General features: G+C 38.1%; 3 protein-coding genes across 5 annotated transcripts; 2 read left to right on the plus strand and 1 right to left on the minus strand.

The window, feature by feature from the left end:
* Positions 1 to 26,092: 26,092 nt before the first annotated feature.
* gabrb3 (gamma-aminobutyric acid type A receptor subunit beta3) lies at positions 26,093 to 51,172 on the minus strand. The gene is made up of 10 exons (XM_053322334.1): positions 51,135 to 51,172; positions 50,924 to 51,015; positions 50,761 to 50,828; positions 37,510 to 37,730; positions 36,552 to 36,634; positions 35,805 to 35,942; positions 34,034 to 34,186; positions 28,148 to 28,392; positions 27,449 to 27,529; positions 26,093 to 26,446 (listed from the first exon to the last, which is right to left on the minus strand). The coding sequence occupies exons 1-10, from the start codon at positions 51,149 to 51,151 to the stop codon at positions 26,093 to 26,095; spliced, it is 1,452 nt and encodes a 483-aa protein (XP_053178309.1). The 5' UTR covers positions 51,152 to 51,172.
* A 4,759-nt stretch (positions 51,173 to 55,931) lies between these two features.
* On the plus strand, positions 55,932 to 76,768 carry gabra5 (gamma-aminobutyric acid type A receptor subunit alpha5). Its single transcript, XM_053323137.1, has 9 exons — positions 55,932 to 56,017; positions 56,227 to 56,351; positions 58,464 to 58,531; positions 59,089 to 59,309; positions 63,104 to 63,186; positions 71,438 to 71,581; positions 74,939 to 75,091; positions 75,221 to 75,432; positions 76,478 to 76,768. The coding sequence occupies exons 1-9, from the start codon at positions 55,935 to 55,937 to the stop codon at positions 76,766 to 76,768; spliced, it is 1,380 nt and encodes a 459-aa protein (XP_053179112.1). The 5' UTR covers positions 55,932 to 55,934.
* A 7,890-nt stretch (positions 76,769 to 84,658) lies between these two features.
* Positions 84,659 to 137,062, plus strand: LOC128362088 (gamma-aminobutyric acid receptor subunit gamma-3). 3 transcript variants are annotated; one of them, XM_053322736.1, is made up of 9 exons: positions 84,659 to 84,711; positions 84,954 to 85,099; positions 103,175 to 103,242; positions 118,514 to 118,734; positions 122,285 to 122,367; positions 127,501 to 127,638; positions 131,914 to 132,066; positions 135,026 to 135,225; positions 136,784 to 137,062. In XM_053322736.1, the coding sequence occupies exons 1-9, from the start codon at positions 84,659 to 84,661 to the stop codon at positions 137,060 to 137,062; spliced, it is 1,341 nt and encodes a 446-aa protein (XP_053178711.1). The 3 variants fall into 3 exon arrangements, with proteins under 3 accessions (XP_053178711.1, XP_053178712.1, XP_053178713.1); XM_053322737.1 differs by lacking the exon at positions 84,659 to 84,711 and adding an exon at positions 135,457 to 135,477 and having other exon boundaries at positions 85,006 to 85,099; positions 135,026 to 135,229; positions 136,773 to 137,062; XM_053322738.1 differs by lacking the exon at positions 84,659 to 84,711 and adding an exon at positions 135,718 to 135,734 and having other exon boundaries at positions 85,006 to 85,099; positions 135,026 to 135,229.
* The last annotated feature ends 783 nt before the right edge of the window (positions 137,063 to 137,845 follow it).

Genomic DNA, 137,845 nt, shown 5'->3' on the forward strand with positions numbered 1-137,845 from the left:
GTGTGCCGGTACAAACACTACATTTTACGCTTTAGTGAACCGTGTCTTCTTCTTGCGTACTGGAGCTAGCTTGCCGGTACTCTTTCCTGCCCTCTCTATATCAGGCTGTCTCATAATGGCCCTAAATAAACTGCATTACTCAGGGGACACTATTTGACACTCACCTGTTCCCCTTCTCACTTGCCTGCTTTTCTCTGTCGGTGGCTGGTCTAAGTAATGTTAAATTAACCTTACAATGATGTCGTAGTTCTCCATTGCAGGCCTGATGACTTAATTGCACCACACACCAAAACGAGCACAGATAGCCTGAAGGACAACTGGACATAGGCTACAGCATGGTGATCCAGGGGTGCTTTGCTTGTGTGACACACTAATGGGAGAGGAGAAAGTATCCAGGGATGTTGCCAGTTACATAAAGAACTAAAGGCATCCTGGCCTGATGACTTTATTGTACCACATACTTAAGCTAGTGTACATAGTCAATTCTTCTTTACTCTAACAGGCTAATTGATGTCCTATTGATCTTTTATTCACTGCAGAAATTCAGAATGTACTAATGATTAGCTGATACCAGCCAACACGCCAATGTGAATAAGTAGTACTTTCCACTTCAATTGCTGCATATGTTGGCACCTTGTTGAAGTTTTTTGGAGAAAACTCAATGAATTCAAGTATTCACATGGGAAAATGCAAAAGCCATAACAACATCAACAAAAGCCCTGGAAGCATAATATGCAGTGTCATTACTTTTGGCAAAAGCTAAGAAACTATTTAGCCTAACCTGAAGAACTGATTGTCCCAGCAGCAGCTGTACTCACAGAGACTATGGTGGACAAAGCCAAGATCAGGACTGTACCGCTGTCAAAGGAGAATTGACATGATGGGGACAGATTTTGTGTCACACGTTGTTGAGAAACTCATGAATGTTGAGTTTTCATTACAATTGTATGAGTCAGGCAAAGCTAGATATGTTCACAGTGATGTCATTAAGGAACACATTCCTTTTTATAAATGTCTAGAGGAGACAACAACTGGCCATGACATTTTTAACATTTTTCGCTTGTTCTTCTTGGACAATGGAATCGACTTGAAATCCTGCACCAGTGTGTGTACGGATGTAGCAACGACAGCCTCTGTCAAAAGACTCATCACACACACATAATGGAGGAAAACCTTGAAGTGTGATCCACAGGGAGGCCCGTGGCTTTATAGAGGAAGAGCTTCATTCTATTGGACTGTGTTCATACACTATTAAATATCATTGAATTGGGCTAAAAGAATAAACAAACCTCATGGCAATTCATTCAATAGTTGGGAAGACATTTCAATCTGAAGAACAAAGTTGGTGTCCGTTAATTCAGCCACCCTGCCAGTGAGACTAAAGGAGAAACAAAATCATGATTCTTCATTCACTGTAGAAAAAAATATATAAATACAGATGATATATAACAAATATCATTCCATGAACAATCTGGACTCTGTTTTTAGGAGATTTGTGTATCAAAAATAGGCTTTAGGTTGTCCTTTTCACCCTTGAGTTCTCTGAGTTCTATTATCTTTACTGGGATCAAACCTCTCAATCTGCTCTGCTATCAGTTGTATCTGATATAAGTTAACATCATACATATCATACATTTCAGATTATTGTTTTCTTAGTAAAATAAGAAAAGTTCTAGATTTCTTTCAAAATGATGACATTTTCTGCATTTAAAAATGTATTTTATATTAAATTGTGATAGCTTGTGATGCAGCTAAAAATAACATTCTTTTCAAAATAGCTGAAGTTGTGAAAAAAAGAGCAATGGAAAATGTTAGTGTTAAAATCAGATGATGATGTAGAAAGTGTTTTGTAGTTTTCAGGGTTAGGGTTGTGTCATGTACAATCACCAGACTGCTGGACAAAACTAGAGGTTTGTGCATTTCCATTAGAATGGCTGTGGAAAACATCTAATTTGGGTACTGATTAAATCTGGGACAAGAGGACAGTGTCACCTCTTGGCAGGGCATTCACTTGAACAGATAATTCTAATTTTAGTCAATAAGATAACTGGCCTGGGACCTTATGAGCCTCCATCAGTTTGGACACTGTATAAACACTAAGAGGACAATGTTGGCTTGCAGACACAGACATCTGAACTGTCCACCAGTCTGCCGTTAGCTGAGGTCTCCACTCCCAGGTTGACACTTATAGGCCTCAGGCTTCAAACCCAGTCACTGTGTAAATGGCAAGCTGTAAATAGTAACCTACGCGTTCACAGGCTGTACCTGCGTCTCCATCATTCAATCAATGATTGTGGATTATGATTATTGGAGACATCAGGGTTAGCGTGTCAGGAAACATCCAGACTGCTCCAGATCATCACACAAATAAGCAACAATTAGAAATCCTTCAGGCTGATTTCAAATAGCTGCACTGTTGATTGTAACAGAGAAGTGAGTCAAGACATATTACCACACTTGTCTGGGAACTGGAATGCGAATAATACCCTTTGGAGCTTTGGAGGTGATCTCAGCACCAGGAGAATACAGATGTCAAGATGCCATCATCATGTCCAGATAAACAGTTGTGGAAAATCCACTATCTGCAGTTCAAAGGAGACTATATATTTAGACGTTGTTTATTCAAAATAGGCCAATGCTTAACAATCTCCTTCATATGAGCTGCGTATCCTCTTCCTGGGCTTCAGTTGAATGACTGTGTTTACACTGTGTGGTCCTAAAATATAGAATAAAACATGCAATAGACAGAAAAACTAAAAAGCACCTGGTAGATTTGAAATTACAGTGAGTCAAATAGTAAATGGGCTGCATTATATAGAACTTTTCCAGTCTCTCTTACACTTTTACATTACAGGCCAGCATTCACCCATTCACACACACACAGTCATACACTAATGGCAGAGGCTGCCATGCTAAGTTCTAATTTTCAGAAGAGTTCTAGTCTGCTTATTCACAAACTGCAAGAACAAGAAGCTCAGATATCATTTAGGGGTTTCCTCTTGCCTCCCTGGAGCTAGAGCATCTATTCTCTCTAGTCCTGGTTCAGCTTTTCCTCACAGCTGGCACGGCCCAGTCTACTCACAAACAGAAGGAACCTGTGTGCCTTCCAATTAAGAGCAGATAAGGCACTTTGAGGTACCTTATCAGCTGCTTGCTTTCAAAATGTGAGTCTGAGCCCATTCTGTATCGGGGAGCCTCACAGCCAATTAAAAAAAGAGTCTTGTGTGTGACTTTGTGCACAGTTGCATCCTTGAAAGTCTAATAAATCTAAAAGATGCCTGAATGTGTCCAGACTGTCAGGAAAAAATATGAAATAGATCAGGGACAAGGGACATCCCTGTCTAATGCCCAATTTGAACAAGCTTAGGCTCTTACTGGGGGTATATAAGGACAGATAGACTCGCAGCAGCAGCTCTGGCACCTCATACTCCTCCTATGGGAAATCCTAAACACAGATAGAAAGCAAGCAAGCAAGATCTCATGACCTTTTATTATCTGTGAAAGCACAAAAATGAGAATCCAGGCAATGGGGAACCCAATATTTAATCCATATAATCATTATTTCAACTACACCTTCTCATCTGTGGTACCCACCCTCAACTTCTTGGGATGCCACATCATCAACACCTACTCATTTTAGACCAAATTGTCCCCAAATTGCTCTGGGAAACCGGAGAAGCTTGTTTGGAAATTAGCGTTGAAATCATCACAAACCACCGGGCATTACCAACACACCCTAAGGCACTGGCGGAGAGTCTGATTAACAGCATGACATTAACTTTAATAACGTCAGAGACTTCTTCTGCGTCTTCAGGGTGTTACAGCTGTAGTGTAGCATGCTTTTATCAGCAAATGTAAAGCACAGCAGCATTAGACGAACGCTTGTGTACAAAGAATGCGGGGGTCTGATTGGTGTTTAATGAGAAAGCTCATTGAATGAACATTTCTCCTGAGAGTTCATGAAGTGGATACTGGGCTACTTAATTAAAGAAACATGTTGCCATTTTGATGTAGATTAGTTTAAAATATCTAGTATCTCCCTTAGCTACGACCGAGCATCTCAATGTTGCGTTCTACAGCTTGGAGAATGTGAACTGATGTGACACAAACATAGTTAGAAAGTGCTGTAATAATTTGTTGGAAGAACATTTTTAAAGATGAATTTTGCAACTTCATGTTGTAATGTTGAACATGTTAAAGAAAGTTTAATGACACGCTGACGTCTAGATTAAAGAAATAAACATGACAACCTAGTATTTCAATACTAATTTGAGTTACTAGAAGTACATATGTTAATGAGCTACCAGTTGCACATACAAGGTTTGTTTTTTTTCTCTCACAAAAACCCACACTGCTTAATTATTCACACCACTTCTGTTTTGTTATTACTGTTGATCCATAGCACACGAACAAACACCAGTCACTCTCTGCTGTGCGTGTGCGATCTCGTTATCAAAGGATTTAGCTGACTGCTTCTTGAATGTATAATGCACTCAGAAGTTCACTGTGCAGAGGCCCAAATAAATCAAAGTAATTAACTCAATAATTGATTTGATGAATTTCCCCGCAAAACGAAAGGGTTTTTGCTACATCTGCAGAAATGTGCTGCTGGTGGGGCTTGGGGAAATCACACAGAGAGAGATCTTGCATAAACAATTGGCAAATTGTGCCAGAGGGGGTAAGTCACTTTTAATTACAAGACACTGGAATCTATGGCCACGAAAAGACCCTTTAATTAATGATTGAGTGGTGGATACATGCCAGCCAGATGTGAAAATTAAAAGAGAATGGATGGCACCTCCTGTCAAGCAGATAATGATCATTCTCAAATGTGATTTTCCTAAAATGAGCCTCTTCTTTATAATTACAACTGTAGATGCACACAGGCCTTACTTAATGGTTTGTATTGCTTAAAGAAGGAATATGAGAGAGGCAGAACTGATCATAGTTACAGTTCATTGCTACTGATTACTGCTTAATGATTTTTGTACTTATTCTGTATTATCAGGGCTTTTTTCAAATCAATGCAGCATGGCTAAAATATTTCAAAAACTATTGAATGCATTTCCATTAGATATTCATGATCTCAGGAGGATGAATCCTACTGATTCACAATGATTTAATGCATTGTGAGTAAATGTTCGATGTTCTCTTAGCAAATAATTACAATTTGGTGATCCCTAGACATCCAAGATTTACTTTTGTCCAATAGTTTTATATAATAGATAGAACAGATTTATTAACAAATACCCACAAGACATTAGCATTCTAACACACTAAACTAAGATGGTGAGGTGGTAGGCACTATTCTTCTGCCCATCCATGTCCTCTAGCTCTTTCTGGGGAATCCCTAGGTATTCCCAGGCCAGATGGGCTCCCTGTATTATTCTGGGTCTGCCCAAGGGTCTCCTCCCAGTTGGACATATTCAGAAAACTTCCAGGAATCCTTATCAGGTGCCCCAACCACATCAAATGGCTCCATTCAATGCAGATGAGTAATGGCTCCACCACAAGCGCCTTTTGGCCAAGGACACTCATATCACTGCTTGTATCCACAATCTTATACTGGAAGTTAGTACACCAGCTCATGACTACAGATGAAGGTTGGAGATTGATATATTGATTTAACCCTAATCAAGAGAAGCATCACCACATTACTACTGACACAGCACTGATATGCCTGACAATCCTGCCTTACATCTTACCCTCACTCAATGACAAGATCCTCCAAGATACCTGAAATCCTTCACTTGGGGTAAATGGCTGGCTCTAATCCCAACCCTTTTACATTGCTCCTTTTCATAGCATGCTTCATACTGTACCTGCTTGGGCATGTTAGCATTATTAACATACTGACCCTGGTATTTCACTCAAAGCAAAGCATGCCAAGTATCCCTGGGAATAGCATCTGCATTAGATCCCCATACTACCTGTAATGAATAAACATTGGGGTATGATGAATTGAAATGTTACTTAAGCTATTTTTCAAATGAGAAATAGCAGGAGCACTGTTGAATCCCATGACATTGTTGAGTAACTTAAATCAATATTTAATTCCAAATTAACAGCAGTTTGTTCTTGGGCAGCTATTGATTTTAATGGCCTGAAGAAGAGTTATTGCACACAAATCATTAAAAATTATTTGCTGACCCATTGGGACAGGGTATTTTGGATGTATTAGACACTGTAGTGACTTTCTGTTTCCAGGTTGAGGTATGAAAGTATGGAAAGGCTGGCGTCACATCCATCCAGAACAAGAATGTTTGACCCTGAGGGTAGAAAGACTGAAAAAAAGGTATTATTCACCACCAACGCTGAAGGAACATGTCATTAACATGAACGCCTACAAAATCAGTCAACTGATCTCATGATGAGGTTTGTGAATTTCACCCACTGGCTGTGCAGTGGGGCTAATAATTCAAACAAATTTCCCTTCTAAAGTTCTAACTGGTATATTCTCTATGGAGTACTGTGTTATATACTGTGGGGAGCCTCAACAGACCAAAGCCAGGTTGGATGATTACTTTGTCTGTCTGATCATCTGTCTTACTGGCTTGAATGTCAGTCTCACTTAATGACACTTTATATGTCATTATGGTTAATCTAACATAAAATTGCACAATCTCACTATAAGTCATACAGATGATGGAAGCTCTCCATTTTGAATGTCAGTGTAATGACTGGAAAATCCATGCTTCTGGTCTATGATAGGCTGTTGAGATCATAAATCACAACTACACCTTACTTAAGTTATATTCTCCCTCCCATTATAGTATGCACCTGAATATTTAACTGAAATATTTATGAATGAACATATCTGTTTGTGAAGGAGTTTCACTAAAACATATATTTTCATGTTTTTATTAGCTTATGGGTTATAGGCCTACAAGAAAGAGAAAATAGGCTATCGTAGTGATTTTAGTAAGGAATAAGTATATGTGCTCCCCCTTCTCTCTACGATTACTCAGTACAACCAACATAATTATATAGCAGCCTACAAATCACAATTGTACAATAGCCTTGCAGATGTTAGTAGAGACAATGTTTCTTTTTAAAAATCTTACTATACATACTTGAAAAAGACTTTGTTGCTGATACACTGGCAATACTAATAAATCATAGTGTCAGGCTATGAATTGCATCTGTGTTTTTTCCGTCCACAGTCAGCATGTCTTCAACACTGGTGCTCCGCTCCCCATCTGTCGTCTCTGTACAGCAGCTACAGTGTCACACATTGCTTCCTGTATATTGTGTTAAAGTACTTATAACAATAAAGACTGAGCCACAGTGATGCAGAGCTGGCTATCATGAGTAAAAAGCCGGTTATCCTAGAAACCAACGGCGAGGCTAAAAGGTAACAGTAAAACAATCATATTCCACATGTCTATGTCTGGATCACCACAACAAATGAAACCATGCAGTCTGTGTTTTGTGTTTTGTCGAATACTTGTAATAGGTGTATAATTCATTCACCAAATTTCACCAAGCTAAGAGGAAAGAGAACTAAATTCATCCTTAATTGGAAGTGAGTCCAACATAAAGGTCTGGTCCAGATCTCCACATGGTTAATAAACTGGACACATCCATGCAGGTGTGTAGGCTAAATATAGTGTACTGTAGGCTTCATGCTATCCAGTATGCATCATTTACTGTGTTGGTTATGATGGGAAACATAAATGCAGGAATAAACCTCAGTTTACAGTAAAAGCTGCTAAGGGCCATCAGTGTAAACTGGCCATCGCTACACTGATATGATCAGGCACACTCTCTGAATATCAATCAGTGATAAGGCAAAGCATATATTCAAAATGTTTGGAAGTATGGGTACTGAAGCCTGCATAATGTAGTAAAATTATAATGAAACTCATTTTACAGGACATTTATTGGCATAAAGTCGTTAATTAATGTCTGATTTATGAGCCAAAGGGCATATCTTGCATTAATTTCTCTTTCCCCACCTCTCTGTGCTCTACTCTTCTCTAGTCCTCACCTCTCCTTCATTAATTCCTAATAGGTGAAGGAGTAAAAGAAAAGACAACATTTTATTTTTTCATACTTAGAATTAACAACAATCTCAGGGTCATTTTAATATATTTTCTCTGTGTTGTGTTGTGTGGTGTCATGTAATGTAGATAGCCAATCTGAAGCATGGCTGGATGAATAAAGATATTAGGGGCAAAGTGTCACACTAGGGAGAGACCTGACCCTCGGGGGAATGTTGTAATCCTTGTTTCTCAGTGCTTCCCAGGGGCTGAGCTTACGTACAACAGCAGGATGGAGATTCAAAGTGTTTCATGTTAAACAGAAAAACAGAAATGTTTTATCAAGAGTAAAATATGCAAATCCATAATTATAATACTCTGGCTTCCCTGGACAGGGATGCCAGTAGCTGATTTGTGAAGGAAATCATTCAGACACTCTTGACACTCTGCTCTCTTCTCTAAAGAGACACGGAGGCCAGGGTTTTGCCTCGGGGGTTTTCAGCCTGCAAGTCCTCCATGCGAAGGGTCATAGAGCAAGTGATGCAGCATAGGAGAAATGTGGAAAACAGTATTGGCGAGGGTCTCAATTTCCCTACATGAGACCTTTGTTAAAGGTCCTTCACACTTCTAACATGACGCCTCTGGCTCTGTTGTCTGTGCCTCCTCAGAGGAAACACTGGACATACAGTAACTTGCATAGAGTAAACCTCTGTAAGGACTTGGTTTGACACATCCCAGAGGAGAGGGAAGGAGAAAAGAAGCTCTGTCAGTTGCAGATCTCATAAACAAGTAACTTTATAAAAGAGATTGTTTTTTCAAAGTTTAGCTGATCAGGTATTTTTGAGCTCAGCAGTGAACACTGTAAAATGTTTTTACCCATCCTGTATTCCTAATAAAAAATGTAACTTTAAACAATATTGTCAGCATGGATATAGACAAACACTATCCTCCTGTATAATAATAATAATGTCCTGACAATGCATTAAGTTTATGTTATAGCCATACTGAAAAATCAAGTTTTGTGTGTTGGTTGATGATTGGCTCGTGGTGGACGGCTGCTGTTGCAATGGAGAACTGGCCATCTGATCAGAGGCATGAATCAGAGCTGTAGTCAAATCAAAATGCTTCGTCATTGCAGTCGGGAACCAAACAATTTGCCCTTTTTTTATCAAAGAATCTGTTATTTTCTAACACAGCTGTTCATCCTTTGTGCTGATGATTCAATCTAGAAAGTTTCATACCAATCTAAGCCATAGAAGTGCTTCAGGTTTGAGTCACGAAATATTACCCTAGCCAAAAATCAATGAAGCTTTTACATCACGAACTAGGGGAACCTACAATAGCTTCCTACTTTGGTACACCTGTAACTACACCCAACATTGATGTCAAGCTGGTCTTGGAGTATACCTGTGCTACCACTTTAGTAAAGTGACAGGTTAAACCACTGGGGGTCATTAGTACATTTGAGTTATGGTATGGGGTGACTCTGCAGCTGTAGTTGGCAACCTTTTAGGAAGCTGCTTATATGTTTATGAGTGATAGTTCCCTCTTAAATAGGTCTACTTATTACAGCCTATTTTAAAAGGACAAAGAAAATAATGTAATTAACACAATAAGTTTTTAGCCATGTTAGTGGCATGGCTCAAGGAATGGCGCCACCATGAGGTTCACATTTGTGGTTTTGAGTGAAGTGTCTCAAAAGCTATTGGACTGTGATTAAGTTTAGAAATCATCAAGTTTTAACTAACTAACCTCAGCCCTACTATGTATTCAGTGCTAATTAGCAAATGTAACATGCTAACATACTAAACTCAGATATTACACTTGTGCAACATCAGCATAATTACAGTCTCATTGTGAGCACGTCAGCAGGCTTCTCTTCTTTCCTGGCCTATTATTCCACAAACCCTCCGATTTGTCTTGACATCCTCTCTCTCTCCCAAAGCCCTACTTTCTCTGTTTCTGAGCCTACATGCAAGTCTCAACCTGATAATTGACGTGTAAATTCTCAAAGTGCAAAGCGAACCCTGAGGCCAAGTGGAGCTGCAGGAGAAGTGAGTGCTTGCAGTATCAGTGCTGGCCCAGAGAGAAATCAGGTGAACACAGCATATGTAAGAGTTATCTCATTAAATTTAAAGGGTTTCTGATCGTCCTGCCAGCTCAGAGTAGGTATGCCAAGCTAGTGGAGCATCGCAGAGCTAATATTATTTAGAAATATTACAATGATCTACAGTATGCTTCATTACAAGCAGGGTTAAGAGTGCGTGTTGTACAGGGATGACTTGGGTAAGTTGGCTGACTCCTTCGGTGCTGGCATTTGCAGGTAGGGTGGTAGCATGGGTTTAACATCATCCAGTTATTTGGCGTTGTGGGACCATTTAAAGACAAGAGGACAAATCTGTGATCTTGAGTGTGTTGAGCAGTCTTTCATCTTCTAAATCAGAGAGAGTGGGAAACCTTTCAGCAGGAAATCCTCTCCCTGGACCCAGGATTACATAAATGAGGCCGTAGGCAGGGCAAGCCTCAGCTAAGCAGTTGATGTAGACTGTAGACTGCCTTTGAGCTTTAAGGTTTTATAGTATCAGACACAAAGTGGACCCTGAGACAAGCTAGATTACACACTAGAACTACTGTATGTGTGTGCTGTTCATTCATATTTTTAACTGATGTATTGTTTTAATTCACGCTTCAGGCTCAGAGACAGCATGAATCAGTATCCTCGCCTACATTACAGGCATGGGATGTTAAACTATGGAGCAAAAATACAATCTAAAACATAATTCACATAATGCTATTCCATTTTTTGAGACAGAAAACCAATGACTAAGCTCAGTCAACTCGGCCAAGCCAGAAATCAGATGATCAAGGCTTGAATTGATGATGGCATTAGGTGAAACTTTTGTTTGTTGGTCCACAAACACTGAATTATTGACTGACTGTTGGCTGAGTGAGTTCATGTGTCAGGTATTACATTTGAGTGCTTCTGGAGGTTGGCCAAGCATACAAATACACCTGAAGCAACTGTTTAAACTCCAGCCTTCTGTTCGCTCTGAGTTGCTGTGTCATTGCTACAGAGATGTGTCATGTGTTTGGCCCCAGTGTACCTTGTTATTGTCATTATATGTTATAATTATGATATTATACTGGTTACATGCATATTATTATATAAGTATATCCTAGAAATACATCAAAACCTAGGCACATAAAACATGCATGGCTGGATACTGCTAGAGGTAAGAGTGTATATGTATATATAGTATGTTTTTTTACTCTAGTGAGAGTGCTGCATACAGGTCAATGATGTTTTTGTGTGTCCGTGTGGTTTAGTCAAAATTAAAGGGGTTGAAATTTGAAAATAAACATATGAATAACTTGCACACATTCTTTTTTTGTGGACCCAGCATACAATTTCTGCTTTTGAGATAATATATTCGAGGATTATGGCAAAAATGTCTAAGTGGTGTAACCATAAAAACTACTAAATAATTAAACTTGCTTACAAACACTAAAAATGCCATATCAACTAGTTTGGATTATAACTATTTTATAATATATTAAATAATGGTAATGAAATACAATTGTTTTATATATTAAATTTAATCTGGAGAATTACGTCAATCAGGAACCAGTCCACTTAAATACACTGTAGGTGGATAAAATATTTAATATCTATAATTCTTTTTTGGTTACACCATTTGACATTTTTGGTTAAAAAAAATGGTGCAAATGTCATTTCAAATGACATAAAACCAACAGAAATACAAAATGTACATTTTAACAAACCTGATGCTGCTTTTAAAACATTTTAAAGATATTTTTGAGTTGCTCATTTTGCCGACCCTTATTTGTCACTGACCCCAATATAAAACGTATATTCTATTTTAGTGGATGGATTTTGCCTTGAGATAAGAACCTTGCTAGAATAAAATGTTGGCTTTAAGCTTTATAAGCTGGATGTTTGTAGGACAAGACTTATTAATTTTGTCACAAATATTGAAGCAGCTCTTGCTGTACATGATACAGTTAATAATTTAACTCATTATGGTACGTGGGTGTGCATTCCTAGATGCATGAATTCATTATTTAGAAACACTTGACTAATCAAATTCACTGCCTCCTGCCAGAATCAGGTCCCACACATACACACAAATGTATAAATGTCTGGGCAAGACAGTCTCAAAGACCTGGGCATTAGTCCTGATTGTAATAATGATTGTATCGTTAAAAGTGGGAGGGAGACAAAGTGGGATAGAAAGGATGTAGTGAAAAGCTGAGCTGCTGCGCTTGCCAAAGACTGCTGACAGTGCACAGTCAAGTCCAGAAAGGTTCCAGTCAGAGATATCTAATCAATTGTAAAGAAAAAAGGGGGAAATAAATCACAGCAGCAGTGTGTTGGAGAGGTGTTGTGTGCTGTCAAATCTTGTATTAAGATAATCTCCTCTTAATTCCACATGAAACTGAACAACAGCTCACAGACTGACTGCAATCATTTAAAAACAAGACCACCACCGCTAATCTATTATAAACCAATTTAAATCCTACAACTATTGATCATCATTCATGTTTCCTCATCACTGAATTGTGTATGAATTTCATTATGAATATCCACCATCATAGTCCGCTCCCTATGTTGGTCACTGACCTTGAACTAATGGCAAAGCTTTCTGGAGCGCACCAACTGCTTATCATGCCCTTTTTTTCTTCTTTTTTTTTGGACTTCAAACTGAGGTGAACACAAAAACCACTGATATTTTGTTTTTGTGCTCTGACTGCACATGAAACACTAACTCCGCAAAATAACACACTCGCTGTGTTGCACACTCGCTTTTTAATGCCACACCATTTCACTCCAGCTTGAATTTTTCAGTATGATGAACACGTTTCTCACATTGTTCATCGTGCAAAGCGAGAAAACACATGTGTAAGAGTTAACCTTTGAGTCACATGGGAGATTGTCCATATATAAACTACCAAATTTAGCGAACTGAGCAGTTTTTATACTGTGAAGACATCCTTCATCGTAAGATATTGAGCTTTTTTCTAACAATATTCTATATAAGTGTAATCCTATGAATCGGACGAGTAGAAAATAAAAAAATGAGGCCTGAAAAATGTCTTCCTGTCTATTTTTGAGCAAGATGCAGTTTTTGCACCACTGAAGAAAAGATTTGTTTTTGATTTTTTTGTTTTTCTCACCACTTTTTGAACACGTGTAATAATGTTTTCATAGTACTGTACATCACATCTGTGCTGCAGTAGGGTTGATTGACCCTCATTGACATTGACTCATGCCTTTTTCAGAACATAAGTTTTATTTACTCATACCGTTCCCCAGGTTTGATCAATCCTGAGGCAAGTAAAATAGAACAGGTTGAAAAAATAGCTAACTCATTATGAAGTATTAAATGCACTAATATATTTATTTATCTGCAGTTACTCTTGATTAAAGTTGTGTCTGCTTAATTGACTTTATGGATGTATGAAAATGTGCATACTATAAATATCCCATTTTCACTTCCTTTACAAATACAATGTCCACACAGACCTGGACTGAGGGCTTTGATTAAATCAGTGCCAGTGGAAACATGACTGAGGCATGACCTTTGACCTCTTCACTGTAGCAATTCTAGATCAAAGTTTCTCTCAAATGAGACATTCCAGCTCCTTACAAGATCATAAGACTTGCACACTCTGCTATCACCCAGAATGGATGCATATCAATATTCATATTAAAGCATTACAAACCCTCAGAGTATAGAGTTTTCAGTATCCTCAGAGGTCTTTAAATACACCATTGCAGTAGTTCAGCCCACTATAAATAAATTCATGAATTAGTTCTCTAATTTTTTGAGACATAAATCTCTTAAATGTATCACCTCTGACCACAGTGTGGGTTGCAATGGCAGAGTAGAGCTGTCTGTATTTCTGCTTGTTGAACAAAAAGTAAATCAATGTTTCTTATGAGGTATTTCTAAATATTTCCAGAGGACCGCTAATTTAAACAACTTCACAATTGACACTGAACCTTGTATTCCTTTAGTCCCCAGCAATAGCCTACACCTGCATGAAGTCTATCAGGTGACCGGTTCTTATACAAAGGACATATATACACATACATACAGACATACTGTATACATACAGATATTCCTTCCTTTGATAGAGAAATAGATGGGAGACTAGTCTGTTTAACCCTAACCATTAGTAACCCTAACCCTAACCCTAACCCTTTTTTGCAAAAATGTATTTAAAAGTTTATCTGAAGATTATATGAGGCTTCAACTTTCTATCAAATGGCTATCTTCCAAGTCTTAAATCCCTGTTTGTGTCTTGATGGACAGTATTCTCCTGTTGAGCTGCAGTGAAGGAATAGTAACAAAAACAGAGAATTTGGCATTAGAAAGACTGTAACTTTGATATCTATGATTTGATTTGGATGTCTGAAGGCTTATATTAGCTTCAAGGAAACTTTTAACTTTTTGCATGGAAAAAGCAAAATTGATGGATTTTGGCCTCCATCACTTCCATTGTGATAACATTATGATGGAATCTTTTATGATTACAGCAAGAAAGAAAACTGTTTTAGTGATTATTTGGTTTTAAGAAAATTGTGAACCTATCCTTTAAGGGTATAGCAGGCTGATTCTGCATCTGTCCTGATATGTTTGATATTCATTGAGAGGGGTGATGTGTCATAAGATAAATATCAGTGCAGGGTTCATGCCTCAAGTTGAAATGTTGATTGTATAATTTATGTGACCACTATGGATATGTGATCATGTTTGATTCAACCCTTATGCAACTCTGTGTGCATGAATATTTTAGCCCTGACACATTTGATGAAGTGAAGGTTACAAGTTGTTTGAGTGAATGTAGTCAGTGTCACATAAACCCATACAAAGAAACACCTTTTCTTTACCCAGCCACTACAAAGAGACTAATAGTTATGAAATAAGATGATTTATATTGCATCGGTTTGCATGATAATATAACACATTTATTAGAATAAAATTTCATTCGACTCTCTATGCATCCATGAACGATGGGCTATATATTATCTTAGTGTGAATGCAGCAGAACCATCTGGACACACTTCAGCCCAGCTGGTGAGCAGCACTGCATTGCTAACAGCCAGCTGAGGTGTGCTAATAAAAGTGATGAGTTCAGGTGGTTAGCTGTAACCAGCATGACAGTGCAACTGTGAATCTGTGGGTGTTTGAATAGTTTATTTCTTGTCAGCTTAATGGTTCTTTGTAATAGGGGGGCGGACTCCACTTTGTTGGTCATTTGCATCAGTCACATAAGGACACAAAGAGTTTTGATTAAAGCTTTAGTGCAGCCAAGATACTTTGGAAGTCATCTCTTAATATCTTAATCATCTTAATATTACTTTGCTTCACTTTTCTGTGATTTCTAGCACAGATTGATACTCTAAAACTCAAAAACGATGCAAGATGAAACTGTCTTTCATTAGACCTTCCCTGTCTGTTACAGTAAATGCCTACGTTTCTCAAACTCCACACTTGTTAACACAGGCTTTATTAGGAACTTTGTGGTTTTTTGTAGCCAAAACTAAGATAGCTGATGACTGCATCTGGGTTCTTTTCTCAGACTTTGGAAAGACATTAGACCTTACACAGCTGTTTTCACAGTAAATATTGACACACAGACGCAGAGTTTTAGACTTTTAAGGAGGGTCAGCTGGCCATTGTTGATTTTCTAAAAGAAAGGGGCACAAAAAACAGGCATTCTAATAATAACAGGCCTTGAGGTCAACATGAGGTCTAATCTGCCTACAAGTTATCATAGTCTAGTTCTTATACTGTTAAATATGTTGTGATATATGCAATATACTTCTGAGTTAAATGGGTTTGAAGGATTGTAAATAATATTTACTAAACATGGAATATGACACTCAATGACACTCTAGCATGTTGTTCATTTCCACTGTTGACTCTTGACTGTCTGACAAGTCCAAACCATGACGACACGTTTGCCAAAAGGTGTAGGTAATCAACAAATACTGAAGTGGTGTCACGTCATGTTACAATGAAATGAAATACACATGTGAATAAGACATGGATGAAGAGAATATTAGATTTTTACGGTGTATGAAACCATTGGTGCAAACTTCAAAACTAATAAAGCATAGCATTAGTTCTGGCCAAGTGCTGAACGCTTGCATCGGCTGTTTCATTTGTGCGTCACAATCACTGGCTCACTCACAACTGTCCACTGATATCCAACACATTCATGCATGTGTAGGTTACAACCTTACACTTCTATTACTTTACTCTATCCTCCACCAACCTGACCTCCTCTCTTTCTGTTTAGAGGGCCCTACTTCTTTAGCTGAATACTTATTGCTGCTCGGATCTTTGAGAGCAGAGAGAAGAGCGTTTCCTGCCAAATCTAACTTTATAACCATTTGTGATAAATGCAACTTGTTGGTTCAATCTTTGAACCAACAAGTTGCATTAACCTGTTTAATTGATGGGGTCTTCTATTGGCAGCGTTTAAAATGAAGCAGTCTGGGCTGTTGCATTATTCATTAAATGTATGAACTCTGTCTTTGCAGGTGAGGCGCAGTGGATGCAGATTCTCTTCAGTCTGGATGACCTCTGCAATGTGAATGAGTGTAATTCCTATTCTGGTCATTTCTGGCCAATTATGTCATTTTGTAGTCAACTGAAAGGACACCCATTGGGCAGAATAAATGACAATTCAGATTTGATCTGCATTAGAAGAATAAGGAGTAGAGTAAGCCAGTGTTGGAAAGTTACTAGTTACATGTAACGCGTTACGTAAATAAATGTAACTCTAATCTGTTACAGTTGCTAGAAAAAAATGTGAAATTAAATTACAGTTACTTACAGTTACATGAAAATGTTGATGATTACAAAAGGGGGTTACATCTGAAGTCAGACCTTTCCCTCATTATATGCACCATATTACTGAATACATATATAACTGTTTTTAATTCTTAAATGGTGTCACAGTACCAATTAAGTTCATGCCAGACTTTTGACTGTTTCATAAAATATCTTTATTTTATATTCCAAAATCTACATGAACTAATGAATACATTTTACAATGAGAGATAAATCTTGCTTCATAAGAAATGATCTCCCTTATAAATCATGTCAGTATCCATGAAAAACACCTTAACTAACTAACATTTGTTAGAAAATTGGAAAAGTAATCTAATGTAATAAGTTACATTACTTTGATAAAGTAATTGGAATAGTTACATTACTTATTACAGTTTAAATAAGGTAACTAGTAATCTGTAACCTATTACATTTCCAAAGTAACCTTCCCAACCCTGAGAACAACAATAATAAGTGAAAAGGTATGTAAAGGCCAATTATTATAGTCTGTGTAATATCAACAATGACTGTTAAATTGGACTAGGATTGAAAGATCCCATATGAGATTACATGATTGCATCATGACTCTCATAGCAACAGTAGCTGGTGTGCTTTGGAGATTTGGCTGTGTGCAAAAAAACAGCACAGAAAGAGCCATCAAAGCTGCATACTTTGGGTATATAGACGGTTCTTCGAGCATTCTGAGATAAGACATTTGTGTAGGTCAAAACACAACATCAAGTGTAAGTGAAGCATCTGGTAATATATTTTGAACTATTGTGGTAGATCTCTCACCATATTCTTTTAACAAGTGCTCTACAATGTATCACCGAGCAGGCGGGACGAGGCTGCTGGGTGGTGATATCAATACCATACATCTTTGTTGAGCCCTCACACTCCGTTGGTGATAAAGAGCTTTTTTGATGAACCTGGAGATCCAATTTGTGTTGGCAACCTTGGCTCCTAGTTATGGGTCCACCTGCTCTTAGAGGATTACTCACAACACACAGCAGCTGTTGTTCCTCCCGCCTCCAGTTTTAATATCACTCATTTAGATTAATTATCCTGTGCAAATGTACAGATATTCAAACTCCCTGTACTCATTACACACAGAAATGTATTATTGCCTCAGTCTAATTACAGTCCTCATACTTTCCCAAAAGAAGCCCAATCGAGTCTCTGATTTGTTTCCTTTATTGCTTTTATTGCACATTTGCTCCCTGGGGTTCATTAGGAGAGTATCTGAGGACATGAAGGTGAGAAACAGGAAGGACTTTTTTGTTTTTAATTCCAACAATAATTTCCTCAGTCCTCTATCTACAGTATTATGTTTTCATCTCATCTTTAAAAAAAAACAACCTATATTATATCTCAGTGTATACTTTCACTCCAGTCATAACACAAAGATTCCCTGAGGAGCACTCTCTGTTTTCTAGCCTTGTACCATTTGATCTCTGATTTACATACCATTTACTGAACAAATCTGTATTTTTTGTTTTGTTTTGTTTTTTTAATGAAGTTAATGAGTGACATTCTCTCACCCACCCATGTGACAGTTAAAAACCTTAATTATACAGTCAAATCCTTTACAGCAGCATTTTCTTTTAGGAGGATTTGCAGTCCGGCGTCCTCTGGGATTTAATCAGGCACGAAGCTTTTTGTTTCTCCACGAGTTGTCATCTCTGAATATACTGCCCACCTGCTTTCATGTGGTAACTATCAGGCACAAACTAATAACGGAGCCAAAAAGCAGACTTCAGGCAAGAACAAGTTTGAGGGGTTTTAATCAGAACCAGGTCGGTACACAGATAATCAGTCAAAGGTATCCACATCGGCATGCAAAAGGTAGATAAGACAAGAGGTCAAAACACAGTAGGAACACAATACAAAAAAACACTCTCACATTAAAGCAAAGAAGATATCTGGAACAGAAGGAGGGGAAGACACAGACTAAATACAGTAGGAGAGGGAAGACAAAGAGACACAGGTGCAACATATTAGGGCATGCGGGAAACTTGACAGGAAGTGGATCTGAAATTAGACAAGAGGTAAGTGACCAAAATAAAACAGGAAACACAATTAGATATTGAAAATCACAGAGTGTGACCTTATATGGCTGGACAGACTATGACAGTCATTATGTTGCAGTTTCATTGTCATTGTGGTGTAACTGGTTAACATCTTTCAAGGCTTGCTGTGTGCTTTAATCATATGTTACACCAAAAACTTTAGACACTTGTCTTGTTTTTGTTCTACTCTCATTTCTTACAAACAGCACAACATATTACCAATGAAACGGTGCATAACAGGCACATTTATGTCCATTATACATTTAGACATTGAATGACGATGATGTTATTTGAACATCCAATCATGACTTCCTGTTATGGTTTCTAAAATAGTTCAAAAATGGAAGTTGCTGACATCCAGGACATTACCTGATCATCATGGATGTCCTGACTGAGCGTTCCAGCAAAGTTGCAATATGTTGTTACAATGAACAGACCTATTCATCTCTCCTGCTAAGGTTTATGTACACAGTTTGCCCATTTTAAATGTAATAAAGCTGATAATGTGAATACTTGCCAATAATCTGAACCAATAACATAATAAGTTTTTGCCAATAATGTCATCACTTATAACATTCTTGGCAAGTTATTACATCATTGGCTTTTTTGCATTAAAAACGGGTAAAATTATTACATTATTATGTTAGTGTTGTTATTACGTTATTGGCTGCTACAAGCGGTCTGAAGAAGTACTTAATATACACAGTGGTGCTTTGAGCTGTATAGTAATGTTAGCATGCTCAAATGAAGGTAAACAATGCAAACATGCCTATGTTTAGCATACAATTTCAACAATCTTGTAACATGTTAGCATCTTAAGATTAGCTAATAAGAAATAAACACCACATACAGATGAGGCAGTGCTTACTGTTTGGTGCTGATTATGGAATGTCATTGGTCTGGCAAAGTATTGGACAATTAAATGTTTTGATTTTATGATAGAGATAGATGATGATCTCAGAAGACATTAATGATGACAGTAATGATGATGATGAATATGAATCTTGGTTCCAAATTATAGCATTATATCCTCTAATTATTGAGATATTTCACTTTAGACCACAAACTCCATGGTGGTGCTGAAGGTCAGTCAAGGAATCAAATCATAAATATTCATCCCCTGAAAAGTAATGGAATTAAAATAATGAAAATCTCATTCAAGTGAATGGTGTGAATGGGAAGGTGTATCAAAACTTTCAACTGGTACTCAAAAGGTGGACATGGACAGTTTGGTGTACATGGACCCCAAAGCATCACACTTATAGTCACTTTTTAAACATCTCATTAAATATCTCCAAACCGTGGGCATTCACTATAACTTCTCCCAATCCTTCTGAGAAGACTTTACACCAGACTTTGGAACACTGGATTCAAGGTTTCGCTTTCTTTCAGCCACAAAAACATTCCTGAGGTGAGATCGCGACTGATGTTGGGCCTGGCTTGCAGTCGGCATTCCAGTTCATCCACAAGGTGTTGGATGAGGTTGAGGCCAGTCTTCCGCACCAAACTGGGAAAAATTTTAATTTCTTTATGAAGCTCACTTTGTGGGCAGGGGCTCTCTCTAAACAAAGCTTGAACCACAGTATTACAAATATTTAGAAAAAAAATTGAAATATTATTGCATGCAATATAAAATTTCCCTTAACTGGAACTTAGAGCCTGGACCAAAAAATGAAAAACAACCTGAGACCAAAAGGTCACAAAAGTACGTAAAAGAGGCTGTCCAGATACTTTCAGCCACGTGAAATTAACATCAAACAATTAATCATCAGCTGGACAACTTGAGAGCCTGTCTGTTTTCCCTCTTCATTTTGGAAAAGAAAGAGAACTATCAGGAACTAACCTTAGCTCTCAATGAATGAAAGGCAGTATGGGACTGTCTAATATCCCTGTTTAATTTAATCATTATTAGTCATTACATCCAAGAACTGTTCCAGTGCTTTGATTAATCTCATCTGTCACCAGAACAAAGTCATTTAATCAGAGTGGGGAGAGGTTGCAGAATTCAGATTTCATGGTAATGTAAGTAAAAGAGAGAGAAAGAGAGAGAGAGAGAGAGAGAGAGAGAGAGAGAGAGAGAGAGAGAGAGAGAGAGAGAGATTTCACTCCTGAAACCTGGCGCTTGTGTGTCACAGCATCATAATGTACAGCACACAGCCAAACACACATCTGCTGCTCATTTATCTCAAGTGCACGACTATAAATCAGCTGTAATTTGCGGATTGAATTATTGCAGCCCCAGCATATCACGCAGCTGAATTCTCAAACCCATTCATCCCACACTACACCAATCACAACATTAACACGAGCGGGGGAATAAGGAACAAACAGGCGTGGTGACAGAAATTAGATTAGAGTGACGAACGTTTGCCGAAATATAATACAGCGGAGAAGAGGACGGAGAGAATGAATGAAGAATGTAGATGACTAATGAATGATTAAGGGCATGGTTATGGTTGTCTTGCAGGTTATGAAAATGATAACAGCGTCACTCTTTTGAGAGGCGCAGTGCCATGACCTCACTGGTGTTGATACATACACAATAAAACAGGGATCATATCACTGTTACGGTTGTTTCAGTTCTGTTTGTGCTGATGTGGTCCTGGAGGAAAATTGCCTTGTCTTGCTCAGCTTATGATATTCAACCCTGCAGGAGATCATTTATTCTTTGACTTTATTATCCTGTAACATAAACAACATGACATTATGAAGTATATTTGAGATGTTGGTTCAAGTGGATTTTCAGCCATGCTAGTGTCGCCCACTCCATTTGGTCCAGACTGAAATATCTTAACAACTATTGGGTGGACTGCCATGAAATGAGGCATTTTTGGTTTTGATAATGACTTCAAAGTTATATATAGATTGCAGAAGACACTTGGTTCAATAAGAGGAACATTCAGGTTCAGCTTTGGTGATCCCTTTCACTAAATGTTCATCTAAACAAAACTTGATGTTTAAAGATCCCCTCTAGGCATATACATATAAAAATACTCTGCTTTGAACAATAATGTGTGTCTGATAGGGCTGGGTGTTGAAATAAATCGATACAAAGTGGCATCGAAATATCATTTTTGCACCCAGAGCTGGAAAATATGACTATTTGTATGGACTTGCTCACAGCCAATCAACACAAGCATTCTTCGATTTAATGCAACGTGATTGGCCTACTGCCACAGCAGCTACAACCCATCTGTGGTGGTGAAGTCCTGGTGAATTTGAGTTAGCACGATTAGCAGTTCAGCAGCCAACATTCCACCTAAGCACTCTAAAGTGTGGTTACACTACACGCCTGTTACACCGGATAAAGGCAAGTGCACAAAATGTATAATGGGTATCAGATGAAGTACTCAATTGGTATTGGTGTCACTTTAAGGTACTGGATTGGTACTGGTATCATAATGTTTTAAACAATACCCAACCCTAGTGTCTGATATTGTTTAGCTGCAGAAACATTTAAAAATTCTTAAAATGGCATCTACTCCTAAAATCCACAATCTACAAATATGGAAATTAATTTTAATCTCAGAACTGCTGGGCACAAGTTTACATATCACACGTGTGTAAGTTTAATATTGGACCTGGATTGGCTCCAAACTATTTGTAATGTCACAAATGATGCTATCAGCTCCATCCATTAAAATTAGATCTTTACTGAGCGCAGAAAAACTTTCCACTTTCAGCAGATGAATGTAAAAACAACCTTAGTGTCAAACTCTCCACATAGCTACATCATTCTGCACAGTGAAGCTCAAACACCCGACTGTAGGAATAAGAAGAAAAACACATTTTTGAATGGAGCCACAGCTGTACTTTGTGTTCAGTACTGATTCTGAAAGTGTTGTCTTGCTAACATGGTAAAATAGAGTGGTGAACATGGTTAACATTACCATTTAAATATGACTTATGTTAGTAATGTCATTGTGAGCAAGACTTGATTTCAGAACAAGGTAAAGCCATTTTCAATACGATCTTATCTTTATATTTTTATATCTATTTCCGCTCAGTTTTCAGGACAGCTGAGGCTCTTTTGGTCACTGACACCATATTCATTGTTATTCAGCATTCTGTTTGACTCTGTTGAGTGCATTTCATTTCATCCCAAGATGATAACACTTCAAAACCAATCAAACCTCTCATAGCATTTATAAGTAATATATAAACAATTAATGTTTATAACACTTTTATTATGAGTCTTATATATGTAGTTTTGAGCAGATATCAACTACTAGCCATTTACTCTTCCGGTGGAACACCCACAACCCAAAATTGAACATTGTTGTAATCCTATATAATATAGAGAAAAATAAATGTCAGCATATTCGCCATGTGATATGTACTATTTATACTTTTTTAATATAGCCTGATAGGTTGGAAGGAAATCTAGTAGTGCCCTTCAAGTTAGGAACATTTTGTGTGACTATTATTTCCAAGTTTTGGAATGGACCCTTCAAGCTCAGCATGTTTTAAACCCATCTGTGAAGGTTTTCGTCATGTGTGTTTGTTCATATATTACTGTACAGTATCAGCCAAAAGTCTGGACACACCTTCTCACCAGACTGGTACTGTATGTGATCACTGACATAGATGCAGAGTCAGTGGGATTAAATAAAGTCCTCATTGTTAAAGCCTTTTTGGCAATGACTATGTACTGTATATTAACCACAATGTTAAACAAAAATATCAAGCCTTCACACCTAGGAAAGGAAAGTCTTGTAGACTGCTGGTACACTATTTATGCGTTTTCATTTGATTTGTTACAGGATGTTGGACTTCATCAGGCAGTTCTGCATGGGTGTCGCTGAGCTGAGTGGACTTCTGACAGGTGGTGTCACTCCTACGCGCTGCAAGTCGCTCAACCAAGTGGTGCAGATGGTGCATGGCAAGCTGTGTATGCCGACAGTTGTTGTTTTGGAGATACCGTGTACCCCCTAGTCTCTCTTCACTTATTCTATTTCACATGATCGTCTCCTTTGGGAAAGAATGGAAATAATCACAGGCTGTGATATTGTGTTTTATATTTACAACACATATAAAGAAATTATAATGTTGTGTAAAGACTAACAAACAAAACAGCGAGGCCAGAAATTACTGAGCAAAACACTGTTGACAACATAGCCATGTAATTAATGTGAGCTGATAAAATTGAAAATGCGTAGTCACAGTATGTACATCAAATTTTAGGGAAAACTGAGTAATGTCAGTGTGAAAGTTGATCCACAAGTCCCCAATACAACATGCAGTCTGAAAGAAAAAAAACAAATCACCATATGAATTATGCTGTATTGAATATGCGTTTCACAAAATCAATAAAATACTGTGACAGCAGTCCTGAAAGTACAATAACAAGGAGACATTGTGGCATTGTGTAAACTGATCAGATACTGTAACTTCACTAAGAAAGCCTACAACCCTTTTTTCTACTGTCATGTGATGCATACATTTCCATTCACTGGGTATATAACATTTATTTTTAATACTGCACCGCAATAGTAAATGGGTAATTGTAAACGTTAAAAGGTTAACATGTTGGGAAAGACACTTATTTGCTTCCTTGCCCAGAGTTAGTTAAGAAGATTGGTTCCATTCTCATGTTTGTGTTTTCAATATGAAACTAGCTAACTTAGCTTAGCATAAATGATGGAAACAGGGGGAAACAGTTAGTAAAAGAAAAAACATCTGCCAACAAATACCAAAGCTAACTAATAACTCTAACGTATTATATGTTGTTTGTATAATCTGTACACAAAAAGGGTAGAAATGACAAGTCACAGTGTCCGGCCAAGGCATAGTTAGTGAAACACAATGTGTCGTTTTTACATTTCTGTTTTTGTACTGATTAAATAAATAAGATATAACATGTTAGTGAGCTATAATTGTGGTGCTGGGCAGATTTTGTTTTTCTTAATTGGCTAGAACCAGGATAGTTGTTCCCCTCAGCTTTCAGTCTTTATTCTAAGTAAAGCTAATCGTCTATTAGCTCTAACTTCACACTTAAAACACAGAACAGAGAATGACTTGAATCTTCTAGTATAATCTTCAAAAAGGGAGCGGATGAGTGCATTTCCCCTTTTAAAAAAATTGTAATGGCAGTGATGACAGAATGGCAGTTGTATAAAACGCTGGTAGCCTTTCACTTGCTAATAGAAACTGGGCTTTGAAATCAAAGTGACATTTTGACATCCTTACACAGTGTTGAATCCCCTGTTAATCACAGGGAACAAGGTCACAGCAGTAACAGTGTGCATTTGAGAACAAGAAGTGAGTAGTTTGTAGCATAAACTCCAAGGCAAATTAAAAGAACAGTTTGACATTTTGGCAAATATGCTTATTAGCTTTCTTGTCGAGAGTTAGATGAGAATCAGTTCTGCTCGCTGTCACTATCTCAGTTTCTTGGCCGGGTGCAGTGACTTTCTGGATTCTGCTTTGGTTGTCTGGCAACCTCATGCTGATAATAAGACAACAGGAAGACACAAGATACATTGTGTTAATTAGTGAGCTGTAGAACTGCCATTAGGCTGTTATTGTTACCTTCAGACAGAACAAGACTAGCTCACAGGCATTATGCTAAGCTAAGCTAATCAGCTTGGTGTTGAGCTTCTCATCAAACTCGTGGCATGAAAGTCGATTTCCCAAAATGTCGAACTAATCCTGTAAGTCTGGTTTCTTTGCATTTTGTTCACTGATCATAGACTCAGAAGTTTGCATGTGATAAAATGTGTCCATGTGCAGATTGATGGACAGCGGGACAAGGAATAATACTATAAATCTTTGTCAATTGTCTTTTCATTAGCAATATGTTGTAATAGACTGACTGCATTTTATACTGAAGTCATGGATATAGTTGTAATAATTAATCTAAAGCAGTGTAAGTTAAATCCATCACCGCGAAATGTCTGTGCTTCAACCCATGAGATAAAATGTCCCAGGTCGACACAGGGGTCAGAACAGAGAGTCACTTACAGTACAGGAAAGTCTCTGTAAAACAAACGTCCTGTAGATCAATCCTTGTGACAGTGCATGAACAAATGCACACTGTCTAAGTATTCTTCCATCAAAGTCTGAACTCTGAATTTAAAAAATGTTCGCAAGGATTTGACCATATAGAAGTTGTCCTCTCTCATTCAAAAACAAAAATGAGACAAGAGATGGGTTTTAAAAAAACATCAGTGCATTATTTCACATAATAAAGCCAGTAGATTACATTGAAGAAGCAGAAGGTGAAGGGGAATATTATCCGTGACCATCTGTCGATGGTGTTCACATCAGTGAGGTCTGGGATTTTGATTTTGAGTTGGGAGGATCGTCTCCGCAGACGGGTCTTCTTGAAATGTGCGTTCCTGTCCAGGCTGTGGCGGCACGAGTCACGCGTCCCGCTCGGCTTCCTGTACTGGACCCCCGAGTTGTCGAACACCATGGAGGTGGAGGTGGAGTTGTGAGTCTCGCTCACGGAGGTTGTGATTTCATTTCCTCCCACCTCGTTGTGGATCTCCAAGGTTGTCAGCAAAATGTTCCCCTGGGAGTCGACCTAGGCACAACAGACAGGAGCCGTGTTAAAAATGGGCTGTGAGCTGAGGCTTCAGTGACTGATGACACATGTGCAGCATGCGTCAGGCCCCTGGGCTGACGTCTTGCAGGAGGCTGACAGATTACAGCTCGGGAACCAGAGAGCGGCCTTCAAAACCAGGTTTCCTATCCCAAAGTTAAATCATATCTCACAAATCAGTTCAAGGTTGGGCCGGGTGGCTCTAATACTAATGTCATGACAGCTCCTCCTGCCTACACAAAAACATATAAATCTTTAAAACTTATGTGACAAAAATAGAGGTACAACATGTACACAGTAATGCAACAATGTGGTTACAGGACATGAGAGGGAGGAAGTGTAAATGTATTTTGCACTCTGTCAACACTGCTGCAAGCTAATGACAGAAACTGATCTTATTCCAAAATGCTACTCATAAAAGCTCAAACACATACCACACACACACACACACACACACACACACACACACACACACACACACACACACACACACACACACACACACACACACACACACACACACACACACAGAACACTATTATATAATGTACATACCAGCTCAAAGTCAAGTCTATTAAGTTCTTCCACCAATTCTTAGGTTGGAAACAGACCATATGTATAATATTTTATCACATTTAGGAATTTCAACAAATCTCTAAACCTCATAACATCTTCACCTACAGGTTAGGAATAAGTCTTCATTATAGTGTTTTGCTTGCATTCACTGTATAGGATATATAGATTATATTATATACTGTATACAGCAGGTTAGTGTTGGAAATGACAGTACAGGAGAGGGAGGGGCAAGAGAGCCACAAAGACAGAAATCAATTAAAGCACAACTCAGGAAAGGCCAACATTGAGGGGAATGGTGTGGTTAGGAGCGTTCCTTTGTAAAACTTTGCATGCAGCAGCAAAGTTTCAGTGGGTGTGGGGGGGGGGGGGTTCACAGATGACACACAACAGGCAGTGACAGACACTCACCCCTCGTGAGTGACGACGCCCTTGTACCTGATTGGACTGTTTAATAGACGAAGACTTGCAATTGCCTCCTTCCAGAATGGACTACGTACGAGAAAGACACAAACACAAACCCCTTTGTCTGAGCTGTGGTCAGCCTTGCACCTGCATGTGATGTATGTATGACTACACACTATGAGTCAGACAGTTGTCAAACAGTACGGACCAGTCAAGTCCAGGCTCGATGATTCATTTATGCACATTGAGCGAAAATTAAGATGAGTAATACACACTGTAAATGTTCATTATTCATTAAGTGGTATACAATGGTAAATCCACAGTTAATCCCAGTTAATCCCTTACACATCTGATACTTTTCACTGGTGTAATATCAAGCTTCATTCAAGATGAAAGAAGACTGGATGGACCTGAGTGTTTTCCACGTTGTTTTATTTTTGATACCAGGCTTTGTTGATCTGATGTAATGTAACAGTGGAAAACAGCTCATTTAAGGTTATTTGCACAATCTGTATCTATATTTGACAAAAATTCTTACCATCAGCATCATATTCCTTTGAGCTATAACATTCAGCCCTGGAATAAATATTATCCCCTAGACCCAACAGAACCTCAGAACCTCCCGTTGTTCAGATCTTTCCAGCAGTTCTATCTGAAATAATCAGATTCAACTTGATTCTGTGGCGTTTCGAAAGTGATTCTTACCTTGGGCCTCTCAAATTTATTCCGTTCTTCAGTTGCCTTCTGCGCCTTCTCAGCCAGCTTCTTCTGCATCTGAGGACCTCGTCCAAAGAAGATGTAGTTGACGAAAGCGTACTCCAGCAGAGCCAGGAAGACAAAGACGAAGCAGCCCATCAGATACATGTCTATAGCTTTGACGTAGGGGATCTTGGGTAGCGTCTCTCTCAGATGGGTGTTGATGGTTGTCATGGTCAGCACAGTGGTAATCCCTAGAAGAAGAAAAAAAGAATTAGAATCACCATGTTACAAATAAAAAACACAACAAATCTGGAATATAACAGCATTGGTAATGAAAAAACCCAGCAATCGTTCAGGGACAACCTCCTTAAACAAAGATGTGATGGGGTGGAGCTATCATCAGAGCTGCAACAAGTATCAAAGAATCGGTTAGTCCATTGACAGAAAATAACGTATCAATTTACGTTTTTTTTTCTTCCTCTATGAGAGTCAACTAAATATCGCTGTTATAGATGTCATATAGAGCTATCGATTTCATACAGAGAAATGTGCTTTACATAAAAACAAAAAATTGAACACTAAAAATTGGAAACATTAAAACATATAATAAAAAAAATCAAATTATAATGAAAATAAAACAATAAAGAAAAAATAAAAATAGAGCAAGAAAAGAAAAGGGTAGACTAAAATAGAGCCTCAAATGCATTAAAAATGATTAAAAGAACATACAGTGCAAATGAAAGATTAAAGTGCTTTAAGAGAGCTCAATCATAGCACATGAAAAAAGGAACATTTGGGGCTGATGATAGTTTGTTCAAGCTATGTGCAGCATAACAGCTGAATGCTGCTTCACCATGTTTAGTTCAACTCTTTTATAGACCAAAGAAGTAACTAATTATCAAGAAAATAATCATCAAATCAACTGATAATGAAAATAATCATTAGTTGTAGCCCCAGCTATCACTAACTTGTATTAATGTCATTTAAAGCAGTTCAGATCAAATGTGGTTTTAGATTTCTGCACAACCCAATCACTCACCAGAATATTTCATGGACTTCATTTGGTTTTGCTCGTTTGTTATTTGACTTTTCTTTTAAGGACTTTCTGGAATTCTTGGTTGTTGTGTTTTCTTGTGTTTTGGTTTTTCCTGTGTGCTCTCATTCAATGCATTGTCCTCATTTGCCCTGCCCTGTTCCTTATGTCTTCCCCATCCAATCAGCTCCCAGCCTGGCCTTGCATTGTACCACCTGTTCCCTGTTGCTCCATTAGTTTGGTTTGAATTTACCTCTTGCTTTGCTATTTAGTCTTTGTTGGATCCTTTGTGTGTTTTCGTCATGTTTCGTCAGTTCTTGCCAGTTCTTGTCAGGTTCTTATCAATTTTTTTGTCAGTTGCGTTCTGCTCAGAGCTACTCTTGTTTTTTTCTACACACATCCAAATAATAAAAACCTTTTTCTACAGCCATGCCTTCAATATCTTGAATTTGGATCCACCTGGGGGAGGGCGAGATCCCTGACTTGTATGAGTTAAGCTCCAAAAAACACTGCATCCTACATTTCCCATAATGCAAATCAATAGGATTTTTTTTATAAGATGTAAACACCCACATCTTTCAATTCCTACAGTTTTATAACACAGCCTTTTTTTCCCTCAGACAAAAATGAACAAAGTAGACAATTTAAAATGAAGGTCAATCTGCTGATGAGTAATGTGTCAGTCAGATTAGCGTGGACACCAACTGCTGTGGTGTGAATTCACATTGTTAAGTTACCTGTCAGTCATTGCACTCGAGGCCTGGAGTGAGTGTACAATTCACAGCTTGTATTCCTACATCCATGTGAGAAAATTGCAGCTAGGTACAGTCTCTATAAGAGTTTTTGCTTTTTAATTAAAACAATTACAGGGGCGAAAAAGCCAGGACCCAATCTTAAGAAACTTAAGAACGCTGTTAACTCATCAGGAGAGAAAACTGTATCCTGCTAGTCTAATTGTGAGTCATTTTCATCAGCTGCAGGTACAAACACTTCCATTAAACTTGATGACTTAACAGCTAAATCGAAGTCAAAGTCAAAGTATTCAGAATGTTCTTAGTTTGGCTTAGAAGAAAATGTTCCTTTTTATATGGGAGCACATAAAGAGTGAACAGTCTCAGCAAATACACCAAATAAATAAACATCAGTGCAGTAATTCTCTAAATAATGTGCAACACCAACAATAAATGTGTCTGTGTTGTTTTTGTGTCTCGTGGACGCCTCACCAACCTGGACTCTGTGTCTGTTTCTGTCTTTTCAGGCTTACATAATTAAACCAAAAATGTTGCACCATACAGTGTGTGTGTGTGTGTGTGTGCGTGTGTGTGTATGTGGGGGTGTCAAGAGCGCTGTGGGTACATTTCATCGATTCCTGCATAACAAAGGGAAGCGCAAGAATCTAAACTCACTCAGAGCTCAAAGGAGAGAGTTACTCAACAAACCCCCGAAAATACATTTCAGCACGCCGCTTTAGAGTTTACAGATGTCTCCGAGATGACATCAGTGAGAAGTACATGGGCACAGATGTTATTGCAAGACACATTGTAGATAACAACTCCAACTGTCAATTACCTGATATACTATATAGAGAGAGAGTGAAAGAGAGAGAGAGCATGTGTCGGCAGTGTGATACACAGTAAATACACTGTGTGACCTCCTTCAAACATCATTTTCCACTGCTCTTGTATGAAGTCTGATCCCAGTAAATGTATTTTTGCATGGGATACTTAGGCCACCATAATGGCACAGAGAATGGAAACCTATAGTGAATTATCACATGGAGCGTGATTGAATTTGGATGGTCCAGTAAGTGTAAATGCTTTCTAACTTGCATTGATCTCAGAGTGTCTCAAACAGCCGTCCCTTGAATGAGAAGGCCTTACAGCTGACGAACTGGAGAAGTGGGTCCCCTGAAGAGGTCTGACCCTGAAGAGATGCTTCCAAATGTGACAGCTCAGCAAATGTATTGAAATGTGCAATATTCATCTTTAAATCCCAGTCTATGTGCGACTGGTATTTAATGAACGGGATAATAATGAACGGGGATGACGTGCTCTATCTTACACGGGCAGTGCTTTGAGTGCATAGTGGCTGAATGAGGATTTCCATTAAGGCAAATACTCAAGCAGAGATCAATGCAGTCAGGGGAGGCCGGGTGATTTCCAATGATGAGCCAAGCCCCGTATTTGTTTCATTCCCACAGGCCAGTGGAAAATGTGAGTCTTAGATCCAGTTCAGTCTTCTGTTACACTACAGAGCAGAGGCCTTATACGCAGCCTATATTATTTATCTGTTCACATATGACAAAAATGTAGGAACAATTCAGAATTGAGTGTAATGTCAATTATGTCACATCTCAATCTTTTTCCTGTTTCTTCTGTCCACTTCCTAAGGCTGGGTATCATTTGAAATGTTGTCTTGTGCTGACCGCTCACCTCAGCTGTGGTACTGATATCACAACAATCTCTGTTTTGATACCTTAGTTTGAGAAAATTGAATGCTTTTTCACAAGAGAACTTCTTGAATGTTTAACATAGTCTAAAAAATAGCTGGCAAGCATTAACTTTAGCCTAAATATAATACAGATCAATCACATACTATCATAAAGTAAAGAAGTGTAAGTGCTTTTGGTCCGTCACTTTTTTTGCTACATTTTTCCCGCAACTACAGCAAAAGTATTGATGTTTGATACACAGCACCATTTATGAAAATACTTTTCATACAGATTTTTGTCACGTAAGAGCAGCATAGCAATCTGTAAACACAATGCCGACAAAGTATCACCTTATAAAGTTTATATAGTAGCCTGCTGTAGCAAATTGATGCCTACACGTGGCAAATGTACATCCATTATTAACTCCCTTTTTAGCTACGTTTTGGTCTCCTCCACCAATTTAGCTGCCAAATGCTAATGTGTTCACTAGCTAGTTTTTCTGTCTGCTATTTGGTGCTGATATAAAGTAGTGTACACTGGGTTCTTCATACATACAGTATTTTTAGCTGAAAACATCTGCCTGCTGCAGCTGTAAAGTATGCTAATGAGAGCCATGAGAGTGAAAACAAATTCTTTTGTTTGATGATGATAAAATGCTTTATAGGGCAAAAGGGATTTGAGTGACCCATTTTACATTAAACATAGTTTTTCTTGACCCCAAGGACTCATTCATCCTCATCAAAATTTCCACTCACTCCACTTGGAGAACTACTGCTCTAAAAATATTAAGTAGGATTTTCCCAAAGATCAAACAAACACTGCAAAGATCACTGAAAGTCAGTTTTAAAAACATAAATAAAACCAAATCGGAAAGGTCAGATCTCCTGTTTATGTCCTCTGCTGGCCAACATTATCCAACCTATCATCCTCTAAGGTCACAGTCCGGTAAATTTAGTGAGGTGGACATGAGTTCGCCACAAACACTTCATCTACTGTACAGTGTCTCTGAGAGGGGAGAGATGCCATCAATCAGAAATGAATCTCACATAAAAACTCAGTCACATTTTCTGCCTCACAGCCATCCATTCAGAACATCCTCATTACCTACCACCTCCTACATACCATATTTTTTTATTTTCTTTCTATCTCCTGTTTTTAAATTTTAATGCTTATTACCAAGATGGTTTGCAACTGTAGTAAAGTACCAGAAGACGAGTGAGAAATGTTTTTTTAAATATATTTTTTCTATTGACACATGATGTTATGTGTACACCTGTTTAGTAAAATAGACTGTAGACTATACGTTGGGCATTATGCACAAATAATAGCAAATCAGAAGCTGTGCTTATAAATAAGTTATCTCTTCAGCTGAATTGCTTATCTCATACCTGCCAATCACCGGCTGCCACAGTGTAACATGGGATCAGTAAAGGAATAGACTGGTGCAGACTGGTTCCCCAAAGTAGGAAATTAAATATTTATCATGAAGGTTTGGGATAGCAATGTGCAAAACACAGAGACCAAACTATGTAGCAAAAAAATCAAATTCATATCTATAGAAGTATTCAACTGACACTAAATAATCATATTTGTACTTACTAACTGATAAATGTTAAATTAAAGTGGGTTGAGCATAGCTCAGCGGGTAGAGCACCCGCCCCATGTGTTGAGGCTATAGTCCTCGTTGCAGGCGACCCCGGTTCGAATCCCGATCCGAGCGGTCTTATCCTGCGTGTCATTCCCCCTCTCTCATGCTCTCCTGTTTCCTGTCTCTCTACACTGTCCTGAACATTAAAGGCAAAAAAGCCCAAAAAAAAAATAAAAAAAAAAATTAAAGTAATAATGTACATATATATATATATAACACAATATTTTAAAGGTGATCTTCATGTTTGTTTGTTTGTCTTTGTCTCAACTTCATACTGCATACATAAATAATACATAGTAATTGATATTTGTGTATTTTGTGAGGCAAAAAGCTTTTTTACCTTTGGCTTAATTCAACAGATCAACATATTAGATTCTCAGCTCACCTTTTTTAGAGGGCCTTACCCTCTACAGAAGGCACACACCAAGTGCTATGTGTCTCACACCAAGTGCTCTGAAATCTTGTGTCACATCATATTTGATCTTTTAATGACCAAATTAGATTTTTCTTTAATTCCCTGAACCAGAGATTGTAAAAAGATTCCCAGAAAATTCATCTGTGACTCATTTACCATAAATCACAAATTAATTCACTGTGTAACTGCAGAGTCTCCACTTTGATGAAATCCCATTTTAATGTCTCCTGCCTGACTTCTAGCTTTGGGGCAGAGGTGATCACTGTTCACAAGCCTGCATGGCGAAACTATAAAACACAAAGGACATCTAACTGAAGGTGATACTACAGACCTGAGATCAATCTACTGCACGGGACACATTATACCTAATGCAACTCTGGCAGCCGAGGCGTCATAATTTATCCAGAACGACACCCAGGATAGGATGGTGATGAGAGTGGAGGGCATGTACGTCTGCAGGATGAAGTATCCGATGTTTCGCTTCAGCTTAAAGCTCAGAGAGAGTCGAGGGTAGGCACCTGCAGGGGAGACAGAGAAGAAGAAATACCCCTCTTTAATTTAAGAGGAACACAGGGCTCTCTGGCTCTTTGTTTCAGTTCCTATGGCGATGGCTTCATGTACTGATTTCATCACTATGGAAACAAACAAGCATGGCTCAAACTGTAAATCTGATGAAACTCAGCCTTGACCTTATCTATGTGCTAACACAGATGAAACAATATATAAAACAGCTGTTTACACTCACACTATGTTAAAGAAGCTTTTCATCATTTTGGGAAATGCTTAATTGCTTTCTTGCTTGAGAGTTAAATGAGAAAATTGATACCACCCTCACTGAATATGAAGCTACTGTACAACTAGCAGGCTAGCTTAGCTTAGCACAAAGACTGAAAATGAAGGGAAAGAGCTCGCCTGGTTCTGTTATGTTTGCACTTCTGTTTTTGTGCAATTTACACAAACAAGATATGATGATTTAAGTAGTGAGTTTTAGAGGTTCCGGCGTATTTCTTCAGGCACATTTTTGTCTTTACGCTAAGCTAAGCTAAGCTAAACTAAGCTAAGCTATGCAGCTGTTGGCTGTAGCTTCATACTAATTGTAAAACATGAGAATTCTATCTTCTATTTTCATCTAACTCTCAGCAAGAAAGAAAATTAATGCATTTTCCAAATGGCAAATTATACCTTTAACTTAGTAGATTTTTGACATGAATATGCAATATTTTTACTTGCTGAACTAATTCAAAAATTCATACTTTTTATGTTATACTTTATAGTTCTCAGAAGTAGAAGTATAAAGATAAACTTATACTACGCACTTATAGAAGAGAACTATAACTGCTGAACTGCTACAATAACCACCGCTACTATGTTTCATATTCAGTTACACCTCAACAGGGACAAAGTTGAGATCTGAAAACAAGAAATGTATATTTTATCTTTACTTTTTTACAGTATCTGCATCTCTCTTTTAACAGGAATCCTTGTAAACACTAGGTGACCTTGTTGCCCTGTGATAGTTACCTGTTAACTAACTGACTGATTAAATATACTATAGCTTCCTGTGTGCTAGATCCATCTACTGGCAAGATGTTAAGAGCATCTGCATCTACTTTTTACAGTTTATTTGTATCAAGAGTTGACCCTGATTGTAATTAACTCTAATAGTCCTCTCAGTATTATCTTCTCAGAAATATTAGTATAGGACAGATATACTAGTTCCTATATGTTATTAATTCAGCAGTGGGAATAATTACTGTTTTGGTGCCTCTGAGTTTTTGTATTGTAAGAGAATAATTTATGCTGTCGATGTTCTGCTGCATGAATACATTGTGTTACTGCCCCCTTTCATTTTCCAAGGGGCTTAAAGAAACAGAGTTGGCTCTATGTTATTATTCTCTGTTCTGGTATGGTCAGAGAAGTCGAGGTGCAATCCAAATTCTTTAAAATAGTCTAATACGTATGTATATGTAGGGAACTAAAGTAAAGAGGATTTATTGATGGGATGCTTCTTGTGAAACTTTTTGCCAAAGAGTGCCCTTGGATGTTATTCCATACCTTAAATAAGACATTAAAACAATTATAGAGCATGTGAGAAGCATTATTGTTCATCCTCTTCCATAACGGCTGTATATTCACCTGTGGAAAAGACAACATTCCTGGAGACCAGTTTGTAGTCCACTATGGAGAACTGAGGGAGCTCAATACGCGTCACCCCGGTCACAGCATTGTCTCCTCCTTTCCAGTAGAACTCGATATCATCTGTTGTGTAACCGTCTGCAAACATGCACACAGAGAACAAGGTATGGTGTGAGAAAGCACAGAAAGCACTGCAGTCTCATTTTGTTGGAGGGTTCAAATTAATTATGCATTTTTATTTGCTTAAGTGAAATCTGGGGGCCTAATAGCTACGCTTGATTTACAGTAAGCCCTATGAATCACATAGACTCAACTGGCTGTAAGTGCTGATTGCATGAGATGTAAATCTTCGCAGTGATGTGTGTCACTGCAGGCAGACAGGCTTATACCACATGCATGGGATCCATAACCGCCAATAGTTTTATAACAGCTCAGGTAGCCAAACATGTCGAGAGGACTGATGAAGTTACACTGCAATGGAAATCACTGCCTGGTTAAAATTTTTGTGGGTACACAGACACAGTAGCTTGAACTGGAGAGGGTGAAGCAAGCAATCTCATTGAGGTATGACAGCTTAATAAATCGAGGGCAATTCAGCAGCCTGTGCACTTTCTGTCTCCATGAAATGAGGAGTATGAGAAGTTTTTTATGACAATCACAGCGCTATTCATATTTTTAAGTGATGAAAAAGCAGAGCTGTCCGCAGTATTTCTTTACTAAGCGCAAGACGTGGGGCTGGGAACTTACAACTCTCAATTTCCAGGGTGCAGTTCTGTTCGTCCAGCGGGTATCTCCTCAGATCCATCATGCAGGCTGCTGTTGTTGTGATCCTGAATCCAAACAAGGCCGAAAAAGAGGCACACAGGGTTATTTGTTTAAAGTGCAGCACAAGTTCATGAGGAAATATTGTCAAAGCATTGTGTCAAATGGGTGAAGACAGAAGAACAAATGCACAGAGAGACACACTCTCTTTCAGTCTGAAACAAGAACTCATTCCAAATGGAACAAATTATTAAGACACAAGCATCTTGGCAATGCAATGACATTCATTATTATTTGTTTGAAAGTCACACTGTGTGCCAGTTCCTGCTAATGGCACTTCCAGGCTTTGCAGAGCTGCAGCGTTATATTGAGAATCCAATCTTGAGCCGTGGTCCAAATAAACATATGAGATGAGTTATGAGATATAATTTGATTTGAGACCTGCCGTATTAGCATTAAACTGTGAGAATTGCAGCTTAAATGGCTTCAACAAAACAAATAAAACACTCACACTTAGCCATTTATTGTGTCTTGGGCATATTGGATAGCTATGTGATAGCATAAAAGCTAAGAGTAATTGCAACCAATAAGCATTAGAGATAGATTGCTGGCTAGTTACTGGAGCCACCACAGGAGGTAGAGTGAAACACATTTGTTTCTTCGGGCTGCTTACGTTATTTTTACTGATTGGATCAGACTTGAGTGTGTGAAGGCAAAAGAACGCCAAGATGGTGGATTTCTTATCTTGCTGATGTAGATGCATATAGGAAATGTTTGTAGTAGTAATAAAAGTGTATCAGGATATAAGACACTTGAACTGTAAGTGTAAATAGAGTCTTTATCTGCAATCAATGCTTAAATCTGTCTCGTAGCTCCAGTGTTGCAGCTCATAGTGCAGGACTGGGAATGAAGGGAGATGTCAACAGCAGAGAATAGAGCTCACCTGAGGCCATAAAGAACAGTGCCGTCCGGGTGAAGTCGAATCATTCTGTTTTTCACTGTGACGCCGTGCACAAAGGACTTCTTGTCATTGAGGAAGTAGGTGTCTGGTACCCAGAGCTGGTCTGCTACTCTGTTGTCCAGCGTCAGGTTGAGAGGGATCCCTAAATAGGCCAGTCTCTTATCTCTCCAATACTGCTGGAAGTACATAGTCAACGTGTAGTCCTGTAGGGATGGAAACAGCACATAAATAATGTCATTTTGTTTCAGATATTTGCACTTTCTTCACTCAAACATAATCAACACAGTTTGCCCAAACTGAAACCAGACTTGTCTTTCTTACAAGGTTATCAAGTTCGGCACTGCACGTCTACAGCCTAAAGCTGGGGATGGATTTTTGTTTGTAACGAAAAGTGATATTTATAGAATCGTCAAACAACTCTGATTCTCATCGGTCTGCTGCGGGCGACCGTATTTCAAGAACCTGCCTCAACGAGAAACCCTTCTCAGCTGTTCTGGGCACAAGACTGGCATTACTAGCCCTCAGACTATAGATTTCCATTTCTGTCAGCACAGCATCAGTGCAATGTTTCAGCTCAATGCCTGACTGCTTTTTACAGCACGCCAAAACTCCACCGCATATCTCAAGAACATAGATAGATAGATAGATGGATAGATAGATAGATAGATAGATAGATAGATAGATAGATAGATAGATAGATAGATAGATAGATAGATAGATAGATAGATAGATAGATAGATAGATAGATAGATAGATAGATAGATAGATAGATAGATAGATAGATAGAATGGTTGGTTGGTTGGTTGGTTGGATGGATGGATGGATGGATGGATGGATGGATGGATGGATGGATGGATGGATGGATGGATAGATAGATAGATAGATAGATAGATAGATAGATAGATAGATAGATAGATAGATAGATAGATAGATAGATAGATAGATAGATAGATAGAATGGTTGGTTGGTTGGTTGGATGGATAAATGCATAGATAGATGGATGGATGGATGGATGGATGAATGGATAGATAGATAGATAGATAGATAGATAGATAGATAGATAGATAGATAGATAGATAGATAGATAGATATCATTACATATTACCAACCATCCATGCTATGACTTAAGGCTGTCAATAATTCATTGGGCATTCATTCAGTGGATCCATCAAACACAAAAGCTTTTCCCGGCCTTTAATGGAGCTCTTTACTTGCTCACTTGCCTTTGTTCTGCTGACTAATGTTCTCTTAAATAAATAAGCAGATCTCAGGAAATATGCTGAAAATGCCTACATTTCAATCCTCCGGTGCAATCGTGTATTCATAATAAATTGTTCAAACTGCCACGTTTCTTTTTGGATATATAAAATCAATATCTTCTTCCGTCAACACTAAACTAATAGGTTAGTGTGTGTGCAGCTCCTCACCTCGGAAACTGCTGACCTGATTTTGATGAAATAAAGAATTGCATTATTTTTGTTGTTGATTCTCTCATTACTCTGTAAACAACATAACTGGTGCAAAGGGGCAGCTGCATCACGCATGGTTGACAAAGTGTGGGCTTGTTTTCTGTTTGGAATGAATTACACAACATGATTTGACTGACAGTAGAATATAATGTAATATTGATTCCTATGAATAATTCAGTGTGCATGCACAATCAGAGGATGTATTTATTCTTACCCTAGGTTTAAAAGTTGCTTATAGTTTCTGTATCTGTGTGGGTTTTCTACTGTCAGTAAGTCATCCATAAAATGTCTTTAGTATTTTGCTTCCTAACAAAAGTAAAATAAATCATATCCGTGATTACATTTCTCCAAAATTTGCATCCAAACAAAGAAAGATAGATATTTTTGAAGTTGGGAAATGAAATGTAGGTTTTGTAGTAAATAATATTGGTACGTTTCCAGAAAATCCCTGGCTTGAGGTTTGGCTGTGGTTTTTTAGAGATGCCTTCACCCTCCCAATTCTTTCACCCCTGTGAAAACGAGATGGCCTCATTACACTCTCCCACACACAGCAGAGGTGTGGGCTGGGTGAATCAGCTTTACACAACACTTCTTATACTACAGAGAAGGAGCTCATCTACAATACCAACCCCCTCACTCCATGTCTGGACCACGACTATTTTAGTCTGTTTTAGTTCTTCAGATCCCACTTCAGCTGTTTCCCTCCACCGCCTTAGACAATGTTGTAGCTTCTCAGATATAAAGCTTAACAGAGCACGCACTGTACAGTACGCCCTCCTGCTCCCAGTACCCTGAGCAACCTGCAGAGTCCCACAGGGCTCTATTCCAGGCCTTAGCTTATTCCCCACTGAGGGTTTTCACTTTGTGTACAGGGAGACACCTTCTGAGGTCAGCATTGCTAGCTCTTGTCCAATAATATTCTATTTGCTGCTCAGAAAGCTTCAGATTATGTCATGTAATAATTCACTTGGAAAAAATATCTGAAATATCTTTCTATAGCACAGCATTTACTCTATGAACGCAGGTATGACAGTGTTTGTGAATGCATTCAGTCATATACATACTGAGATTATGTATATATACTTTATGTTCCTTGTATTTTTCTATATGCAGCAGTATGCAACACTTCAGCCCAATACAAAGTTCCCCTTCGAGACAATAAAATATATCTTATCTTATCTTAAACTGAAAGCAAGCATACTTTTTGCAACAATTACATTTTTCTCACCAGTACATTTTGTGTTTTGTATTTCATTTAAGGTGAAGCCTGTCATACTTGTTTGTTCCTATGCTCCATACATCTTTCAACATTTTTAAAAGCCTTGAAAAAGAATTACAGAAAGAAAAACAAGTAGTCAACTAACTAATTAGTCATATCCAACAAATCCATAACAATCAGCACTTCTTTAGGTAATGGTGTTGGTCATTTTTCAAGCAAAAACATTGTCTTCAATGTGAGCACTTGCTACTTTCATTGTCTTATGTGATGAGTTTACTGCATATTTTTGAGTTTTAGATTGTTAGACTTATGACAGTATGAAGACAATATCTTAAGCTTTGAGAAACTGGCATTTTTCACTATTTTGTGACATTTTATAGACCAAGACCAATTTACAACATAGTTATGACTGCCACAGTCACTTTGCATATGTTAAAAATTTAGCTTTCTATAGTCATAATGTTTATTTTTATTTTATTTGACTTTATTTAACCATGCCAATCATTAAGAACTTATTTACAGTGGCGGCCTGGCAAAAGGCAAAGTCCCGTGAGATAAGGGGGTAAAGACTAAAAAGAAAAGTCAAAAGTTACAAAGACAAAAGCACACATCCAAGCATTTCCAACACACCCACTGATAGACTGCACTATGACATGCAGTCTAGCACACAAGCATTAGGCAGGTAGCTATCAGACAACAGCAATACCACAACAGAACAAGAGCAGCATACACAAGCAGTAAGGTGAACAGGCGAAGCAAAACAGCAGCAGCAAGAGAGAAAGAATATGCATCAGACAGACGAGGGATGGGGAATATTAGTGTGTAAACGGCAGCATGTATCACTGAGAATGTCTGTAATACAGTTCTTGAAGGCTGACATGGGGATAAAATTGTCCAGTTATGGTGTTTTTTGCAGATTGCTCCAGTCTCTGGCAGAATGATGAAAGACTGGTATAACATTTATTAATTTAGACCAAATATGTATGTGGTATTATACCACGATATAATTAACATTGGTAGTATTTGACAAGAAATATTAATCTTACAACAGAGGAAATATCTCTAAAAAATTTAATTAAATTAAAAGTTTTTAAAATTATAATTATAAATGATTAAAAAAACTTTTACTACAGCTTCAACTTTTGCTGTTACAGATTCTACAAGTGTCTGATCTGAGGAGAAAAGCAAGTGCTCTAATCATCATATTTCAACATTCAAAATCTATTCTTAATGCATAATATAATAGCTCAAATGTGAAATGGTTCAAATCAGTATAATGAAATAACCTGCATGAATGTGATTGGCTGTGACTAGTCAGCTGGTGAATGAGCCAGTGATTGTATAGCAACAATGAAACAGCTGATGCTTCATTTATAGTTACATTTTGCTCACAACCACAAAGTTTTGTATAACACAAACATGATTCCACTGAAAGTCATTAAGGGTCATATTGAATTATGGTCCAACCCTATTGGAAATGAGTTTGGCTAGAGGATGACTGTTTGTAATATCCACTCATTTGGCAATTACATTATCAATAGCTATATCTGATAACCAGAAGCTTTCACAGAGCATTCTATGGAGGACTTTCACAATGTTATCATCACACTGTGAATCCACTGACTAAGAGAAACACTTTAATAATACTTGTAGATGCTCTTTGCTCTGTTTAGTGTTCAGGCACACTGAAGGTAAAGGGTGGTGTTTTTGTTGTCAGATATGTAGACCACAAGAGACAGAAAGGGGTTTGTTCTCAGCACCAGTGAGTAAATGAGGCCCAGTGGGAGGATGAGACTGTCGTGTCATCTTCGGCTCATATGGTTCACAGTCTCATACTCAGACATGGTTACTGTGTGCCAGTCAAACATCGTCTACGTCAACTTAACACCGAAATATCTGCTGGGAATACAGGAATAGCACTCAGAGATGCTTGCCCTGCGCAAGTGGGGGGCTTTTCATCACTTCATAAGACAGTTAAGTGTTCCCAGTAGGATTCAAAAGTGTACTATGCATGTTTTACAAACCATGCGTTTAATAATTTCAGTCTCTGCATCCTCCCACGCAGCATTTTTACAAGCCTTTCATGAAATGATTTCATCCCTTTCACCATCTCAAAAACATGCCGCCTTATAAATACTATTATCTCTTGAGAGCAATGTTGCAGGGGGAGACATGTTTTGTATAGGGGGTGGGTGGAGGACGTGGGAGGGAGGGTTGTCAAGAAGAAACTTTTTTCTCCATTTAATTTTGAGATGTGTTCAATCAGAAATGATTCTCTGTATACAGCCTCCACAGATTTAAACTTAACAACAAATCTTCTAAATATGACATTAGATCTGACGAGCTGAAAGAGAATACATCTGTTTGATCCCATAATGATGGTTGAGGGGAAAACAACATATAAAGATAGTATTTGACAACTATTGCATGACAAATGGACAAAAATAAACATCGCCTCTATGGATGAACCAAATAATATCAGATGACTTGTGTCACTTTCGATGATTAGCATTTCACCATCCTTTACGAATAACCGCACATTAAGCAGCTTGATGATGTATTTATAGTGCTTTTTTAAAATACAGTACATTAAAAGACTGAAGACATAATGGAGCATCATAAGATATGTCTTTAATATATCAATAACTAAAATAGAAAAACATTAACCAAGATTAAACTCACAAAGGCTTATTTATGTCTAAATGCCTGGTTCTTCAGTCTGGTTGAAGGAGTTCTATGAATATGATGGAAAAATAAGAAATCATGAAACTGGAAAAAGTAATACTAATTTGCAATCCAAAATTGTGATTCAGATTTATTTATGCAGCATGTTAATTAGCCACTATGATAAGTAGTGCTGATATGATGATTGAGGAGTTTGGCTGGAGATGATGATAAAAACAGACAACTTATGACAGTAGTCCAAAAGATTCTGAGCTGCTTTGAGTATTTTTTTTCCCTTTTTGGCCACTTGCAATGCAACAACCTGTAAAGCTTTTAAAGTTTTATGATGAACCTATTAAAAAACTATTTCTTATTTACTCATCCAGTAGATGCAGGGCAACAACTTCATCCCACTGGCTTTTCTGGCTACATGAAGTCCAATATTCTCTCTCCTTCCAGCTCTAGTTTGTTCTTCACCACATCCGTAGGGAAATGTTTGGCAGCTGAACTCTCCACAATTTTACCAGCTTGTTACTAACTTTGTCTGTCTGTAGTTTTGGTGCTGTTGCTGGAAACGATACTAATGAAAGCGGCGATACTGAAGCAAAATGTAAAGTTGTGGGCTGTTAAACCAAAACAGTGAGCTGAAAGATGCTACAAGGACCCGTAGAGTTGAGGGGAACCACAGAGTCTGAGAATAATTATTTAAGGGTTTGCCACAAAAAGCCAAGCCTTTCACATTACATGCAGTCATTTGATCCATTGTTAATATAAACACATTGATTATTGCAGCTTTAAAGATGCAGTGTGTAGAATATGGTGGCATTTATCTGAACAGACTTGTCAGAAATGGAATATGATATTCATAAGTATGTTTTAATTAGTGTATAACCACCTAAAGATAAGAATCTTTTTTTTGTGACCTTAGAATGCATCATTTATATCTACATAGGGAGTGGGTCCACAGAGCCTGCCATGTTGCACCACCAACCTCTAGAGAGGGTCTTTCACATTGATTCTACCTGAGTGGAGGGACCCTCTGTGTGTTTTTTTGCTAACCATGAAGCTTATCAGGCATTTAGATGTATAATGAGGCTGGTAGCCTGTCACAATCACTACTTTTGTTGGACGATATATTGTCTCAGATACAGTATAGTCACGATAAACAATATTATTGTCATTTGAAGATTATTTTACACCACTGATATAATTATAATATAATATAATAATATATATAATAATAATGCAAGGGGGCAGGTGGTGGGATTGGAGAGTGTGCACTACATTTGTGTAAAAATACACGACTGTCATTATGGTTGGGGACAGAGTTATTTACCTTTAATTCTTCAGCAGTCTCCACTCAGGACTTATACAGTGAGGAATGGAGGACACTACTTGCTTAGCTAATGTGACATGAATAGCCTCTTAGCTGCTAATGTGAAGTGTGGCAATATTGAGGTCAAAAAATTATCAGGGCAATTTCCATGTATCATATGATAAGTGGAGACATGATGATGATGATAATTACGTTATTGTATGATAAGTTGATAGTGTAATTATTGTGCCAGGTCCAGAGGCTGTTGTGTTGACTGTGTATACTGTAGTGTATAATGGGATGGTTCAAACATATTATTGTCCTAAAACTATGAATAAACTCCTCTACTGTATGCCATTTCCAGGGTCACCTCAGCTTATTTAAGGTACTCATAACATTTCCTCACACAGCACACCCACAAATGTAAGTGACTGCATACAACAAAAGTTCTTCAAGCACAATTAGCCTCACCTGGAATCAGGTGTATCAGCTCAATAAAAGCTCTTGACGCTCCATTTTTATTTTAAGCATCCTGTTAAAGTAGAATAAATTTGTACTGCACACAGAGGTTATATTACTGTAGGGTCACATCCTTCTATTGTATTACACTTCAGTGAGCGCAGTATTGTTCCAGCAAGATGTAGAACTCAGCATGTTGTATATAGAGGATGACACTAGTATATCTAGCTGAGTTTTCCTTGTAAGTAGCTGGAGCCTGAGGCTGTTTGGTGTGTTAGGTGTCTGACTTATCAACTAAAGCCTTCGATATAAATCTGGGAGAACATCTGTAGTTTGAGTTTTTTTAAGGGTAACACTTCTTTCAGGCAGAAGGTGGATAATGTTAAAGTGTCAAAACTGTTGGGTGTTTTAGCACATGATGGATTCTTCCAGCTGACTCATGCCGTGGTGACTGAATAAATGTGTAACAACACCGCTGGGAGGATCTGCTTTACAGCTTAAGGTGCTTTATGTGCCCTGGACAGGTGTTGCTCTGCAACGTATAGCAACCCTAGTAGTTTTCACAACTGGGAGCGATTCATCATAGATAAACACATACTACATTTTGCTCATAGACTGACTGACTAGGATTATTAAAAATAACAACATAATGGAAAAGGACACTAAGCGATTCAAATTTGCAAGCTAAAAATAAAGGAGTGAGAGCAAGTAAAGTCAGAGATATATTAATAATCTCATCTCCTAGACAACAAGCTCTGCAGCTCGCCCACACAGGCTATAACGGGCCAATACCTTGTGTGACTCTGGCGGTTTGAAAGCACGCTGCCAACACCTTTACGTTCTTCACTTCTCTGAGGGAGTGAGAGCAAGTTTTGCTTGGGCCTGTACAAGGACTATAACTGAGCAGTCATCACGGTCATGTAAATCCTGATTTATCGCTAAGGATTTATTATTAGTGCAAATAAATGTGGATGTGGAGGTCAAAACTGTTCTAAATCCTGCATTTTAGACTATAAAAATGAATGATAGGCAACTTTATGGTAAAACTTTGAGTACCAATCTCAGTGGCTGTCACATTACTTAAAAACAGTCTGTTAAAAGTCCATATTTTGTTTTTCAAAAGTAGATCAGTGAACTACTTTATGACTCCTTCAGTTCCACACAAAGTCAAATTTAAACTCAAGACACAAACTTTACCTCTAATGACATTTACACCTGTTTTTTTTTTCTTAATCATTTTGAGGAGTCAAAGTTGAGATATGAGAGATTTTATTAAACATTTTTAACAAGCTGAAGCTCCTGATGTGCGGTTCTAGAGGCTAAATAAAAGCTAAATCAACAGACTGGAAGGGTTTAGGGTGTCACTTGTTCCTTAAAAATGCCTCAAGTTTTGCTCTAAAACTACTTTCAGTAATGTCAAACAAATCCCAGTGGCGAGGGGGGAGGGGGGGCTTCAGCTAGGTAAAGGATAGTCCCGCTCTGTGTGAGATATGTGGAACAGAGCTGTGTATCATGTCGAAAAGCACGCAGCTATTTCTAAATGTCAGGCAGATGAACTTGATCTTGGGCCAAGTTTTCTGTTTTGTGCCCCTCTTCTCGCCACTTCATAACCTGCACTGCAGCACAGACCACCATTGCAGGTCTTACTCCTTGAACTTCATTTGTCAGGGTCTAGGCCAACATCACAGATCACACACACACACACACCAAAGACACATCGGTAACTTTGAAAGACAAATTTTGCTGTGTTTTTTAGACTAACCCTTTTCCATGGGAAATCACTGTTAAAATAAGTTATACTGACACACTAACCAGTTAAAGTCAACGATAAAGTCATATTTAGAAACAACAGGGTTCAGTGTAATAATGGCTATTACATAAGAAACACTGATCGCTGCTCAATAGTCACAGCGTGGTGCGAAAAGTGCGATTAGACTCCAGATAATTCAGAGAGACATGTGAAGACAGAAAGTCTTCCTTGTTGAAGCATATGAAAAGAGACAGACTTGCACTGCATTGCAGATCTAATCTGTCTGTCCAGCTCCTTATTCTCTTACAGCACCAGTCTACACTGAGCACCAACAACAGACAGTGATTTACTAAATGTGCTCTCTGATCCTGTTAACAGATTAAAAAGTTACCCTTAATAACACACTCACACACGCAATCATGCATGTACACACTAAAACACATATAACACATATTTAAAAGCAACCAATCAGCACTTGACATACCGTTTAATTTAGTTTAACTTTAAGTTTATTTCACCATGTTTTTTTGTTGTTGTGTTTTTGCAGTGTGGTCTGGTAAGGCTCAGGGTTTTGCTCAGAACAGATGTATCTTCAGTCAAGCTGTGTAATACATGAGTGACAGTTCTCCTCTTCAATCAGACATCAATATGAGCCCTCCTGTGATCTGACTGGACACCGGACACGCCGCTAACCAGGCTGTCATTGGTGCTTTTTAAACTGGAAAGACATAACTGTTCTGGAAATGTTTGATTTCCACCAACCATTGAATAAATCAGAGGGAGAAAAATATGACTATCAATGGAGGAATCCTGCTTTGTTTTCTAACATGTAATGTGAATGGAGCATTTAGCTTAAATGGTTTACAAGGGTTTTGAGTCATCTCAACGCTGCTCATATACTAGTTATAGATTTATCTTCAGGGCTCAACTGATTCCCATTAGATGTGTGTGGAAACTGAGTCTGTGAGCTAAAGTCTGGCTTTATGAGGCTACATTTTATAACCTAAGTTTATTAAACTGTTATGAGAAGAACTCAAAGGGCATTAGAAACATAGTTTTTAGTGGAATTATTTGGGGCCATGACAAAAAAAAAGGCAATAACTGAAACCTCATAAAGAGACACAGGAGGCCCGAGAAGTTCTGTTTAAAAAGTGTAATAAAGAGGAAAAGCCACTGTTATTGTCAATGAAGCTTCTACAGGTATAGTAAATCAGAGGAAATTAGGTCATCATCTCCAGAAATTCAAACCAATGCAAAGCTTCAATCATGACTAGGTATCTGCTTGAGGTGAATAATAGTCTCACAAATGTCACTTTAAAGGAGTCTACCACTATAAAACAGAGATTTTTAATTAAGTCCTGCTCATCTTTTCTAACCAAACCTAATTTTCATTACTTCAAAGTCATTGGTAATTTGTAAAAGAGGATAATAAACAAAACTCCAGTGCTTAACAATGCAAATTCTTTTGTACACTCCATTAACCCTCATAATCTCTCATTAGCAGCAAATATGGATGTACTGTTGCACTTTTTTTCTTTTGAAGAATAATCAGGACTATTTGAAAATGAATATTGTACACAGTTGCGCTCAAGTTTTATGATGGATTATATACATGTTGGACAAAATTCATTAGGTACAACAAGTAGCAAGTAACCAACTAGAGTCATAATTGTGATCATTTGCTTATGTTAATTGACAGATTAGTGTTGTGTGCAAGCGTCACTTAAACAGTGTGCAGAAGTCAGCTTCCAGCTTCACAGCAGCTGACCTACTGTAAATCTGAATCAAACACTTGCCTGGCAGGTTGTAAATTTACTTCAGCACTTCAGCAGGCTGCACAAATATAATCAATATATGGAAATTGCAGTGATTTCAGTGTATCTTCCTAAAGTAATAATCTGTATAGTGTTGTATATTGTGCAAAATGCAAAGTGAGGCATTGCAAGTGTTTTACAATACAATATAAAATGTATAGATGATTCTATAATCCCACAGAGGGAGGAGGATTCCCCTTGAGATGCTCTACTGACCAAAATGTGAGGAAAAATTATAAATGTCAAAGCCTTCTGGAGGAGAAATCAGAATTCAGTTTTGACAGAACAGGGAAGAACAAAACACTGTTTTTTTAGGACCACAGATCCGTTCCCAAAGCTCTGAATAAAAGTGATGTTGCTCCAGTGCTGATGTGAAGTAACTTTGCTTCCTGAGTCACAGCAGAGTCCACAATGCTCAAGCAGCCTGACCAGTGATCGCTGATCCTGTTTGATTTTGTGTGAATAATATTTAGTCTATTTCTTCACGTCATGTTTTGGACATCTGGAATAACGTGTGTAATGCCTCGTGAACAGGATGTGATCAACTCCTGATCATTTGTATTGCAAGCTAATGAATTTTTAACACATGCTCTGATGCTACTGGGAGTGTTTCCTAGATGTGTCCAAAGTCCTGTAGCCTGAGAGGGAGATGTGTTTCCTCTGTCCCGTCTGCATGCCCGAGCCATTGAAACATTTAGTCCGATACGATCGCCACTGAGGAGGCCAAATGCTTTCACTCTCAAGTTTAAAGCAGGTGTGGTCTCTAATATGAAAATTACATTTGGCCCATTAAGTGCTGAAATGTAGTTAACTGAATATAGATTTCCAAAGCTAACGAGAAAATACTGTGTGCATTTCTATTTTTACTCAAAGTCGAAAGCTTACATTTAAATAGTCTAAGTTAAGTAGTCCAATTTTGAACTTATACCCACAATAACTTGTGTTTATTGTATTAAGTAGGGACATCATTCATTGTTAGTATTGGAAAAATGAAGTTGGACTGTATTCTGCATATAAACAATTATTGTATATCTACTCATCAAAGTACACTATGGTTGCACACAAATAACTGGTGCTAACAGTAAAATGAGCATTGTCTTAATACAACCACGCTATTTAACATGACAAATGATGGCTACTTTAACCATTTCACTCATTTACAAAACATGAATCTCAACCGTCACTAGAAGCGAGTGGGTGGTTTCTCTGTGGGTCCCACTGAGCCTACACTCTGCTGCTGAGTGGAGATGCATTAAAATGCACCACGGGTACATTTCATCACACATACTTGTCAGGACAGCATGTCAGAGGCTATTTCCACTTGGTAGCATGAGATCAGGCATCAAGCTCTGTCAGCATTTCAGACCAATGATAGATGGCATACAGGCATTAAACTGTAGAGCCCATGGTGTGCCCACTATAACACACACACACACACACACACACACACACACACACACACACACACACACACACACACACACATACACACACGCTGGTGATCTAGCTTGTTTTTTCATGTTTTGAAAGGAGAGGGCATGGTAGCAGGACTTACTGACCTTATCTTCTATCTTGACTATTAGGGCATCACTGCTACAGTCACACAGCCAGTGAACCAGGATGTAAAACCATACAACTAACCATAATCTCATACAGCAGATGACCAAGTCACTCTAGACAATACAGGAGAGCCTCTATAAACAGTTTTTGTCTGGAGCAATGCACTATCTTGTAGAGATTATTGGGTGTTATAATTTACTTTGGTTACCTTTTTCTAAAATGTTCACCATCATCAAGGCTTAAAGGCTTATAAGTAGTAATTAGTGGCTTTATTATTGGTTAATACATCATTTACTATATCCTAATATTTATAAGCCATTAGCAAGAGCAGTTTTGAGTTGCCAGGTTCTGAAAATGGATTTTGACTGGTGTTTACCTCTTTCTAACAAGGCACAATGTTTAGAGGTTAAAAATTGCAACTATTGTTGTTCATTAGTGGTTTATCAATAATGTACCAATGCTTTATAGATCAGTTATTAAAAATGAAGAACAACTTTAGGGTTGTCAAATTGGCTAAAGCCCCAATGGACCCTCTGGCAAAAAAAGTGCAGAGCACCTGGAGCGATACTAATTTATAACAACTTATAAAGATTTACAGCTGCAGACTGGATGATTTACTGTAAATGACTTAGTGCCATAACTGCTGACATGACATCATTTTATGAGAAAGTGAGAAACCCATAATTTATTAATGGCTTACAAGGATTTACAAAATGCATTTTACCCAATGGACATCTACAAAAGTGCGTTTTCAACCCTGGAAAACCAAAGCTTAATCTTAATAATGACTTATAACTGATCAATAAAGCATTGATAAAGGGTTAATTCATCATTATTAAAGCCATAGGTTACAACTTTTAACCTTTTATAAAGAATATCATTAATTAGCCAAATTCGTGGTAAATAATGGTACAACAGTCCACAGAGGTTAACAAAACTGCAAAATGACTCAAATAATAATTAAAGATTTGTTTACAACTCACCATGTTGACTTCTGACACCATGTCTATACTTGCCACGTCTATACTCATGCCAACAGCAACCGGTGGACCTAAAAACAATACACAAAACAAAGTTAATAATCACCACGCTACTTCAGGGTAATAAAACGATGGTGCAACACCGAATGAGAGAGCCAAGTCATACCTCCAAAGTCCGGACGTAGACGAATATCATATCCCTTCAACAGTTTATCCACAGTCTCTTTAACAAAAGACATGTTTCCCGGCTCGTTGACGCTGAAAGACAGAAGACAACAAGGAAGGTAACTCTTTCTGAACACCCACACCCAGACTTGTGTCCGGTTTAACCCCCCCTCCCCACCATCACCACCACCACCACCACCACAGACTCTCACCTCTGGGCACAGCACATCACTGCCACGACCAGCGGCAATGATAAAAAGTCAACGAGCCCTGTTTTCTGGGGTCCCAACATCCCTTGTGTGCTGTCTGAGAGGATGGATGGAAGGATGGACGGATGGATGGGAGCTGTCCAGCGCTTAACTAATGACTAAGGAGAAGCCCCGGTGCTCACACACTCCCTGCCGAGCTTGGCTAAATCAGGTGAGACTTGTTCCACATTGTGCGTGCCTGTGGCGCAGCCTGCGTTATCATGCTTCATGGAGCAGAGACGCGCTCGCTTGCATGTCAGATGTGCTCATCGCTGCAGGAGGCTGCTCCGCATCTCCGGATGGCAGGTTCAGCCTTTAGTGCTCAGACACTAACAAACATGTTGGTTACATGTCCGTTAAAGCACCAGTGGCCTCTACAGCGGTATAAATCCACAGGTTCGCCGTCCATGTGAATGTGCTGATAGGCTGCATCCTGTCGCCTATACCGGGATCATAATAATAACCCCTCACACTCACAGAGACTGCTACCTCATAACTTTGAGTTCTGAGAATGAGTCTTCATGTCTGTGTGCTGGTCTGTCTGCTCTGGTAATGACAAAGGAGCACGTACTACAGCCTGCATATACAAGCCTATTTAAGTGCTTGTGCTTAATTGAGTTTTAGCTTGACCAGGAGTGCAATTATTTTGAAAGGCAGTGACGTGTAAAAGAGTGGGGGGTGAGACAGGGGGGGCTCCAGACCCCTTTTAGTAAGAGTCTACTCTGTGTGTGTTTACAGGACACTGCTGTGTTCATTTTAGCTCTAATGTCGGACAAGTAGAGGACTTAAGAGCCTCTCTGCTGGTCCCAAATGTGCTATTACCCCCATGGTTAGATACTCTGGCATGAAAAAAAAGAAAGTGGGACCCTTACTGAGTGTATCCCTTTTATCATCCCGTTCATATGCATGTTTCATGTTTGCCTCAAAGTCACAATTGAACAGCTTTTTCATTGTAACTCTAATACTGCTTTCTTATCTTAGCAGAGTTATTGTAATGTAAATAAAGTTCATGCCAGCATCCAAGTTGTAAATTGACTGAGTTGGAGTTGTTGGATTGTATCAGTCTGGCTTCACATGATGTACATAAATAATATGGTAGACTACAGAAAAGAGAGTACCTATCTGACTGAATTAAGAAAATAACTCATTCAACTCTACTTAACTCAGCTTGGGGCTGCTTGGTATGATCAGTAATTGTAGTGACTAATATTATAAAGCTTTAGCTAGCATTGAGTATATTGCTTTTATAAGTGACATTATTGAGACAGATTGCAAACTTTATTATTTTTGTCTATGTGCTACTGTTACACCAAGTTTTAGCATTTACCTGTATACTGTAACTGTCATTTGTGTCCTCAGCTGTAGCTATTCAGCCAATTAGGTTCACTTTAAACTCAGTTTCAGGGACTTGTTTTCTTTGGCAAATGTCGGTCAGGACAACAATGATAGATAGGAAATAGGGTGTTGGGGGATACAGTAACTTTGCTTATTTTAGAACTTTAGGATTGAGCTTTTTGAGACTATGAAAGCATCATTTAGGCCCATACAAATCTCCCATTTAGACCCTTGAAATCTATTCTGGGATCTTGCCTGCAGAGGTGAGAAAGAGCATTTGGATCTAGTGTGAAATACTGTTGTCACTCAGTTAAAGTTGCTCCTGTAATGATTTCATTAGAATGTTTTCTCTCTCTTTTTTTGTGTTTGCTTCAGTAATTGGCATTGAGGAAGAAGTTCAATATTACTGCAGGGAACAAGAGTGTGCCTGAACTGGACTCTTCCCAACACATTTCTCCTTCCACTTATTTACAGACACTGGTCTAGTGCTACATGTCAGAATGAATCCTCCTCTGCTACTTTTTACATAATATTCCTTAAGAAAACAGCATTTAGGGAGTGATTCTTACCTTGTGTCGTAGATAGCGTACAGCTTTTTATTCCCATCGACAGCATTCCTGTGAACACACACAAAAAAAGAAGGAATTACTTTAAGTGTTAATACTTAAACATATCCCACTTCTTAAACTTGTCCCTGCTGGAGATTTATCTCTGAAGTCACTTTTAATGTGCTGTGAGGAAGCAGAAGTGCAAGAGGGCTTTCACCCTGAGTCTAAATTTATAAAGGTGCTACACTTTCATAAACAACTATGTTTTGAAATTTTGAAAAGAAATCCTCCTTCATAACTGACTCAGCTGGAAGTGAGCTGACCCGAATCCTTTTGGAAATTGATGCAGAATGATGAAATATAGACTTGTATTAGTGCTGCTGGCAGGCTCGTGTGATATTGTCTCCTCCTGCAATCTGGACCATTAACCAAAAAATCAGGACTCTTTTTCAGGCTTGTGCCCCATTTAAGTCAGACCTACAATAGACTGTACTATTAACAATGAAGAAATGGATGAGGTTTATAGAAAGTAATTAGTTATAGAGCACCTAGCTGTCTCCTATGTACAGTCTGACATCCTCGCTTTACATTTTTGGCAATCGTGCTATGATTTGCCATTTAAACACTGCTAAACTAATTATATCAGTGCATTACTCATACTTGCTTGACTACATTTTTTCCCCCATTAAACACTACAATGCCAACAGTATACACTTAAATGTGATTGTTACATACAACCCCAACTCTTCTGGGATGGCTTTTCAAAAAATGTTGGAACCTGGCTGCAGGGATTTGGGATCTTTAGGGTGTTGGATGGAATCCAAGTCAAAGCTCTGTGCAAGTTCCTCCACAATAAACTGCAAAAAACCAGTATGTTGGGCCTTATTTTGAAGGATATGATATTATCCAATGCTATACTTTGTTGATTAAGAATTATTAAAAAGGTTATTAAATCAGTTAATATTGTTGTGGTTGCATTTGTACAACACTTTATCCTCTCCTTCTTTTCCTTCTCTCTTTCTCCTCATCACCCCCACCTCCCTCCCTCCCTTCTCTGCCTCCCCATCTCAGCCTCCCCATCTCAGTACAGCATCTCTCCTCCACTGGCCATATATCCTACCGCTTTACTGGCTTGCTCACACGGCTGCATTGTACTCTTTTTTTTCTCTCCCTCTCCAATTCGCACCAGAGTCCATTTGCATTGTAGCCACTCCGCCTTTTTGGATACAGTATTGGATTTTTTTTTTGTTGTGCGTGGCTTGCTGTGTGCTTGCGGCTCCTCAGAGACCTAACTAAAGGATGGTCAGTCAGCAGAAGTGTTGGGAAGCCTTTCTTTTTTCGCTGCCAACCTTTTAATCGCTGTGGGGCGAAATAAACCTCGCTGACAGTGAAATTGCTCCTCATCTTTTTTTATATTATTCTCTCTTTCTCTCATCGCTCTCTCTCTCTCTCTGTCTCTTTCTCTCTTTCTCTCTTTCCAATATGCAATCATTACGCTCGGACGGAGGTGACGTGCCTCAAAATTGATGCCAGATACTAAACAGTGCGATCTGCGTGTAAAGAGAGAGGATCTACGGAGCTGGGAGAAGTTTGACTGCGCATCGTCCTGTGTGGTAAGCTTTGGCAACTGCGGCTCAGCGACTGTGCAGCAGAGCGTTGTTACAGGCCAGCGTACAGTAAGAGATGTAGTGGGACGTGTGGGCATTGTAGGAGAGCAGGATACAATAGTGTGCTGCTGGTGCTGATGCTGATGCTGCTGCTGCTGCTGCTGGACACCGGGACACTGCACACTTGTGATGAAAGGCGGAGGAAGAGAGGTATTCACACTTTCCCTTTGGGTTTGTGTAGGGATGCAAAGTGCAGGAGCGAGTCGTGAATGAATGGGGTGGGTGGGTGGGTGGGGGGGGGGGTGCTGGAGGAGGAGGAGGTGGTGGGTTTTGGGGGGGGGGGGGGTGCAGTGCAGGGTGCGTTCAGTCACAGCATCACTGAAGGGATTTACTGTGCGTGAAGAGTCCAGCTGCGGTGCAGACGCGATTGCGGGATTACTAGTTGTGTGCTTGTGGAGACCGGAGCAGCCAGAGATGTATAATACAGGTAGATGCATTTCACACGTTTAGATTGGGAGTGTGATGGGGGGGGGGGGGGGGGGGGGGGGCACAGCTCAGTCTGTGTCCTGTCAGGAGTCATCAACTTACAGAGAGCCAACATTCATTAATGAAACTGAAAGGAGCCTCTTGCTGGAGGGAGATGGGTGGGCTATAAAAGAGGGGGTCCAACAAAGAAAGGGATGCACTGTTTGCAAGTCTAAACAGAGAGGAGAACTTCACTGTTTTTCAGCCCTTTGTTGACTTATGTGGACATCTGGTAACATCTGCATGTTCTTTACATTTTGCACTGTGTTGTTTGACTGTGTTTTGAAAGGCAGATAAGAAGTAAACAGTATATGTAGTACACATGTGAGTACATGGAGATTGCTGCATTGGGCTTTGTAATACTGTCAGCACATGTGTGGGCATTGTGTGATGGTGAACATTTGTGCATCTGATAAAGATTTATTTACAGTCAAAAGCATGCAGTGATGGTCCAATATGAGAAGCTGCTAATTAACGCCTACAACTACAGCTGATTGCATTAGGTTACATTGCTGTACTTTGATATGATGACAAATACAGTATGTGATTTACTATTAATGATTCAATTTCTACGATAGGAACTGCTCAGACAAAGGAGCTAATTAACGCTTGCAACAAATCATCACAAAATTAAATACAATTTTAAACGCTGCTTTAATTTCACATGTGAACAGCCAACAACTTAAAAAAAACAACTAAAAAAATCAGTTAATGCAGTTTTAAAAGAGTGAGCATGTCTTGTTTCAGGAATGGGCGATGGAATGTGTTACAGCTTTGCAATGAGACGTCTGTGGGTCTGTGTCTTGCTTGTGAGCATCACCTGCCGTCTGAGGTAAGGAACTGACTCCTGTAACTGTGTCAGGACAACAGACTCACCACATACTACATAAACATACACTGCTTTATTTGCTTGAATGATTCATATTTCATTTTTAAATAACTTTTTGGTGTGAATACAAATCCGGTTATTTTGAGGTTATTGCTCATTTATTTGTGCTTCTCTGTTTCATATTATTTGAAAACACTGTTTTTTTTATGCAGCCTCTCCCAGGATGTGACTGGAACTCCCAAAGAGGCAGAGTTAAATGACAATATTACCATATTCACACGCATTCTGGATGGACTGCTGGACGGTTATGACAACAGACTCCGCCCTGGACTGGGAGGTATGACCGTTGAATATATAAACTTCAACACTTCTGCCATTTTAGTAATTAATACAGTCACACATACGCTAGGTGAGAACAGATTAAGGGCTTTATAAAAATGTCCAGGTGTTCTTCTTTGGACTATATTTATAATACAGAAAACTCTGCTTTGGATACACTGTAGATAAAAAGAGAAATGTGTTCAGCTTCTGTATCAATTGCTCAGCGTGAAAGATTACAGCCTCTCAGTCCACACTGAGAACAATGCTCTGCACTGCAACATCTGTCTCCTAGTCACTCCACACTGAGAGGATGTGTTTGTATTCATAAAGCTTTCATCAAGTCAATGACTAAGAGAAATGATCGGCTGTTTAGACCTACTAAGTATGATTTAATGGTACTATGAATGCACGCTGAAGCGCGTAGTACGCTGGTGTGACCTTGAGGAAATCATTGTTCTTCTCATCGAACAGCAGCTCCATTGTTCTCAGTAGTTGCAAGGCCAAAGTGGATGAGAACTTTTCAGCCCTAATCATGAAGGAGAAATGAACCCCCGATGTAAAGATGCTGAATCTGGTCAATACGAAAAAGGAGAGAACATGTTTTTCTGCTGCTCAGCAATTCTAGTATTACAATACTTTTTATGAAACAATACAAGTTCAGAACTTTGTGGATAAACATGATTAAATAATGTACCATGAACTTTATTTGTCCCTATTAAAGTGTAGATTCTGCACCTTAAGGTCAGCATAGTGCTGTTCACACTCTGTCTGTCTGCTGCAGATGTTTGTCCTGCTGCAGATGTTTGTCCCGCAGGGCTCTGAGCTACTCTGATAGCTTCAGGGTGTCAAGGCTGTTGAGGACATGCTGCATGTGTCTGGAGTGTGCCTCTGAATGCAAAATACTTTTACAGTCAAACCAGGACTCATGCTAAATAGCTTCCAACATATGTCTAATTATAACATTAGGTTATAAATAGCTTAGCAGACTGGAGGCAGGAGTTTTATTTACCCTGTATCTTTTAAAGCCCATAAAAAGTTACAGCATTTAGTCAGTGTTATTTTAAAAAATCTGTGAGGGGTGAAGAGGCTTTTCTTTTAAAGAAGACCATCTTTTATTTGTTAATGTACTTGAAACATCAGAAATACGATGTCACCACTAGGAGTGACCAAAGATAGGGTTTTTTAAGACTTTCTTCTGAGAAAAAACAGATTAGTTGTTTCAGCAAGCGCCTCAAAACTGCATATATTTACTGTCAAGTGACAAAGCCCTCTAGTGGTTGTAGTAATTATAACAGAACCAACAACATGTTTTGTCATTTATTTCAGAAGACTCATTGAACTTTTCAAATCCTTCCCATAGGGGCTTGAATTATAAAGATATGAGTTGACACTGTGCACAAGTTTGATATCCAAGCGACAACTTTACTTCAAGTCAAATGTTAAAAGTGACTCCTCATACCATAAATGCTTGAGTAGAGGTGTTTGTTTGCTTTACATGTGGGATGTTTCATCTGATCCTCTCAAACAGACAGTGGTCTATACATGCAGCCTTCTTCTGTCATTTTTATATCTATTTTTGTAAATCTGAGTCAGAAAGCCATCAGTGTATCAGCGATTGGAAACAGTGTATCGGTTAGTACAGTCTAAGTGAGCACTTATTCTCTTTTTCACATTGCTAAGTGGGAATTTGCTTTGTCCAATTTCCTCTGTATGCTGTATAATATTTCATGAACATTTGTATCAGTTGGAGTTTCAAAATCTGAGCCTGGAAGTTGCATTGTGGTAAATGTGACAGACTCCTGAGTGTCATTTCATTTCACAGGTTCTTAACTAATACAACTCTGCAGTCCTCAGCTGATCATTGTTATTATTAGTAACTATTAGCAAGTGTTAATGTCTTGAGAAGCTCTTAAACAACATCTAATGAACTTCTTAAGGGAATGCCAAGTTCAGGACAAACATATGTCTTAATCCACATGTAGTTTCTGTAATGTCACAGGAAGCATAAAACTTGAATCAGGCCTTCATACAGTATTTTGGAATAGACGTTGCTCTGAGTAATAATGCATGGACTAATCAACCTAATAATGTATTGTAAAGGCTCACATTGTTCTATATATTCTTACAGAAAAGGTGACAGAGATCAAAACTAACATCTTTGTCACAAGTTTTGGTCCAGTCTCTGACACTGAAATGGTAAGAACCCTTTTTTAAATTCATTTATATTTACAGTTTAAACAACACATCTGAAGTAATGAAATGTATTGATTAAAATCCAGCCTTAATGTGACGTGAATTTTACAAAATCTGTATCAATAATTATTTAAAAATTCTAAAAGTCATTTAAACATTCTTAACACATCAAAATCATTTTTATTAGGACCATTTTCACAACGCTACAGTTATGTTAAAAATGTGTATATGTATAATGATGTTCTAACTTAACTTAATGAATTGAAAACTTATCGAAGAATCTTTTATACACAGCTCCAAATTACACCCACGTTCACTGCAGATCATCATGCTATTATACACCATTAACAATAAAGATAATCGTCTCTGAAAATGACTCCACATCAGCAGCGTGTCACATGCTCATTTGTAACATACTGTGGATATACAGTATTGATTATACTCATAATGTGTTCAGATACTTCTCGCATCATTACCTTTTATTACATTATACTCTATATATTTATAGGTCAATAAACAATGAACGTGTGCTGTGTTTATTGTTCTATTTGTCTCTATAGGAATACACTATCGATGTGTTCTTTCGTCAAAGCTGGAAAGATGAAAGACTTTGCTTTAAAGGCCCAATGGAGATGCTTCCTCTGAATAACCTTCTGGCCAGTAACATCTGGACTCCGGACACTTTCTTCCTCAACGGGAAGAAATCCATCGCTCATAATATGACTACACCGAACAAGCTGCTCCGGCTGAAAGACGATGGGACTCTTCTTTATACCATGAGGTAAACTCTCCCGAGGTTAACTGTTCATCCAGCTTTGGACCAGGATAAACATTTATTTTCCCATCAGTCGCACAACTAAAAAAGATGAATCATAAGAGCTGACTAGTGTGGTTTAGAAATGTTGTGTAATCCAATTAGAGCTGGAAAGATGACTAAAACGACCGTCAGCCTCTAATACTTCTTTAGTAATGGATTTTAAGACCCCTGCTGCACTAATACAGCCCACACACACACACACACACACACACACACACACACACATATACTGTATACTACATGTCTCAGTGGTGCATTGATGCGTCATCTAAACTCATGTTGTTCTCGCACTGTATACTCCAGGTCAGAGGATCTTGAAAGCATAATGTTTGCTTTGACCCAGCGCTCTGACACAGGGAATTGGGTGTTTTCAGAAAATGGAGGGTTTGTGTGTCTCACTCCTCCTCCCTCCTTCTCTTCCTCCTCCTCCTCACACTGTGAACCCCCACCATTAACCATGTCGACACATCACAGAAGCCTTTACTTTGGCAGAAAAACAGCACGACCTATTCTGCTTATTACTGCTCCAGCACTCAGTCCCTGTCTCCATTTCACAAATTGCAGCCATGATTTGACTGATGGAATAATGTATAATTATATGAGTTGCTGTGGACAAGTGTAAAGTACATCTTGGTTGCAGTTCTATTACAAAAAGGTCACTTAACGGTTGACAAGTGATTTATTTGTACTAATCTATTAGATATTAGTGTTGAGAATGACCTATAAGTGCAATTTAGAGATTTAGAGATGTGTAATTCATTAAAGTTCTCACTGTAGAAGGAGAAATTATAGCCTGTATAGAAATATCTCATTTACATCCTGACACTACTTTCATTTCAGTGCTCTGTCATCATCTTATCAGGACAATATATCCTCCAAATCAAATATTAACAAAGGAAGTCAGAGGAAATGGACGTGGGTGCATGTCAAAAATGACTATTGATCCACTGACTTTAAAATTGCTACAAATCTACAGTACATTTGCTAACACTACAAGCCATTAGAAATGGGTTCACAATGGTCCGTTAATGCGTCTGTGTTCTGGGAACAAGGTTATTAGAGAAACATTTTATGCATGCATTACTTCCCTACATTGGCTGTTCACAGAACAAGTAGTGTGCAGTGCCCAAGCTACTGTACCATGAAAACATCTCTCAGAGGAAAGACAGAGTTTCCATCCGAGCAGTGTGAGCCTTGCAGTATATTTCACAGACTGTAATACACAATAGAGCCTTACTAAAATTTTAAAAACTTACTAAAACATAACTTGTACTTGTGTGAAATAACATTGATGGCAGCAATTTTCCTTTCTTTGTTTCAGCTCATAATTCATCTGCTAGTCCGCACTGTCCTTATTGGTCATTATGATTTATTAAGAAGCTAGTAGCCTATACATTTGACTTCACTAATTAGTGCCATTCAGTGCTACCCATTTACTGTGAAATCCCTTTGTGGACATTAGTCATCTGCAGAAAAGTGTCAGAAATATGCAAAGCTAGACTTACACACTTTAATGATAGCATATTTTATGTCAGTAATTCATTTTATGCAAACACTGATTTAAATTTAAAAGACATTCTGCTATGAATCTGCAAACAGTGCCAGTGGAATGAAGAGAAGCAGCTCATTTCAGTGGTAGATGTTGTTAATAAATGGAGATACTTTCTAATAGCGATATGAAAATGTCTTGAGTAGAAAATAAGGATAAATGGCAGAGACACTTTGCAGTACACACACACACACACACACACACACACACACACACACACACAATGAAATTTAAATTCTATGGTTAAGCTTTGCATAATAGTCCACTAGAGGGTGATATCATATCAAGAGACCCACTGAATAGGCCAGTAAGCAATGACTGACTTGACTATCATGCAGTATAATATTGTGCTTTATACTATAACACATTCGGTATAATTCAATAAATCCCAGACTCATCAGTATTTCTATTCTCTTTCCCTGTATTTACATATCAAGGCCAGGGTGTGTTGATGTGTGGGAGCATATATTCCCTAAAACTGCTGAGGCAGCAGATGGCCTTTAATATACTGAAATCCCACTCCTGTGGTCCATTTAAATCTTATTTATGCATTGTATTTGTATAATACAGTATGAGGGATTGTCAGAGGTGGAAGATGTACTCAGATCAAAGTAGCAACACTACAGTATAAAAATAGTTCCTTACAAGTGAAAATCCTGCATTCAGATTGTGACTTAATCCATAATTATTACAAGCAAAATATAAAGTATATAGTAATATAGTTTTCCATTGTTTGATCATCATTATTGATGCATTTACATATAAATGAAGTGAACTTTTAAGGCTTTAGTTTGTCCATATGAAGCTATTTTGGCTACTTCATGTATACTCTTCAGATAACGTTGAGCTCCCCTGTAGGTTCACTAGTTAAAAATGATCTCATTCCACAATCCACACTGTCCAACAGTATCTAAGTTTGTTTCAGGTTTTTCATTTAAGCTTTGTGATGTTTAGAATCCATGTTTTTTCGTGGTTGCACCATTCCATCAAACAGAAAGATTTTAGGTGTCACATCAACATTTTATACAATTTTACCCAAAATACATCCTGACATCTTGGGAACATTTAGGATCCCCACTAGAAGTAAAGTTGTGTGGGCTTGCATGTTAATATGATTTGTATGTCAGATCTCAATCTCATTCAAACTCAAATAACTAGACACAGACAGTTAATTGTAGTGGAGCAAAAATTACAAAACTTCCCTCTGAAATATAGTGAAGTACAAGTAGAAAGAAACATAAAATTTAAATACTCAAGTGAAGTACAATGGGACCACAAGGCATCCTTTAGGGTGTTTCAGGGAGTCCGGGGAAAATGCGAAATTTTAATTATTTTAATTTAACTGTTATTTCATTGATTAAAGGTCAGCCCAATAAGATGTGTGAGAATGACCCGTTTCACATTCCTCACTGTTAATCTGCAAGTCAACTGTACTGACAGTTATGGAATAAATAAATCTTATCATATGTGAATCCCTGAGACTATCATGTATCAATCTGGGAGTCCTTGACACCAAAAAGGTTGAGAATCATTTATTATTATTTATTAACTCATTCAGTGTCATTTCATTCAATCTCACATTTCCTCCCATTTTGTCCGGTGGAATGGCTTTGTGTTTGCTTGCACAGACTGACTGTTATAGTGATGACAGCAGCACTGGCTATTATAAGTATGGCCAGCAGAGGGCAGTATATACTACTGTGTGGTTCACGGTTGCCTGTGTGTATGGGTAGTGTTAATATATTAGACCTACTAAAGGACATCTTTTGTATTGTCTTTTGTTTCCAATAAAACAAATGGTGCTTTATTTCATTCCACAGGCAGGTGGCAGTCTTACTCCACAAAATATGTATTAATTGCTTTCTCAAATCATTCTAAAGCTCGTTTTTATACACATCACTGCATCACTCTTCCTAGATGAGTATCATCATAGGTCCCTCTGGTGGTTCATTTTGCTATTGCTCTGTAGTTAAAAAATGACATTTTACTTTGGCTGTCAACTATGTGAGACACACTAATGAAGACAGAATATGATTTTCATTGGCTAATGGCTGTATGCAAAATCACACACAACCGAAATGAATGAATTATTTATAATAAGGAGATATATTAAATTATGAAAATGGTGATTACAACGATAATGAAGGTGATGATGTCTCATCTCACGCAGTCATTTATTATCTGACTTTGGATGCTTGGCTTCTTTCAGACTGACTATATCAGCAGAATGCCCCATGCAACTGGAGGATTTCCCAATGGATGCCCATGCTTGCCCCCTGAAATTTGGAAGCTGTGAGTAAACATGTCATTAAGCAAATTCACACAATGAATAACAGCATTTAATAATGCAGGAAAAGGTAAAGTGTAGATGTTTCATGTCTATGACTTGGACATCAGCGACACATGGGAACTAAAAGTGGCAAACCTTTCTTAAAACACTCAAGTTTACTAGTCAGAAAAGTAGCATGTCATTTTCACATGGCAGTTTCAGAGTCTTTATCCATGCAGAGGATGGATGGGAGATGGATGTACCTGGGTGTGTTTGACAGCCTGTGTCCCTCAGGTGCTGAGCTATTGTTGTGGCGGTGCAGGAGATAGCCATGTAGACACTGACACACTGCTCCTCATTAAGTCATTAATCAACATGTCAGGGCTGCTCTGCTGCATCCTTCACTGCCTCAGCTACATTTAATAGGAAATACTTAAACCAGATACACACACAATGGTAACAGCTACAAGCGCGCGCACACACACACACACACACACACACACACACACACACACACACACACACACACACACACCAAACCTACATTTTCCACCAAGGTAACCTTTAAAAATGAAATTCTTCACCTTGCACATGCACAGATAACCATACTTGTGGCTCCTGCCTAGCCTTACCCCATGACTTCTAAGCTAGTTAGGTTTACTCACACAGCTCTAATGGTACAAAAATACCTGGGGAGGTCCTGTAACGAAAGCTTAAGATTAGCATTTAAGGTCTTCCCTGCAGCTGACGTATGAAGGGTTATCTTAGGGCTCGACACTCCTTGGGCTCAGAGACAGAGCTACAATATGCTGCTTGCTCAGGGTCACGACATTTACTCATTCCAACACCTGCTTCGTCAGACAACTAATGCATACTACATTGGATTGGATGTACCTGAGCAGCTAACTTATCAGCAAGTGCAGATCAGATCTGATTTAGTTAATTACACTGTAGTTTAAATATCGAGGTCATTGACTGAGTTAACACAACTTCATCTGTCCCTAAAAATAACCAAAGGCTTATGTGATAAGTTGGAAAACTACATGTAGAATTGGTAATAAATAGTTTAAGAAATGAATGTAAATATACATAAACATCTAAGTAAGTAATGAAACCACACAAAAACTAATATGCTAGAATTTACAGTCTATTATAATAGAGGTGACATAGAGAACATCACATTATTCAACAAAAATTAACTTGTGAAGTACATCATTGGCCATAGAATCATTTTTAAAACTTGGTGTGACAGTAAAAAAAAATACAGTCCATGTGAGAGTCTAAGCTGTAAAGGTTAGACTGGTGCAGTATATCCTGTTTTCTCCGACTCCATTAACCCTAGCTAATCCTTGACCTAATGGACAGCACTCACCCATGAGCTCAAGGCTTTCAAAGCTATAGCAGACCTGTCCTTTGCTGTTGTGTTAATCACCTCTCATGGACTGCACTATCTGTCCCGTTCTCTGCCTCATACTGTATAGCTAAAGCTCTAAAACATTCATGGCATACTGTATGCAGTGGTTGTGTCTTTGACACCGTTAAAAGGAATTAAATCAAGTGTACAATGATGGAAATAGACTGCAATGATATGAGAAATGTTATTTGCTGCTATATCTGCGTCAGGGTGCTCAAGCTAGCCACTACTAGGTCTGGGTAATCTTCTTGTGCATTTGTTTTATTTACTGGTTTACATTTCATTTCTGACATTCGCTTTTTGGATTGTAAATTACAAAAAAGGTACACATGATTAAGTGTCATTTTCATATACAGTAAACATCTCAATTTACTACAACTTCACTGTCAACTGTCTTTTCAGTTGTCCGCCTCTGCTTTGTTATTATGCTAATGTTGTCACTTGTCCCTATTTAACTATCCACTGTGATTCTTTGCCTTATCTGCCTTCACACTTACTTACTTTTTTGCCAAGAGTTACTTGAAAATATTGATACCACTCTAATGTTTTTATGTTGAATATGAAGCCACAGCCAGTAGACGTTAGCTTAGTTTAGGATAAAGACTGGAAACAGCTAGTCTGGTGCTATCCAAAGCTAAAACAAACAATCAAACAACTATAACAGTCCCTATGAACTCACTGATTAACATTTTTATATATAGTTTCTTTAGCCTGTATAAAAACCAAAGCGTAAAAACAAGAAGTTATGGTCTATGTGCAGGACTATTTCTTTGCTTGGTAGCTTCTAGTTGTCATGCTAAAATAAGCTAAGCTAAAATAACTGTAGCTTCATACACAAAGAGTGATATGCATCATCAAACTCTCAGCAGTGTATTTGTAAAAAAATAGAACTAATCCTATAATCCTTACAAGCAATAACGCTGAGGTCTCACATTGTAACTACACTCTCTGTAAAAAAAAAAAAAAAAAACATACTTTGATATTTAGGCAGATTGAATATATTCTCCTTGTTAATAGTGTATTGACTGGAATTTAAAATACACTAACCACCATGTGTTTCATTTATTTTTTGCAGATACTTAGGCAGTTGTAAATTTGCATTGGTTTATTTCTATAACTGTTAAAACAACAAGGTGGTCCTCTGGAGCATATTGATCTGTTTGTAGGACTGGTAAGCCTTTCTCAGAAGTCTCTCATTCATAGCTGATAATAATAGCTTGCATCTCACAAATGAATAGTCTGCTTCATACACCTTTAAACAACCTGAAAGGCAAATAGAGAGCAACTTGAGACAGAGAATTGTCTCATTGTCCAATAGTCTGTTGAGTCAAGTCTAATAGCTTCCTTTATATTTTAGATCACATCCTGTTGATGATTAAAATTAGTTTTTTAATGAAATTATGCTGATATGTTGCTGTTTTGTTTTTGTTGTTTTGAAGGCCCACATGTCTCTTTTCACTTGATAATCAAGAAAAAAGGTGGGCAGAAATGTAACACATATATCGTCATTTACAACAGCTGGAGCAAAGACAGGTTTAACTATTCACTGAGATGTGTTCTGAAATAGCCTGTTGGGAAATGGAGGGAATTACCAAAAGGGCACACAGCAGGAAAAAGACTCGATATAAGGCAGGGGGCTAGAAAAAAGCTGTGGGTCTACAGATTCACAAGTGTCCACAATCACTTTGGCTTGTAAACCAATGTGCAGTAGACAAAGTCATGTGTTATGATCGGGTTAGGGTTAGGGTTAGGGTTTAAGGTTAGGGTTAGTGAAATGCTAACAATGCTCTTCTAATTTGTCAAACATCACAAACATGCCTGTCAACTAAAGGTTACCAATGATGTTAGACTTCTTTGTATTAGAATCATAGTAAATGACCACAGCTGCTAAGGACTGAGCCCTTTAGGGGCTGTCACTACATGGCAATGACACACCATAGGAGACAGCATATGGTATTTCAAGTGTACAGTACACATTGCAAACAATTACTGCATCAAGCAGATCACAGCATTATGTGAAGTACTTATTACTTAAATAGTTATTACTTAGTACTTAAAAATGTGTTGATACAGGTGGTGGACTCAGACCAGTTGACATATATTCACTCTTAATGGTGTATATTTAGGCATCATTTGGGAAATATATGGATGGACAGTGAAGAGGTGCACGAGTGGTTTAAAAAGTGTGTGTACATTTGCAAAACTTGCTACTGTTACTAGCTTCTCCAATAGACAATGTCATATATCAAACTTTAACAATTTCTGAGTTATTACATGAAAAAAGGACAGACCCAAATCTCTGATATCCTTGTTCAGCTGAATGGCAGAAATATCTGAACAAAACATTTCTTAATCTCAAAAGGTGATGCTTCTAAATTTGTATATACTTACATATGACCTGGGGGTGTAAATGATATAAAAACAGCTTGTTTCTTTTCTTGTTCTGCAAACACTTGCAAACACAAATACATTTACAGAATAACTGTAGCAGGATGTGAATCAGATATATTTATTTTAATGTTTATCTAGCCAGCCAGTGGCCCACCAGAGGAATGTGAATCCATAAAATGTATTATTTAACTCTTCAAATCTTTAACTCTCGTTATTCCTTCCTGGTCATTCTGTAGATGAAGGTTGTGTATATCATAGAGAATTAATATAAAAAGATCTACAGTTGCAGGATTTCTCTGAAGCCAGCATTTGGTGACATGCAACCAAGAAAATCTTTAGGAGATAGGCATCACCTTTACATAAGCCTCCATACTCCAAGACAGAAAAATGACACATCAATGTTAAAGCCCAGGATTCTAGACATTTAACATCCCACATTTTCCCAAAGAGGTTGAATAAGTGGACACAAAAGAAATATGTGGGCATGGTCCACTTGCATTGATCCAAACAAGCAAGGGTGTTGAGTCAAATTAACTTGGTTTCCTGCTTTGGTGTTATAAAGAACCAAATCAAGCTTTCAACCAAAATCCCTCAGGTCAGTGAGTCAGCGGTGGAGTTTCCCTGGCATGTAAACACCTCCTCAGGTATTTCCACCCTCACATCTTCCTCTTAGCACTGTCTTAGATCAGTTGAGATTGTGTTCATTGAGGTAATAGCCTTGTATAGAATGCCTATAACCCCTTCGTTACTTTCACCCTTACAAGTGTCTATAGAAAATATCATGGGTGGTGCCTTTGATCTCCTTTAGAAAGAAAATGATGGACCTGTAAATAAAACAATTCTGTCTACTGAGTTCAAAGAATTGGCAAAGGTTCTGGAAGCTATCAAGTTCTCTGTTTGATATGATTCTGCACAGAGCAGTAATGCCATGCTGGGTCCATTGCCTATATCTGTGATTGTACAGTGCTGGCATGAAGTGTGGATTGTAGGCTGGCCAGCTTAATACTTTTACCTCTCTATGAAGCTGGAATCATTTAACCACCTCTCGCACATCTTAATAGAAAGACTGACACATTGATTCTGTAATTTAAAGATTTCTTTCACCCTGTCGGGTCCACCCAGGACTAACAGTAAGGAAAAATTCTGTCTTTCTATTCAGCTTCCTAGGTCGAATTACACTAAAGTACTAGTGATCTTAACTGAGCAGATAAATAATAATCCCTCTAGCACAGTAGTGCCATACCTCCCCCCTCCCTCGACAGCTGCAGGGTTGAGTATTTTTCTCGAGGTCTCTATTTGTTCCATATAAACCTAGAAATGTGTTTATCCCATTCTCTGAGCTGTTTAAAAAGACCTCTTCTGGCATAGCTGTGAATAGATACAATCATTTGGGAAGGATATTCTATATGAAGAGGGAATAACGCCTACTTGCTCATATAATTTTTTTTTTTTTGTCAACCTGAATATAATTTGTTGCATACAGAGAGGACATATCTTATGGTAAAAAGGCCCCAAGGTACTGAATATATGGTAAATGCCAGTTTAAAATATAGTTATTTGCCAGTTCTTGGGTGGGGGTGTAGTTAAATGTCAGGGCCTGTGTTTTGTGAATATTAAGTACATATTCAGAGTATCTCCCATACATCTTGAAGATATTCATCAGCAATGGGACCCCTGAATCTGCAATTTGTAGTCACCAATACATCATCTGCATACAGTCATGTTCTTTCCTTCCCGTTTCCTAGTCTGTAGCTGTATTTCCATTCCACAGTCACTCCAATGACTTCTGACATATGCTCCTCAGCACAGTAAAGCTTTGGAGTACCTCAAGGATTCATTTTGGGCCCGGTTTCAGTCTCTTTCCACAATGTAAACCCATTTGATCTCATAATTCACATACAAAGCTTATTCTTGGGTAAAAGATGCTGGTACAAACAACCTTGATCCTATAAAAGACTGTCACATATTGCCTACAAGATGCTTCTCTGAGAAATAAGACTTAAAAGTGTCTTGTTAGAAGTTAAGTATCTACTGGTATATAAACCACACTCTTTGATACACTGACTTAAGTGTAATTGTAGGATCTTATAAAATACTTGTAAGACAATAAAAAAATGATGTACAAGTGCAGTACTAAGTGCAGTCTTAGATAGAGCTCTTTGGACTGGTCTTGAGTGAAGACCAAGTCATTATGTTGAGTTCTTATGGATTTTAGATGCCTCCTATTTAATTTCACACAATCTGAAAATAAAGTATATTTATGATCAGAATAATGTTGAGGATGTGCTTATGTAACGCAGTTCTAAAAAGACTGGTTTGAGACAATGCAGAGTGTCTTTGAGACGATAATCCACAGACTAGTTGACAGGGGTCAATCTAAATTGCTGTGAAGTCTTCTAACACCACAGTTGCTGGATTAATGCAATACTGTTAGATTGGACGCTGCACTGCAGTACGATTGAGTGAGAGGGAGAGAGAGAGAGAGAGAGAGAGAGAGAGAGAGAGAGAGAGAGAGAGAGAGAGACTCACACACACAGATTTAGTGCATATATAGTAATGGTGGGGTTTATTCTACACTATGAGCAAGTGAGAGTGTTGTTTTTTTCATTTCACAGGCATTTCTTGTTTTCTAAATGGATTTGTGAATTAAAAACAAGTGTGTTTGAAATACCCATAAAAGAGGAAAGGGAAAAGGAGGAAAGACTTATCGACTGCATTTTATACTCACAGTAACTTTGAAGCTAAATGGAAAAACCCTGTAAGCAAAATCTACAATAAAATCCTTCATGGCAATCTGTCAAACTGCGTCAATACTCACACTTGACATCATACTATTAGTAACATCTGCATATTGTGACACACTTACAACTGATTACATCAGATCCAAACACACGCTCTTAACAGTGACACCAAGTTAATCTCTGTGTAATGAAGGAAAGTAGGTGAAAGGTCAAGTGTTTTATCACAGCCACACCATATTTCTTAGCTAATAGCATTTGAGAAGCAGAAGAATAGAGTGACAGCACGTAACAATTTACAATCAACGGGCAGATGCTGCTTCTGCTGGACAATATTTGATAGAAGTATTCTGTAAAGTGCTTTGGAGATCTAAGACACCACTTCCTGTTCTCTGAAATACTGTATGGACACAGCAGCAAAAACAGTTCTTAAAGGATAATGTTGGCATTATCTTTATCTTTTAGCTTTTACCAACAAATCCCCTGCAGAGACCAAAACCAGCAATATATGTATCTTACCAAAAGAGTATTGTATGTTTAACAAACTTATATAACTAACAGTATGCCTCCATGTTACAGAACTCCACTGCTGTTCAAAAAGTAAAAAGATTTTTTTTTTTTTTTGCTTTGGGTGACATATTCATGTTGTGGGCAGATATAACTGAACATGCTCAGGGATATGGTCCCTCGTTTATGCTTTTGTTGATTGATGAGTTCAGAGGAATAAAGTGGCTGGTTAGGTTTTTTTAAAAAGAGGAAAAAAGGTTGGCAAAAGTGAACAATGTGCAGCTAAACAGTGTATACATGTGAGTATTTCTGTGTTGTCAAATTTCAGAGAGGGACAGAAAACTGATACGAATTAAAACCTGTAAAAACAAAAGCTCATAAAGAACATGATGATAATGTACTGAATATGCAGGAGGGAATTTTTGTTCACTTAAGCGCCTGTTTGAAATCAAGAAATCATCCAGCGGTTTTACTTTGATCCACCACCTAAAGTAACATTACTTTATTTACACTCATCTAGCAAGAGCTTTTGTCTAAAGCACCTTCAAATTTTTCTGTACAAACATCAGGAGCTGTGTCTTCCTCAAAAGCACTTTAACATGAAGACAGGCAGAAGAATGTAACTACCAATGTGACACTTAATGGTACCTGAACCACTGCTGCATTTATATCCCATGCCTGTAAATAATTGTTATTTCAGTTCAAACTCAAGAACTTTCAGCAAGTAGACAAGAATATTGAAGGAAAGTGCTAGCAATATGTGCCATTAATGGTCCATTTTTCATTATAGGAGGAACTTTATGTATCATTTAGTAATGCACTGAGCCGATATACACTAGATCAGAATCTGAATCAGGTACTATCAGTAAGTTGTACATAGTGTAGTGATACCTTTTGCAAGATGTAAAGTCAAGGTCCATTTACTCAGTGATTTGATAGTGGGATATATGTCAAAAGCTCTGGGAATAATAAATGCTGAATACGTTGATGTGTGTGAATCTCCAATTGTATTTATACACTAGCATCTTTAACATGCCAGTGTATAAAGTAAGATTTAAACTTTTTTGTCATGTTTTCTCTGTATTTGTTTGTCCTTAAATCAGGTGTGACCTGAAGGCCTTTGGGGGAACTGCCTGATATCACTTTTAAACAGTTGCATTTAAAATTGAATTTCCTGGTAATGCAAAAACTAAGTTTGTACATTGTACTGTCTTGTGTTCTTAGATGCGTATCCAGTCTCGGAGGTGGTCTACACGTGGACCCAGGGAGCAGCCAAGTCAGTGGTGGTGGCAGAGGAAGGCTCACGACTCAATCAGTATCACCTGATAGGTCAGACAGCGGGGACAGAGGACATTTACACCAGCCGAGGTAAAGCGATGCCAGAGTAAACGTCACCCCCCCTATCAGCGCCAATGACCTCTCCTGCAATATTACACACACAAAGCATCTACTTCTTTGCTAGAATTCATGTAGCTCCAACCCCTCCATTTGCTTTTATCACTCAGTTATTTTCTCCCTTACAACACTAGTCATACAGTAGATTCAGGCGGGAGCATGGGACGTTAAGCTCCGGCTTCAACCCTATTATTCAGCTCTGTGTTATTACAGTGTGTGCCATCCAAAGATGTTGTGAGAAGAAAATGTTTTCAAATCAAGCTGGATAGAGACAATGAATGAATCACAAGGATTTGAGAATGCCTCCCACACATAGCCAGCTGTCTCTAGGGCTGCCAAGAGAAGAGGGGGGGGTGGAGGGGGGGTGAAAAAAAAAATCACTTATCCGTGGTCTGAGCTACTGGGTCTGTAGGGTTAATCCGTATGCAGGCCCATCAGTTGTGCTTTTACTGAGTGACGTCACAGCTCACCGATTGGCTACAGCGGGAGTGACACGTGGGGAGGGGGGCGAGCAGCATCTGCTTAATTCTGTTATGTAAAGAAGTATGATAATACATTTCTACTGCATATCTGTAGTAAGTTTATTACAGGGGAGGGGTTCCTATATCTGTAATGTATACAGAGATAGTTGCTTTATCCTGTATCTGCTGGGGGAAGTTGATGTTTACACTGGATAATGTAAGAGAACTAAACATTCACTGCTAAGTATGCCACGGTGCTTTTTAAGCGCAGGAGAAAATCCTGCCGTGCTACTGGTGGAAGACCCTACCATCAACTTGCTCCCCCCACTCCCAACCCCTCCCAATAGAAACACTCAGCAAGTTCAGGCTAACATACATACAGGTTAGTATATTTTTCTGTGTGTAACTCTCTCCCCACCTGGCACTGCTCAGACTGGGTTATGAGGGAATACTCACAGAGCCCTGATGGTCTTAATTAGCACTGCTAATCTGAGGTACAAACCCTCTTTAACAAGCCAAGAATAGCTCAGCAAATGCTAACACTGTGCATATGCAACCTTTGACCTTACAGGTTAAACCGAAGAGGATAAAAATACAGGCGCAGGAAGTGTATCGAGGTGATCGGCGAAACCTTGTCATTTCATTACATCACACACACACGCATTAGCACTTTGAGATCAAAAGAGAAAGCGACAAAGCTCAACAGATGGTTTAACTGTACAAGTGCGTTTCGATCTGTACTCACCAGTTGACCAACATAGCTGCATTGTTCTCTGCTATGAATGGCAGTTCCCCACAGACACTCCAAAAACCAAACAGTAAAATCCACCACAACCGCATTTTTCACACTGCGGAGATTTCCATCCACTTCCAGGCCCAGCAGGCAGTCAGATCTGAGTGGGGTTCGCCCAGTCGTGCCACCACAGAGCAGGGCTGCTGGCTAGTAGTCCTCGGAGCGAAGGCAGCACTGGTGCCCTTTTCATTAAGGACATGATGCTTGTTGCAGCATAGCACAGACCATCCAAACTTTCCTCCAGTCCCTCTCTCAACCCCCCTCTACCTCAGTCATCTGTGCACCTGCTTGTAATCACCGTTGATCCAAGTCTGTTTTAGTGTTCTAGCTCAGGCAAGGATGTATGTCCCCAATCAAGTGTGGCCTGGCCTGACAGAATGGGATGGACTGTCTGTTGCCCTGGGACAAACACAGATACACACACATACACACACTCACACTAACACTCATAGAAAGAGAGAGAGAGACAGAGGGAGGGAGAGAGAGAGAGAGAGAGAGAGAGAGAGAGAGAGGGAGGGAGGGAGAGAGAGAGAGAGAGAGAGAGAGAGAGAGCGAAAGAGAGCGAGAGAGATATACAGGATGCAGATTGTGACAAGGGATTAGTGAGACAGAAAAATCCGATTTTGCCAGGAGAAAGCAGCAGTCATCTGTGGATTTTCTATAGTTTATCAGACTCCATGGCTCGACAGGATTTTTGAGAAAAAAAATCCTTCAAATGCAATCTTCAGTTGGTTAACAGGATATGATGATTTCCCCACCAACCTGTTTTTCAATAATTTTGCTCTTGCTTTCACATTTGGAGTTGTCTGTCCTTGTTGTAAAGTTTATTTGTACAGACCTTAATCACACTCACAGCCTCAAAGGATTGAACAACACTCACGGATTGAAGGAAATGAAAACAACACAGTCCAAAACATAGATTTTTAATGATAGAAAGCACAAGTCACGATTTTTTTAGAATGGTTTCAGAGAGGAAACATTTTAGGACAAGAAATTATCAAAAGACACATTAACACAAACAACCTAAGTTGGAAAAAGAAGGAGTCAAACTCATCTTCTGACATTACTTGCAGTTTGATATATAGGCCAAATGACACCAGAGAGGACTATAAACCATGCAGGTTGATTTATAGTGATGTATTGGTCAAAACATTATTCTTGATGAAAAAATTTCAGATGCATCAGGAATTCATGTTTTTTCAATGAGTTTATGACCTCGCCCAATAGAATCTCTTGTTGTTTTCAGCAGAATGTGTTAGCCTTTTAATTTGTAATTTGTTAAATATGAACTTTTGGCTACTGAGGAGGATTTCAGTCCAGTTGAAAGCTGTTTATGTTGCACTAGAGTCATAGACCTTTTGTGCTTTCTTTTTTCTTGTAATAACCCATCTAGTTGATTTAACACTGCACAAATCAATATTTACATTAATCATTTATGTTTGTATCTAGTCATCCAATGACTACAGTATGTTTCATATGAATGGGGTTACTTACAGTGACAAACCTGCCCATGTTTGCTGGGTGTGGAGTGTGAGAAGCAACTGTTAGCCAACTCATAACAACCTTATACTGTACATGTTGTGTTTGTAACAGTCATTTGCAAGACGCTAAACAGAAATGTTAACTCAACCTGAGATTTAACAGATTAATGGTTACAGAAGGTCCAGACCAGACTGATCCTGTTAATGTTTAATGCAGAGTTTCATGGAAGAACTGAGCAAAATGAAAAGTATCAGTTGTATTCACTTGGCTGTGACAATATTGTTTTTAAGTGAAACTGCATCTCAAATAGTAACTTTTTCCTACCTATATGTCTTGCATGAGGCTGCAACTACAACAGTTATTTTCAGGAGCAATGTATCTGCCCATTATGTTCTCAATTAAACTTCTGGTCTATAAAGATGTTACTGTATACTGCTATTTCCAAGATACTTTTCTGGGCAATTTTGTGTCAGATCAAATCACACTCAACCACCATCTATTGTATGTCTCATTCCTTCTCCTTCAGCATTTCTGTATGTTGTGTTCTCACCATGCCATATAACACCTCCTTTTCTACTCTGCTGTTTTCCACAGGTCAATACACCGTGATGATGGCTCACTTTTACCTGAAGAGGAAGATTGGCTACTTTGTCATTCAGACCTACATGCCTTGCTTCATGACTGTAATCCTGTCCCAAGTTTCCTTTTGGCTCAACAGGGAGTCTGTGCCAGCGCGGACAGTCTTTGGTGAGTTCGGAAACCACAGACATGTAAGCCGGTAGAATATCATAAACCTTTGGAAACGCACAAATATATAGGCATAAAAAGAATAATATGTCTGGTTAATAAAACTGACCTAGTTTTCTCCACTACCAGGTGTGACCACAGTCCTGACCATGACCACTCTCAGCATCAGCGCTCGAAACTCACTGCCTAAGGTGGCTTACGCTACTGCCATGGACTGGTTCATTGCAGTGTGCTATGCCTTTGTCTTCTCTGCCCTCATTGAATTCGCCACAGTTAACTACTTCACAAAGAGGAGCTGGGCCTGGGATGGAAAAAAGGCAATGGAGGCCCAACAACCCAAGGTATGTGTCTGTGTGTTCTTGTTGTTATCAAATTGTGAGGACCTGGTGGTTGTGGGGACTGAAAAGATTGTCCTCATAAGCTTAATGGTTTGTATTGGAGGTTAGAGATTAAATTCAATCAATGGATAGTCCCAATGATAATACTGTAGCTGGTTTACTGTATTTTTCACCTTAGTATGAAGGTGGTTATATTGACATGTTGCAATATTTGCTGCCACTTGTACCCTTAAAGTTATACTTAGGGATCCCATTGTTTTGTTTCCAAGTGACTAATGGGGACAACAATTCTTGAAATTGGTCCAGTATTGAGCGTGAGTAATGCAGCCAGCAGCCGTGAAGCAGGCTGCAATGTAATCCTTCGGGCCACTTTCAGTGGACATACAGTACCAGTCAAAAGTTTGGACCCACTTTTTCATTCAAGGGAATAGGAAGGTGTGTTCAAACTTTTGACCGGTACTGTATGTCCACTGAAAGTGTTTGTTTTTGCCACTCACTGGTTCAAATTTTTATTTGAAGTGTCTGACAACATTATGGAAAGAAGCATTGAGATAAATAAAATGTTTTTCTTCACCTTACGCTTGGTCCAGTCTGTTATTGTGTCTAACCAAGTCTTGGAAAAGTTGAGTTATTAGTTAATGTTACTATGGCTTCCGATAATACTGTGGGTTCATACTGTGTCAGTAGCACATTCCACTTTCCCTCCTTCCTTTCCACTTTGTTCTTCTTTTCTCCTGCATGTTACTTTGTTTTAGTATACGAGTGGTAGTGTGGGAAGAAAAGGAAGGAAGGGGAGTGAAAAAAAAGTCCATGCCACACATAATAATAAAGTAAGAGATAAATTAAGCAAGACACTGAAAAGCAGTGGATCAATAGTTCATAGTCTGGCCAACATTGTGGCCCTGTGCCGTTTCTTTTCTCTCTATTGTAGATGCTGTGTAAGTGTTTACTTGTATTATTAAGTACCTGTTTTATTATGGGTGTGCAGGACCTCTTCTATTCAGTATTATGCCTGCGCTCAATTGACAAATTATTTTTTTCCCCACAGAAAAAGGACCCTCTGGGTCTTTCTAAAAAACCAAACAACAGCTGTTCAGCTGGTGTGAATTACACAACCAACCTTACGAAGGACGCATCCATCTCTACCATTTCAAATAGCACGGCTGTTCAGCTAAAGCCATCTGAAACCAAGGCCCCAGACCCCAAAAAGACTTACAACAGCGTGAGCAAGATTGACAAGATGTCGAGGATAGTGTTTCCGGTACTGTTTGGGACCTTCAACCTTGTGTACTGGGCCACGTATCTCAATAGGGAACCAGTGATCAAAGGAGCCGAGTAAGCTCCATGATGAAGGTCATTCATCCTCCTGACAACCACTTCAGGATTTGATAACTGGAACGCAATCAAAAACAATGCCAAGCACTTAGTCCTTGTATCATAGATGTGTTTTTTTGGGTCGTTGGTTACATTGCATGTGTGTCGCTTCAGGAAAATGTTGCCATGTTTGCCTTGAGTTTGTACATGTAGGATATGCGACTTTTCCTTAAAAGGCAGTTTAATTTATCTCGTTTTAGAACTCCAGTGACACATTAGTTTCTGCCAAATTAAATAACTTTAGCATTTGGCATTTATAATTTCTCCTCGAGTCTACGGTAGGTGGTGTGCAGAAGTACAGCAAGGCCAAATGCTATGCAAAACATTTTTACTGTTATTACTCAAAACCGGCTTTTATCTTTGTAACCCTTACTTTGTACAAATGGGCTGGAGGTCCAGATATGCGAGGCTGGACCCAGGCACATGGAACTTTGCTTCCTTGTTAAAAGCAGATGAATAGCCATGCTAAATGTGATGCCTTCAGAGTGTGATAACTCATTATGAATGCACTGAAATCTCTTGCAATTACTGTTTTCAGAAACCAGTTTTACAACTTTCATTGAATAGTTGAATCTTTAAGTTTTTCAGTTTTGCTCCTTTTGTCTCAATTTAGAATGGCCAGTTTTCCATAAATGTTGTTTTTCTGTTTATGTAGGTTACACGGGGACAGATTTCAAGCTAAAGTGAATAGTGGCAGCTTCTGTTTCCAGGTTACCATGTTGAAAATCCTGTATGTATGTATGTATGTATGATCATAGTTTAAGAAACGTGTATATATGCCCTGCTTTTAGACCACTAAGCCAGTAAGGTTAGCTTCTATGTTATGCATATACAGCAACACAGTGTTACTCTAGTCTAGTGCTTCATTGACTGGATATTGGGAAATTAGCAGAATAGCTTGAGCTTTTAGCAGTTTTGACAGAATATATGATGCTTTTTTAACATTTTGTTTTTTAGATAAGTTTGTCGTTTCTATACGCTTGGATGATAACTTGCAAATGTTCTTGATAAACATTTGGATGCTTTGAGCAGGATCACTTTTTGTCATGATTTTAAGTAACTGCTATAATTAAAAAATGTCAGACTTGATTTTATCAAGTTATTAGGCTTATAACAGAGGCAAAAAGTCACAATGACCAGGTTGTTGCATTTGGGCCATTAGCATTTTTAAACAATGTTGCATTTACACATTTTAAAACTTCCAAAACTTGAATTATTGATATAAATGTGTCATGAAATAGGTAGAATGTTTAATGTGGGAAATGCACTTATCTGTTTTGTTGCTGAGAGTTAGCTAGATGAGAAGAGTGATACTGTACACTATATATGGAGCTACAGCCAGTAGAAAGTTAGCTTAGGTTAGCATAACTAGCTGTAAGTAAATGTACCTGTTATCCAGCAAACGTCACTTTCAAATGTTCAAAACCCATTTTTCTGAATGTCTGAATTGAGTGTGTTAATTTATCCAGCACATAAACGCCCCTAGCACCACAACTTTAGTTCAAGTCTTCGGCTTTTGTACATATTTCTGTTAAAAAAAAATAATAATAAAATAAGCTAACTGTCCTTTGGCTGTAGCCTCATATTTAAAATATAAAAAGCACGAAAGTGAATAAGCATATTTCTCCAAAAGTAAAACTTTTAATTCAATGTAAAAATCCTAAATTAAAGCACTTTTGAGGTCACCATGAAACCACATAAAGCTTTTTACATGATACTGCATGCACTAATACAGTAGGTTTGCAGTCTTCACAGCTCTCTCAAAATAAAACCCATGACATTTTTAGCCTCTTGTCTCTTTGGCTAAAGGATGAAGAGTTTAAATATGAACGTGATCTATCCATGTGACTTTATGCCTTCTGTGTGGCCCGTCACTATTTAATACATTAATGGAGCACACCAGTTGTATTGTATTGTAACATTTAAGTGCATTTTAGGTACAGGCTGTTCTTTAAATGCAAATATCTGAAGCAATAAATAATGCTCACATGAATAATGACTTCTGTTTATAATACTATGTGATCATTTGACCTTCAAATTTTGATGTCTTTTTATGTAATCAAGATTAGTTATTATTAGGTTGATTATTTTTTTGGATATTATGTATATTATGGCTATATCCTGATTAATTTGAGCACAGCCCTTCCTTCTTTGGAAGCACAGTGCACCTGGACAATAGATTTTAATTTTATTTACGTATTTATTTATTTTTGGTTATTTATATTTTATTTTATATTTAAAAAATTTTGATGACTGATGTCTTGGCCACTATTTTCTTTTTCTTTTATGTCCGTTTCCTTTTTCTTAATTGTTATGCATACCTAATTCCAAATAAAGCTTCACTGACTCCAACTGTCTGCTGTTAGTATTCAAAAAGCTCAGTGATAATGAAATATGAAAAGCCTTCAGCGTCAGTCATGGCATGACAGTTATGACATGGAGTGTCATGTTATAGCTGTCAAATCATCATTGACACTGATCTGGGATTTTCATATTCCATCACTTTTCTCTCCTGTGAGATTCCAGAGAGGGACACCGTATGACACTACATGAGTCTGCAGTACATATTAGGATACATTTATGCCGTGGACGTGATAAAACGCTGGCTTAATCTTGCTTGATGGAACAACAGTCCGCACGTGCTGTTTCTGCTTTGATTATACACATGCACATCTAGATCATGCAGCCTCTACAGTTGGTGGACTGTTAAATCCATCTTGGGGGTCTCTGTGGCAGTAACATCTGGCTCACATCTGTTTGTCAAGGATTTAGCTCCATTTAAGTTGCTTTTTCCATTCAGCAGGCCCATACTCTGCACCAAATTAAGCTGTCACTGATGGCGCCAAATGACATCAATCATAGTATATGGCTTGAGAGGCGAAGATGGGCCACAGTATATGCTGCTGAAGCATCACCAAACTATGAAAACTCTTGCTTGCTGACCTTTATACACACATTTACACATCAAGCCAAAGACAAAAGTGGCAGTTCTGTTATTTTCGCTGTGAATTATTAAAAAATAAAAATAGTTGGTGACATATTGAATAAATTGCAGCACGTGCAGCGGCATTTAGAAAGAAAATCTGCAAAGTGATAAAAATACAAAAAACTGAAAATACAACCAATTACAGAAATGTTGAAAGCACATTTGTATATTTGGCTATAATTTCTGTCTTTGCAGCACGTTTGTGTATATGGTTGGGTTTATATGCTTTTGTACTATTTTTATAAATGCTGCACGTGTGTTGTGTTGCTTTCCTAGGAGACAGGAGCGAAAGAAAGAATACACCATGTAAGTAAATGCTGTGGTGATGCAGGCCCAGTGGATGAACTGGGAAAGTCTTCAGAGTAAAAAAACTTGTATGTATGCAGCTGTTATATAAGATTCTTTTCATTATGGGTCCTATCTATGAAATGCTTGAAAAACTGCTTAGTCAGTAGAGACGAAAGGACACTCGCTGTACCCGATGTTCAAACATATATAGCAGCTACTTTATCACTATACAAAATATCTGTAGCCCATGTGTGTACCTCACTGCTCAGTGATGCGATTCGATTGATTTCTGGATTGCTGAGCAAGCACTCTCACTATTACTAGAGATACAAGTGTGAATCCACAGAGGCTGTCTCCTCTGCAATGGCACACAGAGTTGTAACATTGTAAAATGTAAATTGGGTATGTTGTATCAGTTTTTGCATTTAACCGTCCTTATCTTTCCCTGAAATATATTATATCTTAGCCACGTGCACCGCATCAAAATACAAGAATCAAACTCTTTTGTTGATTATAACTCCATATTGATTTTAGAGAGATATTACACAAGTGAGTACTTATTTTAATTTTTCATCACACCACATATTCCTCTTGGTGTTGTGTGCAAATGAGGCGTGTGAAATACTGTAAGGTGCTATTACAGACATATTTAATAAAAGTGAATTATTATTTTGGAAAATCAGTAAGTGACTTTGATTTCCTGCCTGCAATTTCATGTGTGTAGGATGAAAGCACAGATTTGACAGCAAAGAAATAAAGTGAGAGTGAAATATTTAAAAAAAATCAAGGCAAGCATCATAAAAGCAAAGTCCAAAACAAGAAAGGACATTACTCAAAAACAAGACTACAGAGGGGAGATTAAAGCAGTCGTTTGAAAATTTGATGGAAATCATTCAGCCTTAGTTTCTCTTCTATATTGTTTCCAAGTCCAAAGTCTATAAATGATAATGACAAGCCAACTTCACTTCACTTCACTCATGCTGCAATAACAAACACAACCATATTTGGGGTTTTGTGAAGTTTTCTGTTTAGAGATACTGGGGTGTCTTTTTAATCCCAGTATTTTACACATTTTCTCATGTTCTGAGATTATCTGTGTGACCTTTAATTTTATCAACACAATACAATTCCACTCTATTGTCAATTAATGCACACTGTGTCACCATCAATTAATCATTAAAACATGCACCATGCAGATCTGTAATCTTAGTGCACTGACAGTTCATACAGATGGCCTTTAAAAGGTCAGCAGAAAAAATTGTGAAATAGTATGAATAGATTTTACTGCTGCATGACAGCAAATGTCTCCCGCTGGCTAAATGATTTAATTTAGGTCTGTTAGCTTTCACACTTTCATGTCATTTCTAGCATTTTTGATTTATTTTTTTGGCTCGGTTTACAGTTTAAATTCGCCACAAGCAACACAAAATATTACACTTTTATTACACTTTACAGACTTTGGATACAAAATCTCACATAGCACCGAAAAAGAACACATCTCAGATATCAGAATAGGTAATTATTCACACAGTCTATCAGAGAATCACAACATTGTTTGTATTTGTCACTGAATTTTAATCATTATTGCATTTCAGATTAACATGGTGATTATCCATAATTGCTGTGAGCAGTAATTCTTATTCATTCTCATCACGTTGATGTTTGCAGTTGTCATTTATGAAAGATAAATGTGCAGTTTATGCAAAACTAGAGTCTGACTTTACAGTACACAAGACAAAATGATGATTGTAATGTTCTGTATCAACATTAAACATTAATGAATAGAGTAATGCTGGAATGTACAGGAAAGACTCACTACAATATACTGACAGTACTGGTAGAGTAAGTAGCAATGATGTGTTTATTCTGAGGACTGGCCATGTGATTTTGAGCTTGACATGTAAACACTACATTTATCTTTAAAAGGTAAGAATTTAGCTCCTTGCGGTTAGAGCTGTTATGGGAGTGTTGAATCTGCAAAGATTTAAAGTTTTTTCATATAACACAACTTAACATGTGGTGACTGACATATGTTTATTTTCTGTTTGGCATTCATATAAATATACTGGCATGCAAAGACACACAATCAACACAAAAATACCTGAATTATTATTAGTGTACTATTATAGTTTTACAGTGCTTATGTGCTTAACGCAGTCATAGGAAAACATATTTAGAATCCATCCATTTGTTAAAGTAAGAAAAGTCGTGTGAATAAATATGTCAGACAGAAAGCATGACATCATCTGTCATAATGACTTGGCTGAATCATACCAGCTTTCCATTCAGCTCTGATGAGAATTAATATGCACAACATTTCAACTCATTTTAAATATGTGGGCCTGATTATACTAAAAGTTAAGGTAATGGCACAGAAAAAAAGGCAAATTAGGTACTATTTAAAAGTTCAACTACATTCTGAGTCCATAATGCCTAACGATATAAGTTAAAAAAAAAAAAAAAGTCAAGATGTACTTAATCACCTCATATGGGTCAGTTGAGACCACTTAACCAAGCAGTTGATTCATGTGGATAATGTATGTATGAACTTCTCCAGCTGCTCTGGTGCCCTCCCTCTTCTATCTGTAGAGTAAGAACTGTTGACAGTTAACACCACACTGTGTGCATTTCTCTTTTTAACCAGCAGAGGATGACAGCAGCCAGCTACAGCACCGGCACTGCATACAGGATCGATGTCAGAGGGTCACACTGTCTGTTAAACTGTATAAAAAGTCTATGGAGGCCATTGCCTGCAGGCCTGTACTGAACAGCCGTGTAAGTCTCTTAAAGGAGCTGTAAGTTTGCCCTCAGAGTGCAAAGCAATGAGACAACACAGAATTAATGAGAGGAGACTATTTCACATTCAACGTTCAGTATTTGGGGGTTTAATGCTATTTTTTGGCTAGTTTTCAAAAACCTTTGTGGACTTTGTGACATAATTCACATAGTTCTGCACCATCAGAACACAATTTGTGAGACACTGTGGGATTTGAATGTCATGTGGGGATTACCTCAGCCCTTAAATTCTACCCTTCAAGAATCTGTGTCATAGTGAGAAGACGAGGGGGAGAAATTGCTGTCGTCCCTTTCGTTCTCGGCGCACTAAAGCTCAACCAGTGTTTCCCCCAGAGTTGTCCGTTTATTTGAAGTGATAGCTAAGAAGGGCCGAGCAGCAGTCACATCATTCTCCCAAGAAAAACCTCAGAGTGACCCCTGATGGAGGCTGCTGAGACTTGCCGTTTCATCTTGCCATTCACTAGAATAGCTGCATTTCAACACGATCTTTATTTCTCTGTGGAGCACATTTCTGAAAATAGGACCATTTTTATTCAAATTTCGGCACTCAACCGATTAAATTCAGTTTTTTGTGTGATGAGAAATGCTGCTCAGTCTGTGAAAATAGTTGTATAATGTTGGCTGTGTGTACTGGATGTGTTGGGGTCTTTAGGGGGCAGGGAGGGTCTAACGACAGGTGCTATTCAGGCACATAATAGGAGATAGGATTCATTGTTTTTGTAGCTTGACTCATACTTCAGTTTTTAATGTTTTGTAGAAATCCATCTCTTGTGAGTGCCCCAACTTACTTAATATAGTGAATCGCAGGAGTACAGCAGAATGTGCTTACCCTTTAATAAATCTCCACTCTGATTGTGCTCGCCATTTCTAGGCACAGGAAGCAGAGCACTGACAATTACAATTGCGAACACCTCCACAAAGGTGGCTAGATAATAGGTTGCATGTCAATTAGCAGCATTTAGCGGCTATAAATGAGCTCTTGTAACATTTTGATAGGCGAAGCTTTTAAAATTAAAATGAGGCAGCTAACAAAAGCTGAAAAGAGGAGACAGCATGAATGGTCAAACTGCAGGTGCATCAACAAAAAAAGAAGAGGAAGAAGAAAAAATGCATATTTGCCATTACCCTTTTCTTTTCATCCTTTATTTATTGGCAAATACTGATAATTAGCATGTAATTTATAATAATAGAAGTAGGCTATATATCTATGGAGTTTGAAGTTGAAATGAATGACCTGTCTACTAGTATATAGGCTACATTATTAAAATATTGTCCCAAAGTCTTCTAGTCTCAACCTTTTTGTTTCTATTTAAATGTTTGGGTCAGGCATGTTGTATCTTTATTTGGCACAAATTCAAAATAATTAGTAAGAAAGAAATAGAAAAAGTCTTTACAAAGTCTGTTTATGCTTGTATAACATTTATTTTGGGGAATTGCAAAGTATTCCTTGAGAAAGTGACGCAGACTTACCCATAGAGGAGTTTTTGATGAATTGGGGGGCTTTCAGAGGATGCATTCAGAGTGTGCGCACCTGCGTAAGACCAGCAGTGTCCGCAATCAAGGATCCAACTGCAACCCCTTTATACAGTAGGAGAAGCTGCTCCACCGCCTGCAAAACGGCCGTGAAAGAGGATTTTTGATCTGAACAATGACTAACATTTCTTTTGGATTAAGAACTATGAAGTGCTTTTCACTCGCTTTCTCCTCTGAGCAGCTGTGACCACCGTGTCCAGACACCGATACGCACCGTCCTCTGTTGTCATCCTTCCAAAAAAAAAAAAAAAAATGTCATCCAAATTATTGGCTTATATTTTACTCCTGTCAGTTCTTCATACGTGGTAAGTTTCGCATTTAAAACAGCTCTATAAAGTGATAACATGTGTTGAGGATGTTGCTTGATCAGATAAACGTAATGCTCACTGCGGTAATGTGACCAGCTGTTTGCTGAAGAAAACTTTGAAGTTTCAAGTTCATTATGTTTAGTTGCATGTCTGCAGAAATCTGGCATCCTTTTGCTTTAGAGTCTGTATCAGTACCTCTTCTGTCTTCTACCATCCTGCTTTCATTTTTACCTTTCCAGCTCTCTAACAATCGAGTACGAAGAGGACTATGAGGATGTCACTGTGAACCAAATGCTGGCTCCCAAATCACAGGAGACCGACGCCACGGAAATACTCAACAATTTACTGAAAGAATATGATAAGAAACTGCGGCCGGATATCGGAGGTAATAATAAGTCACTTTTGTGTCAGTCACTGTCATATATCATCAGAGATGGTGAATAAGTCCAGCTGCACACTGTAAAACCATCATATGTAAGTCAGCTGGTTAATGCTCGTGTAGCCTATATGATCATTTATGACTTGAACTGACTTATGACACCAGCAGATTCATTTGCTATTATAATCTAATAAATGAGCAAATAGTGTCTGCCAGACATTTAAATGAACACCTAATCATTAGATGAGTATTAGATAATATGATGCATGTCAAAACCTGCATAACACCCTTTAGGCTTTAAACTGCAATGTAAGAGTTGTTGTAAGTGTTTATAATGCATTCAGATGTCTTATAATAACAGTCATTTGGCACTATGGGTACGGTTCTAATACTTCACAAGGTCAGGCATCACATAAATCTGCTCCCCCATTTTGGAAGTAAGGCTTCCAGGAACATTACTGAGCTCTTTGTCATGTGGTTGTGACAAGCTGTAACCCCTTTGTGACAGCTCATTGTTTTTTTTCAGGTGAAGTGATTTAATATCTATAACATGTTTAACCCTCAGAGGCATACGTCATTTGAGCCAATACTCTTCCATAAGTAGGTAAAATTGAATCTTTAAAAAAAAAAAAAAAAGAATATACAGGATAATTGATTAATACAGAATTAATTAATGACACTATTTAAATAATTATTTGTATTTGATACATGCACACTTTAAAAGAGAAGAGTAAGAAAAAAAATGCATTCCAGACAAACCTGCTCCTGGCTTTTATCATTGCACACTGGTATATCACCTTTTACACAATTTCTTACTTTACAGTCATTTTAACTTGGGCTGATCTGACAGTCCGTTAACCAGACTCTGTTTGCTTCCCTCCTGTTGGATGTGGTTTTTGTCACCTAACACCTCCCCTGTGTCTCAATGGACTAGCTTCCAGTTAGTGGTGTTACAAGCTACTCAGTGAGCTCCTGGAGGAAATGCTGTGGTCATCTGTTGGTACTCTGGGTAGTCTTCTAACACTATTACTGATCTCCCATCCAGCGCTTATAAGACTTTCAGCTGTGTATCTAGCAGCTATGACAACACTGCATGTTAAAAAAATACAAATTAAAGAGTGTGAATGGCACATCTATTGTTTAATATTCACTTCAACATTTAATTGCCATGTCAACACGGTTGAAGGACAGCTCTTAAAAACAAACACAAATCAAGTCGAAAAACAGTTATCACATTTAGACATTCAAGCATACATAATATAATAATTAACAGCACCATGTCATCTTGGGGGCAAAAAAAAAAAAAAAAAAAATCAATTTTAAAGTGCTTGTTGTTTTGTGCAGCAACCTACTGTACCTACTTTTAAAGTGCTTGTTTTGCCAATGCTTGCTGTGCTACTACAATTCCTTGTGCATCAGAGTATCGAACAGCCTCATGGTGTGTGCTGTTCCTGAGGTGAGATGTGCTATACTTAAGACTCTGGAGTCTCTTTCCCTGAGAGGAGGGGTTTGAAGTGGGAACTAGCAGGGTGAGAAGGTCAGCAATCACCTTCTGCACCTTGCGTCTGATATGTGTGGCATACATGGAGGAGACAGAGGGAAGGTCACAGCTAATGATCTTAGACGCTGTGCATGCCACACTTTTCCAACTGTCCCCTCTCAAGGGTGGTTGTATTGCTTTACCACACTGTGACTAAGGACGTGAGGACACTCTCTCTTTAATAGCATTGTAAAAGTGCAGCCTCGCCTCCCCAGTCACACCAAACTTTTTAAGCTGGCCAAGAAAGTCAAGCCTCAGGTGGACCTTATTAATTTTGTGGCTCATATTAACCTCCCACTTCAAACTGTGGCATATAGTGGTACCAAGGAATTTAAAGGTGTCCACCCTCTCCACTATCTGCTCATTGATGACCAATGAAGGGAGAACGTCCTTACCCCTCCAGAAGTCGATGATCATTTCTTTTGTCCTTGCAATATTTAAAACCAGGTTGTTTGCCTTGCTTTGCACCACTTCAGTAGGGCCCCACTTCAGCCCTGTATGCTGATTCATGACTGTTCCTTATCATGCCTGCCACTCTTGTGTCATCTGCAAATGTAATAATCTGCACAGGTCCAGAATGGGACATACAATATTATATAGTATAGTGAGAGAACACCAGGTGAGAGAACACCTTGCTTGTTATGTATCAAGAACTGCGTATGTCTTTATCAATTGACAAACACACCAGTTAACCTTAATTCCCTGACAGAAACTTCACCAGTGAGACTAAACAGAGGTTGACTCAAACCTTTGCTTTTTTTTCTACCCTGTGTGCTCGTTCTTCTTTCTCACACAGTTTAAATGAGTGGGGCGCTGCCTTTGTCCAGCATAGCCTAGCCAGAAGCCCCACCCCGCTGTGATGTGATGGTTTTTGTATCAAACAGCCCCCATTACAATCCGACAGAGAGCTGAGCAGCTTGCTGTTTGCTTGTTTATTCAAAGTTAATTAAACATGTCGCGTGTCCAAATTGCACCAAATTTGACACTGCACGTCCTTGAGTCCCCAGCAATACAGATGTCGAATGTCTAAGTCGATTGGATGAATGTTTATATTCAAAGGATGCACAGACAGAAAGACAAACAGACAGACAAACCAACAGACAGATATCCTTGCTTTCAAAACATTGAAAGCAAGGATACATTCAAAACATGTCTGAAACGTCCTGGAGTAAGTCTCAAACATACATACCAAGATTCAACCACTTAACACAGTTCAATTGTAGAGCTTGAGTCTCTTAGACCTTAGTAATTATCATTATGGGTGTAATACCACCTCTAACCACAATGTGGATTGCAATGGCAGAGTGGTGTTGTCCGTCTTTCTGCTCATTGACCTTATGGGTAGAAGAAGAAGAAGAAGAAGAAGAAGAAGAAGAAGAAGAAGAAGAAGAAGAAGAAAATCAACATTGGTATTTACATATAGTTATCAAGAACAGCTCATCCAAAGAACATACTCAACACTCTACTTCCTTGAGTCCCCAGTAATACACCTGCCAGATATGGAGTAGATCAGGTGAATGGTTCTTGAGATATGAAAAGTACAAACAGACATACAGAGATTTCTTGCTTTGAATAGAGAGATAGTGTAAAGATAGATGGTAGGGGCCTCCAGGTGCTGCAGGATACTGTGTAGACACAGAGCCACAGCAATAGACCTCTACAGACCTGTTAGCCCAATAGACAAACTAAAACATGTCATGCTGTTATATAAATGGTTACAGACCAGTTGCTTTAACACCTTAGATTCAGAGTTTAGGACTTTTGTCCCGATTTTCAGTCCCAGACAACACCGAGACTAATTTTCCAGTATAATCTTGAAAAAAAATCCTGAGTCTGTCAGCTTTAACAGTCCTGTAGTGCGAGATGCTCAATGACAGGATTATTATCTGTCCCGGTCCATCTGGAATTTGTCTGACCAAAGGATTATTTCAAACTGTTTTGATTTTGTGGGACATGCAGTGACGCAACAGCCAACGAATGAGTTGACAACAATAAACAACAATGGCTTGAAAGCCAAAAAGCACTCAGCAGGAGGGAAAGTTGGTAGAGCTGTGGCAGCAGCATGACTGCTCTCTTTGGACAGGATTTTAAAAAGGTTTGAAAAGTCCTACAGTGTACACTCGGCTTTAGATTTCTTTGGTAAATGGATGACAAAAGCTGATTCAAAACCTGCAGGGACTTTGCATAGCCTGAGAGACCAGTTAAAGCTATCTGTGGAAAGACAGGCGCAGTACCTTAAAGTGAATGTGGATACATGGTCTGGTCCTGTTGCCACTAAAGGAGGATTTTGAGTTGTTCATCTGACTGCAAATCAAATCTGCAATAGAATTTATTCAACTTAGCTGAGAGTGGGGGATCCTCATCCTGAGCTGTCAGTTTGTTCTTTTACCCTGTAATCATCTGCACACCCTGCCAGACCCCCCTGCTGTCTTTGACTTGTAGTTTAGCTGTTCTCATGGCCAACTTGAATTCATATGGGTACCTTAGAGAGATCTCTGTCTCTGCTCTTAAAAGCCTGATAGGCAGCTATATACAGTATATATATATATATATATAGATACATACAACAAAGTAAAATAATGAACAGTATGTTACCTATCGCAATCATCAAATTATTAAACTTGCATAGAAAGGGTGTACTGTATCTCTCTAAAATGGAAATATTTTGTCAAAAGAAAACTGAGCGGGGTCAATGTTTTCACCTATGCATCTAGGGCTAATAGGTATAGAGTTTTTATAAAGTTGTGATTTATATAATTACATTTCTAGTTGTTTGTTTCACTTACTTGCTGACCTACAGTAACAAAGGTTAAGATGCGACTCATCAGCATATCCTCATGAATATAAATTACATTTGGAGGTTGTAGCTTTGAGTAGAGGCGAGAGATGTGAAAAGTTGTGTAATACACTGAGATGATTATATATGAGATGACTGGAGAGTGTGTTGTTTGTTGGTCACATTGAACCAGGGTTCCCCATCAGTTCCTTCAACAAGGGTCTGCTTCTGTTTCCAGCCACAATAAGAGCTCAGAGTGGGCTCAGAGCTGAAGGGCAGGTTTTATCCACAGGAGAAACTGAAACATAGCAGCACATATACCAGCAGGTCACAGAGACGTTCAGCTGACACTTACAATTTCAAAAGCCTGTTTTGTTTCAGAGTCACAGTCTTGACAGGATGCACTGCCTCAGGTCACATGATTGTTATATCAGCTTCAATGTGTGACCACCATCTTTCTTATCTCATGTAGCTTGTCTGACCTTTAACATTCATTGTTGTGATTGTCATCATGTCTGTGATGTATTTTGCAATTCTGCACTGTCTATCTCTGATGAGGCTGTATACCAGCTGACAACTGGTAATTGTGCCATAAGGATGTCATAAAATCCCCTTATCCTCCAGTTAATGTCACATTATTTTGATGGCATTCTTGTGTTTTTTGAGAGGTTAGTATACATATAATAACTGAGTCTTTAAAGCTGCTTTAAGCTATTTAAATATTAACAAAGGATCAAATAACTATGTGTGATATGACAAGGTAGTCGCTCATAGGGATGAACCCACAGGGACTTGAAATTAATTTTTCCTCAGCTCTGCAGGGTATTTTACTGTCTTTCAGCTCATTGTTTTGGTTTTACAGGCCTGCAGTGTTTTCCGATGCAGCAGGAAACTGTTTTCACCAAAAAGCAATGATTACTGAATGCTACCTACAGTATGAACAATTTGGAAGGCCCTCTTCAGAGTCAGTTTGTCCTACTGTAGAAACATGGGGGTGCAACATGGCGGGCCCTATGATATAAAGGGATCATTTTAAAGTAACAACAGCACAACTACTCTTATCTTCAGGTATTATTCATCCTTATAATATGAAATTACATTTCTGCCAAGTCCGTTCCACTTGATGTGACTACATTTTACACACTGTAACTTTAAACCTTAAAAACACTAATCATATACAGTATGATGTGCAGATATGATATTGTAGGTCACTGCAGTAGCATTCGCAAGAGTTACTTAGACATTACCTATATTTCACAGCATGATAGTTATGTCAGGGCCAGGTTAACCTGCTAGGTTGTTGGTGTTAGCCACCCTGTTACTATTGCTATAAACACCTGTCCACTGTGTATGTATCTTTTTGCCTTTAAGCCTCCATTAACCTTTACTTTGAACCTCAGACACCAACCAGCTCTTCCATGCTAGAATGCAACTATGTATCAGTTAGTTTGCAGTGATTTGATTAAACACAAAATCATTAAGGGCTGTGTACCAGCACAATATCATTAAAATAATTAAGGTATTATAACTAGATTTTGACATAAGGTCTGCCTACAAGAAATAGCATTAGGATTAGGTTCAAATTTAAGAGCCACCTTAAGGCCCTCATCATTTCAGCTTATTAGTCATGCATATTACCAAAGAAATGTGCAGTTAATCAAATTACCACCCAGGAATTGCCACACACTCAACCTTGAGCCTTTGGGGCCTCTGGGCTCTGGGCTCACTTTAACAGATTTGTAACTTAAGCAGTAAATATTCATGCTTAAAAAGTACTTAGGATGAAAGCAAATTGGCAACTTCATATTAACAATATTTTATCAGAAGTTGTCAGACTAATATAAGTAGTAGGTGCAACTTTCAAAAGCAAGTTAGTACTATTTTAGCCTCTGGATCTTGAGGCAGTGGTTGCCTGTATGCTACATACATCAGTTACTATGGATACCAGTTCAGGAAAGCTCTGGGTTCTTTTTGGCCTGACAGAAAGGCAATGGAGTTATTGGTACAAAGATTGTCAGTGAGGGGCTGCACTCATACACTAAATTGTGAAAAATACCTTTTGATTCTGTCCTGAGAGAGACAATCCCACTTTTATGTCCTAAGTGCCACTTCCTGGATGTCAGTTTCTCCTTTTGTCATTTCGACTAAATAACCCTAGCTTGTCACTCTTCTCACTTTTATAGTATGTCCACTATTTTCTGTTCTTCCACTCACCCTGTGACTGCTTTCATGTACTTTTGTTAACTCCACATAGTGCCCTAACTCTTCTGCTGTCTCTTCCAGCACACACGTGGATAATTGACTATAATTAGTTAAAGATTTTCTGGTGACATCTGCAGTGTACCACCCAAGCATTTATGGTGATAAATCTGGTGGTAGACTCTTCATGCCTGCTGATGCTTTCCATGAGCTAAAATAATAGCTAGGCTATCCTTCAGAGTCACACAGTGCACAAGAAAAATGTGTGTTGCAGTAGCCTATCTGAAATGTAATTTTTGTCAAAATGGTATTAAAGAGATAGTTCAACATTAAGTTAACTATTGTTATTTGCTGAGTGTTTAAATGACTTAAGTGACTAAATTATTATTTCTATAATGTCTTGGAGATCTGTATGCTCTCCCTGCCCGGTAAAAGCTGACTAAATTACCTGGTATGGAAAATTTCACAGAAGCAATGATAAATCGGATGACGGCAATTAGCTTCTTTTTTTTCCAATTCCCCTGACCGCAAACCACAGATAAGTAAATTAGGAACTCATTTGTTGTGATGCTGCCCCTTTGATGGCAGATGGTGCACTAAAGGCAATTTGACCTTGGCCACTTGAGCATTAATGAATGTGACTTTTTAAATGGACCATTTTCATTTTATGGCTTGAATGTAATGTGATGTTAATAGACAGAACATTTACAGATAAAAAACTAAGAAAAGATACCTGCATGACATTTTTCAAAACATCTACATGTGAGATTTTGTCAATCGTCTTTGTCACCTAAATGTACCTGAACATCCCCTTTATCAAAGCATGGACTGTTGGACTGATTGTAGGAATTAACTTCAGATGTCTGACCTTTTGCTGACTTTTACTCTATCATCACTCAAGAACGCTGCTTTCTGAAACTTATTAAAGTTGAAAACTGTAAAAACTGAACAGCAAATAGAAGTTAGGTCCATGAGTACCTGCGCCTTCACCTGACAAACTTTGAAATTATCCCCTTATAATTAAGAGGTGTGTTTTTTATGCATAACACTTAGCAAGCAGTTTAAAACTGACTCCATCACAGCACAATAGACTTTCAAAGAGTAATTGTAAAACAGAACACAGAAATCAGCCTGAAAAGAAGTACAATAGAAGTACTAAAGAAGTGCACAAGAAAAGTGCTGTTTTAAATGGTAAAAATGATTGAGGCTTTTGTTTGGACCGTCATAGTATATAAGTTGATCACAAAAGATGCCGTCAGGATCCGTCAGAATCAGTTCAGCCAATGACAGTGATTGATCGATCAGGCTTACACATGGTATGTTTGGTTCGCTGTAATTAATCAGAGCTGCACGTTGCAGTGTCTGGGGAAAAAGGAGCAAATATTTAGAGTTTTCTTCTTGAAATGTTGAAGCTCAGTCAGTCACAATCAAATGAGGTGTGTGAGGATTGAGAAATAAGTCATGGCACACCCACAAGTTTGATGTGTATTTTACACAAAGCATCAGACTGAAGTTAACATTTATGTTTGTCACTTTGCTGTACCTGTTTTTCCTTGAACAGATCATCCACTGTAAAGCTGGCTGATTGAAAATGTATTATTGTCAAAAAATGTCTGGGCATGTTCCATGTTATAGAATTGACTGTTATAGACTGGTGACAATTTAAATGAAAAACTGGTACAGGTCTGAATGCTTGACCCCTACAGTGAGGTGGCTTTGTTGAATGGTGGGGGGTATTTTGCCTGCATGGTTTGTCCCCTTAGAGGAAAGGGTCATTGCAAATCAATACAAAGCTGTTCTGAGGAAAGATTTCCATCCTAATGGAAGTGGTCCCTTTCAGGATGACAATGCCACCATCCATAGGGTACGAGTGGAGTTGCTTAGTGGTTTAATGAGTATGAAAATGATGTGAATCATGCTATGGGGGCTGATGTGTTAGACAGTGCTGTCCTTCACCATCATCAAAACACCAAATAAGAGAATATCTTTTGGAATAATTGTGTTCATCCCTCCGGTAGTTCCGAGTTCAGAGACAGTAGATTCAATGCCAAGGATCACTGAAACTGTTTGGCAGCACATGGTAGCCCAACACCTTCCTAAGACATTCCATATTTGTATACTTTAGGTTTTTCCTTTTATTTGACCGCCACCTGTATATTCTTTGTCTGTGTGACATAATGAGGCCACATTAGCAGACCTGTGCCCCTGTAAAATAAGATAACTCTGATCAGGAGTAAAACTAGAAAGCACTCAGAGCACAGGCTGCACAATCCTCGGAGTATATTGTAATTCTCATAGAAATTGTTTATTTGCACATGGGTTTGGATAAGCATCAAAATATGGACAGTGATGCTGATTTGAATGACAGACTCATGCAATCACCAGTCACAATAACTAAATGTTGCGTAATTGCATACCGTGTCTCTGACATTGAAAATATATCATATTCTGTAGCTAGCACTGCATGAAAAGTGGGATTTTCGTCCCCTTACATGCCAGTAAATTGCTGCAGAACAACCCAATTTTCGCCAGTTAATGTCAACTGACACGTCGCATCACGCCATGTGTTCAGTGCCGCATATCGATGGTTAATTAAGTAATCATTAGCTGCTTACACAATAACTACTCTGATATGTTATAATTAGCTCTTGCTTGTGAGTGTTAGTTTGCATCTAAAGTTTGAAGTATTAAAATTGTAACAATATACTTTATTGATGATCCCTAAAGATTCAAAACACTGGATGGAAGTTTTTTGACAAATGAATTGTCTTTAAATTAAACACACTACAGTATGTTTGATGGACTTGTCTCGACCTGGGAAACTTGTAAGAGAAACATGTACTGGTAAATAGGGAATTTTAATGAGTTAGAGGCCAAGATGTGAGTGGGCTGATGATTGTAGAAAGATAATTGCATCAACTTCTTCAACTGATGTCTATCAGTGTGGCAAGAACAAAAACTGAAGTCTGATAGGCTGCCACCCACATGCGCTGTAGAAAAAAGTTAACAAAAATCATCAATTTGCTTTTGGTGCTTCGCTGCGTAAATATGCATTATCTCCTCCTCTGTTTGTGAAATGAATAAACAGGATATCAAAGACTCAGCAGTTCTTTGTTGTTTTATGATGCTATCATCTCTGTGGCTTCATCACTCTGTGATCTCTAATATTTACATGAGTTGTACATTCACAGAATAGAAGTGCTTGTGCCCACTGGAAGAACGGCCACAATTTACCACTTGATCAACATGTCAAAGTGCGCCCCTTTCCAATTTAACTCTATATCTGATATTTTATGCTTTTCTAGATGTATGTTCCAGATGTACTGAACACTGGGCTGATGAAAAATGTGCAAAAAAATCCAAAAAAGAATCCATTGTGTTTTCAGAGGTTTTGGTAGAAGATTTTTGTGCCCTATGTCTGGCTACATATATTAAATATCTACAGATGTATTTGTTAGTATCAATTTATTAATTATTTAACTTTATTTCAAATTTCATAGACCAACCACACTGCAATCCAGAGTGCTCAAAATACTTTACATTTACACAAGACACAAAAGACTAGTGTAATTCCTCTCTTTGTAAATATGACAAGTTTACTATATTCTACACTTATCTCCTGACACAGATGAAAAGTTGTAAATACACTTAAGTCCCAACTCCCATATTTAACTCAGACCTGAGTTGCAGTGGTTATTATTCATTAAAAATCCCTCCTTAAACTAGCTTTGGTGTCTCACTACTTACTGGGTGACAGATGATCGGCTGTGGTACAGTCAGCCGGAGGGAGGTGATCTGTTCTGCTTTCTGAATATTTCAGAGCTCTTGGCATTTCTTCTAGTAATGAGCCTGGACAGTCAGAGGAGAAGTCGAATTCCTTACGCCATCAGTCATTATGCTACAGCTCGGAGTATGTAGATGCTAACCAAGAATAGGCTGAGACTCTCCCACATGTAGTTATGTCATTGGGACTTCCTGCTAGCTAATGTGATTAATGAGTAGACAAAAATGTGCAATGTTGGAGACCAGTTATCCCAGCAATGGGGGAAAGACGAGAAACAAATCCCAATTTGAAAAAGCAGACAATGATAAAATGCTGCTTTGGAGGTTTAAACTATTTACTGCGTATGAAATAAAAGTAACATTACGGATATGGTACACTTAATTTGAACACATTAGGGCAGGTGTAGATAAGTATTTCTATTTATCTTTTCATGTTTGAAAAAGATCTTAATTTGTAATGTCATTAGTTCCCAATCAGGAGGTGTTAGGTTGTAGATATATCTGTATCCACACAAGAAGTATGTCAACAGATAAGTACCAAGAAAATGAAGTTCAGATGCGAAAAACATGTTTACAAGGTAATACTTTACTTTAAGTGTTCCTATTTACCAATTATAGGCGGTAGATAAATATAATACATGATGTAGTTGTAATGCATAAGGACATCAATATACAACTATGTTTTACTACTGAATATTGTCTTTTATTATTTCTTTATACATCAGCCTGCACTATTAGGTAGAGGAGTTACAAAAACTAAAAAGTAACAGCTTTTTATAAAGATAAATGTAAGGGATCCTTGAAGTACAGATAAGGAGGAGGTCTTATCTTTTCTGTCCCTCTACTTTACTGTTTTGGGTATGATTGTCATGTTGGTCACAGCAGGCAGCTGTTTTCATTAAACACGCTCTGATAAACTCAGTGTACACTTCCTGCTTAGTGCCAAACAGCTAACAGACGAAGTTAGCAAGTAGCTGGTTAATATAGTGATGCATTTGGCAGCTAATGAGACAGATATTTAGGGGTCGGAAAACAGAGCTGTAATAAGAGTGAACATTAGACTTATGTTTGCCTGTTGGATAGAAACATTTTTTATTGTATTGTGTGAATAAGCAACAAGGAGTTCATCATAGTCATCAAGGTAATGACATGTCAGATGTTGTGTTTCTACTGCCCCCAGGTGACAAAAAACAGTTATTGCAGGTTTATTACTGATTTTTTTTATCATATGTAATGTGAAAGGTCACAGTGTCAAGCCCATAGAGAATGATCAGCCAACTCTTTTTTAGCACATTTGGGCTAATTTTTTTGGTTTTTCATGTGCAACTTATTGTGTATTATTTATGTTTTTCAGTCTAACTGCTCATTATCAGGAACATCAAATACACTGTAATCGCAGACAAAATTAATGGCTAGCTGGTAAACATGGCAAAACATTTATTAAGAGAAACAAAGATAGCTACTTAATCTATAGCTGATATATATTGTTTTTGTATCCAGTATCGGAAAAGCTACAATGATCATATTATGTACTCTTTTACAAAAGAGTGTTGCCACATGTATTTTTTATTTGATATAATGCATAACAGTGGAATGAAGTTTGTTAGAATGAAGATTAGTCTGATTATTTTATGTGATTTTGCTACATTATGATATATGTTATTAAAAAAGATCAGATAAATATTTGTATTAATATTGTGACACCGATTTCAACCATGTCATCCTCTATTTGGTATCCAAAGGGAAAAGTTAATCCTCTTTATTCCAGCATCAGCCAACCCTCACTAATGTGCAGTGTAGGCAACACCTACTCCCTGACGTGTACCTTTTTGTGATAGTTGATGAGGAATTATTGAAAATCAAAGTTGGATTATCCTCATGACTGAGGAGCAGTTCAGGAGAGGATGAAGTAGACAGATCCAAGTCCACTCAGGATAACGTTCAGGGCATCAGAGGTCAAAAGACATGAATCAGTTTGATTAAATTTCAATGAAAGTTTAATCAACACATTAAATATTACAGCCCTTTATAAACAAGAGACTCACCCTTGGTGAGGACACAGACACTGAATCTGCATATAAAGTGCATTTTTTGTTGGGAAACATAACACAAAGTCTTGCAGGTTTCAAACTCCACAACTTATAAATTATAAATGTTGAATATTTTAATGATTTGTTTTGTCTATGCCATCTATGGTATGTATCTCCCTTGTGTTCTTCCTTTTCCTCTTTTTCACTTAAACTAAGTCTCGTTGATTGACAGGTTAACGTGGCCTGACACCGACATACCCAATTTTATTTTCCCAGAAGAAGGCACATATCTATGCTACAGTATGGTCACATGTTATTGTTTTCCATAAATATCACTGTCAGTATGTCAAATCAAGAGCAAAGTCTGCAGTTTGTCCCTGCTCTACACTTGCAACTAATATACATCCATTCATCAGGCAAGGCCAGGCTCCAGTGCAAACCTGGAGAGAGATTAGCTGATGTCTCCATGGATCTGTTCATCATCCTCTGCCCACCCTAATGACAAATAAATCTCACAAGAGGTTATAGCTTCCCTCTCCCCCTCACCAGATGATTTTATAAATGTCTCTAAGTGCTTGTTCACCATTGCAGAGCAGATTATACTCTCTCCTGAGAGAATTCATTCACAGTTATTCTCTTGTCTTCCTGTCGTTATTTAAACTGCGCACCTTCAGAGAAGATAGGTTTATTGTATTAGTACCTGAGGAGATAACATCATTAACAGTACAGTAGTAGATGACCATTCACAATGTTTCAATGATAGATTTACTTATAACTGGTAATAACCCAAGCACAACTGCTAATTAATTTCTAGTTCATGTTATCTATTTTCCTAAATTTAATGAGCTGTCCCTATTTACTGAATGACTAGTCACAGTAACTGCTGCACTGTAGGCAGGTGCAGAATTATAGCCTGCAAAACAATTAGCAACTGTGTAATGAAGAAAGTAATGTTATGCAGCTTCAATTCCAAAGGTGCCAATCTTCAAAGGGTCATAATAACTGAGCTACTTATTGTCTTTTCTCTTTCTGTTACAGCCCACACCAAGGTGACAATAAAAGATCTATTCTATTCTATCTATTCTATTTTTGTTCTAGCACAGACTAACATAAGCAGCGCTACAACCATGTTGGTTCTTTTCTGACCATGAAATGTGCTTTTTGGCTCTTTTTGAATATTTATGGCAAATATAACATCATGAGAGTTTGGGTGAGTTGATGGTATTTTGGTGAATACTGGTTCACTGTGTGGACAGTTGGCCCTGCTGCTGTGCCAATCAAGCTTTCTTTTTAAACATGCTACTAATGCAGTTAACAGTGACACCTTTACTAAGTGACATTCTTGAAAATTGGTCCTTGATTTCAGACACAATCAGATAAAAGCAAGCTTCTCAACATCAAAATGTGCCGACTGAAACGATGACTGTCGCTAGCAGATCTTAGCAGCTAAGCTAGCAAGTTGGCAAGATGACGTTAACTTTGTGAGATGACTGATAATGCTGTCTCTGGCTGACTTGTGTTTAAAATGACAACTCCATAAAAAGCGTCTTAATACATAATGACCCTTAAAGAATGTCCGAGACAAAATAGTCAGCTTCCTCATCATTTGATAATCCATGTAAAAACATGGACAATAGGAGAAGTATCAGTCTTGTATTAAAGGATAGCTAGTTAACCATGTTTGGGTGGCTATTATACAGTTGAACCTTGTGGCCAAAGCATGATGGGTATTCCGTGACTACTTATTTGCTAAGCTATGATTTGACATTCACTTTGTTGTCAAGTTGTATGATAACTGAGTTGGTGTGAATGACTGTTTAAAGTACTGTACTGTACTGACTATATGACTTAAAATCCATTTAATTTGGGATTAATTACAGTGAATGACTGTGTCTTTTCAGGCACTTATGTGTTATTAAGTGCCAAGACGGCTATATAGGAACTTTCAGAGCTTTTCAGAAAAAATCTATATTGTCCATCTCAATTACAATGAGGCTGTCACGAATGCTATTTACAAGTTGAAAACTCATAATTATGGTAACTCAGATATGACATTAAAAGCGATGGTAAATTGATGCCCAAACAGATCTCTTCTTAGTTCATAGTTAATTAGAGCCACTATGTGCAGCATTTGTATGTGATTTCAGCATTGTTAAAATGATAGTATAGTAATAATCTGTCATAGTGTCCGTTTTGATTTGATCACTGAGTGGCACCAAAATCTGAAATTTAAAAATACTACACATAGTGGCTTTAATACTGCCTGCTGCAAGTACAAACTAAATATCTGGGTGCTAGCTATAATACATAATGATGCTGAATACTGTAAAGAGCTTTTATTAAAAAACATTAAACATAAATATCAAGGTTAATGTGATTTACATGGGAATACAATAGTATTCAGTCAGTAAAATGTATAAAATGATTACAATGTGGATGAATGTGTTGCAAATTTAGAATCTACACTATAAAGCACAGATTTTATGAGTCAACCCTGAACATCCACCATTTTTCTACCTGTAAAGCTTTTAGTGAGCCATTTTTTTCCACATGCTACTAAACCTGTAAGGTAATGAATAAACAACACGCCCTCTAATTTATACTCCCCTGACTCTGGACACGCAGTCAGAGTGCCCATACAGTATGAATTAAATAGCTGGGACATTTGCATATGCTGTCATTGACCATGAAGCACAGGACGTCAACCTAGATGTGGATATCCTGCTGACCTTTTCTCTGTAGATTTGATTTACAAGTTGTAGATGTAGCTGCTCCTGCTGTCATCTTTGTATAACTGTATAGATGTATATGATTTTAAATTGGGTTCTCATCTAAAAAGACAGTAGATAATTCAAAGGTAATGTGTGCATGAAGATGAAAAATGCTCCTTGTATTTCATGAAAGTCCTTTTGTACCCATCCCCTAGATTAACATACTGTTCCTTGCACCTCATGATTGTGCCACTACCTGCTGGATGTAAATTACTAACCCAAATTAGCTGAATATGGGCCTAAATTATAGGAGAGCGGGTTACACAACAGTGTACCTTCTCTAATATGCTTTTGTAACTTTTTAAATCTGAATTCAGTTAAAGCCTTTTCAGTGCTTGTGGTATTATTATTGGAAACAATGTAATGAACCAGTTAAGAAAACAATCTCTCTAGTGGGATCACAACAAATCAAAGATGTTCTTGTAGTCTTTGTCTGTCTGGAAAATGAGATTGTAATTATTTGACGAAGCATGGAGGCACCATTAAAATGTCCTACCTTTATTTCTTCAGTTAAGTTACTAAAATGCAATTTAAGAAACAAGATGAAATAATGACAAAGGTTCTTCAGACCAAATCATTTTATTGTGTGAAACCCTGATAATGTAAGACTCTGCTATACAGATACTACTCCAGGGAAGTGACCTGCTGAAACATTTTGAGATTCCTGTGGACATTATTGATCTCTATTAATTAAAGCATCCATCAAGTTACACCACCAGTCTTTCTGCATATGGATAAACTCTGTTTGGAAGAGAGTGGGAAAAAGAAGAGCTCAGGGCCAACCAGCAGGGTTGATTGTCTCCAATTACTTCCTTGTCTTAGTGGCTACTGCTGCTGCAGGAGCTGACATTATTACCTGACAGCTTACACACAATGAGCTGTTAACTTACTCGTAGGAGTATGTTTGAAGTGTTTGCAGCCCCGTCCCATCTGTGGTTATATGGCATGAAATGGGTGCTGATTAAATTGCGATGCACAGAAATGTTCAAATGACTACAAATGAGTTATCATAAAAGGTCTTAGAATGATTTTCAAAATATTACATTCAGATCTTTAACACTGTTTTTTGTCTTATTTTATTTTTAGTAGCTCATACAGTAGAGCCATGCAATTTGCTCACCAGGTGTTGTGTAGTTATGAATATTGTGTTTTCGAAAAGCTGCCTCAGCAGGGACTCTCCAGAAATGTTCTCTAGTGTGCCATCTGTTAGCACGTGAACTGAACGCTGGAATAGAGAGTGGCAGGTGGAGAAATTCTCGCTGTGGATTTAATTGGCCAAGACACGAAGGCTCTAAAGACAGGTAATGCAAAATGATGGAGGAGCTCTTTGCTATGCAAATGTAAATGCTCATGGCAGCAGTACGTCACAGCTGTCACTTAGCCAGTTTAAATGTTCAAGTTTTAAGTGACACTTTTACACTGAGCATGAAATCCTTGAGAGCAGCAGAAGTTGGGAAAGCCAGGGGTATTCCACCATGAGAAAAGATCCCTGAACTGGAAAGAGGAAGTAGATTGTGGACAATAGTGGGGGGTTATTTATTTTTAAATTTTGATGTATATGTGCCGTGAGGAGTGTGATGGTGTATGACAATATGGTGCTGCAGGCAGTGGGATATTGGTAGGCAGTGTGGCAGACTTCTCTCTTTATCTTGCCAGCACCTTCTTAGTGGAGATGGGGGTTTTTTTACTAAGTGTTGATTTATGTGTAACTAGACTACAATACCTTTAAACTAAATATCTAACACCATTACCTTGCTAAGCCTTCAACCTTTATCACAGACAGGTCATCATATTTGACTCATTTAATTTTTTTTGTCCCCTACTACCTGAAGATTTTCTCTTTCTTTCTTATGTCATTAAACTAAAGCTGAACTTATCAATAATTTCATGCAATGAAAAAATGACTACATATAATGTGAAAGAACCCAGAGAAGATTATTATGACTGCAGTTCCTCATTGGTGCCATTGTTTTGGTTTTACCTCATGCAACTTTATTGTTTTGGTTCACTCTCACTGCTCTTATCAACCAGAGAAAAAGTGAAGAGAAAGTTTGTTTCAATTCACAACACAGTGCTCATTGTTCATAACACATATTTTGTTATCATAGTTTGACTACAGTGACACTAGAAACTTATTTATTCATTCCTTTTTAGTTATAAAACAAGATAATGTTGACATCAAGATGATAACTTGAAGCCTGATGGATGATCTCAATAATGTGGGTGAAATAACTGTGATTCAATTTCTTGATATCAGTAGTTTATAAAGAGTAGTGCACAGACAAACCACTACAGCTCATACATTTCAGTCTGTTAGCTATGTGCCAACTGTACTGATTTGCTTTGTGTCAAACATGTGTTGATAACTGTTATGACTCACACTGAAGGCCTTGGCCTTTGTAATATGTGGAATTATCTTCCATCTTCAGGTTATCAAGAAAACATTGGCATTAGGGGACAGGACATAGACCACCGCAGTGTTTCATCTTGGTCCAATCAGAGATAGAAATACTGCTGGATTATCAGTTAATTGCATTCATCTGGCATCCCAGGTGTAAATCTGTTCATGATTAGTTGCTTGAAAGAAACCAGCAGGGATAAGTAGGATTGAGAGCAAGCTGACTACTCTGATGCTTCTCTGATAATCTTCATGGAGCTGTCATGTGACATTAAGATGTAATAGTATGTTGCATTATGATGCCATCTATGTCCTGTACTGCTTTCAAGAGAACACTAATAGAGGTGTTTTATGAAAGCAGTTTATTTAATAAAGGCTAATGTGTGATCACTGATCATTATTAACAGCCACAACCCCTCCAAGACTGCTTCATTCATTCAGCTATTTGCTCTTCAAAGCATTCTGAATAATAACGTCTCATTGGTCCACCTTCACTTTGGATCTCTTTGATTTACAAAAGCAGTAGCTGTGGTGCTTAAATACATTCTTAATCAATAATTATTGTAATGTTTTTTTCCCTACAGTTAAACCAACTGTCATAGATGTCGACATATTTGTGAACAGCATTGGACCAGTATCATCAATAAACATGGTAAGTCCTTATACAGTACTTGTCCTCCACATTTTGTTTGGTTGTTGAGTACACACACTCTTTTCAGGTGTCTGTTTCTGTGACATTTTCATGTCTGAGATCGAACAATGTGTTTTTTTCTTCCCTGTAAAACGAACATGGTGGGAAGGTGGGTGAAAAATTGCACCCAGCCGAGACTGTTTTTACCATTTACTTTTGGTAAAAACTGAGTAATGTGGTCTGAATGATCACCCAAGGAGCAGGTTTACAAAATGTCAATGAATTACATAAAAATGCTGAATGTGAATAAACACCTGAATGGACAAACTCCAGTAGACAGTATAGGTTAAGATGAAAAACACAAGTTTAATGGGATTACAGCAAGAGTACAAGTAATAGAATAATCTTAGTAGAATATTTTATCCACAACATTGATGGGGCGGCTGTGTAGAGGAGGCGGAGCGGTCATCCACCAATTAAAGGAATCCCAGCTTCTCCAGTCCACATGTGGATGTGTCCTTGGGCAAGATACTTAACCCCAAATTGTTCCTGTTGGTGTGTGAATTTGTATGAATGGTTAGTTTCCTCCTGATGAACAGGTTGGCACCGTGTATGGTAGCCCCTGTCATCAGTGTATGAATGGGTGAATGAGACATGTCGTGTAAAAGCCCTTTGTGTGTGGTCATAATGACTAGAAAAGAGCTATACAAGTACAGTCCATTTACCATTTGATGCATCTGCCCTGATTGCTTCCATATACACATTCATATTTCATCTTAAAATTAAAGTACAATTTTAAAGCTAGGAATGAATGGTTTATTACATTCATTATTACAAATGGTAACCTTGATAAAGTTACTTCTGAAGGATTTGAAGTCACATTTAAATGTTTAAAAGGCAATAGTCCATATAATGTCCATATTTGTCAAGCAGAATGATATAGGACAATAAACTGCTGTAAACATCAATAAAACCCTGCCTCAATCTGAAACCAGAAAAGACTGAAATAAATTCTTAACTGTCACCAGAGTGAGATAGCAGATTTAGTAGAACTGACTGCGAGTGGCAGCTTTAATTGGCCAAAAATGCACCCAAACTATCTTCATGCTGTTAGATTTTAGGGTATCTGAATTTGCAGGATTAAATGGAAGAAGGTGAAGAGAAGCTTTGACTTACTGGCTGAAAAAATGGAATAGGATAAGTCCAAGTGAAAGAGAGAGAGATCAGAGGGGATGAGGGAGTCTAGGACAGACATCGGTCAGGAGGAAAAGAGCAGAGATTGGTAAGAGATGGGTGAGAGGCAGGAGATTTTAGGATACTTAGAAGTGAGTGCATTCTCATATATGACATGAGAAACAGCAAAACAAGCATGTGTGTTAGTGAATTGTTTTGGCAAAGGAGTGGAATATGTTTCTTGTCAAAAAACTATGGTCTACTTATACACTAATGCTTCTGCAGCTGCTTGTGAATACATTATTTAGCTGCTCCTCGGCCGGCTTGTTCACACAATCTTCACAGCAGCATCTTATTGTCATTCCTACGGCTGAGAGGAATAGTTTGACATTTTCGGTTAACTGTGATGATGCTAATGATAATTTTTTTAGCAAATATAGGCTTTAAACCATTAAAACAAAATGTAATTACCGGAAAAAACTGGACATCTGACTCCCTGTACTTTTAGTACAACCAAATGCTGAACACTTTTTTAAGGCAACCAAATGTTACAATTAATTTCACATCGCATTGAAGAAAACTTTAAACTAATGGTAGTAGGGACCATAAACTCATTGGGAAAATGTTTACTGAGGTAATAATCAAGTGAAAAGTAGGGCAATTTTCTCATAGACTTCAATACAATCAGACTTCTTTTTGGAGCCAGTGGAGTAGCCCCCTGCTGGCCATTAGAGAGAATGCAAATTTGAGTCATTTCAAAATTGGCTTCACTTTTCAGACCTGGAGCTACCTGCTTAGGTAAAACAACTAGTCTGTTGGTAAAGTTGGAGAATACCCCAAAACTAAACCCTAAACTGGCACTTATAGATGGCTCCTAACTTACTCTAAAATCCCAACTAGTTGTTTTTACAGTTGTATGTGGACTTATTGAGCAACATATATCAGCAAGTTGCAACGTAATTAGCTGAGGTGTTGGTAGGTTGGAGATAACCAGTTAGCAGTTTCTCACAGCCTCCAGTTTTATGTTAAGCTGAGCTAATTGTCCTCTGCTCTGGCTCCATCAATGCGCAGGCAAGTCTTTTGACTTCCCTTAGTTAAGTCTCGAGTAGCAAGTGAAAAAGTGAAAGCGAATAATCTCCTAACATGTTGAACTGTTCCTTTCAGTGACTTTGGTGCTATGAGGTCAAAGAAGTTGTTTTCTGTTATTCTAGAGAGGGCTGAAATGTTCAGGAAACAAGGCTTAGCTACTCTTAAACTCAGTTGTGACTTTTAGCTTCATGATAAAGTTTGAATGTTAACATTTAAATGTTTATGTGACCTTTAAGGCTCTGCTAAAAAAAAGTCTTCTCCGGTTTTTGGGTGATTAAACCTTCTTCCAGGTTTAATATGGGTGTTACATACATGTGTAAGTAGTTCCACCGTGACATTTGCAACATAATAAACAAAACTGTGCACACCCACACACTGAAACTGTCTAATCAGCCAAAATAATTGAAAGTGTGGTTTTAATTGCCTTGCAGACATTGCTGTCGTTTGCATGACTTTGTCTCTGGAGTTAAAACATTTTTGGATCCATTTCGTGACTTTATGGCTGTGCAAGCTGAAAGCCACATTTGGTCAGATGGCCAAGATAGCCCTAAAACACATAAGCTTCCCCATCCAACACACATATAATTGACCATTTAAATACATTTTTGTATTGTCAAGGATGACACTCTGAGCCAAATGCTCTATCTTTAATAACAAGACAAATCACGTTATACGTGGTTGCTTAACTGTGTCATTGGAAACCAGTGCAGTTAATCCTGTCAGATATTGTGCTTGTAAACATGGTATTATTTCTGCACAATATGCAACATATGAAAAGCATAGTCCTGTGCTTAATTTGGCATTCCTGGAATATTCAGCATACATGACAGCCTTGCTTTAATTTGAATCATCTCTAGTATTTTAATGCATATTTGATGCTGCTACAGCAAATACTTTAAGCACCCTGTTCTACTGCATGACAAGCTAATTTTAAGCCACATTGTTAGAGAGAAATTCAAAACAATATCAGTTGTCATACTTGTATTGTTTCTAATTACAATGCAGTGTATAATTCTGGGTGTCATGACTTCTCCAGAAGACAGACGGTGATTAATTTCCTTCGCTTTAGGAATAAAATAGAAATGAAATGAGGTCATTTTCACATCAAATGTACAAGCAAAGAGAAACCTAATCTGCGCACCTATGGAAAAATTTGAATTTTAAACTTCAGTTAATTGGCCTAATTAATCTTCTTTAGCCCATTTAACTGTTGTCTTTGACAAAAAATGCCACTGCCTACATATAGAACCTGAGCGGTTTGAGTTAAGTAGAGACCACTACAGAAAATGAGCTTGCATTCAAGCTCCATCACAGTGACATTTGTATTGTTCTTTAATAAAAGGTGGCATCACTTTCATGCCTGAATGGCTAAAACAGCAAGTGATCGAACAACCCATTATTTCATCCATCCTTCCATCCATTCATCCAGGCATCCACATGAACTTGAAAAGTCAAAGTCAATTTTTATTGCTCTTTCTCACGGAGATCCATTGCTTTTTTTTAAGGGTTATATACATTTATTATTCATTAAAATGATATTACTATTCCCTGAAGCAAAGAAGCACACTGCATCACAATCAAACAAGCCAACACCTGCAAACCACAGTACCTGCAGCTATTTGAAATTCTTGATGCTTGGTTGCAAAAGATAAACTTGCAGATGTTTCACTACACATTATGTGTGTGTCAATGTTGGGATGACGGTAAAATTATTACTCAAGGCAACAACATTAGATTCAACAATATGCACACAGTTAGTTGCTTATTGGAGAATAAAATAAAAGCTGCATTTTATATCCAAACCCATATCAAATTTAATTATGACTAACAGCTGCTAAGATCCTGACTGAACATAGTTGCATTATAAAATACCTTAAATCAATCAGCATTGATCATTAAGACTGCAAAAACTGTTACACAACTATTCTAGCTCTACACCATGAACACAGGCTGAGCTGTCTTATACTCTTCTGGCCTCCATCTGCACAAAAACATCCTCCACTTGATTAAAATTTGAGGCTGATTCATTCCCCTTATGACAGACCTTGGGATGTTTTTGTGCTTAACTTCTTAGTTCTCAGTTCATTGTTCATACATCTCACCTTGGAAAACGAGTGCTGTCCCTCTGATTGGATTAGCCAGTTAGAATTTTAAAACCAGTATTAGAATAAATAAAAAGGTGCTGTCTGCTACTGTAGCTGATTCGTTCTCTCCTCCATGCTGCCTGTTAATGAAAGATCACCTGGAGGCTTGGTGGCTCATTCAGTCCAGTTCAATATCTACACTGGTCTCAGAAAAGAACTGGCGTGACTCAGTGCACAGAGACCCAATCTAGCTGCTACAATGACAACCTCACTAGACAGTGTAAATATACTTCTCTTCCCGTTTGGTCCCCTGAGACTTAATCAATACACAGTAGATACACTGAAAAGTTTACAGTCTGGACTATAGAGTAACAATGGGTCTCATGACTCATGGTTGTAGTTCTAGGCATGGTGTTTATAACAGACAGACAGACGGACTAACTAACAAGTCTCATCTAGAATAGTCAACTCAAGTATTATGTGCAGTCCATGGTGTGAAATAACACTGAGTGACTTATTATCATTGACAAATATATTTAAAAATTAGTAGACAACTTCCAAAACAATAATGAGGCAGGCAGTCCATGAAGATTACATCCTTGGACACAACATAGAGCTCAGGTAAGACTCTGTTTATTTTCCAAAACATTAAATTCATTATTATTGCAATGCAAATGCAGCAAATATGGACGGACTTAAATGTTAGTGTCCATATGCCTTGGAGTTGGAAACATTGATTGATTGCACACAGAATAAACTCTATATCATGTTGTTGGTGAGAGCTCTTAGTCGGCTGTTTATTGAATCTGCAGAGAAAATGCCAGAGCTGATAAATTACCTCTGTCTTTAACGCCTACAGGTGCAAGCAAGTCCTCACAACAGACTGCATGTCATGTTGCTATTGCCATAATGAAGTAAGGACAGGGCGACAGCTTATACGGACTCATTTAAAGATAATTCTGCACGACATGTACCATAACCTTCTTGTGTTCACAAACATTACAGCACTTCATAGTTCAGTTCTAATTTTTTTTTCAACAAATGTATCACAAAGTTTTACAAATTCCTCCGATGCGTTCTACTAGAGGAAAAAGACAAAACTAAGTAAAAGTTCCCTCTTTATGAATGGCTGATGGTACATTCAAAAACCAATATTCTTGATTAAGATTCAAACATCAAACACCATCTCAACTCATTATGTGATTATTCAAAAAGGCAATTAAAAGCTTATATTTTAATAGAGTGAAATATGTACATAAATCTATAAATCTTAAGCTTTCTAGTAGTTTAGTTTTTTAGTTTAGTTTAGTCACCGAACTCTAATACACACGTGCAAACAAAGCAAACAATCATGTCCCTGTATCTCATCCTTCATCTCCACCAGAACTAGTGACAAGCCAAAAGGTAAAAACAAAAGTAAAAATAAATAAATTAATGAATGAATGGATAAAGCAGTTTCTAACCGAAAAGGTATTTGCTGAAGCATTTGTTTACCCTTCTTGTATTGGTCATTCATTAGATCTCAATGTAAATACAGGCACACTGGCAATTTTAAATGCAGTATGTTAAGAAGAAATCCATTCTCAGCAGCAGAAAAAATGGAATGATGATTAGATAATGAGTGGATTTATTCATTAGTTTATTTTTTTGTCTGTTTATTCATGTGTTTGTGGTGTCATATTTATTCAGTTTTGGCTGTTTGGATTTTGTGAAGCTGGTAAATTTATGCTGAGTCCCAATTTACAGTAAGGGACACACACAGCATGAAATGACTCAAAGTCTGAACCTGCACCTCCTCCCAGAAAGAGAGTTTGAAGATTTACAAAAACATAGAGGAGAAAACAGGGTAAACATTCTGTTTGCTGAGCCTTAATGACTTCCCCACACCTGTGCACAAATGACCTGGTCTCTATCATTTGCATGGCTGAAGATACCTGAACATAACATGATTTAACATAGAGGTGATATGAAAAGTGATTCAGTTAAACGCAACCTGACTAAAAACAATATGTTTTCCTCAAATAAAGTAATGCAGAAATATTTATCTTCATATGAAAAGTAATGCTCTGCTTCCTTCATTTCTCTTCATTTAGCACAGTGACAATGAAAAGCAGACCCATGCATGACCCATTCAGAAGAAACAATACACCGGTCTATGTTTTAATGAGAAATAAACAATATGCTTAGTTGGAGAAGGCAGCATCTTTGTAATTATAAAGAAGTTGCTATTTTTGTACTTGTGGGTCATGTGGTGTCCTAGGCAACCTCATGTAATCCAGGAATTCCTGCCAAAACAAAGGCCAGTGCCAGCGGGGTCCCCGATGCTATTCTCACCCTGTGGATAGAGCAACCCACTCAACATGTCTATAATACACTGGATACCAAGACAAATACAACATTCATGCCAGTTCATTTCCCATTGCTGGCAGAACTACTGCAGCATTCTTGGTACTGCTGTTTTGTTTCGCTCCCAGCAGAATATTAATTTGTAATCTTCCTGAAATGTGCAGCCTACTGTAATTGTTCGGCTCATACCTGCTGCGATACAAAATGGCCTTGATCGCTTTTACTTCACATCATAAAAAATCTTTGTGCAATACAATAAGTGGGTTGGCAGGTTCAACTTAGTTACAAGATGACTGTAACTATTCTCACACCCTCCAACTCTGATGAAAAGATGAAAAGTATGCTTTGACTTAATAAGCATGATTGCTGCATCTCTCGCTCTCTTTTTTTTTTCTGGGCGGAAGATTTGGGTAATGAAGTCATCAGCTTGAGGATCATATAATGAGACTCTTGGTAACACCACTACGGAACAGATCTCAGTGGGATATTAAGATGCTGCGAGTTTGTTTCAATCACCATGTAATGAGGTAACAGAAAAAAAAAATCCTTTCCTGTTTTGACAATGTTCATAACTTTCATGATACCTCTGTGACCACTGCGCAGAGCATGCTTAGTCTGTTTTATAGTGTCGGCAGACAGACGCACAATGATGCAATTATAATGTGTGAGGAGAACTGCACCTCAACTGCAGAATAATGGTTTCATTTTGGACTGGATGTAATGTATTACCACTGTCTTGCCTTCTGCCATTAAAGACTTACAGTAATGTATTACTAATTGGTGTTTGAAAGCTGATACTGTACGGGGAAAAAAGGTAACATTTCAGTAGCTTGAGATTGCATTTGAATGAGCTATTAACACACAATTAGATTTAGGGCAACACTAATGTATATCCTGTTGTTATAATATAACTTTTAGCGTTGCTTATGTAGAACATCTTATGCAGATAACTGTTACAGCAGGGGTTTCCAACCCTCTCTAATCCTGTCAAACTGGCAATGCTTTAGTTTTTTACAAGTTGGTAAGAATGATTATGGACTGATAACCTGACAACAGCTGTTATAATTGGACTGATAGGGAGGAATGAGAAAGGTTGTGCTTTTTTTGCTTAAGCATAAACAATTGGCCTTCTTTTGGTTTATGGCCTGAGGGGAATGGAATTTTCTGTGGTACACTTGTTGTGTTATCTGTATCTTTTCTGAAGAAATAGTATCAAGAACTAATCATTTTTTGGCTGGTCAGAACTTGCACTGTTTGCTAAAGCTCACAAGCAAACCAATATCTCTCAGTATCTCCATAAATATAAGTTGACAGCATATTTGCATAGCTGTATATTATCCTCGTTATACAGGCTGCACCTTGCTCATCTAAAAGCAATATCAGTTTATCTACTTGGACAGCCAGTGTGGACTCTCCTCTCCATTCAATGAGCCAGTTGCATCATGTGTCGTTAATAACATGATGTTATTAAGTGTTCATAAGAATATTTTGTTTCACACAAAGTCCTGATGACATGCTTCAAGACACATGTTTCCCTTACATCGAGACATTCAAACACAGCAGCGAGGTCAAAGGCTTCAGTTACTGTTAACTGAGTCGCAGCACTGAAATTAAACTTGACATAAAATTTAAAAAAAAATAAGGATAGCCTTTTATATCCATTGTATATATTGGTCTCTGTGCTCTGTCTACATTTTGAAATATGGATTCAATGGTCACTGAAGCCAGAAAACCTTATTTGGGTATAGCAGCTCTACACAGGCTCTGCTGTGTGATAGGTATGCAGAGCAAATAAGAAATTTTGTTAGAGAGCTTGTTTATTTTTGTTGGAATTAACTGAGCTGTGAAACATTAAAAATACACAACACAACAAGTAGAGCATGTTGTTAACAACCAACAACCATCCGCTTTCTTTACACCTTTAACCTGTGCAGGGTCATGGGGGGCTAGAGCGTATCCCAGCATGCACTGGATGAGAGGTGAAGTACATTCGATAGCCAATTTAGAAATTCCAGTTCACTAGATTCAGATTTCTTCAGACTGTGGGAGAAAACTCACACAGATAGGACTTGTTTACCTTATAATACTTTAATTTATAGTAAAAGTGATGGTTGGACTATTCATATTTTTTTTAAACATACATAAGTCATAAGTGGATGATGGGTGTCTCCTCGCTCTAGGTCACCTTTAGCTTAATCTAATGAGGACACAAGAAGAGACTCTGAGATAACAACTAGGAACAAGGTACACAACAACATATCTCTATGCACAGGCCAGATACAGTATGTACTGTAAGCCTTTTGCTGCATGATGATTCAGTACCAGCTTCATACTGCAGAGCATGCTTTGCCCTAGTTTATCTGGTGCAGCGACCAGTACTGGACTTCTGACAGAAATAAACTGTCTAACTTTAATATATCACAGAATTTGCCGGGAAGATGTTTATTTGAAAATAATGGGAATGCTATATTTAATTTTCTGAATTAGAATGGGTCATTTCTACATTGAACTACAGTGAAAAAAGGAGAAAGACGGATACATGGTAATAGATTATCTTTTGTTGGAGTGGAGGAATATTCAGTGTTGAAAAGAGAAAAAGAAGTAGTTCTTTGTTCAGCTATAGAAGGCGAAGGATTTATCCAAACCCTTGTGCTCATGGTCATGTCAGAAACATTTATGTGCAACTATTAAAAAACAAAAGTATGAATAAAAGAATGCTGTGAAAAGGTTGTTCAGGATGTTTTCACCAATGTGTTGCTCACCAATCCAACAAAGGCTATGTAACATAATGTCTTTTTAGTAAATATAGTATTTATAGACAGAGCAACTCTCAGACAACATAACCTGGACCAATGCTCATCTTTAAAATCCAGACGAACATTTTGGGAGCATTTAACTTCTGTATTTCAGAGTGAAACAGAATAGACAGTGGGGATGTAACATTTGATTTGAATGTTGAAAAGTGGATATGTCACTGTGAATCTCAGTGCTGTGCCATTAAAAATTGAAGATTGATTAGTGGGTGGATGTCATGATAGTATTGGTTGAAATTGGTTGCTTCGAGCCTACATAGGCACACTTCAGTAAGAAAACATGTTTGGAATTTGATATAAGAATACAAAGAAATAGATGTTTAGTATGTGCACCATATTACTGGGGATGTGATCTAAAAGGGTTAAAAAGGCCTTTTTCATTTAATCTCGACTTTAGAATGCTTCAACCTCAAATATCATTAATAATGCCTTATTTGCATAAGGAGACAGGAAGGTTAGGAGAATATGCCTCTGCTCACTTTTCACAGAAATGAATAGCTGCATCACTGCAGGCGGCACAGAGCTGCGGTGTCATCATGGGAGGTGGCTTCTGCCAGACTGTTTATCCCAGCTTGAGCCATTAGTCAGCCCAGTCATTTTCTGATTTGTATTCTGGCAAATTTAAAACATTGAATAAACTGTGGCAAAATGATTCCTCACATATCAGTCGACATTAAGCCATGTGCAGATTTTCAATAATGACTAATATTCCCAAGTGTGATTTTAAAAAATGGATGGGGAACTATTCCATTATAAGAGTAAATCTGCTCAGTGTGACCAGAGAAACAACTTTTAGACAGGAGAGTATGATGAATGATGAAATGAACTTTCCGCCAGCATTTTTTAAAAGTAAAACCACACTGAAAAGACAGAGAAAATGGGTGTTTTGCATTTACACTTAAAGTGTTGGACAATTTACTTGAAAAACATTTACAATTTACAGTACAGGGACCATTTACATACTACATATTGTTCATTAAAATGAATTACTACTTCAATAAGTTACTTACTCAACAGCAAATCTAATATCATTACTCTATACTGTACATCACTCAGTACTTTCATTACTCCATCCAGCGTTACATCTTCAGTCTACAGTTAGGAGGTATTTAGTCTACCGAGCATTAACAGCTATTTAAACAGTTGTCCCAGTGAGTTCGTTCATAAAGTCCCATCATCTCACTGTATCTGTGTTGCTTTCCCCTCCAACTCTGAATTTAATTGACTTTTTTCAGAGCAGACATTTTGCTATATCACAGCAAAAAAGACAACGGTGTAATCAGAATTATGGCTGCACATTACATACACATTTAGTGTAGTTTTGTCCCGTTAGCAACCAAGCTAACTGTGTACTTACTGTCCTGTTAGCTTGGTCGCTAACAGGACAGAAGAACAGGCATTCAAGAAACGTTTGTACCATCAACTGTTGTTTCATAACTGTCTGCAGACGCTCTAGTGTGAGCTAAATAAAAAGCAGCAAAGCTAATAAGACAGCATCCTCTATTTGGACCCTTAAAAGGTCAGCACTGTCAAGACTGCTTGCGATTGGCAAACAGTGTCCTTAAAGGTTAATGTTTCCTTTGTCTTATGTTCAAAAGGTTTAAACAAATTTAAACACAAAACTGTCATAGCATTAAACATTCAACTTATACTTATTATTACTAATAATTCATGTGATCCACAAGGTTCACTTCTATGATACAGATTGTACTTCCATACAATATTCAGGATATTCAGGATAATCTGTTTGGTGCTTCATTTTGAATGAATATATCATGTGAGGTTCATTTCTACTGTACAGTAGTACCTTTGATTTTACTGTGAGTTAATCACTAACCTTAATATAGCAGCTCTTCTGTTGAGGTGAAAGAGCCATTTTCTCCCAGCAGCGCCTGCTCTAGTGGCTGAAAGCAGCAGCAATCAGAGAGAGGAAGTGAGATCGATACTCTTTCAGCATAGTTAAAATCACCCTTCAATGTGAAATTTTATAAGAGATTACAATGCTGGAAATGTTGCTGTACTATACGAGATGGACCTCTCAGCCTCCATCTGCTGCTTGCTATTTACAGATGCGATTGCTTCAGCTCATTCTAACTTCTATTTATTTGATTTGCACCACTTTTCCTCCACTGGTCATTAAATCCTGGCTAATGTTCAGTTTTTTCAAATCCCCAGAGATCCAAACAATTAAAGGTCATAAGCACCCAGTGGTTCTCTTGATTATAGACTTCATTCTAATTGGTAAGCTATTCAAACTGTTGCAGAGAATGGGTAAAAGGTCAAATTTCAGGTGGTGGCAACAGTATAAAAGCTTGGGTTGCTGGAGAAGGGAAGACTATAATTAATTCAGTTGTATTGTATACCTTCAACCGTATTGTTGCTAGAGAGGACAATAAAAACTCAACATTTGTTTGTGTAGAGATTCAGCCAGATACTGTATATGTGCCCCATTGAGCTTGTACAGAAGCACTAGTTACAATACAGACTAGACATGTTTATTGGCATAATTAGTAACTTTAGTTGTTGCAACAAAGACGCCCATACAAATAGCAATAAGTGGCCACATATCTTGTCTCTTTTAATCACAACCCTGGTACATTTCTAAAACAAATTAAAGACTAGCAGATGTTTTAACTCACTCAGTTTTCTCAGTTAGCTTTTCCAGTAAAAATCCCCTAGCTACAAGGTTTTGTTTGGTACAAGCAGCTTCAGTAACCGGCATGTCAACATCCATTAAGGCTAAAGGGCAATACACACTGATGTTGTATGACGCACAGACTGTTTCCTAAGCCATTGTTGGTGAGTGGTTAACAAAGCCAAGCGTCAAACCATGTGCCTCCATCAAGTATATACTATACTACAACAAAAACAACTCAATGTATACTGGGACTGAACATTTACCCCTGGGTAATGGCGTGACCAACATGAATTGGCTTTACAGTGTCAATACCTCACACCTCAAGGTGCAAAAATCACTACAAGTAGCCTACCAACTGTCACATATGAAGGTTTACTGTCTCTATACGTTGACCTGTTTTTTCATGTCAATAACAGTGTACATGCTCAGAAATAGAAACAGGAAACATGAACAGTGAAAAATAACAGTAACACATACAGTATATACCCAACCTCATATGGTGGATTCATCAGTTGAAGCTTTCTGTAGAAGAGGCAAAATATTTCAACATTTCAAAGTGTAGTGGATAGTTACATTTTAATTGACATGTTGCTTCCTGAATTATTAAGATGCAGCAAATATACTTGGCATAGTTAGTAAATTGCCTAATCTGTCAGGCAAAGACTGAATATTACATCATGGGTAGACAAGTGCAGAATTTTTCAAGTATTTAAATGAATAGTGTGATTTAATTTTAGGAAATGAAGCTCCTCTACAGTAAATCTCACAAATTCACATGTAATATCTTCATATGAATACCAACATGTAAAAATGAATGGACATTACAACGCCCAGTCAAGAAATATTCTGGCTCCATGTTGTTTTCACACTGCAGTTTTTGTACATATTGAACAAACCTGTCTAACCAGCCCCTATGCTAAGCTAACATAATGTCAATACAACCAAGATGCATTCAAGTATTGAGTCTTGGTCACCTGCAAGAGTTATGGCAGAGCTCAGAACTGACACATCACTGCAGTAAAATGTGTAAAAGATCATTAAACAGGCATAAAAATAAGCTTCATTTCACATTTTAAAGCAAAAATGAGAATAAAATGTCAAACTATCCCTTTAATGGAATGTAAAAAAGTCAATCAGTGCCAGTTTGAATTATTAATTTTAAAGAACGGCATGTAAAGCTTGAATTCCACCTATGTTTCACTGAGGTAAAATAAACACCAGTTAGTTAAGTATTGAATATAACAGTGAGGATAATTTGTCACATTTAAAACAAGCAGAAATATGACAGCCTCAGAGAAGTTACTTCTTTTTTTAAATATTATTTTTCAAGTTTTTTTCTTTTTATTGGACCGTTGGTGGCAGAGAGGCCAACAGGAAACAAGGGTAGAGAGAGAGAGAGGGTATAACATGCTACAAAGGTCCCTTACCAGACTCAAAAACAGGTTGCAGGTATATGATGATGGCATGCGCTGTAACCACTCTGCTACAAGGGCACTCCAAGTTACCATAATTATGATACTGAACAGACTGTATGACTCCTCATCCGCACATCACTCATCCCTCTTGATGCTGTCGGTCACCTTACCCCTCTCCTCCCTGCACACCTGTGCCTCATCCTGTCATTACATAAATACTAGCCATTTTCTTTCTCTCATTTCCCCAATCATCTCTGTCGCTCTCCTGCTGTAGCAATTATTTCCTGCCTTCCTGTAAACCACCTGGGTTTGCATGTCTCTTTGGACTTGCTTTTCTCCATTTGCCCATTCAGATTTGTTTGCCTGATTCTACAGTTTCTACTAGTTATTATAAAGGGTCAACAGGTTGAGGTTGTCTAAAGCCACAAATATCTCTGTGTTTTTCTGGACAGTAAATTCAATTTGAAAAAGAACACTGAGGTGGAATTGAAGAAGGCTGAGTCAAATTGAGATCCTTTCACATTAGCAAGAACCTTTTACTCGTCTTCTATCAGGGGATCTTGGTTAGTGTCCTCTTTTATGCTGTGTTTGCTTGGGAGGCAACATCTGTGTTCTTTTAGTTGTTGCTCTGACCCATTGCTGTAGACCATGTTTGTATTGTATTTATTTATTCAATTGCATTGTTCATATTGTTGTATGTAAGAACTGTTTTGGTGGCAAATTAGTTTCTCTAATCTTATTTATCTAATTCAACCTGCCCTTTCCATGTTGCCCCTATTGAGTTTTGGTACAGGGGTCTCTAAAACCCTAATGGTTTTTAAACAAGTATGAATTCATGCATGTATTTTCTGCCTTTTCTTCTTTTCTTTTTTTTTTTTGGTTTTCCTCAATCCTTTGTGCTGAACCACTTTAACACAAAACCCCTTTCAGGATATCAAAAAGCAAATCAGTGGATGGATTGCCTTCAGATTTTGACTTGATGGTAGCCTGAAAAACAACAAAATGAAGGTTTGTACAAAAAGCTAAATTGATTCTGATTCAATAGATGTCAGATTTGGGCCAATGTACTCTTATTACTGCACCAAAACACAAGATGAACCACTGCTTTTGTCTGTATTTAGCAGCTCATAGATCATTGATAAAGTCCATCAGCAGCCCAACTGACTCTGAGTTGGACTGACTGTTTGCTTTCCAGAGCTGCAGTTGACCTGGGCATGGTCATTAACTTTACATTACCTATGAAATCTTTATCCATATAACACTTAATGACTGTAATAAATTATATTTCTTCAATTTTTTTTATTACTTCTGGTAACAAAAGTTGAAGTCGATGTGGAGTTGCTGACAGGAGCTCAAAGCCATAGTCTCACTGCCAGATGCTCTGCAGCCTTGGAGAGTTTGCTGTCAGTACAATGGTGAGTTAAGCAGATCACTGAGAGGTGCCAGGTGAGGTCTGTGCTGTACATACGGACCAGTGAACCAGTTAAATGATAAATGCTCTCGCTGGTGAAAATGATGAATGGTAAATGCTGTGCTGAGACGTGTTGCTGAAACTCATAATACTTTTATTCACTGTCATTTAAAAAGAAAATCAATACTCCTGGGAAGCAAGTGAAGCTGCATTTTTCTATCTTTCACCAAGCGAAGGATAGAAAACGTCATTAATGATGTTTGCTGAAATGAAATTTTAACTGCACTGTTAATCCACTCACGTCTTTTAATTTTCTTTTACAGGAATACCAAATCGACATCATCTTTGCTCAGACGTGGACAGACAGCCGCCTCAGATACAACAGCACAATGAAAATATTGACTTTGAACAGCAATATGGTGGGACTTATTTGGCTCCCAGATACTATCTTCAGAAACTCCAAGAATGCAGATTCCCACTGGATTACAATGCCAAACCAGCTCCTCAGAATATGGAATGATGGGAAGATACTTTACACCTTAAGGTAAGCACAGAAAAGCTTTTATTCTACTTCTCTTCAGTGTCTCAGTGAAGAAATACAATGCAGAGTTAAAGCTTTACAATGAATGTTCTTCCATACCCACATTTTAAATGAAAATATAATTATATCTTATATGATAATAATTATATTATATAGTACTATTGCTATAACCAGTACACAGTATTACAGTATGTTTTTATGCATCTGTATTATAAAATTACTTGTGTGGATCCACAGACTAAAATCCTGTGTTACTGAAGTAAGAGCTAGGTGTAGGGGTTCATTTTATGACTGGACACATGCCAGCCTCATTATAAAGGTAACAATAGTTGTAGTGTACAAATACCAAGTTAGTAGCTTGGACATGCTGTATTAAACAGTAAGAGTATTAACCATGATTTCATGTACTGTACCTTTGCTGTCTCTATTTGTCTGAATTCTGTCACATACAACATTTTTGATTTGGCTTCTTTTTCAGGCTATGCCCCCTGTGCTCAAAGACATGTTTTTCTTCCTTTTCCAAGAGTTGAATGTTTGAGCTTCACTGTGGAGAATGGTGTATGTGCAGAATTTGACACTAAAAGGCTGTTTTCACATTTATCTGCTGAGCTCACTGAAAATGCAATTTTTGGGGGCAGCCTATGAGAAACTATTTAATTTATTTGGACTTTGCAGTGAAGAAAGAGACATCTTGTGTCAAATAGCTAAAGTTCTGAAATGAACAATATTTACGTATTTATAGATTCAGGATTTTTAATGAGGAGAAGGACCAGATGTAATTTTAAGGATTTAAAAAAAGTATTGTCTTTACACTTTAAAACATGCCATGTGAAAAGTGTTTTTCACTCCATCAGGGTTAAAGTGAAAAACACTATGCTATAAAGACAGGTACAGAATGTAGTGCATACTATTCTGTAAGTATACAGTTGGAACTGGGACACAACTGTGGACTACTGTGGTTTGTGAAAATTCTTGGAAACAATCATAATTCCTACTATGAACATGTACTTACTGTAAATGTACAGTCTGAACTCTGCATCAACATTTCTTAGTGTGGATTTTATGATTAATTCCTCGGATCTCCATGCACAGCTTGGGAATCAATGAAGTTTATCAGTCAGTTTCAGATTATATAGTAGACTTCAGCAGTTGTATTCACCAAGAAATCTATGCAAAACACTTTGGGATGCCAACATGCCCCAAAAAGAGCAGTGGAAAAGCAATTAGCCTGTCATTACCAATTGTAAGTGCAAATTGCCTGCATGAGCTTTGAGACCAATTTACTAAGGCAGACCCTCTCATGCCCTAAAGCCCTCTTTGTAATCGGAGCACTCAACATTAATATAAACTGCCCCTCAAGTCATAAGAATCTCTGGACTGTCCCTCTGTCATTTTTTACCCTGTCCTGATGTTTAAGCGTAAGACGTTTACAGATTTTTTATTGATAATGTTTATAAGGACTTTTTATGTGGATAAATATATGATTCCACTGGCTATAAAAGTGAATATTGGACTCATGGAAATGTGACAATTCACAGACTGCAAGCACATTTCCGCAAGAACAAAAGAAGCGTCACATGTGTTATAAGCGAGTCAAGTCACAAGCAAAGCCCAGCGACATTCTCCCTCATGGACTTCTATTGATGTTGACTATTCAGGGGCGTGCAAACTTTGAGGAGTAATATCCGTTGATGGCATGAGAGAAAGACAATGAAATGTCATTTGGTATTAATTGAGCTATGGCTTGGCTGGAGTAAACAGAGATGACATTTTGTGATATCATGCCTCTCCCACATGCATGGCATTGTCCCAATTCCATGCTTTAATGAGGTTGAAAGATCATACTAGAATTATAGTACAAAGACTTTTTTTTCTCTCCTATTTCTTCTTATCTTTGTCCATTCATGCACATACTGATATCCCTTGTTCTTTTTCTCATATTGTGGACTTCATTTTGTAGCTGAGTGGACAAAGCCTATTGTTAAGAAGAACTACCAGCTTTTAACATGTTTTCCTTTCTTTTTCTTCTCTCTTTTTCTCAGTCAGGTAGTTGTAATTTCAAGGGAACCTATATTTGGAAATCCTTATCTTAAACCCTGTTAATTCAGACTGATCTGTCAAACCAGCCAGTTTGAGGTCAGGGCACTCTTAACACTGCCTGAAGCCTCTTATTCCAGGGAGATAAGAATTTTTACTTGCTTACTTTAACTGGTTTATAATTGAAGGTCAACGACATATTGGCTGCATGATTACATCCACAGTATTGTCTAGTCTTAAGAGCCAGCTGGCCTTTAGCACATGCTAATATCTGTGCTGTGTTTTAAAAAACAGAGTACTGTAGGTTTGTTGAGACATCATCCTTGTGGAAGCACACACAATGCCAGAGCAGTGGGAAATATAAAGATATACAGTGTCACATTGTCCCTCCACACCGGTGTTTCTCAGTCCTGGAGTGAATACAGCTGGTCACTCATCATCCTTGAAAATGTGTTTTTTATGAGCGTGGTGAATAGAGACCACCGAAGGCTGCCGATGGTCTGTCAGCAATGCAGTTCCTCGGTTGCTAGTGGAGGCTCATTAAAGTAATCCCTCTTTAATTTCTCCAAGTGAGAAAACAGATACTGAATGTCGTTTATAGCAACATTATAGCTGATTCATAGCTCAAGATACTTGAACAACTAACACAATTTATTGGGTTCTAATTTAGGATATTGATACTAGGGCTGCAACTAACAATTGTTTTCTTATCAATTATCTGTCTATTATTATTTCTTGGTTGCCTTGTTTTGTCAGAACAGAAGAAGTCCAAAGATATCAGATAGTTTACGATAATATAAAAATGCTCACAGGGGAGTTTCAATCAGAGAATGGTTATTGTTTTTGATTGAAAATGGCTGCAAGAATAATCAATTATGAAAGTATTGCAGATTAAAGATACCCTATGAGATTTCTTTTTTTTAACCTGCACTGCTTGCATCCAAGTTTACTACACTACACTTCTGTGCATTTTTCTGGCATATTCTCCCCACCTGTCAATTAGTAGAGTAGTGTGAAACCACTGCTCTGTGTATCGTGTCACTAGCATGGTCAAGTGTGTACAGGATACAAACACAATAGGGACCTAGTCATCAAAACATTTTTTCACAGCGCAGCTTGTGTTCAAATATTCTAACTTCTGTCAGCTGACAAATTGATTAATAAACTAATAGTTTTTTAGAATCAAATGCAACCTGGGTACACAGTCTGAAAAAGGAGAATGATCTTGTACAATTTTGTGTGTTTTTGTAACATTTCTTGTCTATAAACAGTCTTCAGAAGAATTCAATAAGTTGTACTGAGTAGATTATGCACCTGTATGACATGTTCTGTAACTTCTGTCATTTATTTATCTCTCACACCACCTGTTAGGAAATGCTACCACACTGGCTGTTGAGAAATATTTACCTAGATTTACTCCCATATTCACCCATTTATGCCCACTTACAGAAGGCTTCTTATGACACTTTGAAAGTCGGAACAAAGAAAAGTCCTGATTGTGTTGTTGTCTTTGCAGACTGACTATAAATGCAGAATGCCAGCTGCAGTTGCACAACTTTCCAATGGACGAGCACTCCTGCCCACTCATCTTCTCCAGCTGTGAGTACACTTTAGTATCTTGGTGCAACACAGTGCTCCATTTTCTCTGGTGTGTTTTAGGTTATTATATTTTGAATTGGGTTTTTTTCCTTTCCACATAGCAAGTACTCAAAGACAGTTATATGAGTATCTGCTCATCATTTACAATTGATTTTTTTAAACAGTAAAAGTAGCAATGGGGGGACAATGATGGCCAAGGGACTGAAGGACAATTCAAAAACATTAATGTAAGAGTGAGTAATGTTCCAGTGTTGATGCCATGCTGCACCACACTGTGTTCTGATACCTTAAAAAGGCATTTCTTTGAGTCAGTCTTTTTGCTTTGTTATATAACTCAATAAAGACAACATTTGAACACAGAGACAGAGACTGTATGGATTTAGTATACTTCCACAGGACAGATGCTGTTGTCTAACCAGTGTAAAATATGCTAACTTTGATGACTGTGCTGCATTGATGCCTTGACATATGAAGATCCTCATAACATGTACAATGATTGCTGCTTATTTTTCAAAACCTTCTCTAAATTGTGTTAATTCGGAAGCCATCATAGAGAAGCAGTATGTTGCATCCTCACTTTCACTCTCACATCCAGGTCAGTTTGCTGGTAGCTATGGCAACATTGGAGCAATCTGACTTGTGAGAGTTCATACAGAGGTATCTACTGAACTAAAGGAAAGATAAGTACAGTAACCTGAAGCTTAAGTGTATTTAAGTGCACCGAAGTTCTAAACTGCTTAAACACCAGCAACAGGTCTCTCCATTATGAGTCTCTCCATTATGAAGTAAGTATACAAGTACATAATAAGGCTCCATTAAAGACATCTGCATCACAAATGTATTCAGCTACTATGTAATTCAGTGTAGATGCAAATTCATGCAGATTCATTGATGTGTATATCATCAATATCTGGTTCCAGTGCAGACAGCTGATGAAGCAAAGTCATCCTAATCCTAATCCTAAATCCTAATTTGGTGAAATAATTTTACCTATAGAACAGAAACTACACTTTAAAAATCACATTGTGGGATTCATTCTCACTTTTTGATATTTGCAAGTGACAGGGTTTGGCAGTCTGGGTAGCAGGACATACAGTAAACAACATGATGCTCCGAGGAATAATGTAGTGTGTGGAGAATGAAGCATATGTGTTATCTGCTGTGGATCTAAAGCGTCCTCTCAGAGAGATGTATTATCAAGATTACGGATTGATTTAATTTGATAAGACCTTGCACCTTGTGCAGCCTATTAAAGTCGGTGGATCCTTGCCGCTGTAATCCATTAAACCAATTTCCTTACCTAGAAATTACCATGGTTTCCATGATGATGTCTCTGTCTTCTGATTAAGGTAGATTTGCTTATCTTTAAAGCCATCATGCCTCTGGGGCATTGGAATAATCAATGTACAATGATTCCCTTACCATAGCCTTGAACCTTGGACTTCCTTCCCTCCCGAAAAATAGAAACACATAGAGTGTGTTGTATTCATGGCTGTAATGGAGGTTATATGCATGTAATAGGGTTGTTTTGTTTTCTATTTGAACACTGTGTCCTTGTATGAGACCACAGACTGAATGAGACTCAAAGATGGCTGTTACAAAAAGGACCACAAACCATAGCTCGGTTGTACTACACAGATTTCACAACAAACAAACCCTCCGTGCTAAAGCCAGCAGACACACTGAAGCCATTTTCATGAGACAGAGAAATCAGAGGATCATATATGACATTAACTGATGTGCGGCATCAAATAATAATCTCTGAGACAAAATGAATAAAGTTAGTAGCTTGTAAGAACTCTTAAGTGGCGCTAAAGTTTCTCTAAATTGACAAAAGTGTTGTTTCAACTGTCCGATGTATCCGGTGCTGCTGCTTTACATGACAGTAATGTTAAAGCAGCTTGAAAGTTTGGATAGGTTGACTGCTGATGCATTCATACTGTGTGGTGTTTGTCCATAATTACTGTAATTAACACCATATGAGATCAAGTTCAGCTTTCAGAGTGAGTGAAGGAATCAGGAGAGAGGAGACGGAAGTGAGGAAGACAAATTACTGGTCTGTACATTTCTTTAAAAGCACTATCTAAATTAAAACGAAAGAATATTTCAACAAACAAAACACAAAGGACAAGATTAGAAGCCACTATGAAAGGACGCACAGGTACTAACACAGCACAACAACTGTTCTTAAAACAACACTAAACCTGACAGATGGCTTCAGTTCTGATTCATCTATCATTCAAACTGTTGATTTGGCTTTAAGTTTTAGCAAATGAAATCCACATACTGTTTGTCACTGTTGTAATTTGGTTATATTACAAACATTGAATCATATTAGGATAGACTGATTGGTCCATCTATCATCCATAAGGCTTACATTTATTTACTACAAACAATTATAGTGAGTACTTATTTGCCTAATTCATGTCCACTTATTCATTTTAGCTAAGTGTAGAGAAACCAATACGGACAACCCCTTTACTGTGCGTGTCTATGACAACACTGTTGACACCATGTATCCGTGACATGCCGACCCCCGTGACAAAAATAGTCATTTCAGGCACCTACCATCAAGTCTATTCTTTTTTTGCCAGCTTAATTGATGTTTTCTTCAGCCCATCATGTTCTCATTGCCTTATTGCCTGATGGGGAGCCTCTACAGTGTTACAGCGATGACATGGGACCATTATAATGTATCATCTCAAACTGCTATGATCACTTCCCCTCTGCTGCGATAATTACTTTTTTACTATTTTAGAATATGTTGTCCTCGATCTGCAGACCTCTGACTATTTACTTCCTTCTCATCATATTGGTTGGGTAAAGTAATAAGATGGAAGGATGCAGCAACTCCTACTCCCTGAAATTGCTATAATGTATAATATAAATACCTACTATTCATTCTTCAAGAGCAAAATAAATCAAAGTAATAGGCTGAACAGTGGCAGTTCTAGCTTGTACGGTGCCCCGGGCGAACCGCCCTTCAGCCCCCTCCCAGACTTTTGCCGAAGGCCAGTTTCATCAAATTCATAGCTGCTGTTCTCTTGAAACATGAACATATTTTTTGCCCACTATTTTTTTATTACAGACATGTTAGCTTTACAGTGAATGTGATTCAGTGAAAACATGAATTAAAAGTACTGAAATGCTTTTTTGTGAAGAATGAAGTACTTGGTGTAGTACCTCTACATACATCTACATTATAATACATTTTTGTAGTGAACTGTTGCAACACTCTCTTATGTAAAGCCAACTTGCTGGCTTTTAATATGATGTGTTTTGCCTCTTCATTTTCAGGTTGCTACTGAAGGCTATATAATTTCACACGGTTGTAAATTAATAATTCTCTTGTATGATCATGATAAACCTTTTCTTTTCTGCTGAAACTGCCACACTGAGACACTGGCCTTTTTCTTCTATAAGGGACCAGTGTATAGGATTAAATGGCATCTAACAGTGAGATGGCAAGATTGCAACAAACAGAATACCCCCACCCCCTTCCAAGTGTGTAGAAGAGTGAACAGTGGCCACAAAACTCATGACAAAACATGAAAGGCCCTCTCTAGAGCCAGTGTTTGGTTTGTCCATTCTGGGCTACTGTAGAAACATGGCGGTGCAATATGGTGGCCTCTGTGGAAGAGGACCTGCTCCCTATGTAGATATAAAGGGCTCATTCTAAGGTAAAGAAAACACAACAACTCTTATTGTCACGTGATTATACACTAAATAAAACATTCGTATACATACAGTACTAGGTCTGTTCACCTAGATGCCACTAAATTCTCACTCTGCACCTTTAATAGATGACTGGTCAAATCAAGATCATTCAATTTGTTTGTGTGAGCTACATAGAATCGGATTTATAGAACATGTAATTATATACGAGAATATATAAAAGACTTCAAAGAAAATACATTTAGAAGGTGTTTTATCTGTTAAGAAGTTCTTTGAGTAAAGAGATTGACACATTTTCAACTGGGATAACTCACTTTGAAAAGCCACTGTTATCACTGCTACCACAATCTTCAATAACAATCCACAGCTGAAAAGAAACACAAGCAAGCATGTGGAAAACCAAAAACTAAAGCAAAAGTAGATGAAGCAGACAGAGTTAAAGGATGTCCAAAAAAAGGGCAATTACAACATTTATCTCATGGAACATGCTGTAATCACAAAGATATTATGTTAAAGAGTATACCAGGGATACTCCTCTGGTATGACTTGAGTTTGCTGATATTGAGATCATCCTTAAATGTACATGTAATTTATGTAGATAAAGTAGATAAATGTATCATTATATTGACAAAGGTGTGACCTGGCCAGTGTAAACTCACTATTCCACCCATCTTGAGCACTGTTGTTTTGCTAACGTGTATTAAGTTCTATAAATGTTGTTAATTTGTAAATGCATCATGAATTGCGCATCGAGTTGTTTTATGCAAATGTACTACAGACTTTTTCCAATCCAATCATGCCATTCATAAGTTTGCTTATTTAAAAAGAGCTGTTTTCAACAACAAGCTGTTATTTTCTGAACATTTTGAATTCGAGTAGCAATTGCTGAATCTGTAATGACATCATTAATAGCAAATGAGAGAAGTGTGGCAAATGTTAATGGAATTCATTCATCAAGCATGTTTGAAAACAATTAGTAGTTTGGGCACCCCTCACAGTTAATGTTTTTGTTAATTGAAAGCTTATTACATCAAATTGAGATCAGGCAAGATCATCATTTTGTTAGCTTTTCTACTTAAAACGATTATGTGTCTGTTTTAAGACAGCAAAGATTCAGGCCAGCACAATACCAAAGTAGAAATGGAATCATTAACCCATCATTAACCTCACATGATCAATTGTAAAAGCACTCACAGGCTCTGTGTGCATCATGTGAAGGTCAGGCCCAACATCAAGATGGATTCAGTACATTATTGAACCAAAGCTTTCATTTAACTTACCTTCCTTCTGCCTCTGTCTTCATTCCAGACTGTCTTTTCATTAGCCAGCCTCCAGCATAAGACAAATGTTGCTTTGGGTGGCCCTAGGTCTGTGTGCATAGGGTATCAATCATTAGGATGTGCCATGTAGCACCAAGGGTCACACACACACACACACACATGCTCTGTGTAATTGCAGATGGATACCCACGAGATGAGATGATTTACAAGTGGAGGAAGAACTCTGTGGAGGCTGCTGACCAGAAGTCCTGGCGCCTCTACCAGTTTGATTTTATGGGCCTGAGAAATACTTCAGACATAATAAAGACTACAGCAGGTAAGAAGCACTGGTTCATTTGCATCCATTTTTCTAACAAGCTCAATTAGAACTTGTGGATATTTAGTGTCAAACAAACTTGTTTTGTAAGAGTGGCAGGAATCATTTTAAGTTCATTATTTCCATTTATTTATTGTGTTCAAAGTTGTGTTTGAAAGTTTTTAAAACACACATCTACCTCCCCGGTTCTCTATCTACCATTAAGCCACTTTAATTTGGTCTGCTCAGTGACTTTCTCAGTGATTGCTTTGCAGGTGCCCTGCTGAGCAACCTGTCCTTACTTGTCCCTCAATCATTACCCTCAGTTTTTATGAGAGCTGCTAAAAGAGTTCCTCTTCCTCATGAATAAAGAGTTTTTATATTTCAGATCTCCGACATATTTACGCTTACAGATAGTGAAAATTCTCTTTATCTGTAGAGTATTTTCAAAGGCTGTGTGCTTTACATGATGACACTTAACATGATTCAAAAATTCAAAAAACTTTCATGTCCACCAGGAGCAATTTGCTTTACACACAGCAAACCAACACAAATACATACAATACATCATACACAACATAACACAGGATCCACATCTCCTATACTGTCAACATGAATCATGGAATAAAAGAAAGAAACACATGATGACATCTGGGGTTAGTTTGTTTAAAAAAACCAATAGTCGATAGAACACAAGCTAGTCTGTATCTATTAGTGTGACCTTTGGGGACTAAACCTCTGCCCTGATGAAAGCATCTGGAACTCAGCATGTAAAGGGTCCAAAACATTAGTCTGAGCTTCTGAGATGACCCTCACTTCATACAGGTGATCCAATGGAATTAGATGTTCTAGTGGAAGAGGTTAACATATTGAGATACAGCAAAAAAATATTACAAAGTTAATGTCAGCAAAATTACCTTTGAGTTTGATAAATCGCAATGCGTGTGCTAAATAACCTTTGTACTGTATTACGTTTGCATTATCTCCTCCCTGTATTTTGCAAATTGGAGTAAAACTGCATTATGGCAAAAGTACTAAATGGACAACGCAACGTACTAAATGGACAACCCATATCAGCTTGCTTTTTGTGGGTAATGTGAAGTTTGCACACGTTTTTACCAGGCAGGGAGTTCCGGTCCTCTGAAATGAGGCCAACGCAGAAGTAACTTAGAGCTGCATTCTACCAAAAGGCCACCAGGGTGGCGACCGTTTTGTGTTCAAAAGGATTTCTGTCTCTATACAAGTCAATGGAGAATTCACAAATTTCTCACTTGATTTCTAACCTCAGTAAACGTTTTCAAAATGTGTTTATGGTCTCAATCGCTAGTTTAAAGCCTTCTTCAATGCAGTATGATGTTCATTTATGAAATTTTGGCCTCCCTGATTTCATATTTGACGATAAAGCAGGGTATGCATTGGGGCGTGGCTACGTCGTGATTGACAGGTTGAATGACCAATGTCCTCGAGATCCAGCCCTCGCAACCAATCGCAACCTCATGCCCATATAAGTAGAATCCATGTCCTTTTTTTCTCGGCATGCACCTGAAATTTTCAAGATGGCGCTGCCTAGTTTCGAAACTATTGGCTTCCGAGCAGCAGTCCACAAACCAATGGGTGACATCATGGATGTTACGTCCATTTCTTTTATACAGTCTATGGTTTTTACACATGCATACCTTCAGTAAATCAGGCTCTAAGACTGCCAAACGAGCAAATCAAAGGACAGAGTCAATCAGTTATCAGTGTCATCTCCACATTACAACTCTGCAACTTCCCTAAAAAGAACAACTCTTGACATATAGCATCTGTATTTGCATCACATTTAAATTTCTCATCTAGGACGGTGCCCAAATACTTATTTTGCTGCACTGCTGCCACTGGGTGACCCTTAATCAAGCAAGGAGAAGGGGGCTCCTCCAAAAATCAATACACATTTCTTCAGTCTTAGCCACATTTATTTGGAAGAAAGACTGGTCACACCAGTTAACACATTGATCAAAGACCAGGCGATGGTCTTGCTCCACACCCTGCAGAAGAGTCACAAAGTCATTGCATACTTAAGGACAAACCATGATAAATTATACTATATATGATGCCTATTTGTATATGAAACTAATAAAAGTGGTGAAAGCACACAGCCCTGAGGGAATCTAGTGGAAGATGAGAATTTACAGCACAGGATTACATTAATCTGGACCCTCTGAGATCTGTTTGTTATGAAGTCAGTGAGCCAACATGCTGTACCAAAATCCATATTAAAATTAGTTGAAGTTCTGTGTGCAAGGACATGTGGCTGAATACAATTAAAAGCAGAACAAAAATCAATAAAAAGCAAACGTGCACGTTTCTTATTTCTCTCTAGGTGTCTCAGTACAAGATATAACAGCTGCAGCATTCTCCCCTCCCCCTTCTTACCCTGTTGGACAAGAAGGGGCCATCAGGACCATGGCTTTTCCTCTCTTTAATATGACCAAAAGATTTACATAGAATAACCTCATCAATTTTAATCTCACTGTCTGAAAGTCCTGTTTCTAAAATTAGTAATCGTTGAAATTATAGATATCAAACCTAGAGTAGGATTTGTTTAACTCTTCTGTCAGTTGAGTTTATCAGGATAAAATACTCTCTACTTCTGTCATTGTTCTACATCCAGACCATGGACTTTATTTCTTCCCAAGCCAACCCTGAGTACCTTTTATTCAGCTCACCCTCCACTTGACTTTTATACCAGATTTTCATACCTTCTCCTTTTCATTGTTATCTCCCTCATAATAAGGCAGCTTCTTATTAAGAGTATGTTTAAATTATAGCAGGGGCTTATTAGTGAGGAAAGTAGTACATGTTTTGAAAGGAATCACCTTACTGTATTTGAACAAAAAGTGATCTAACTAGAGACCATGTCTGTGAGATCATCTCAGTCAGAAAATGAGTCTTTAAATAGATCTCAATCAGTACATACAAAGCAGTACTTCAGTTGCGGTGTAGACTCTTAAGTCCAGACACCGTGCTCAATTTTACCCCCCTTCAGGGACCATTGATAAGTGGAGACCAAATGAACACAGTTCTGGTCTGACAAACCCAGGGCAGTCATCACATAAGATATATAAGAATCACTAATGGTGCCGCTGGTCCCATACTTCACCTTGTATTGTTGGACAGGTGACGTACCGGAAGAAATGAGTCAGGGACTGATTAGAATCTCCCACGATAAAATTGTGACAGTCAGTAGACACTGCACAGTTTGGACTAGAGCTGCTGTCTCATTATCAACATTTGTTTTAGGGTGAATATAAGCAACTGTGACAATGCAATAGTTGCTGCATTGCACTGTTCACGTGGCAAATAAGAAAGTGAAACTTGATGTAGGCACCAGGGTTGGCCAAAACCTTCAAGTTCAAGATCAGAATCAAAGTTGTAGTCTATAAGCCAGGTTTCAGGACGGGAACCTCACTTAAAGACAACAATGTCTCAACTCTGAGCTTGCCTGTAGTTCTTTTATACCTTAATGACTGCACTTTGGCAAGTATGATGAAGGGCAGAAGAATACAATGCAACTGCTGTCTCTGTAGGCTGGCGCACTTCACCCCTCCTTCCTCGCTTCTTCAGTCAAACAGTTCTGTTGCATGAAGAGTTTGTGTTCGCTCCAAAATCTTTCTGGATTGCTGGTGGAATTATACTGTAATTTCAGGCTACAGTGCTGCTACTGTACATTAGTGTTGTAGCACTGAAGAAGTAGTAGAAGTCCATGAGGTTGGTTGAACTCTCACAAGGTGAACACAGTCACAAAAAGTGTCAGAAAACCAGGAAACAATGTGGCACATCCATGATATACAGATGATAGTGAGTTTAAACAGATCACTATACATTCACTGAAAAGCAGCCAAAAATCAACAATTAACATTACAGAAAGTAACAGATGCAACTACTTCTGTTGGTTACTTAGTGTAGCACCCCTAAAGCAAGGACATAACTGCCATTATGCCAGATTTCGGCACTCTGATATTCATGTCACTGGTTTATTATGCAATTATCTTATTCTACCTCTAATATTAACTGATCTCAGCGGAGGAGGAATCTGTTCTAAGAGGAAAAGGAAGGTGTATGCTATCTGCAAAGAGCTGACTCAGCTCTCTATTTTTAGAAATATTAAACACCATTTGCATATAGTATTAAATTTAACCTTCGCAGCAAGCCACCCAAAGCCAGACTAAACAACATGCAGCAAAATGTATATTATGTTGATGATGCAGTCATTTTACTCATAGATCCTTGAAAATGTTCTGTTTTCACACACAGGTGATTATGTGGTAATGACAGTGTACTTTGACCTGAGTAGAAGAATGGGTTACTTCACCATCCAGACTTACATCCCCTGCATCCTCACCGTGGTCCTCTCCTGGGTGTCCTTCTGGATCAAAAAAGACGCCACTCCAGCCAGAACAGCATTAGGTAAAGTACTGTGGGCTCGCTGCAGTTCAGAAGGGCCGTTCATACCGGAACGTACCACAGGCTCAGATGTGAATAATGGCTTGAATAGCTTTCATTAAAGCGTTCGAGATCATTAGAATCAATGTTGCAGACACCCCAACTTCCTACATTTGAGCTTTTTTTCCATTTATACATTTGAATCATGTTTTTCTTGCCTCTTTTGAATATGCTCTGTCATTATGTGCTGTTTTCTATATTGCATGGTTATTTGTTCATCACTTAACTTGAGTCACTGCTTCTGCTTTTTTCTGTTCTGTTATGCTTTTTCCCTCTTTTATACACGCTCTCTATTTGTTGTTGTGCAGTCCTGTGGAACATTTTGGTAAAGGTAATTGATTTCATAATTTTACTTTGCTTTTTCCCTGTTTACATGTTATCCATTGCTGACATGTTTTAATGTTTCCAGATCTTTAATGAAACATTTGGAGGTTAGAAATGCTACTTTCACCACAGCAATTTTAAACTTTTAGTAGAATGTTGCAGAAAATTTGAGGAAAGCATTTGCCGCAGCATAAGTGAAAAATAGTAAGCCATCTTTGCCAGTGTTGTGGGAAAATATATTTTTGGCTTGTAAGTAATTTGGGTAATTTTCCCTCAGCTCTTAGTAGAAGCACCCAACACATTTTACCCTCTCTCACCGGTGACCCAGTGTCACCAAAATGTTACATCAGCCAATGTAGCCCTGCCCTGCTGTTGTATCATCTGCTCAGAGATGCCGTGTGCAATACTATACATTCACGACTGATGAAAGGGACGAAGTAGAAAATGAATAACTAGCGCCATTAATCTGTCATCTTTGCTTTAAAGCTTCTGGATCAATTGCATGCAAATCAGGAGAAGGAATGACGATAATGGATGAATGGTAGATGTAGGCTGATTGTAAAAATACGGCAGCAAGGCAAGTCAGTGTGGGAATAAAAGGTAAAGCACTTCAGATGTAGCCTTAACCTGAATAAAGGAGGTGATTCAGCCTGTGACAGCACACCTTTCAGCTCAAGTCTGAGTCTCAATAGCATAGTTTCAGTAGCAAGTTAGCACACACTTTCATTAGATTTCAGCATAATTTTGCTGAATTCTTCTGGACAGACACATACATTGGGTCCTAAAGTAATTTATGTTTGACACATCACATACAGAACCTCACAATATCACCTGCATTAAGCTGTCAGTGAAGATAAATGCCTCTGAAAGTTTTCCTCTCTTCGAACCTGTTCATTCTATTATTTAGAGGAGAAACTCTAAAGTCGGTGCCACAGCATCGGCAAAAGGCAGGTGAGGGTAATCACTGTAGCAAGCAGAGGCTAAAGGAAAAGTGTGAGATGTCCGCCTGAAATAGATGGGGCCAGCTTGTTACCATGGAAACCTCAGTGAAACAGTCACAGATGGGTTTTCTTTTTTTTTTTCTTATGAGCATCTCTATAATGCTCATGGAGGAAGGAGATGGGAGAGGGCAACAAATGGATCATCCAGAGATACTTGAGGAACAGAGATCTTTAAGTCAGTTTCACATGTGATCAACAAAATCTGTCAAAGTTAAAATGGAGTTTTACTTGTAGGAAATCCAGGGAGCCTTGTAGTTTATCTAATCAATATTTTTTATGGAAACAATGGAACAAAGGAAATGAGAATCATTCCCCTAAGCTCTACAGAGAATTTTGGCATCTTTCAGCTCATTGTTTTGCTTTTACAGCCCACAACTGTATTGTTTTGGTTCAGCTCTTTTCAATCTTGTTTGCAGACACAGTAGGACGCTGTTTTAAATGAAAACATTTGAAAACCCAATGTACTTGTCCAGCCAAGCAACAACCAGCAGAACAGAAAAAGTCAGTGACTAGCATTGAGCAGCTTAAGAGCCAAATATTTCCCTCAGGAGTTGCTGGAGACCACTAAACACTAAAAATGATATCCTAATGAATGCCAATGTTGCTCTGTGTCAGCTGTATGTGTAGGCAACTATTTGCTAACATGTCAACTTTATAATGTGAAGGTGAAAATGTCTTGTACTGCTTTTTGCACTGCCCCCAAGTGGCCAAAAAAATCAATTGAGGCAAGTTGAAGGTGTTCTTTAAAATGAATGAATTTAAAATAAATCTACTTTGATAGCATTACTGATCACTGCTTTCCATATTGTTTATGAAGGGATCCTTTCCTAGTCTGACGATTCTCTACAAGGGAAGAGATGTAGTCATGTTAGGAAGGGTCCTCGTCTTTTTAGTATGCAATTCCCTCCTCATGGGGCCAAATGTGGGTCGTGCCAGTTTGCTTTGTTCCTCTTCTCTCTCTCACCTCATTTCCTGTCACCTCTCTGCTGTCTCTATTATAGAAATGGTTATAGTAAATGTAAAGGTATAAAATGCTCTGATATATATATGTATGGATTTTTGCAAAGAGCAAGGACTGTGGATTTTGTCACCAATCTTATCCATTGGAATGATTAGGTAGATTCAACTTTAGGCAAGATGGGATGGCTAAGTCTTTTTTTGTCAGGGAAAGCTGTAAGGAACACATCTCATATTTATGTACCTAACCCTGTCTTACAGATCCAAGTATCTTTGTGTGTGTTTTCCGATTGAAGGAACACACTGTGGTGGGACATACGTATTGTAACCTTCTGCATTTGGCTTTGGTTTTTCTTTCACTTTTCCTTCTTGAGATTTTATTTTTAATGGAACTACTATTACATTAAACAGAGAGTGAAAGAATTAAAAGAGTGTTATGGTCTGAGCTCCTTGTATTACAATAGCAATATCAGCTTTAGCTCTAGCTTCTTCCGACAGAGGGAACACTGCGAATAAAACCTTCAGCTCACTTCAGGGTCACAACCAAACTAAAAAAGAAATCCATGATAAACCTTCTGAATTTCCATCATTACTCGTGAGCAATCCCTAAGATGAGTTTGTCCTTTCTTCTGTCCCTTTAGGCATAACAACCGTGCTGACTATGACCACTCTGAGTACTGTGGCCCGGACGTCACTTCCCAGAGTGTCTTACATCACTGCCATGGATCTTTTTGTCACCGTCTGCTTCCTGTTTGTCTTTGCTGCTCTCATGGAGTACGCAACATTAAATTGGTACTCATACAGTACTCGAAGACCCAGTTGCATGGAAAATAAAAGACCAGTAAGTTGGCCTTGATTAACTGTTTTTTTTATATACAGAACTGTTAAATTTTCTAGCAGAAATATTTCTTAAAAGTGCCACAATATAGATTGAGGAGATGACCCTATGTACAGGATTACTGTCACTTGTTTCAAAGTAGCTTTTCTCTGATAGTGCTTTGGTTTTGTTATCACAAGATGGAAGCGAGAAAACCTTTCAGGGTTGAGATGATGTGATGCTGCCCTTTATAAGCTCTTCTGATAAGACTGTTACTATTTTAAGGGACACTGCATCAATCTCAACAAGACAGACGGGCCTTTTCTAGCCCGTCGACAACTGTGAGAAGTGAAGGCACTGCATTCTGTCACCTCATGTCTTCTTCAAAAAAATAAAAAACAAAGCTTTCATGTGTGATTTTAGACAGAGGATTGAAGTTTGATTCTCGATATTAGGGTGAGCTTTTCTTAGCTTATTTTTATTGCGTTGATGATTGCATTATGCCTATATCTGTAGTTAAACTTGAATCTGGTGTTTCACAGATTTGTTCTTTGGTTCACATTCAGAGGAATCACCACAGGGTTTATCAGTTGATAACCTGTCAAGAAACTTATTTGTATTTGCAAATATTCCTAAAGTTGTAATACATCCTCAAGCTGTGAACAACTTCGCTTTCATGCATCTATGTGTTTAAATTATAGATGAAGGATTAGGATTATAGATGGAATCTCCATAATGAATACAACATATTAGAGTGTAGCTTCTCTAAACCATTGTATCCATTTATTTCATTTGTGTCCAGTATTTTCCTGACAATACTTACATGCATATAGCTTATAAAGGTTGTCTAAACTGAAGTGCCCCAAACCAAAAAGGGCCTTAATAAATATCTTACAAGGGCACTTCACCTATCTTACACATGACGATTTAGTGTTTACTACTCAACCTGTGAAAAAAGTTGTATAATGTCTTCTGTGGCTCTTGAGAAGCTTTTGCAAGTTTGAGAAAATAGATTATATACTCGTTATTTTGGACTTGGGCTTGGAGATTACAGCTGATAACAGAGAATCTCCACTACAAACCGGAGACATGGAGTTTGGAAGATGTGGGAAGTCTAATGAAAAGACGCTACTCAGTTGCCTCATGGGAAATGTAGCATCCAACTTTTTAAAGATTGATTCATACTAGAGACTAAAGGTACATTGGTCCTCAAAAAATGGTCTGTTGAAAAAATATGTGTTGTCACAGTTCTGATGTGGACAATAAGCAGAACAATCACATGCTGTTAACAGTCTGAGAGCAAAATTGTACCGAACAAAGTGATACACACAACAGAATAATTACTTCTACATTTCCCAATTCTGTGCATCAGAGGCTTGACCGTGTACATGGACACAGTTAAAACTGAAACAAGGTCAACTCTGAACTGCAAGTCCATCTGAACTGGCCATGGGCTCAAACCCAAATAGGAAAGACATGCTTGAATTTGGGAACCTACTAATGTGATAAGTGAGCAATACTTAAACTCCAAAATGAGCTTTGTTTGTTGTGCTTCTATGTGACCGTCTCTTCGTCTTTTCAGAACTACTCTGTCCTGGATGTGAGACCTCCACACACCGTCATCGCTCTAAACAACTCCATGTACTGGCAGGACTTTGAGGACGCTTGTGTCTACGAGTGTCTGGATGGAAAAGACTGCCAGAGCTTCTTCTGCTGCTATGAGGAGTGTAAAGGAGGTGCGTGGAGAAAAGGACGTGTCCACATAGATTTACTTGAACTGGATGCTTACTCTCGCGTCTTTTTCCCCACCTCCTTCTTGCTGTTCAACGTCGTCTACTGGGTCGGCTATCTCTACCTTTAGCACACTGTGGATGCCTGTTACGTCACAACAGAAGGACAGATCAGTCTAACAGAGGAAGTTCAAGGTTCATTAAAGGTGACACCAAATAAACTCTATCCTGTGGTACCTGAAGCAATTATCTGGACATTAAACAGGCCAGTGTGTGTCTGCAGGTCTGTGCCTAGCAGATATTTCTGCCTTTGACTTCAGGCATGAGAATACAACACTTTCCTTACTCCCTTCATATGCTGTACACAGAGGGAGGACAGGATGGACTGTTTGCTGATGACAAAATGAAGACAAAGAAGGAAATGGGTTTTGCAAGTCTACCCTAAACTTCTCAGTCAGGAAGATGAGTTGCATTGTAGGGAACGTACTGGCGTGTTATTATCCAGCCATCAGTCAAACCCAGTTGATGAAAATCCAAGGACATTCAAACCATTCATAGTGCCTTCCTCTGGAGGGGTAGATATGATCTGCTACAATAATCAGGGAATAATGATTTATATTTAAAAAATCAAAGAGTCTGGCTTTGACTGATTGTGGCTGCTCTCATTCAGAGATTTGAGTTAAATTTATAAAACAACAGTTTGTGGTAACAAGTACATAAAGAATCATTAGGTTCTTATCTCTTCATAATGACTCTCAGCCATTAATAATGACTCATTCCTTCTGCTTGCAGCACTATTAGAACTCTACTGTATATGGTATAATAAATGAATGGGTTCCCAGGGAAGAGTATAAATATATGAATAATCTTACAGCAGAAAGAATCATTTTAGGTTGTGAAGTCAATTATTTATT

The sequence above is a fragment of the Scomber japonicus genome, chromosome 7 (assembly GCF_027409825.1).
Source record: "Scomber japonicus isolate fScoJap1 chromosome 7, fScoJap1.pri, whole genome shotgun sequence".
In the NCBI taxonomy this organism is placed as follows: Eukaryota; Metazoa; Chordata; class Actinopteri; order Scombriformes; family Scombridae; genus Scomber; species Scomber japonicus.

What these genes read in the sequence shown, in the direction of transcription:
- gabrb3 (XM_053322334.1), bottom strand. An exon ending in TGGTGTCAGAAGTCAACATG is followed by an intron (nt 37,731 to 50,760) that starts GTGAGTTGTAAA and finishes CCATCCCTACAG; the next exon opens with GACTACACGTTGACTATGTA. An exon ending in GGCGTCGTCACTCACGAGGG is followed by an intron (nt 26,447 to 27,448) that starts GTGAGTGTCTGT and finishes TGTTGTGCCTAG; the next exon opens with GTCGACTCCCAGGGGAACAT.
- LOC128362088 (XM_053322736.1), top strand. Translation starts at nt 84,659, where the DNA reads ATGTCATCCAAATTATTGGCTTATATTTTACTCCTGTCAGTTCTTCAT. An exon ending in AAGATACTTTACACCTTAAG is followed by an intron (nt 118,735 to 122,284) that starts GTAAGCACAGAA and finishes TTGTCTTTGCAG; the next exon opens with ACTGACTATAAATGCAGAAT. An exon ending in CCCACTCATCTTCTCCAGCT is followed by an intron (nt 122,368 to 127,500) that starts GTGAGTACACTT and finishes GTGTAATTGCAG; the next exon opens with ATGGATACCCACGAGATGAG.
- gabra5 (XM_053323137.1), top strand. Translation starts at nt 55,935, where the DNA reads ATGGGCGATGGAATGTGTTACAGCTTTGCAATGAGACGTCTGTGGGTC. An exon ending in ACTCCGCCCTGGACTGGGAG is followed by an intron (nt 56,352 to 58,463) that starts GTATGACCGTTG and finishes ATATTCTTACAG; the next exon opens with AAAAGGTGACAGAGATCAAA. An exon ending in CAGTCTCTGACACTGAAATG is followed by an intron (nt 58,532 to 59,088) that starts GTAAGAACCCTT and finishes TTGTCTCTATAG; the next exon opens with GAATACACTATCGATGTGTT.